The 117,321-nt window shown below is 46.0% G+C and overlaps 3 protein-coding genes across 11 annotated transcripts in view; 1 reads left to right on the top strand and 2 right to left on the bottom strand.

The window, feature by feature from the left end:
* The window catches only part of ZC3H4 (zinc finger CCCH-type containing 4), a 42,642-nt gene extending 26,708 nt beyond the window's left edge, over nt 1-15,934 (bottom strand). For 4 of the 9 annotated variants that reach the window (XM_024768202.1, XM_024768204.1, XM_024768200.1 and 1 more), the window contains exon 1: nt 15,265-15,440. In XM_024768202.1, coding sequence (XP_024623970.1) covers nt 15,265-15,425 — 161 coding nt within the window. In that variant the 5' untranslated portion in view covers nt 15,426-15,440. Of the gene's footprint in view, nt 1-12,494; nt 12,607-13,800; nt 13,863-15,005; nt 15,122-15,264; nt 15,441-15,553 lie in introns of those variants that run through there. The other 5 variants (XM_024768201.1, XM_024768207.1, XM_024768206.1 and 2 more) reach the window with 5 other exon arrangements.
* Nucleotides 15,935-36,886: 20,952 nt separating this feature from the next.
* SAE1 (SUMO1 activating enzyme subunit 1) lies at nt 36,887-110,104 on the top strand. Its single transcript, XM_024768832.1, has 9 exons — nt 36,887-37,069; nt 51,965-52,076; nt 56,668-56,841; nt 59,012-59,154; nt 60,634-60,733; nt 71,643-71,748; nt 97,923-98,067; nt 105,392-105,461; nt 109,095-110,104. The coding sequence occupies exons 1-9, from the start codon at nt 36,972-36,974 to the stop codon at nt 109,185-109,187; spliced, it is 1,041 nt and encodes a 346-aa protein (XP_024624600.1). The 5' UTR covers nt 36,887-36,971; the 3' UTR covers nt 109,188-110,104.
* A 4,275-nt stretch (nt 110,105-114,379) lies between these two features.
* The window catches only part of BBC3 (BCL2 binding component 3), an 8,587-nt gene continuing 5,645 nt past the window's right edge, over nt 114,380-117,321 (bottom strand). The window contains 1 exon segment of the mRNA XM_024768815.1: nt 114,380-115,468. Within this exon segment, the coding sequence (XP_024624583.1) occupies nt 115,352-115,468 (117 nt within the window). The 3' untranslated portion in view covers nt 114,380-115,351.

The raw sequence follows: 117,321 nt of genomic DNA, 5'->3' as shown, positions 1-117,321 counted from the left end.
CGAGCAAACAGGCTCCGGTCCCTGGGTTTCGAGGCCTGACTGCTCTGCCAGCTCCACGGCTCTGGGCCAGAGGCAGGGAGCTAAGCAGGTGGAGAGAGGGGAAGGGTCCCAGGCCCCTCTTGACACGACCACACGAGGGCTCACCCCCACCTGCTGTTGGCCCCCTTGCTTCCCACCTGACTTGCCTCACCTCCGGGTATCCCTTCTGGCTCCCTGTCCTACGACTTCCTGACTCTGCCAAATCCCCCACGTCACCCCAATCTCCCTTACTTTACAAAACAAAAGCACTCTCCACATGTGACAGATGCTGCTGACAGAACGTTCTGAACATCAAAATATGTACAGGGTGGGGGGTGGGGTGGGGTGGATAAATGGGTTAAGAAAGGAGCAGCTGGAAAAATAATCCAGTTTTTGAGCCAAACCCACAGACACAGTTCTCACAAGTGCAGGAGTTGCTTTAAAAAAATAAAAAAATGTCAAAAGCTCCTCAAGTTCCTCATGCATGACGATGGCAAAGTATGTGTGAGAGCATAAAAAACTCCTTCCTTCTCCATTAACTAAGACCCACAAAGAGAATGTGAAGAAGATAAAGAGTAACATAATGAACCCAGGACCTAAAAGGCTAACCACAGAGAGAACTAATCTAGGCCAAAAAGGCCTCGGCCGTTCAGATGGAAGCCGGTCAGCATGGGAACAAGCTCATCAGGCGAGCCCGGCCCCTGGAGCCCTGAAGGTTCTAACAGGCTTTGTGGAGAAACAACTGCCGACCTCTCTGAGGATCCTCCACGGCCCTTTCCCTCACACTGCTCCCTTTGTGCGCCTCCACGCTGCTCCCCACCAAGGGGACTCTTCCATTAACTCTCACTCCCAATTCAAAGGGGTCGGGGCAGCTTCAAACCCAAATGGTACAGCCCCACGGTTACCCTGGCAGAGGTCAAGGGCAGCTCTCAAACACAGAATGCAGGACCAAAACTCCTCCCGATGTTTCAAAGGAAACAATACAGAGAGGTGACCGATGGGTGCCTCGTGCCGTTCCCCTGGAACGCCAGGCTGTCGTGGGCCAGCCCAGAGGGAAGATGCCGAGTCAACTGTGGTGGAGGCAGGAGGCGGCATTCCTGACAAGTGAGGCACCTTCTGGCTTGGGTGCGGCCCACACCAGGAGCCGCTCTCGTGGGAGCAAAGCTCTCATGCGATGAGGCAACTCTGCCAGAATGGCCTTGTCCGCAGTAAAAGCGCCACCTAACTGGGGAAACTGGTTTTGGCAAGCTCACCAAACAGGGGGAAGCTGTTACTAATGGGCAGGGCAAACCTGCTGCTGCCGACGCCTGGGCCTCTTCATACCGAGACGCCTGGGCCTTTTCATACCGAGCCGAGCCGAGCCGAGCACGCTGAATAGACTGTTCCCTGCTGGGAACACTGCTGGGCGGGCCAGGTCACCACACCTCAGGAGAAATACAGGGACAGACAGACTAGACAGAGGCTATGGAACTAGGGAAGGCCCAGCAACAGACCGGAGAGGAAGGGGGTTGGGTCTGTGAAGAAAAGCTAAACAAAAGCATCACTCTCCACACTTTAGTCTGGAAAGGAAAAAGCTGAAAGTAGCCAGAATCCCAGGGCAGGGATGAAGGGAACCCAGGAAGACAGAAAATGCCTGGGGGCCCAGAAGCCCAGATGAGAAGAAGGCCCAAGATCGCAAAGGGCAAAAGACCCTCCTGGAACCAGAAGAGGCGTGTCAGAGTGGAAGGGAGGGTGGGGCACCATCAACCACCTCATTTTCAAACAGGAGGAACTTAAAGGGATAGCAGGTGAAAGAATCTGTCGAGGTCAGATAGACAGGGGGACACGAAAAAGCCAGAAACTGGCTCTAAGCTCGCCATTCTTCCTCAATTGCTGAGGACGGAAAGGGAAGGGGGAGCCCACTCATCGACCGCCTACTTGATGCCACAAACATTTCTGAGCATCTTCTCTGTGCCGGGTCCTTGAGCACCTCCTGTTTTGCATTGTCCTTGCAGGAAAAGATACAGATTACAAGAAACCCAGGCCACAGGGCAGTGTCTGTGATACAGGGCCAGGGCAGCTGAGCCAGAGAGGCTGGCATCCACAAACACTCCTCCACCTCTACGTTCACGGGCAAGGATGCCATGGCACGGCCAGCAAAGGTCTTGCCCAGGGTCAGCTGAGGCCTCCATCCCTGTCCTGCTGCTACATATCACTGCTAACACTCGTGGGAGGGGGGAACAAAAGACCATACAAGCAACTCCAAGAGCTTCAACCATCCTCAAGAATGGCTCCAGAAGAATGCCTTTTCATTCCAAAGGCAGGGAGGTACAGCATCCAAAACCACCCTTCAAAGACATTTAGCCAAAGAGGAATTCTCTGCATTATCTGTATTAACAGCCCCAGGCAGATGTGGGCTCAGTGAGAATCTACAACTTTTTACAAACCGGGTACTGAATACTTGAAACTTCGTTCCCCTGGAGTTGGGAGCAGCTGCAAAATAAACAGCATCAAAAAATCCCTGGTAGGGGCTTCCCTGGTGGCGCAGTGGTTGAGAGTCCGCCTGCTGATGCAAGGGACGCGGGTTCATTCCCCAGCCCGGGAAGATTCCACATGCCGCGAGTGGCTGGGCCCGTGAGCCATGGCCGCTGAGCCTGCGCATCCGGAGCCTGTGCTCCGCAACGGGAGAGGCCACAACGGTGAGAGGCCTGCGTACCGCAAAAAAAAGAAAAAAAAAAAAAAACCCCTGGTGATTTCTGAAGGGGAATGGGATATCAGAGGGGACGCGGGGATGGTGACACTTGACTGCCCACTGCACATCCTCACCACCATCTGGCCCACCATGCTCTCCAACTCTTCTGAGCCCTGGGCCCACCTCTGGTCACCTGAGGGGGTTTCCCCTTGATAACGCTGGAGATTCCAAGCTAAACGTCCTGCATGAATACAGGGCCTATTTTCTTCAGACTCTGTTTACCAGAAGAAAAAAAAGAAAGAAAGAAAATCAAGCCAACTGGGATAGAGGCAGGAATCCTGTGGGCCACTGACACAACCGCACAAAGGCTGCCTCCATAAAATAGCAACCGGGGTTAAGTGGTGCCACTGAACAGACTGCCAGCAAAATTCATGTCAGAGTGGGATTAAATACCGAGGGAGCATGCTGAATAGACTGTGACATGATTCCCCAAGAAAAGTGGGGGAAACCCCACTGCGCTAATCATTTCAATCTAGACGTGCCAAACCTTCTTGAGACAAGCATGTAGGAGAAACCCTGAAGCATCGGCCTGGGCAGAGACCACTGAATTCCCAGAGCCTGGACTGGCATCGTGCTGGGATGACTGCACCACGGCTGGCCTGCCAGAGACATCAGGAACTAGAAACCAACCATGCTGGGCGACCAACCTGGAATGGATGCCCGGGAGGAAACAGGAAAAGGCCAATGCCTTGCTGAGGCTCAGTTCTGCCTTGTGCCTCCTGGACTAAGCATCCAGGGCATTTAAGTTTCCACTTGCAGAGCTGGTGATGGCCAACTCCTCCTTCTGGGTCAAAGAAGAGATCAGGGTGCCCATTCTAAGGATGTCTACGGGCCAACTCCACAGGGCACAGAAGTGTGTCAGGTTCGTCACATACCATGGGCTTGGCAAAAACAGTACTGCAAAGAAACATCATGCTTCCAAGGAGGCTGGGACCAGCCACCAGGCTACAGATTTGGGCATCCTGCTTCCTTCTGCAGACCAAGGAACTCAAGGAACTCAACCTAGGTACGTAACCTGAGCCTCGGTTTTCTCATCTGCAGAACGGGATGAGTGTAGTACCTACCTCAAGGGGTTGTGAGGGTTAAACGACATAACACAGATAAAACCCTGGACATGGGGGGCAGGCACAAAGTAAGTACCAGACAAGTAATAGCTATTGGTATTAAGAGCCAGCTAGCATGAGCACACCTCCACATGGATAATCCTAAACCAGCTGCAGTGCTTACTGGGAAGCATTTTCTTCTATGGAGAAGCTACAGGCACTGCCAACTGCTGGCCAACAAGTTCTCACTTTTCTTGGCCCGTCTGTGCCACCATCCTCTGCAAATAAACCCTGCTGACGAAACTGACAAATCGACATCTCCCCTTCCTCAGCTCTCATCTAGGTGGTATGAGAAAGTAACCAAGTGGCTGACCAGGAGGAAAAGGCACAGCGAGAGCTGAGCCCCGGGAAAAAGGGAGAAAGGTCCCTTACAAAAATGAAGTTTGGCAACACAGAAATCCTCTAGAGGAGAGTTGGATGGAAGCTGAAAGGGGCCTGGGTTTATGGGTCTACCTGATTTACGAAAGAAAAAAGAGAGAGAAAGAGGAGAGACAGGCAAGAAACAAAAAAGATGAAAACCCATGGGAGCAGTGGCTGTTACCTCAAGATCATGAGAGTCCTTGACAAGAGGCGGCCAGGTTAATGTGAAGGTCAGGGTTATGATCATTAACTGCCCAAACTCTCAACAAATTGCCTGGGTAGGCTCTGAATGACCCATTAATTAGGGACAAGATTACAAAAATTACAAGGAGGCTCCGCCTCTTCAAATGTTAAACAACAGGCCTAAATGCAGAAGTCCAGGATCCCCAAATCCAACCCTGCAGGACAGTCATTTACTAGGAGTGAAGGCACGGAGCCTTTGCTTTACAAAACTGGCTCAGGGCTCATGACTGAGGAAGGACCCTGAGACCTTCCCTCGATTTAGGCCGTGGTGAAGCAGCCACGGGGGGAACCTCACTGAGGGATTTTTTAGAGGCAGGAAATTCTTGAAATTTCCTGGGTCTTGCACATGTTTTTCAGTGTAATTACTACCCAGGTTCATCAACCACAGATCAAGAGCAAAGAAGCACTGTGTCTCCCTCCCCCTCAACATTCTCAGGTGTGGTCATAACTGGCTCAGTGACATCACAGCATTTCCATGGCAACATGCCCACATCACAGACACCACCCGAGCAGCAAGCACAAACCAACCACAGGAGAAGCCCAAGCCGCAGCCCGAACCCCTCACTTCAACGGAAGCAAGACAGCCTGTCCAGTGCCAGGACCCTGACATGAACACACCTACTGCCAGAAGTCAATGTGGGGGAAATTGGAGAAATCTGAACCCGGACTGGATATTTGAGATACTAAGTAATTATTGTTAATTTTGTTAGGCATGATTATGGTTTTGTGGTTATGTTAAAAAAAATTAAGTTAAAGATTCATACTGAAGAATGTATGGGTGAAATGAGATGAGGTCTGGGATGTGCTTTAAAATACTCAAGGGGGATGGGGGAGGTAGTGAGATGAACCAAAATTTGCAAAATGTTGAAACTGGTGATGGGTATAAGGCAATCTATGACACTATTTTCACTTCCCTTAAATATGTTAGAAAATTTCCCTAAGAAAAAGTTAAAAAATAAAAAAGATGCCCTGGGTGGGGACAACCTCTCAGTAAAGTGAAGAGAGCTCATCAAGGTCCTCAAAAAGTTAATTTCCCTAGCAAAGAGCTGGAGTTCAAGGTGGGGGCCTCCACCAGCCCTCACATCTCTGCTGTGGTTTCCTCAACTACAAAACCTTCCTGGGCACCCCAGGGTCTTATAAAATCCAAGAGCCATAGGAAATATTCACTACTAACATCCTGTAGCAGCAATTTCCATTCCAGGCACCACACTGCTGTGCTCTCCACCTCTGCACATCTGTCACTGAAATGCATTAACAAACGTATGCAATAGCAATTCATTAGTATCCCCATTTTATAGACAAATAAACTGAGGCTCAAAGATGGGAAGAAATATGCCCACAGGGTCACAGCAGGAAGAAGCAGAACTGGAACCAGAGTCCAGGACTTTCTGACTCCAGGTCCAGCTCTTAACCTCAACCCTTGAGACAATTAGAAATTATCCAAAAAAGAATAATTTACTAAACAGGCGAACAAACAAAAAAACTCTCACCCTGAAATTTATACTTGAGTTGGAAAAAAATAAGACACAGGTACAGAAAACAGATTAAATGAAACAGTACTGCAAAAATGCCAAAGTAAGATACTAAGACACTGGGCAAGCTCCTTAAACACTCTGTGCCCTGTTTCAATTGTGAAGTGAAGGCAGTAAAGGAACCTCCAGGATGGATATATATCCTCCTAGAAAGAATTCCCTGAGACCATGTAAATCAAGTGTTTAGCACCAACCTGGCCCAGAATAACTGCTTAGGAGTAAAAACTATCAACATGCAAAGACACAAAGCCAATCCAGGCCATCCAACATCAAATGAATGGAATTGGGACATTCAAAAATATGACCCAAAGACATCTGGATAGTTTAGGGAATAAGAGGTGCCCAGAAGGGACTTCCCTGGTGGTGCAGTGGTTAAGAATCCGCCTGCCAATGCAGGGGACACAGGTTTGAGCCCTGGTCCGGGAAGATCCCACATGCCGTGGAGCAACTATGCCCGTGCACCACAACTACTGAGCCTACGCTCTAGAGCCCGCGAGCCACAACTACTGAGCCTGCGTGCCACAACTACTGAAGCCTGTGCACCTGCTCTGCAACAAGAGAAGCCACCGCAGTGAGAAGCCTGCGCACCACAACGAAGAGTAACCCCGCTCCCCGCAACTAGAGACAGCCCATGCCCTGCAATGAAAACCCAACACAGCCAAAATAAGTAAATAAATAGTGTCTTAAAAAAAAAAAAAGAGGTGCCTACAAAGGTCCAAGGAATCCTATAGCAAAAAAACAAATAGGACTTATCCCAAGAGGGACAGAAAGCAACATGAATCCAAGGGAGGAAAATTCCAAAGTCCTCTAACACTAGAAGGATCGCTACACTCCCAAGTGTGTGGCATCCACACTGGGGTTCGTCCAAGCACACAAACCTCTTAGGCAGAACATTTCTGTAGAGTTTAAAACAAGCTGACCAAGAAAAACCCAGCTTGCTAGACGAACCTCTGAGTCAAGTGTCCTTTTCTTTGCTCAAATAGCTATTCTCCTACTCCCACTCGCCCTGAAAACAGCTCGTGTTCTTGATAGAGGCATCTCTCTGATCCAAGTTTTTCCTGTCAGATGAACCTCTGAAATCTGCTTCGCAGCAACGAAGAATTTCCTAACCTCCTTCTCAGGCCAGCCACGCTTTGGATTGCTTAAAGCTGGAAAGATGCTGGTTCTCATCCAAAGAGAGACGATTTTTATTATTCCAGAAAGGAAAATCGAACCATGAAACTTGTGAACTAAGACTTCTTGTTTATAATTTTTTCAGGGGAATCAATTTGGTTCCATTCAGCCAAGGCAAAGTATTAACATTTTCCTCTTAAAAGAGACCTGGCCTAGGACGCAAAGATTTCTTGTTCATATATGCAATTATCTGTATACAAATATTCCAGTCAACGGTGGGCTCCTGGAGGGTGGAGAAGAAAGAGGCTGGCACTCATCCCTGAGTTTCCAAGGGCCCAGCACAGGGCCAGGTATAGACTGGGCGGGTGCTTCGGATATGGTCTACACAAACAGGCATCAATCTCAGCCATCCACACCCTCTTTGTCAATTTCATCAACAAAGACATTGGACCATTTCCCAGGCAGCAACCTGGATCACTTAAAACTCTAAATAGGTCACTGAGGGGTTGTCTTTGGTCACAAACTCATTCACCAAGGTGTTTATCGAGGGCTTCCTGATAGACCAGAGGATAAATGACAAGAGCCCCTATGTGACTGGTGCACCAACTGAGCAGATGAGCGTGGCTGCCAGTCAGCCACCTCAGGGCTGCAGCCAGGGGCTGCCTCTGTCGCTGAAAGGCTGTGCTTCCGGGGACTGCTCTGGTGCCCCGTGCAATGGCAGGGCCTGGAATCCCAAGGAAACCTAAGCCCTGGTGTCTGTTAGGAAAATGAGGGTAATAATCCAAGCCACCTGCAGTGGAGGTTTAGCCAAGTGACACTCACGTCTGGGCCCAGCTCCCTTGGGTCGGGCCATAGAAGGGATGTGTTAGCTGCCATCCATTTCCTCACTGGGCTTCAAGAGGTCTTCAGTTCCTTCTAATGAATGAACATCCCTTCAATTTAAAGGTTCAAAAGACTGGGTGTGGGCCTCTACATCCACTGGAAGGAGTGGAACATAGGGATGATGGAACCTCAACAAGTCATGGAGGGCAGTAGTAGCACAGCCCCCCTCTCTGGGGACAACTTTAAAGTCCCCTCCCATTGCCCCCAACACCTCCACCACCACAACAAAGATAAACGATGGTGGCTGCTGTGTACACCCTCCAGGCACTAGGCCCACAAGACCAGCGCCAAGGGCAGCAAAAAACACTTCAGGCCGTGCGGGCCACACAGTCTCTGTCCCACCTAGTCAACTCTGCTGTTTAGCGCAAAAGTAGCCGCAGACAAGATAAACGAATGTTCCGATAAAACTCAGCTTATAAACTTTCACAAAGCCACACTTAACCTCTGCAGTACTCTGCTTTTTCTACCCTCCTCCATTTGTTTTCCACATACAGGAGGCAAATCAATAAATGGACCCACTAATGCCTGCATGCTGCAGTTTGAGAGATATTGTGCCAGACCCAGGACGGCCTCTGGGTATAGACCTCAGGGCTGGGTATAGACCTCAGGGCTGGGTACAGGCTGGCTGGGTTCTAACTGCCTCCACACCCAACAGCCCTGTGACCTTCAACAAGTGACTTCACCTCTGTTTCAGTTTCTCAGCAGGACTAAGGTGAGCTAATGCATGAAAAGCACTCAGACGGCCCCTGGGGCAGGTAATCTTTGACCTTCACATGACAATGCCCAGGAGGTCACACCTTTGGGAAGGCCAGGAGACTGACCTAAGAGATGAGTAACCCTTGCGGCACATCCAGTCTGCCTGACACCCACGTCCACAGCCAGCCACCACTCCCCACCATCTCTCTAACAGAACTGGGCCTGCCTGGTGTGGAGGGAGCAGGCAGCATCCAGGCTCTATTAAGCTTTATGGCTCTGAAGTGTAGGGTTTTCTGGGATCACTCACCAGGGACAAGGGATCCAGCCTGGAATTCAGCTAAGCTGCTGAGCCAAGGTTTCTCTAACGGCTCTTCCTGGGATCTAGCCACTTAGCCTACCCCTACAATTCATTTTCAAGGCATCTATTCTGCAGCTGGGTATCAGGAGCTGCAGTAGCAGCAACCATGCCTCACTGTGGCCAGAAGCGGCAGAAGGTAGGGCAGATACAGGAAGGTAACATGAGGCCGGGTAAAGGCAGTACCAACTTCTGCCCAACTCTAAATGAAGTCCCGAGGAGAGAAGCGCTCCTTGAACACTCCGAAAACTGTTTGGCTCCAAGAAAAGCACGAGACAAGCCTGGCTGCTGAATGAACAAAACCTTAACTGACGCAGCCAAATCACCAAGGGGTGGGAGAATCTTGGAGCTGGGACAGACCGTGTTCTCTCGGACTCTGGTGAGGGTAAAGGACTTACTTAAGGGGACGTGACTGGTTAGCAGTGGGTGAGGTGCTAGAGCCCTGGCTTCCCTGGTCTCAGGAGGCCTACCAAGGCCGTAGCCCTGACTCAGACTCTGATTGCAAAAGATGAGCAGGGGAAGGTAGCCAGCAGCTCAAGAAAGCATGACTGTTGCAGCATCGTATAATAAGGACACTGAGCCAGCAAGAAATGCCTTAAGATGGCTTCCACTTAGTTGAAACCCCAATCAGCTCCTTGCAATTAAACTGCTGACCAGAAACCCAAGAAGTGAAAGATAAATTGACTTCCTTCAAAAACACAGATGTTATTCTTACCTCTGTTTATACACCAGACTGTAAATTCTATTTAGTTTTTCTCTAGTAGGGACAGCAGGAAGATAAAGAAACCAAGATTCTCTGAATGCCAGGCATTGTGTGGGTGTTCTGCATATGCCCATTTGACCGCAATGCCCCGAGAGGAGGGCCTTATCCTCGGTGGCCACTGCACACTGAACACAATCTCATCTGCCTCCAAACCCACGCTGTTCCTTCATATCCTGCTGCCACCTCCAATGTTCAAAAGATGTCACCACTTGCCTTACAAATAGCGAGCTGAGCCACCAGTTCACACAGATGAAAAATAACAAAAATAAAAAACCAAGAAAGATCCTCTACCCAGAGCAATTTGGCCAACAGAAGCAAACTATGCTCTGAGCAAATAACCTATGTACTACTAAAAAAATTATTCCCAAAGCAGGATGCAACTACATCTACACCAACTAAGAGGCCATGTCTTCATCTTGGTCATCAACTGACTACGGGTCAGAAATGTATTTTAAGAACTGCCCTCATGGGCTTCCCTGGTTGCTCAGTGGTTAAGAATCTGTCCGCCAACGCAGGGGACACGGGTTCAAGCCCTAGTCCGTAAGATCTCACATGCTGCGGAGCAACTAAGCCCGTGGGCCACAACTACTGAGCCTGTGCTCTAGAGCCCGTGAGCCACAACTACTGAAGCCTGCAGGCCTAGAGCCCATGCTCCGCAACAAGAGAAGCCACCGCAATGAGAAACCCATGTACTGCAACGAAGAGTAGCCCCTGCTCACCGCAACTAAAGAAAGCCCACGTGCAGCAACAAAGACCCAAGGCAGCCAAAAATAAATAAATTTTAAAAAAAAATTTTGAAGAACTGCTCTCACAACCTCATATTGTTACTAACTCCAGGCAAAAAACTTTGCACAATGTCTTCAAGACTGCATCTTCATGAACTATCAAAAGCAAAAGAGGCCTGCAGCAAAGACTCAGCCGATAAATTTGGAAAGCCAAATCCATGATACCAAACAATCTCAGTTTACCTTAACCTACTCAAATGAACTTTAGATGCCACCCAAACAGGCAGCTTTTCCACTCTTTCCATTAGGTTCCAACTGTGAAACCGATCTCAAACCATTTAACAGGATTCCCTCCACCAATGAGCAGACTGCTCCTACGGACCTTGGAATCAGCTTATTAAATACCAACCGCCAGAAATCGCAGAAACAATCCTTTTTTTTCTCCTATTATGCCAGTCGTTATGTTACCAAGGTACAGGTGAGCACCTTGCTCATTTAGAAACTCAGCCACTTCACTTCCTATTTGCTCTGAATTATTTTCTTCTAACCTCCTAAGCTGGGTCAGAACCAGTCACTCTGGTACTAGAAAATATCGTCTGCGGGGACCAAAATTAGGTTCTCTGGAATATGGTTGGACCTGAAGCTACCCACAGAGGCTTGGAAATAGTTTCATTAGTGATTTTGGCCATAGAGGTTATTTATCATAACTGGATCTGGCCTACACAACAAGATGGTTCTAGGAAGCTGATAACCACAAAAATGTAACAGAAGCGAACAAGTAAGGCAACCCTGAGACATCCATTTTTCGCACATCAGGGAAGGGAAAAGATCTAAGAGAAAGGAGCGGAGGTAGAGGCATTACTCAACAACAAATAGCTGAACCAGCCCGATATGAAACTGTCTACATTCAACTGGAGGGGAAATCACAAACTCAGAAGCAACCATTCATCTCTAACTCGCCCATCAACAGCTGGGAAAGCCTTAATTTATTCTTCAGGTGCAAAACAACTTTCCCTTGGGATCAGCCTTCCTGGCTGAGGCAAAGCCATACTAGTGGCCATACTAGTGGTTTTCTAAAATAGCTAGCTCTACTTTAAGAAAACTCCGGGCTTGTTAAGAATCAAAAATTTAAACCTTCAGAGCAAATCGAAACCCTATCTGGGAGATAGTACAGATGATGAATTTAGAAAGCCCTTCTGCGGAATCACAATTTTTTCTTTTGAAGAGCAAATTTGAGGGGAATAAAAAATATAAAGGGGTTTAGGACCAGAATAACTGTTTTCATGGTCACAGGTAATTTTGTTTCTACTGGGAGATTTTTATTTGCTTTCAGATTAAAGCTCTCTCCCCAGAGAACATAAAAATTTTAAAGATTACAAGTGTATAAGAGCTGCTGTTAAATCAGGGATTCTGAGTGACACCCTTTTTTTTTTGCAACATCCATTAATATGAAATTTAACTAATACTGGTACATCAGTTTGAGGAGGAAAAGGTAGTACTGTGACATTTCAAAAACAAAGACTACCGAAATATTTTGATATAATTACTGGGGCTTCTTGGATTTGATGGATGAGATTCCTTTGAGAAGGAAAAAACAATAAACCCTTGTGTTGATATGCCTGAGCGTTTTTAAGTGCTTGAGGAAATATTTTAACATTAATGACTGCTAAAATTTTCACTTATAAAAGAAATGCAATTTCCTTAACATTTCACTTTAAAAGTAAAGTTAAAAAAGCATCCTTCTCCACTCAGTAGCCCTTGTCACTTGGAAGGTTCATCTGTTAGCATCCAGTTTCTGCATTTGGCTCCTGGAGGAGAAATTTTACAAAGGATGGGAAACTTCAAATAAATGCAATTCATTTTCGGCTGACCCTGCGCACTGGATAGTGTGTTCAGTTTGTGCTTCAGACATTGTTTTGCAGGAATACTGGACTGTGTGGACACTTCTTCCTCCCACAAATGATTTTACATACCTAAGATCTTCACGGCAGTTGTGAACATACCGAGAGGAAGAACAAAACAAGTGGCCCACTGAATTGCAGTTTACATGTTTCCTCATCTAAATGTCGGTGAATTTTTTTTCTCCTAAGAATGGAAAAAAGGAAACAGGATCTTGGGAGGGGAACAGGGTTGTGTGTTAAAAAGTTTTCTCTAACAAAGTATGTCAGGGACCAAAAGTGGTTAAGAGGGAAAATGGAACTTCAACGTGTTTTGTCTTTTAACGGAAGAACTTATGCTTGTAAAACACATCAGAAGTAGTGGTTGGTTCTGCAAGTCATTTCTGTTGCTGTTTTTTCCTTGTACATGTAGGAGAGGGGGGACTGGGGGCCGGAGGAAGTGTTCTCTCCACCATGGCTGGGCGTGTAACACGTTTGCATCGACTTTTCACGGTCAGGCATGTGCTTTCGAACAAAGGAACAGTGGAGACGGGGAGAGGAAACTGAGGCTTGACACACTTTACAGATTTGGTGCTTAAACAGTACTTTACAAATGACTTGCTTAATTTAAACGTCCATCACCATAAGAGACATCGGAGTCAAATGAGAAAATTGGATCTACTTGAACCACAATCTTTTTGGGGCGGCTGGGGCAGAGGGGGAGGGAGAACATTTAACTTGCACGCAAGCATCATAAACCAAATTCAGTAACCTCGTCTCCTACAAATGGACTTGAAGTATCCACTTTCTTCAAAGATGAAGGCTGGAGACAAAGCAATGGACTGAAATGGCAAGAGGGACACCAAGGGCTTGAAAACATATGGGCCTTTTACAGAGGTTTTTGTCATGTTACAGTAATACACTTTCTTTTTTGAGAAAACTGTGTACATCAAATTTTAAAAATTAAACATTGAAAAGGATGTGCAAGTCTAAAAGGGCTCAACAGGGTTAGAATCCTGATTTGAACATATAAATTCACGCTCTCAAGCATCACTTTGGTCTAAAGGCGAGGAGGAAGGCAGGCAGGAAAGGGACAAAAAGAGGGAGATAATTGAATTACTCAATAAAAGAGGCTACTTACCATCCCAACCCATTGTAAGACATACACTTCTGACATAAGAGAACTCCTTAGAGGTCGAATAAAGCGTGTAAGCACCTTTGAGTAATGCACCTGCCCCCAAGAGGGGGCCCGGAAGCCCAACGTGGGCTTAGCGAACAGACCTTTGCTAATCTGTTTATTTCCTTGAACTGGAGTCAGGCTGCGATGGGCTGCGATTCCCAGGACGATACATTTAATTAGAACAAAACAGAACAAAACAAAAAAAAATTTGTAAAAGCTCACCAAACTGCTGCACTTGTGTCTCTGAATGTGGGTGGCATTTCTTTTAAAAGGCAAAGTATGGTCTGTGAAGGAGAAAGGGAAAAGGGGAGGTGGGAGTGGGGAGAAGAGGCCGTGATGCCTGGCATGGGAAGCCCTAGCTAAGACCCCTGTCTAAGGGAGGGTCCTCTGCGACTCCCCAGCCCCGGGCTGCGACGGGGCAGCCATCTGTCCAGCGCCTTCTCTTCCCCTCCCCACCCCCACTCCCTCCAAGACTCACTTTCCTGCCGACTGAAACCCTTCTACGATTTCCAAATCCACTCTCTAGCCACCTCTTCCCCTGCCCCACCAAAAAAGTGGGCGAACCCTGCACCCCAACCTTCTGCTGACGCAGGGTAAATGGGGGCCCCAACCTCTCGCTGAAACGCGCCGGGCTGGCCCCTTTATCACCCTCCAGAGAAGGGCATGGGGCGAGCCCATTTCGTACTTAATAAAGGGGAGGGGGGCGCTGCCTTTCACCCCTTGCCAAAGCACAAGGAAACCTCGTTTTTCTCCCGGAAGGGATGGCGCCCCATTTTAGCCCGAAAAAGGAGGGAACCCCACGAGAAAGAGGGGACCAACTTCCTCTCCTCTCCAAGGCAGGGAAACCAAACCTCACCAGCTTCCCCCCCGACCCCCGCCAATAAACGCATCACCTACCTACGAAAATCAGGAGGACCCCTCCCTTTAAGGAAAGCATGGGGAAGGGTCTTCTCCCCAAAAAGAGGCAGGGGCTTCCAAAGGGGCGAGAGATCCTCCCAATTTTGCCCCCTAGAGAATAGCTAGGAAACACCTCCCGCCAAAAAAAAAGTACAAGAGGCCCCCACCGAAAGGACCCCCCGTAAGGATGGAGAAAGCAATTAACGAACCCCCACTTCCTGCCTCCTACAATCCTCTCCAAGTAGGGCAGGGCACACCTCCCCCAGGAGAAAGGATACTGCCGGGTTCTGGGAGCCACCCCCCGACTCCAAACCCCTAAGAGCGGGGCTGTTGCTCGACATCCCCCCAAAAAGGGTCCGGGGGCCCCTCCCCCATTCCCTTCCCCGAAGCCAGGCGACGGGCAGGCGGGCCCGTGGCTGCCAGCTCCGGGAGCACGGGCAGCCAGGACCCCCGTGGGCCTCCGAAGCCCCCCCGCCCCCGGCGCCCCCTCCCCAGGGCGGGCGCGGGGGGTCCGGGGGGCGCCTCCTCACCTTCCCCTCAGCATGGCGCCCAAAAAAGACAGAGCGAGAGCGAGGGAGAGCGGGCGAGCGCCGCGAGGGGGGGGAAACGCATGAGGCCGGGAGAGAAAGCAAGTGAGAAAGAGCGAGCGAGCGAGAGACACCCACCGACCCCGCCCTTCCTCCTCCTCCTCCTCCTCCGCGGCCCGGCCCAATATGGCGGCCGCCCCCCTTCCTCCTCCTCCTCAACCTCCCCCCGGGGACGCCGCCCCGGCCGGGCCGGGGGCCTGACCTGTCGTCAGGGAGCGGGAGGCGGTGGTGGAGGAGGTGCGGGGTGGCCAGGCAGGCGTCGGGGGAACACGGAGGAGGCGAAGGCGTTGATGGCGGTGGCGGCGATGGCGGCGGCAGCGACTCTGATGGCGGCGGCGGGGGGGTCCCGGGCGCGGCCTCCATAGTTCCTTTGGGGGGGAGGGGATGTTAATGCACGAAAAAGGACTGCTTGGGCGTGGCGGGAGGGGCACACTTCAGCTCTGAGGGCTCCTGATAGTAATGCGTATATATTTTTTCAGTTTCGGAATCACCTCTGCGCCGACCTCCGCGTAGGCCGCGCGGCCTAGGCCTCAGCGGGCCGCTCGCCGCCTGCTTTCTCCGCAGCCCGCCCCTGGGGTCACTCGCTCACAGGCGCGGGGCCCTCATCGGGGCGAGAGCACCCCCACACACACACCGCTGCGGGCCCGGGAGTGGGAGACCCGGGGGACACGGACACTGGTGGGTGGTTCGGTGTAATTAGCGCGGGCCGCGCGCGATGGAGCAAGCGAGGGGGAAAGGGAAAAGAGGAGAGCGAGCGAGGGCGATTAAAAAAAAAAAAGTAATTTAGTAAAAGGAAACGGTCCGCAGAGACAGGCCGACTGTCTGCCGGCCCTTGGTGCCCCGGCTTCCCGGCCCCCGCCGCAGTCAGAAATTCACACAAAATGGCGGCTCGGGCCCGGACGTGCCAAGAGGCTGAGGCGGAAGGAAGGGCGAGGTGGGAGGGGGAACTGGGAGGTGGAGGCGGCGTCACGTGGAGGAGAGAGGCACAGACTGCTCTCCCGAAGGGCCGCGGAAAGAGCCGAAGGGAGAGAGTGAGGCCGAGGCAAGGCGGAAAAAGCCGGAAGGAGCTGAGCTGAAGATCGCGAGAGGCGGAAAGAGCCGAAGTTGTTAACGGGGGTGGGGCCAGAGAAAGAATGGGAGGCCCCGGGGAGCCGGAAATAGCCGAAGCGAATCGGGACTGGGAAAAAACAAGGAACTGAGGTGATCCGAAAAGAAGCGAAGGCGGTGTCTAGGGTGGGTGACAGGAGGCGGAAACAGCCGACTGACGCCCGGCGGCGGTAATAGGATTTAGACGGAAAGAGCTGAAGTGTGGGTCTAGTGAAGCAATTAATTAAGAGAGTAAAAGACTTTGAGGAATTCGCTCGAGAGCAAGCGGGGAGAACCGAAAATTGCTACCTTGAGGGAAGGCGGGAAGAGTCGAAAGTTTTAGGTGGGAGAATGGGAAAGAAGGAATTCGGGCTATGGAGAGAAAAAAATAACCGAAGGCTGGAGACCGGGTGCCTGGAGTTGTAGGTTTCCGGAGGATGAAGCAGAACAGGCCCGGAGATGACATCATTAGAGACCTGGGTTGATGATGTTATCCTTGGGCGGTGCGGGTGGGCGGGGAGGGCGGTCCTTGGTAGTGCTTTGGGGGAGTTAAGAACCTGGAGCTTGCTTATTAGTAGGTGCAAGATCTTAAATGCCGGACATGGGAACACTAACCGGGTTCGAGTATAAAAACGTAAAATCTTTTGATCCTCACAACTGTACTAAGGGGAGCTACTATTGGCTGCCCATTTTTAAATTTTAAAGTGATAATTATTTTATTTTATTTCTTTCTTTATCGGCTGCTTTGGGTCTCCGTTGCTGAACGCGGGCTTTCTCTAGTTGCGGCGAGCGGGACTACTCTTCGTTGTGGTGCGCGGGCTTCTCATTGCGGTGGCTTCTCTTGCTGCGGAGCGCGGGCTTTAGGCGCGCCGGCTTCAGTAGTTGCAGCACGCGGGCTCAGTAGTTGTGGCGCACGGGCCTAGTTGCTCCGCGGCGTGTGAGATCTTCCCGCACCAGTGTTCGAACCCGTGTCCCCTGCATCAGCAGGCGGATTCTTAACCACGGTGCCACCAGGGAAGTCCAAGCTGGCCGTTTAATCGGTGCATACTGAACCTCGCGGTGTCTAGGTACTTGGCTCTTGCCCCCAGCAAAAATTCTGTTCAGTCCTGTTTACAAGAGAGGATCTTCATTCGATGCTTTTGTGAGCTCCTTGTATAGTGCCAAGTCCTGTAATGGGCGAATGGAACATAGTTTCTTTTTGGAGCTTAAAAACTGATAATGCCCCAGGGGAAAGAAACTCTAAGTTGAAGAGTAAGGGGGCTCCTATTATACTGGGGGACAGGGTTGTTTAAGCTGAGACATGAAGAAGAGATAATTCCAGGCAAAAGAAATAGCTTATTTCATGCCCTGAAACAAGGCAAGGACGACTTAGTTTCCAGGAACAGAGAAAATCCTGGAGACAGAGGCGCCAGATCACCTGCTATATTAATCTTACTATAAAATTTTAAATGTCCCAAACCTGGTCTGGGACACAAGCTCTTCGTGTGGGTGATTTACAACCTCCTTCAGGGAAGAAATTGGCATTCCTGATAAAGTGAAATGATTAAGCCATTTTCTATTGAATTTTGATGGAATGAAACTTCTGGGAAATCAGTGGCCCACTCAGTTAACAGTCAGCTGACTGCCAGCCGAGAATCTGCTATCTTTAACTGGATCATCTTTTCTTCCTGGATCTAATCTGTAGTCTAATAGGGTTATTTAACAATTCTCTTCTATAAAATGACCTTACCAAGAGAAAATGTTTCAGTCGGCCTACAAGAGACCTTTTCTCCTTGCATGCATCATTGTAATAAAACATTGGTACATGCTCATAACTAAATTGTCCAAAAAAAAGGATTTTTTTTTTTTTTTAACACACGGAGAGCTAGTAGAGCAGGATTGTGAGAACGGAAAGGAAAAGCACAGAAGTGGGTCATTATGTGTCATTGTGAAAGGTGCCATTCCCCTTCTATGCCTTGATTTCTGAACCCCGTGTATTCTAGTTGTAGACAAAACAATACTAGGTGAGACCACAGACCATGTCTAGGAAGATGGTACCCTGTCCTTTCAAGATCTGGTCTCCAGTTGGCACCATTTCTGAAGCTTCAATAAGCCACAATTCTAGAGGGCCTTCTGCTTCTGAGGGCCATTTCCTTTTAGGTAATGAGGAAAATGAAAATATCAGCGAATCCCAGGGAGCAAGATTTCTCCATGCTTTTTCAGTGTCAAACTACAACGTTGTCCACCAAGAGCTTCTGACATTCTAGATGACTTGGACTTAATATTTAATTGTTGATTAGGGTCCAGACTCAGTAAAGTTATGGGAGATTCTCATGTTTCAAAGTGATTTTTTTCTGCCAGAAAAGACAGCCCTGAAAGACATTAACCAGTTTTGTATCAAACTTTCCAACTTAATTCCGGCATTTTTTTCCCCCACTGTCTGTACATATTCATATCTCATGTCCTCCCTTGAACCAGCTTTATTTTTCTGCTAGTTCCCCCATTGATGAGTTAACATCTTTGATATGTGCTCACCATGGTTTTGTGTGAGGGTGATGTTTTTAACTTTTAAAAATTTATACTGTGGGGTTTCCCTGGTGGCGCAGTGGTTGAGATGCAGGGGACATGGGTTCGTGCCTCGGTCCGGGAAGATCCCACATGCCGTGAAGCAGCTGGGCCCGTGAGCCATGGCCGCTGAGCCTGTGCGTCCGGAGCCTGTGCTCCGCAGCGGGAGGGGCCACAACAGTGAGAGGCCCGCGTACCGCAAAAAAAAAAATAAAATAAAATAAAATTTATACTGTGAAAACAGATAGTAAAGTTCAGGGATGGTGATGCTGGCAGAAATAGGGCAGAGGCAAAAAAAAAAAAAAGTTTCCAACAGTGATGACAATCATTATTGCAATGAAGGGGAATTGACCCTTCCAGTTGGAAAGGATCCAAGGTAAAGAACCTGCCACCAGTGGCTGGTAGGTGTGAGAACTTTTCACAGAACTACTTGTGCCTTGAGGACCAGCTTGGGTTCAGTCCCCAATATAACACTTCCACTAGATGCTGGGCCTGCCCATTTCATCTCTTGGTGCCTCAGAGAATGCACCATCACCTGGGATTCTGTGGCCAGTCAGTGGTCTTCATGGAACCCATGAATATGCCAAGAGCTGATTATTAGTACTAGAAGAATCAATCACCAGACAGATCATGGCTTTTTATAAAACCCCAAGGTTTATTTCTCCTTGAGGCTTACCAGAGGCCCACAGACTACCCTTATTTTTATTTGTTTTTATTACTTTATTGAAGACTAGCATACATACAGAAAAAATATAATCACGAGTATTGTGAAAATTAATAAACAGAAATCTCACTTAAGATGGAGTCAGGGACTTCCCTGGTGGCGCAGTGGTTAAGAATCCGCCTGCAATGCAGGGGACATGGGTTCGAGCCCTGGTCCGGGAAGAGCCCACGTGACGCGGAGCAACTAAGCCCATGCACCACAACTACTAAGCTGGCGTACCACAACTACTGAAGCCCACGTGCCTAGAGCCCGTGCTCTGCAGCAAGAGACGTCGCCGCAATGAGAAGTCCGCGCACCGCAACGAAAAGCAGCGCCCCCGCTCGCCACAACTAGAGAAAACCCAGGGCAGCAACGAAGACCCAACGCAGCCAAAAATAAATAAATAAATAAATTTATAAAACAAAAGAAAAGATGGAGTCAAGAGGCCAGAAGGGGGAGCTCTCATGCCCTGCTCCTTGATGCCAATTGTGTACCCCACGGAAAGAAACTACCTTGCACTCCCAAACAGGAGGGGCAACTGCATTACTATACCAAAGGAAGAATTTCTCCTCGCTTAGCAACAGCCCAGCCAATGAGAAGTCATTGCCACCCCTGAACTCCTACTTTCCTCCAACGAACTTTCATGTAGAATAGCCCCTCCCAACTCCCCCCTTTTCCTTATAAAAGCAGACTCCCTTCCTTTGCTCTCTGGGCTTGCCTGTAGTTCCTCATAGATTGTGAGACATGAATTGCAATTCTTCTGTTCCTGGATAAACCCATTTTGGTGACAAAATAACCCGGTGTTTTATTGGTTTTAGTTCAGCATTATACAGGTTGATAGGTTTACATGAAGTGAATATGCCACGTAATCAGCACCTAAATCAAGAAACAGAAAATTATTTTTTAAAAAGGGGGTAGGGTGGAGAAAACAAACAAACAAAAAGAAAATGGAAAATGATAAGCCAATCCAGAGCCTCCTCCTGTCCCCATCTAGTCACTACCTCTTCCCAGGGTAATAACCCTTCTGACTTCTAACCTATGCTCTTTGGAATCTGGCTTCCTGTACTCAACATTAGATTTGTGGCATATAGTTGAAGTTCATTCATTCTCATTTCTGTGTAGTATTGCAGTGTGACTAAACCAGGTATTGGTGCTAATGTGGAGCAACCAGAACTCTCCTACACGGCTGATAGGACTATAAATTGGACTAACCACGTGTATTGTGATTTATATTAAGAAATACATATTTGGTCTTTGTCCCTGTACCTTGCACTGAGCTCCTAAAGCCCTAGAACTTTCCTGAGTGATAAGAGCTATAGATAAAGGTGCCTTTTCTTATTCATACAAGCCCCTTTCAACCACACCTGAGTTTATGTTAATGAGGTGACTTTTGGAAAGCCACAAAGCTGGTTGCCAGGGGAACCAATCAGGAGATTAGAGGTTTGCAACTTTTAGTCCTACTCTCCAACCCCTAGGAGAAAGGAGAAGGGCTGGAGATTAGCTTAATCACCAATGGCCAATGATCTAATCAATCGTGCCTATATAGTGACACCTCCCTAAAAATCCCTGAGCTATGGGCTTTGGAGAACTTCTGGGTTGGTGAATAAGAAAACATCCATGTTCCGACAGGGATTTTAGCTCGGGGCTTTGGGACAGCCTGGAGGGGTGGGATGGGGAGAGTGGGAGGGAGGGAGACGCAAGAGGGAAGACACGTGGGAGCATATGTATATGTATAGCTGATTCACTTTGTTATAAAGCAGAAACTAACACACCATTGTAAAGCAATTATACCCCAAAAAAAATGTTAAAAAAAAAAAAAAAAAAAAAAGAAAACATCCATGCTCCGAGAAGGTGGTACACTCCACACTCCAAGGGGAAGGAAGCTTCTGTGTTGTGGGGTTTTTTGTTTGTTTGTTGGCCTCTCCACATGGCTTGAGGGATCTTAGTTCCCCAAACAGGGATTAAAGATTGAACCCGCACCCTGGGCAGTGAAAGCGTGGAGTCCTAACCACTAGACCACCAGGGAATTCCCGAAGCTTCTGTGTTCTGTTCTCTGGATCCTTCCGGACCTTGCCCTATGCATCCCTTCATCTACCTGTTCTGTTAGCATTCTTTCATATCCTTTGTAATAAACTGGTAATCTTCTAAGTAAACTGCTTTCCTGAGTTCTGTGAGCCACTCTAGCAAATTAATTGAACTGGAAGAAGGGATTGTGGGAACCTCCAATCTGTAGGTACTTGCCAACATCACTTGAAGTCGCAGGTGGGCCATCTCCTGGAACTGAGCCTGTTAGGGAATCGTTGACCGAAACCGCCCGCCTTGGCTAGACATGATGATAACTTCTTGAATGAGCTGTTTCTCAGCAAGAGGTCCCAATAAGGCTCAGGGTGCTGCCACCCAAAACGAACTGGGAGAATGCGGGAGGGGCCCAAAGGAGGGAGGACACGCCAGCCCACAGTATGTCTTGTAAAACTAACCCAGAAGAATTCAGGAGGGGACAAAAGGAGGAGGGAGGATATGATATGTCCTGCCAACCTCCCAGAAAGCCTCATGCTGGAATCCATCTTGGCTGAGAGATGCGTGCGCCTCCAGGAAGGATCCTGAGTCAGAATAATTGGCCAGAGACAACCGGAAACTAACCCCGTCACTGTAAAACTTGAGACTGCGAACCATGGGACAGAGCAGTTCTGCTGGGTTCCCTTACCCTGCTGCTCCCCACCCAGGTGCCCCTTCCCAATAAAGTTTTTTGCTTTTGTCAGCACGTGTGTCTCCTCGGGCAATTCATTTCCAAGTGTTAGGAAAGAGCCCTCTCTCGGGCCCTGGAAGGGGTCCCCCTTCCTGCAACAAGCCCTTAACTTGCAGGATCTCATGTTAACTCCAGGTAGTGTCAGAACTGAATTGAAGTGTAGGACCCCATGCCAGTTGGAGAATTGCTTGGTGTGGGAAAACCTCTACGCATTTGGTGACCAAAATACAGAAGTATTCTAGTAATGGAGAAACACAGGAGTTCCCTTAGAGCCACTTTGAAAAATAGCCTGGCAGTTATCAACTACAGCTGAACGTACACCTACACCAAGATAGAGCAATTCCAACCTGTGAAATAAAATTCATGTTTTATGGCAAGATAAGAAAAGTTTAAACACAAAAATTTTTTTCTCTGCCCTTTGGCCTCCTCTCTCCCCTCTGCAGCGCACTGTGTATCTGCATTAGGCATCGACCAAACCTCCCCCATTGGCAGAAATACCTGCTCTACCATAAAGGGAAACATTCTCCAGGCATCAACAAGACAACTCCTTAAAAGATAACATTCCTTCTGGATCTTGTAAGGGGACACAGGACCCATCACTTTGTACTCACAGATCTGGATTTTGCAAACTATCTATGTCATTTAATGTACAGTCTTCTGTCTCAAAAACCTATATAACTGTGCTTTGACCTGTAATGGGTGGAACGGTTCTCAGAGCTTTCTGAGAGGCTGTTCCCAGGTTATAATCTTCCATTTGGCTCAAATAAAATTTTCCATTTCTTTCCTAGATCAACTGATTAATTTTTTTCGTTGACAAACCCCAAAGTATATATCCAACAAGTGCATACAGAAGGTACAAACAAGATTAGGGTTAGCAGATGCAAACTATTACATATAGAATGGATGGACAATAAGGTCCTACGGTATAGCACAGGGAACTATATTCAGTGCGATAAACCATAATGAAAAACATGTAAAACTGAGAATATAAAAAGAATATATAGGGCTTCCCTGGTGGCACAGTGGTTAAGAGTTCGCTTGCCAAGGCAGGGCACATGGGTTCGAGGCCTGGTCTGGGAAGATCCCACATGCCACGGAGCAACTAAGCCCCTGCGCCACAGCTACCGAGCCCGCGTGCCACAACTACTGAAGCCCTTGCGCCTAGAGCTGGTGCTCCACAATAAGAGAAGCCACCGCATAGAGAGGCCCATGCACTGCAACAAAAAGTAGCCCCCGTTTGCGGGAATTAAAGAAAGCGCGTGTGCAGCAATGACCCAACGCAGCCAAAACTAAAATAAATAAATAAATTTTTTAAAAAAAGAACACATATATAAAACAGTCACTTTGCTGTCCAGCAGCGATTAACACAACATTGTAAATCAACTATACTTCAACTAAAAAAAAAATTTTTTTAAAGGTACAAACAAGAATGCTCACAGCAGCACTATTCGAAAGAACCCCTAACTGGAAACTTCCTAAATGCACATCAATAGTAAACCAGACAAACTGTAGTGTAGTCACCACTTTTGAGAGCCCCTGGATCACTGCATTATAAGACCCATTTGCAGAGTCCTTTGCACTTGTAGGGACCTAGGGCAGACCATCCCAAAATATACCTCAACGGCATATTGATAATTTCGAATGAAAGTTACTGAAAAAATGACTGATACAAGAGGGACACTTTGACCTTCCTCTCTGTCTCCCTGAAAACAGGAAATATATCTCCCATGTGAAAGGTGTCTTCCCTGTACTGAGAGGTAGAAAGACTCCCTTATCACCAGAGACAGGGAATTCAGGGCCAAGTAGGCTATATAAACAATATAAACAGTTACTTCTTTACTAATTTACTACTCAAGCCCAAACTTTGTCTAAAAGAAACAATTTTTGTCTAGAAGTTGCCTGTTTTGGCCACTTCTTAGGTTCCATTTCTATGAGACCTCCATGGGCAAGGATTAAAATGTGTCTCTTTTTCTCCTGTTAATCTGTTTTGTGTCAATTTTATTACTAATCCAGCCACAAGAACTCAAGAGGGGTGAAAAGAGAACTTTCCCCTCTCCGATACACTATATCTTGGACCAGCTAGAGAACCTCCTCTTGCATGGGGCTCAGAAGCTTTAGAGTTTTCTTTGCTGATGAGTGAGAGCAAGTCTCCCAACCATGAAGCAAATTGCCTCCAAAACTCCAAGAGGGCCTCCAAACATTTTGGCTTTTTTGTAGTGCGTGGGCGGGGGAGACACAAGTTTCAGCAACTCGCCTTTTGTTTTGGAAAAAATATTGCATTCCAACATACCTCTTCTTTTGGATCTCCAAAACATCTTTGAGCAGGCAGGTTCCTGTATTTTTCTGAGACAGAACCTTCTGTAATGCCCATAAGTCTAACCAATGCCTCCATGGCACATGTTTCATTGTATTCTTGGAAGATCATAATTCTGGCAAAAGATTTGTTTTTTCTAGTTCCTGGGGTGGCTCTAGGATGGGTTCTTTGCGCCACGGATGAGCAGTCCTTTAGAGAGAAGACACATCACACGGTGTAGAACCAGCACCAGCAGCTGGCTCCAACCTCTGGAAACCCTGGGGAAAAAAGGAGACCATTGGCCAAAGAGAGACATTACGGTGTGTTGGATCCTACTGATTGCCAACCCGATAGCTATTTCCACCTCTTTCTTGCTAATCCAACCTTGGATTTAATGGGGAGGTCGGAGGTAAAGAAGTCCAGTTTAGATGATCCTTGGTCTACCTAATTCTTAAGGTGATGATGTCGCCCCCTAGAGGACATTTTGAAAATTATGGAGGGAAATTATTTTTGGTCGTCAGCTGATTCTCAGGGGGACAATATTGCTCCCTTGGGGATGTTTTGGAAATTTGCGTGAACTTTTGGGACATCACAATAATGAGGAGGTTGTTACCTACCGGCACTAGAGGATAGGGAGTGGGGATGATAGGATGTCCTGCGACATTACGTTGGTAATTAATGATTACCTAATGAACGCAGTTAACGATAGTTCATAAATAATGGAAAGAACAGTTTACACTAAGGTATATTAAGCTGTCATGCTGAACATTTCCAGTTCTTTTGGAATTGTGTGCATAGCAAAGTCATGGTAGACTCCTGGAAATTTACAAAATGTATACCACTATGTTTGGGGTAATAAAAATGTTTTGGAACTTGATAGAGATGGTGGTTGCCAATGGTGGCTGTACTAAATGCCACTGAACTGGTCACTTTCAAATGGTTAATTTTAGGGACTTCCCTCGCAGTCCAGTGGTTAAGGCTCTGGGCTTCCACTGCAAGGGGCACGGGTTCGATCCCTGGTTAGGAAAATAAGATCCTGCATGATGTGACGCAGCCAAAAAATAAAATAAAATGGCTAATTTTATGTTATGTGAATTTCACTTCTGTAAAAAAAAGTTTAAAAATATATAAATTTGAGAACATATCATTACATTGAAATTTCTCTATAAGCTTTAGAAATGTATAAGGGGAAAGAGGGAAAGGGGACACTTTTAGATGTTGAATGAGTCTAGAAGTGCAGAGAAAATAATTTATAGAGCAGTTAGCTTTACTTTACAGGGCTCTTTTTAACAAAGTGATCATTTGACAAGAGTTACTAAATACTCACAGGTAAAGGCTCAGATCACTCCCTAACCAAATGCAAATGAGTACATGCCATGGATCTTTAAGGTCAATTTCAAGGTCAACATATTAACAAATAAATCATTCAACGCTAAGGATCTGTTTTCGCTCTTCAAAAGAGATTGACTCCTTTATTTTCCTTTCTATGATCCATTTACATTTCTCTTTAATAATATAAGGCAACTCAGCAAAAGTGTTTATTTCCAAAGTCTTATCCAAAAGATACTTGATATAGCCCTCTGCTGCCCGGTCATTCCATGACTTCTAAAAGTCTTTCCTGCACAGAGATTATTTGATCCTGTCATTGGATCATTTGATCCTGTGATTGGAAATAGTAGCACGGCATAGTTCGATAGCTTTAGATTCAGAACTTTAAAAACAGTTAAAAAAAAAAACCTTTCTATTATGGAAAAATTCAAAGATACACAAAAATAAAGGGAAGAGTAAAATGAACCCTCATGTACCCATCATCCAACTTCAACAATTATAAACTCATAGCCAGGTAACCAACAAGGACCTACTGTATAGCACAGTAACTATATTCAATATTTTATAATAACTTATAAGGGAAAAGAATCTGAAAAAAATAGATATGTATGTAAAAAATGATACAAATGAACCTATTTACAAAACAGAGACTCTCAGACACAGAAAACGTAATGGAAAAGAATCTGAAAGAGAATATATATATATATTCTGAATCACTTTGCTGTACACCAGAAACTAACACAACATTGTAAATCAACTGTATTTCAAATAAGAAAGAAAGGAAGGAAGGAAGAAAGACACCAGTCATATTGGATTAGGGCCCACCCTAATGATTTCATCTTAATTTGATTACATCTGCAAAGACCCTATTTCCAAGTAAGGTCACATTCATACGAAGCAGGGATTGGGACTTGAACATATCTTCTGAGGGGACACAGTTTGACCCATAACGCTTCATACAGATGTGAATTCATCAATCTGTATAATGAAATGTATGTACTTTATCATATTATACTTTTATTAAAACATATTACTTTTGGGGACTTCCCTGGTGGCGCAGTGGTCGGGAGTCCGCCTGCCAGTGCGGGGGGGTGCACGGGTTCGAGCCCTGGTCTGGGAAGATCCCACATGCCGCGAAGCAACTAAACCCTTGCGCCACAATTACTGAGCCTGCGCTCTAGAGCCCGTGTGCCACAACTAGTGAGTCTGCATGCCACAGCTACTGAAGCCCGCATGCGCAGAGCCCTGCTCTGCAACGAGAGAAGCCACCGCAATGAGAAGCCTGTGCACCCCAACGAAGAGTAGCCCCCGCTCGCTGCAACTACAGAAAGCCCACGTGCAGCAACGAAGACCCAACGCAGCCGAAAAAAGAATAATAAATTTATTTTAAAAAATTAGTTTTTAAATCTCCATGTATTATTTGACTCTCATAGCAGTGTGTACAGAATGGCTTAGAAAGTGTATTGACCTGTACTTTCCTGGTGGTTCAGCGGGTAGGACGCTGCACTCCCAATGCAGGGGGCCCAGGTTCGATCTCTGATCCGGGAACTAGATCCCACATGCATGCCGCAACTAAAAGGTCCCATGTGCTGCAACTAACACCTGGTAGAATCAAAATAAATATAAATTAAAAAAAAAAAGCAGAGCCACGAGAGATACCCAGAGCTTAAGAAAAGCAGATCCATGAGAAATACTCAGAGCTTAATCCAATGTCTTTTTTTTTTTTAATTGAAGTATAGTTGGTTTACAATATTGTGTTAGTTTCAGGTGCACAGCAAAGTGATTCAGTTTTACATTTTTTTGGAGAACGTTTTCCCTTATAGGTTATTACAAGATATTGAGTATAGGTCCCTGTGCTATACAGTAGGTCCTTGTTGGTTATCTAGTTTTTATTTAGTAGTGTGTATATGTTAACCCCAAACTCCTAATTTATGCCCCCAATCCAATGTCTTTTTTTGTTTGTTTAATTAACTTCTCTTTTTTTATGGCCTTGCCACGCAGCTTGCAGGATCTTAGTTCCCTGACCAGGGATTGAACCTGGGCCCACAGCAGTGAAAGTGCTGAGTTCTAATTACTGGACCACCAGGGACTTCCCCCCAGTGTCTTTTATTTATTTATTTACTTATTTTTTTATTTTTGGCTATATTGGGTCTTCATTGCTGCTTGTGGGCTTTCTCTAGTTGGGGCGAGCAGGGGCTACTCTTCCTTGCAGTGTGCAGTCTTCTCGTTGCAGTGGCTTCTCTTGATGCAAAGCACAGGCTCTAGGCATGCGGGCTTCGGTAGCTGTGGCACGCAGGCTCTAGAGCGCAGGCTCGGTAGTTGTGGCTCACAGGCTTAGTTGCTCTGCGGCATGTGGGATCTTCCCGGACCAGGGCTCCAACCTGTGCCCCCTGCACTGGCAGGTGGATTCCTAACCGCTGCGCCACCGGGGAAGTCCCCCCAGTGTCTTTTAAATAGCCCTAAGAGTTACATGGTTCTAACAGGAAGAACAGGAAAAGAATTCAGACTAGAATGAAGCAAGACTCACATCTTTCTTCCACTGTTCTCCACCGTGACTGCAATTTAGAATCATCTGGGGAGCATTTTGTAAACTTCCCAATGTCTCAGCTCCACCCCGGACCAATCAAGCAGTCTCTGAAGGTGGGGCCTGGGCACTGCCTTTGCTAAAAAGCTCTCCAGATAATGCTAATGGGCAGGTGGGTGAGAACAGCTGCATTGGTTAATGGTGAGCAGTCACCTGGGTGGAAGTAATTATGTAATCCTTAAACCCAGGAGCCTGATCTACTGAATAACTGGTCTCCAACCCTTTTAAGTTACACAGTCTCAGTTTCGGCAGCTGTTCTGATTAGCTGTTGCTAAAAACCAAACTGCCCATGGGTATATATCCAAGAGAAGTGAAAACTGTCTCAAAGAGATATTTGTATACCCATGTTCACAGCAGCACTATTCATCCTAGTGGAAAAGGTAGAAACAACCCAAATGTCTATTGATGGATGAATGGATAAACAAAATGTGGTATGTACTTACAGTGAAATATATTCAGCCTTAAAAAGGAAGGAAATTCTGACACAGGCTACACGTGGATGAACCTTGTGGACCTTATGCTAAATGAAATGTCAGTCATAAAACGATAAATACTGTATGATTTCACTTATATGAGGTATCTAGAGTAGTCAAACTCATAGAAACTAAAAGTAGAATGGTGGTTGCCAGGGGCTGGGTGGAGGGGAAAATGGAGAATTGTTTAATGGGTATAGAGTTCCAGTTTTGCAAGATGAAAAATTTCTGGAGATTGGTAGCACAATGATGTAAATGTACTGAACAACACCAAACTGTACACTTACAAATGGGTGAGCTAGTACATTTTATGGGATGTGCATTTTACCACAATTAAATAAAAAACTTCCCTGAAGTTTAGTGGCTTGAAGCAGCAACAATCATTTGATTACCTTTTTTTTTTTAAGGTGGCTGACATTTATTCTTTTTTTCAAGACAAACAATTTTTATTGAAGTATAGTTGATTTACAATGAGGTATTAGTTTCACTTGTACAGCAAAGTGATTCAGTTATACGTATATATTCTTTCTCAGATTCTTTTCCATTATAGGTTACTACAAAATATTGAATATAGTTCTCTGTGCTACACAGTAGGATCTTGTTTATTTTATATATAGTAGTGTGTATATTTTAATCCCATATTCCTAATTTATCCCTTCCCCCCTTCTCCCTTTGGTAACCATAAGTTTGTTTTCTATGTCTGTGAGTCTATTTCTGTTTTGCAAATAAGTTCATTTGTATCTTTTTTTAGATTCCACATATAAGTGATATCATATGATATTTGTCTTTTTCTGTCTGACTTACTTCACTTAGTATGACAATCTCTAGGTCCATTCATGTTGCTGCAAATGGCATTGTATCATTCTTCTTTTATGGCTGAGTAATATTCCATTCTATATTTGTACCACATCTTCTTCACCCATTCCTCTGTTGATGAACATTTAGGTTGTATCTATGTCTTGGCTATTGTAAATAGTGCTGCTATGAACATTGGGGTGCATGTATCTTTTCGAATTAGAGTTTTCATCTTTTCCACATATATGCCCAGGAGTGGGATTGCTAGATCATATGGTAACTCTATTTTTAGTTTTTTAAGGAACCTCCATGATGTTTTCCGTAGTGGCTGCACCAATTTCATTTTATTATCTGTTACAGTATCTGTGAGTCAGGAATTCAGGATGGCTGATTCTGGCCTGGGACTTCTCATATGACTGCAGATCATATGATTAGAACTGGAACAGTGGATGAATGGAGAGCTAGGGGCTGGGCAGGGACCTCTCCATCTTTGTATAGTTTCAGGGCTTCTCCGCACGGTGTCTCCTCATGGGCTGGTTGGGCTTCCTCTCAACATGGTGGCCTCAGCGCAGTAGGACTGCTTATCTGGCGGTTCAGGGCTCAAACTCAAGTGTTCCCATGAACAGGGTGGAAGTGGCCTGCTCTTTCCTGACTTAGCTCAGAAGTTAAGCAGTGTCCCTTTTGCCACATTCTATTGGTCAAACAGTCGCCAAATCCAGTCCAGTTTCAAGGAAGGAAACATAGACCTCCCACCCCTTCATTGGAAGTAGTGTCAAAGGGATGTTGCGAGAAGAGTATGTAGGATGAGAGATATTATTGTACCCATATCTTTGCAAAATGCCATCAGCCACAGTGATGATCAAGACAACTTAGTGAGGGACTTCCCTGGTAATCTAGGGGATGCCGGTTCCACCCCTGCTTGGGAAACTAAGATCTCACATGCCACGGAGCAGCTAAGCCCATGCACCGCAACTACTGAGCCCACATGCCACAACTAGAGAGCCGGTGTGCCTCAACCACAGGGCCCATGCGCTCTGGAGCCTGTGTGCCACAATTAGAAAGAAGCCTGCATGCCGCAACTAAGACCGGACGCAGCCAAAAATAATAAATAAATAAATATTGATTTAAAAAATAGAGAGAACTTAGTGAATCCCCTTGTCGCCATAATTTTTTCCCTAGTTGACATCATTTAACGCTGGGGAATATTTGCAGTTAAATATAGAAATGTTCAAGTGACCCAGACCTCAGGAATGAATTTTTTTTAATTTATTTATTTATTTATTTTTGGTTGCATTGGGTCTTCATTGCTGTGCACAGGCTTTCCCTAGTTGTGGCTGAGCGGGGGCTACTCTCTGTTGCAGTACGCTGGCTTCTCATTGTGGTGGCTTCTCTTTTTGCGGAGCATGGGCTCAAGGCATGCGGGCTCAGTATTTGCAGCACACAGGCTCAGTAGTTGTGGCTCATGGGCTCTAGAGCACAGGCTCAGTAGTTGTGGCACATGGGCTTAGCTGCTCCGTGGCACGTGGGATCTTCCCGGACCAGGGCTCAAACCTGTGTCCCCTGCATTGGCAGACGGATTCTTAACCACTGCGCCACCAGGGAAGTCCCAGGAATGAATCTTTTGGTTTAAGGAATTTGTGCATATTTGGCTTTTTATGTACCAGAAATGTTTAAGAGAATCTGGCCTTCCAGAGTTTCCTGGTGAGATCTGTAGTTCTCAAAAAAAATTCTCAAAACTTTTCCCTGCATTTTTTAAAGACCTGGGATGACTAACTCTAAAATAGTTTAGCAAAATAAAAATTATATATACAAAATGTGTGTGTGCGTGTGACAGAATAAATGTGTCAAAACTTAAAATTAATGAATCTAGATAAAGTTATGTAAATATTCATTGGACTGTTTCTTGTTTTTATAAATTTATTTTATTTTTATTTGTTTTTGGCTGCATTGGGTCTTTGTTGCTGTGCATGGGCTTTCTCTAGTTGTGGCGAGCAGGGGCTCATCTTCATTGCAGTGCGTGGTCTTCTCATTGCGGTGGCTTCTCTTGTTGCGGAGCATGGGCTCTAGGCATGTGGGCTTCAGTAGTTGTGGCTCGCGGGCTCCAGAGCGCAGGCTCAGTAGTTGTGGCACGCGGGCTTAGTTGCTCTGCGGCATGTGGGATCTTCCCGGACCAGGTCTCAAACCCGTGTCCCCTGTGTTGGCAGGCAGATTCTTAACCACCGTGCCACCAGAGAAGCCCTGGACTACTTTGTGTAAGCTTGAAGATCTTTTTTTTTAAGCTTGAAGATCCAAGTTTTTTTAATTGGTTAACTTCATCTTTTTTTTTTTTTTTTTTTTTTTTGCGGTACGCAGGCCTCTCACTGTTGTGGCCTCTCCCGTTGAGGAGCACAGGCTCTGGACGCGCAGGCTCAGCGGCCATGGCTCACGGGCCCAGCCGCTCCGCGGCATGTGGGATCTTCCTGGACCGGGGCATGAACCCGTGTCCCCTGCATCGGCAGGCGGACTCTCAACCACTGCGCCACCAGGGAAGCCTGGTTAACTTCATCTTTGATTTATTGGTGTCACTTTTCCCCTTCATTAGAATTAAAAATTAACTATAATGATACAAACATATCAGTTATATAAATCAATATCATAAACCATAACTTAACTAATTATGAAGATACAGTATACTATAACTCATAGGACAAAAAAGGGCCTATTAAAAGTCCCAAATATAAAAATTTTTGACAGAATAAAATAAAATCAAAATTATCAAATGGCTCTTCTCATTCTGTCCCTGAACTTCAAACCATCTGCACCTGCATCTCATCCTCTAGAGTAAGATAAGGGGTAAGGTCATGATTGGAGGCTGAATTGGGGGTCAGGAAGGCAGTTAGGAAAGGGCCTTTCCTAGGGGGCCCAGCAATATTTGGAAGAAACATGACAAATCTGAAGAGGCATGTGCTTCCCAAACTTGCTCATTTCAAAGACAGCCTCAAATTATTCTAAGCAAAGCAGTGCTCATTCTGGAAGAGTTGACTTGCATCTTTAGTGCTCAGGATCCTGAATTTTATTTTATTTTATTTTTTTGCTGAGCCAGTGGCTTGCAGAATCTTAGTTTCCCGACCAGGGATTGAACCTGGGCCCTCCGCAGTGAAAGCACAGAGTCCTAACCACTGGACCACCAGGGAATTCCCTAGGATCCTGAATTTTTTACATTCTCTGTTTGCCTCACAGTACAATGATCACATATTGCAATGATCAAATAGATTTCCAGGCTTAAAAAAAAATAAAGAGACTTCCCTAGTGGTGCAGTGGTTAAGAATCCGCCTGCCAGTGCAGGGGACATGGGTTCGAGCCCTGGTCCGGGAAGATCTCACATGCCGTGGGGCTACTAAGCCCGTGCGCCACAACTACTGAGCCTGCGAGCCACAACTACTGAGCCCCTATGCCACAACTACTGAAGCCCGCGCGCCTAGAGCCTGTGCTCCGCAACAAGAGGAGAAGCTACAGTGAGAAGCCCACACGCCTCAACGAACAGTAGCCCCTGCTCACTGCAACTAGAGAAAGCCCGTGTGCAGCAAGACACAACGCAGCCAAAAATAAATAAATACATAAATAAATTTATGAAAAAATAAAATAAAAAGACCATACACAAAACTAATACAATGTTATATGTCTGTTTTTAAAAAATTCATGATCTGGTTTCTCAATGATCCCTTTGTCCCCTGGGGTCACCATGGCACAGTCACCTGACTTCTTTTCATTCCTCCAGAGTCTGTTTGGTCATTACTTCCTCTGAGACATGTTCCCTGAAACCACAGTACAAAATACTCCCCCTAGAGGTTATATATTGCCTAGTACAGGGCTGGGCATTGAGGACATCCTCAGGGAAATGTAAATGAATAAACCTATCAGATAGACTAAATTCAGAAAAATGGAGAGTGAGTTCACATTCTCACAATATTATTTCCTGACTCCTACACTAAGCCAGACACTGTCATAGCTCCTTCTTTTCCTTGACAGCACTTCTCAATGTTTCTGCTTATTTTTCTGCCACTTTCAGCAGAGAAAGGAACTAAAGTCAGGGAGAGAAAGAGAATTTGGGTTGGGCAAAAACGGAGAGAATAGGAGAAGAGAGAATTGGGTGGGGAGAATATTCGGGTTATCTAATGCTCTGTAGCAAGTGATCAGCAAACTTGCGCCGCAGGGCTTTCTGGTTCTTAGGTCCCCAACCAGGGGAACTGGGGCCCAAGCAGTGAAAGCGGCCAAGTCCTAACCACTGGACCACCAGGGAATTCGCAGCAAACAATTATTTTTCTTACAGATCAGCACTTTGGGCACAGCTTGGCAAGAATGGCTTCTCTCTCCTCCCTCTGGGGTGACTTGACTGTCTGCCAGAGGATCTCCTTCCAAGACGGCTCACTCACGTGGCCAGCAAGATGGTGCTGGCTGTTGGCTGGGGCTGTTGGCCGGGCTGAGGGTCAGAAGCTTTGGTTCCTCTCCATGTGGACGTCTCCATAAGGTGCTTTGTCTTGTGCTAGTATGGAGGCTGGGGTTAAGAGCAAGTGTCCCAACAGAAAGTGGAAGATGACCACTTCCTTTTTTTAAAAACAGCTTCACTGAGATATTCACAGACCATTCAATTCAGTCGTTTCAAGTGTACAATTTGGGCTTCCCTGGTGGCGCAGTGGTTGAGAGTCCGCCTGCCGATGCAGGGGACGCAGGTTTGTGCCCCGGTCCAGGAATATCCCACATGCTGCGGAGCGGCTGGGGCCGTGAGCCATGGCCACTGAGCCTGTGCGTCCAGAGCCTGTGCGTCCGGAGCCTGTGCTCTGCAATGGTAAAGGCCACAACAGTGAGAGGCCTGCGTACCAAAAAAAAAAAAAAAAAAAAAAGAAATGCTGTAAAGTGTACAATTCAGTCATTTTGGGTGTATTACATTATTAATTTTTTAAAAATTGTGGTAAAAATGTATAACATACAATCCACCATTTTAACCAGTTTTAAGTGAACAATTCAGTGGCATTAAGTACATTCACAGTGTCATGCAACCATCACCACTACCTACTTCTTTTTCATCACCTTTTGTATCTGGGTTCGTTCACTTAGCATAATATTTTCAAGGTTCATCCAAATTGTGGCATGTATCAGTGCTTCATCCTTTTTTTATGGGTGAATATTATTCCATTGTATTGATTTACCACATTTTATTTATCCATTCATCACCTGATGGATGGATTTGGTTGTTTCACATTTGGCTATTGTGAATAATGTTGCCATGATGATTGGCATACAAATATCTGTTTGAGTCTCTGCTTTCAATTCTTTGGGTATATGCCTAAGAGTGGAATTGCTGGGTCCTATGATAATTTGACGTTTAGCTTTTTGAGGGGAGGCTGCCCATTTCTTAAGGGCTGGACTCAGAAATTGGCCCAGCATTCACTTCTATCATATTCTATTTTTTTAAAAATAAATTTATTTATTTATTTATTTTTGGCTACGTTGGGTCCTTGTTGCTGTGCGTGGGCTTCCTCTAGTTGTGGCGAGCGGGGGATACTCTTCATTGTGGTGCCAGCTTCTCATTGTGGTGGCTTCTCTTGTCATGGAGCACAGGCTCTAGGTGCACGGGCTTCAGTAGTTGTGGCATGTGGGCTCAGCAGTTGTGGCTCATGGGCTCTAGAGCGCAGCCTCAGTAGTTGTGGTGCACGGGCTTAGTTGTTCCACGGCATGTGGGATCTTCCTGGACCAGGGCTCGCGCCCGTGTCCCCTGCATAGACAGGCGGATTCTTAACCACTGCGCTACCAGGGAAGCCCCTCCATATTTTTTGAATGATATATTTTAAAAAAATATTTATTTATTTGGCTGTGCCGGGTTTTAGTTGAGGCATGAGGGATGTTTACGTGTGGCATGTGATGTCTTAGTTGCAGCATGTGGGATCTAGTTCCCTGACCAGGGGTCGAACCCAGGCCCCCTGCATTGGGAGTATGGAGTCTTAACCACTGGACCTCCAGGGAAGTCCCCTGAATGATATTTTGACCTCTGATGAATTGCTACCCTTTTCTGAGTCTCAGAGTCATATTGTAAAAGGGGAGGAAATATCTATCTCTGAGGTTCATAGGGTATGTACCTCACTGGACAAGGTCAGAGCACATAGTAGGAGCTTAATGTACCACCAGCAGTATAACCTCCTGAGGAAGCACGTGGGCCTGGATTTGAATCCTAGCTTCACTACTTCTAAGATATAAGACTTTGTTCAGGCCACTAATATCGATACTTAACTTTGCTGGACCTCAGACTCTTTAGCTGTGAAATGGGAATATTAAAGAATTTATCTACTCTTGCAAGGGTTAGAGAAATAATCCATATAAAACCCATTTAAATTCCATGAGAGGGCAGCTATTTTTAATTCTTATTTAAAAATTAAAAAAAATTTGTTTTACTGTTCTACCCCTAGCACAGAGACTGATGGTTGACAAGCACGTTCTAGGGATTGAACCAGGGCCCTCGGTAGTGAGAGCGCAGAGTCCTAACCCTGGACTGCCAGGGAATTCCCAAACAAGTTCCTAATATGTATTTGTTGAATGAATGCTAAAAAGGTATTTTGCCTAGGGAAAATACATATTAGCTATTATTAGCTATTACTAACCTACAAGATTCCCCACCTGCTTCATATTATGATTTAATCTCTTACCACCCTCTCACTCTGCTCCAGCCACCCTGCCCTCTCCACAGCTCCTTAATTACGTTAGCATGTGCCAGCCTCAGGGCCTTGCAGCTGCTGTTCTGTCCAGGAATGCTACATTTCCCAGTTATCTACCCAGCTTGTTTCTACGGTTCCTTCAGATCTCTGCTCAACAATCACCTGTCACCCTGTAGTCCCACATCCTGTTTTAATTTTCTCCAAAACATTTATTGAGGGCCTGATTTATATATTTTTTCCTTTGGGCCCTCCTCAAGGGAACGTAAGTTCCATGAGGGCAGGATTTTATCTATTTTACTCACCACCCTATTTCACAACATCCCCGTTACCGGGATTTCGGCAGACGCTCCATTTTACTTGCTGAATTGAAGGCCTCATAAACACTTGGGTATCCTTGTGGGGCCAGAAGCCGCGCGGATTTTTGGCCAGGATTGGCAGGAGACTCCATCACGTGACTGGCTGATGCCCGCCCACCTCGGAGGCTAAGGAGGTCCATGTGGTTCCAGGCTCCAGGGGCAGGCGGGGCTTGGAGAAGGTAGTGCGCAGGCGCGATCCCTGGCGCAGGCGCAGATGCGGCCTGGGTGCGCGGCCCGTGGCGGTTGGCGGCTTGTGGGGCCGGCGGGCGGTTGCCGTGAGCAGGACCAGAGCTCCGGCGCTGAGAGCCGGCGCCATGGTGGAGAAGGAGGAGGCAGGCGGCGGTATCAGCGAGGAGGAGGCGGCTCAGTATGACCGGCAGATCCGTCTCTGGGGATTGGAGGCCCAGAAACGGTAAGGGCCGGCGCGGCTTGTGGGACTGAGGGTTTGGAGGGTGGTCTGGCCTGAGGCGTTGGGGAGCCGGAGGGTTTAATTTGAAGAGAGGAGGCGGGAATCGTGTACCCGGCCGTGGTCGCCTTCCTGAGAAGACTGGAGGGGTTGATTTGGGATGTTTCCTCGGAAGGTATGGGAAGCGGGGACGTCCTAGGTGGTGGGAGGGCTGTTCCGAGGAATTGGCGACCTCTAGAAGGGGAGCTGGGGGAGTTCTGAGCGATCCGGAGGATGCAGACTCAGGAACTCGACGCCCGGAGGGAGCGATGGTGGCGTTTGGATCGGGGTTGGGGACTTAGGGAATAGGAGGGGCCAGGAATGCGTGGAAACGATGAAAGTGGCGGGGGGGCATAGTTCATTCATTCATAGGTAGCGGAAACCTGTTCTCTGCCGGATGCTGGGGAGACTGGCGAGCCCAGTAGATGAGAGCTTTCATTCATTTTTGTGGCCTCTAAGGAGTGGGCCAGTCTGAAAGAGTGAGGTTTTTTCCCGAGGGGTTTTGGAGCAAGTAATTTCAAGTGAGGTTCCTGAGAGGCTCGGAGAGTCTGGGGGTGCTGGAGGTACCCGAAGAGATTGCTTGTGTCTAGATCTGGGGGTGTGTCCCGAGAGGACAGGATTGGGGATACCTTGGGCATGGGGGAGTAATTATCGGAGGGGATGAGGTCTTTGAAAGAGGTGGTCGATATGATCAGATATTTATTGAGTACCTGCCACCGGCGCTGAGCGGGTATTAATGAACTAGGCAGACTTCTTGCCCACATGGAGCTTACGTTCCGGTGGGGGAGGCAATACACATAAGAAATAATAAAATATTAGGCAATGCAAGTGCTAGGGAGAAAAAATAAAGCAGGGAAAGAGGATCAATAAAGGATGATGGGGTGGGAGAGCTATTTTGATAGGGTGGCCAGGGGAGGCCTCTGAAGAGGTAACATCGAGCCTCGGACCTGTATGAAAGGAAAGAGCCCTGTGGCCATCTGGGAGGATCTTCCTAGCATAGGGGACAAGTGTAAAATCCTAGAGGCCAGAGCATGCTTGGCAAATGAGAGCAACAGGGTGGCTGGAACCAAATGAGGGGTACCTTTTATTTTCTTTTTTAAATTAATTAATTGATTGATTTGGGGCTGCGTTGGGTCTTCGTTGCTGCACGCGGGCTTTTGTCTAGTTGCGACGAGTGGGGACTACTGTTCATTGCGGTGCGCGGGATTCTTATTGCGGTGGCTTCTCTTGTTGCGGAGCACAGGCTCTAGGCGTGTAGGCTTCAGTAGTTGTGGCACGTGGGCTCAGTAGTCTTGGCTCACGGGCTCTAGAGCACAGGCTCAGTAGTTGTGGCGCACGGGCTTAGTTGCTCCACGGCATGTGGGGTCTTCCCGGACCAGGGCTCAAACCCGTGTCCCCTGCATTGGCAGGTGGATTCTTAACCACTGTGCCACCAGGGAAGTCCCAGGAGGTAGCTTTTGAATTCTAAGTGTGCTGGGAAACCTGTTGGAGAGTTTTGACCAGAGGAGTAACACGATCTGAACTGTGTTTGAAAAGGATCGCTCTTGCTGCGTGGAGAACAGGTGGAAGTGGGCAGAAGTGGAAATAAGGATTACGCTTAGGGGGCTGCTGCGGTAATCCCCTTGAGATGCAAGTAATGGTGGCTCGGAACTCTAGGGAAGGGGTAAGATGTAGATTCTGGATATAATTTGAAGGTAGAGAGGACAGGCTTTGCTGAAGGATTAAACGTGTGGAGTGGGAGAGGCAGAACTCAAGGTTTTTGGCCAAAGCAGTTGGAAAGATGGAAGTGCCTTCACTGACTGAGGTGGGGGAAGAGTCAGCAGTTCTAATTTGGACTTAACGTTTTAGCTGTTTACTACACATCTAAGTAGAAATAAATATGTGAGTGGTTGAGTTCAGTGATGAGGTCTGAGTGATGGGGGTGGTTATGTGATGTGCGTGAGTACAGAGGGCAGAATTAATTGATCCAAGAGTTGGGGAGGCAGGCAGTTCAAGACGTTTGAGAGGCGGGAGCTTCTACAGCTTTTTGGTGAGAGAGCGTGTGTGGTGGGTGGGGTGAGGTGGGGGTTACTTCAGGCTCATTTTAGGTGTGTGGAGCCTTCTGTGACTGGGGAGGAGGGCGCATTACGAGGCATTAGCAAGCACTGGTCTGAGGGTTGAAGGCACCTGAAATAGAAGATTGGGAATTAAATGATGAGAATGGGGCTGAAGACACAGTGTCGAATGAGTTTAGGAACTGCCGTTTGAAGGAGTGTTAGGGGTTCCTGAAGGGTTGAGAAGGGGATCCTAAGTGTACTGGAAGGGTTGATTCCAGGCGTTGGGGGCAGTAGGTGGTTTTGTTTGAGGCGGAGTAAAGTTGGTGAGGATTAAACTGGAATTAGTGAGAGATCTGTCGGAGGGGTAGGAATGAATGATTTATCTGAGGAGCATTAAAGAATGGATGGAGGGCTCCTGAAGGAGAGGTGACCTAAGGGGCAAATCAGAGTCGGGGTATGGAATTCTTGGGAGATGGGAGCTATTCTGAGGAAGTGAAGATGTCTAGAACTCAGCGGAGAAGCTGAAAAGGATTGGTTGAGGGTCCTGGGAGGGTAGGAAGGGGTTACCTATAATTTGGAATCTATAGATTTGTATACAGTCTTACAGAGTTGATTAAAGTGCTCTCTTGTCCCTTTTTCAGCTGAGTCTCATAGCAGCTCTTTGGAGAAGGAAAGGCAGTGATTTCCTCCTCTGTACAGAAAGGAAGGAGGCTCCACAAAGCAAATTGACTTGTCTCTAAGGGAACTCCAGGTGGGATAGGAGAACTCTGGGGACTGGGGACCCTTGTGAAATAGAAAGCAGACTGGGAATGGACAGACTGCATTCTGGCTACAGTTTTGCCTCTGACTCTATAATGTTGGACCAAGGTTTTCAGAGAATTGGAAGGGAGACAAATAATAATAAAAAGGGTCTTCAAGGGAACTCATACAGTCTGGTGGTTAAAAACTGGTGTGTGGGCTTCCCTGGTGGCGCAGTGGTTGAGAATCTGTCTGCTAATGCAGGGGACATGGGTTCGAGCCCTGGTATGGGAAGATCCCACATGCCGCGGAGCAACTAGGCCCGTGAGCCACGACTACTGAGCCTGCACGTCTGGAGCCTGTGCTCCGCAACAAGAGAGGCTGCGACAGTGAGAGGCCTGCTCACCGCGATGAAGAGTGGCCCCCGCTCACCACAACTAGAGAAAGCCCTTGCACAGAAACGAAGACCCAACACAGCCAAAAATAAATAAATAAATTAAAAGAAGGCTCAACATTTAAAAAAAAAACAAAAAACTGGTGTGTATCTCTCATACAGTGTTTTAATTTTTTTGAAATTAGTTGCCAGCATTTAAAAATCTAGAGAATTGGCCAAATTTGGGGCAGTTTGAGCATCAGAAGGAATAAAATAGACTTCACGTAGAAATATTTAATAATGTGTCTTCTGATGTAGTGAAATAAGAACCTCAGTGCATCATCTTCTATGTTTTCCTGCCAGATATCATGTTTTCACAGAACAGAGGAACAAATTAAAGGACACCATTGAGGTAATGATGAGATGTCCAGAATGTGGGACGTTTTACAAGACGACTGCCCTGGTTCTCTTCCAGAAGTCAATGTCATGGAAAAAACAAGCGAAGGGACTGTTCTAGATTAAGAGAGTAAAGGGTGGAGCCAAATGCAAGGTGTAACCCTGACTGGATCCTGGTTCAAAAAGAAAACTTACCTAAAATACACCTTTTAGGCAATAGGGGAAATTTGAGTATTCAGTCCTGTTAGATGATATTTGGGAATTATTTTCTAGATGTGATCATAGTGTGGTTATGAAGGAGAAGGTCATATTTTTGGAGTTGCATGCTAAAGGTGTGAAGTGCTGTGATGTCGGCATATGGGTAAAGCCAGTAGAGCAAAATGTTAACTCTTCTTTCTATTTTTCTGTATGTTTGAAATTTTTTATAATGAGAAGTTGGGAAGATGTGTCTCTCTTCCTCCCAACCAACCCCACCCTCCCCACATATGGAGATTTCACAGTTTCTGATTTCTGTCTTTTGAAAAATAGTAAGGTCAGACATCTCCACATTGGTTGGAGCTAAGCAGAGGCCGCCTCTTTTATTCGGTCGCACTGTGAGGATGTGGGATCTTAGTTCCCCAACCAGGGATCGAACCCTCGTCACCTGCATTGGAAGCGCAGAGTCTTAACCACTTGACCGCCAGGGAAGTCCCGAGGCTCTTTTACCCAGAGCCTGGGCTCTCTACTTGGCCGTCGTCTCCAGCAGCTCTGCTTCACTCATTGATAGAATTGCCTGGCCCCTGTAAGCACGTGAGTTTGCATCTCTTGCTGTGACGCCGAGCCCATTTTGTGGATGAGGTTCAGGGAAGGGAGCCACCTCTCCCAAGGTCACACACCAAGTACATAGAAGAAGGAGGACTTGAATCTAAGCCACTAACTTCAGGTTCACTGCTATTTCCACAGTAGCTCATTAGCCACAATGGGAGGCTCATTCTTTCAATCAGATGAACATAAAGGAGAGTGTTGAAGCTGGCAGCCCTGTATGTTCTCAGACTGTGATTCAGTTTTTGCACCGACTTTCACAACAAAGGCATGTCTAATTTTTCTCCTTCCACTCAGCGGTCATTTATCCCCTATCTAAGAGTGAGGAAGGAGGGTGACTGAGAAGGGAGAAGTAGAGGATAAGCTCCATGAGGGCAAGCACTTTATAAATGTCCAGTAATTAAGATGTGGGTTTTGATTGGTCTCTATTAAATTCCCAGTGCCTGCAAGTATGTAGATATTCAGATATTTGTTGAGTGGATGAAATGATTGTACACTGCAAAGACCTAGGAAGTCCAGAAACCTGGGTTCAATTCCCAGCTCTGCTAACTAGCTCTCTGACCCTGGGTGAGTCACAACAGTTTCTTAGCCTTAGGTTCCACATCTGCAAAAAAGGAGGGGTGAGTGTGACCAAATCTTTAAGGACTCAACTGAAGTTTTTTTTTGTTTGTTTGTTTGTTTTTTAGATGTTGGGAGTAGGAGTTTAGTAATTTATTTATTTATTTTTGCTGTGTTGGGTCTTCGTTTCTGTGCGAGGGCTTTCTCTAGTTGCGGCGAGCGGGGGCCACTCTTCATCACGGTGCGCGAGCCTCTCACTATCGCGGCCTCTCTTGTTGCAGAGCACAAGCTCCAGACGTGCAGGCTCAGTAGTTGTGGCTCACGGGCCTAGTTGCTCCGTGGCATGTGGGATCCTCCCAGACCAGGGCTCGAACCCGTGTTCCCTGCATTAGCAGGCAGATTCTCAACCACTGTGCCACCAGGGGAGCCCTCAACTGAAGTTTTGACTTTACAGGAAAGGGGCTCCAAAAACTTCCCTGTTTTCAAGCACTCATTACCCTACACTGCTGCTGTTCAGACAGTGCTTCAGTTGGTTCCATAGGCACCTACTTGCCATGAAAGTGACTGAGCGTGTACTGGAGGCCAATCCTGGTTGTTTCATATAAGGATCAATTTTTTAGTGGTTAATAGTTGAGTTTGAATCTCAGCTCCAGAACTTCGTAGTTATCTAACCTTGCATGCATTTCTTAACTTCTCTGTGCTTCAGTTTTCTCACTTATCAAATGGGAATAACAGAATCTACGTCATAAGATTATTGAGAAAGAAATGAGATTATGCATGAATAGAGTCTACGCACAGAAAGCATTCAGTAAGTTATAGCTACCATTATTTGACAAGTATAAATCACCAGCCACAAAATAAGGGAAACTAAATAGGAAATAGGTTGAGATAAATGAGATAAAGCAGGCATCAGTGGGATGAGTGGAAACTCCAAAAGGACAAGGAAGACTGTAGGAGGAGCAGATTTGCCCAAGCAGATCGAGGTGAGGAACAGTCTTAAGGTCTGTCTTGGATTCTGTCAGGACATTTAAGTAAGTATAATGAATGGGCAGTTGGATGGAGCAGGATTGTAGATTTAAGTGAAAAGGACTGTACTGTTAGTTGAGCGGAGAGTATTTTTAGAAGGAGAAAATGGTCAGATCTTCCAAGTGGCCCCATCATTTTTCTGGTCACAGTGACCAGAAACCTAGGAGCCTCTGTCCTTTCTGTCCACATCCAGTCTATTGGGAATTCCTCTAGGCTCTGCTTCAAGCTCTGTCTCATCCTCCCTTAGTCCAAGCTACACGCATCATCTCAGGTCACCTCAACAGTTTCTCCCTGGTCTCCCCTGTTCCACGTGTGACTCTTTATAATCCATCCTCCACACAGCAGCCAAACTGATTTAAATTTAAAAAACAGATCACAGCAGTCCTGCTTAAAGCCTTCCAGTGATTTCCTGTATACTCAGATCTTTAAAAATCCGTTGCCTTTCCTGCCCTGCTTTGTCTGACCTTGCCTGCATCTCCCTGGGTCACTCCATTCAAGCTGCTTGTATCTTTATGTTCCTCAGATATGCTAAAGCTCTCTCTGGCCTCTGGGACATTGTGCTCGCCCTACTCGAAATCATCTTATACAAGATTTTTGCATGACTCACTCTCATGCATTAGACTCTCAATAAATGTGGTTTGAATATGAATTTGGTCGTCTTCAGAATTTTTAATCATGAGTGGAATTCATTGGCTTGACTTACCTTGCAGTATGTATTGTGAATTCAGATTGTGGTGTAAAGACTGGTTCCTTCCTTCCCAGAAATTGAAAAGGTATTCCCATGGCAGCAGAAGTAGAGAGGAGAGTAAATCAGCAAGTATTTATTTAGAACCTACTATATGCAAGGCAGCATGGGGGAGACATTGAGAGAGGGAGAAAAAAAAATCACAGATCCTGGTTAGAATTGAATTTGGGATCCCAGCTCTGGGCACCCGTTAGCTGTGAGAGCTTGGACACCTTTTCTGAACCTCAGTTTTTTCCTTTCTCGAGGCAGACATGGATCCTTTCCTATGGAAACATGATGGCCTACTTGGGGGGCCTGTGGAGCCACTTGGCCTTTTAGGGAGAGAAATTGTATGCAACATTTAGGATGTGTGCTTTTCTTCTGAGAGAAGAACAGTGAAGAACCATAATCAAGGTTTCAGTGAGGCACTGTATGTATGGTACCTAGCTCAGTGCCTGGAGCTTAGTGAGCCCTCTGTGGTTGGTAATTACTGTCACTGTTTTTTTTTTTTTTTTAATTTATTTTATTTTTGGCTGCGTTGGGTCTTCATTGCTGCACGCAGACTTTCTCTAGTTGTGGGGAGCAGGGACTACTCTTTGTTGCGGTGCGCGGGCTTCTCATTGCGGTGGCTTCTCTTGCTGTGGAGCACGGGCTCTAGGAGTGTGGGCTTCAGTAGTTGTGGCACACGGGCTCAGTAGTTGTGGCTCGTGGGCTCTAGAGCACAGGCTCAGTAGTTGTGGCGCACGGGCTTAGTTGCTCCGTGGCATGTGGGATCTTCCGGGACCAGGGCTCGAACCCGTGTCCCCTGCATTGGCAGGCGGATTCTTAACCACTGCGCCACCAGGGAAATCCCTACTGTCACTGTTGTTACCAATAGACTCTACACCCAGTATGTCACAGTGTAATTTTATATTTATTGTGATCCTGAGAAACATCACTTTAAGAGCATAGACTCTGGAGCAGTATCACCTGAGTTGCTATCTGCTTTGCTGTTTGGTAGCTGCGTGGTCTTCAGCAAGGTTCCTAAGAACTGTGAGCCTCAGTGTTAGTTTCCTATTGGCAGCTGTAGCAGTTACCACAAATTTAGTGGCTTATGACAGCACAAATTCTGGAGTTCAGAAGTCTGGAATGTTTCCCTGGGCTAAAGGAGAATCAGGGTGTTGGGAGGGTTGTACTCCCTGTGGAGGCTCTAGGGAAGAATTTGTTTGCTTGATTTTCCTAGTGTCTAGAAGCCACCTGCATTCCTTGTCTTGTGGCCCCTTTCTTCATCTCCAAAGCATCTTCAAGTCTCTTCTGTGAGCAAGTCCTCTGCTTGTCATCGCATCTCCTCCTCTAACTCTGACCCTTCTGCCTCCCTCGCATAAGGGCCTTTGTGATTGCTTGGACCCACCTGGAAAATCCAGGATAATACCCCCATCTCAAAACCCTTCATTTGATCACATCAGCAAAATTCCTTTTGTGGCGTAATGTAATTTATTCACAGACCCCAGGGATGAGGAGCGTAGACGTGGTGGTGGGGGCATTATTTTGTCTACCACACTCAGCTTCCTTTATCTGTAAAATTAAGGCTAATAGTACTATCTGCCTTGCAGAGTTAGTACATGTAAGTTGCTTAGAACAGTGCTTGGGCATTCAGTAGCTGTGTCCTAAGCGTTGACTGGTGTTATCTTATTCTGTTTAATGGTTGCCTAGTTTTCCGTAGTAGGTGTGCACCATGGCATCGTGGCCTCAGAGCGCACCATCTCTATCACTCTACCCTATTGTTGCCCTTCTCTACTAGCTGGTTATGTTAGCCACTTTCTAGCTGTGTAACCAGCTGTGTAAGCTAGTTAACTTCTTTTGTGCCTGTTTTCTCAGCTGCAAAATAGGGATAACAAGGTACCAGCTCGTAAGATTGTCGTGAGGGTTAAATGACATAATACACGTAAAGAGTTTAGAACAGTGGTTGGCACGTAGTGAGTGTTAGCTGTTGTTTTTTTGTTTGTTTGTTTTTTAATCTATTTATTTTTTTAAATTTATTTATTTTTGTCTGTGTTGGGTCTTCGTCACTGTGCTCTGTCTTTCTCTAGTTGGAGCGAGTGGGGGCTACTCTTCATTGCAGTACGGGCTGCTCACCGCAGTGGCTTCTCTTGTTGCAGAGCACGGGCTCTAGGTGTGCAGGCTCAGTAGTTGCGGCTCGCGGGCTCTGGAGCGCAGGCTCAGTAGTTGTGGCACCCGGGCTTAGTGACTCCGCGGCACGTTGGATCTTCCCAGACCAGGTCTCAAACCCGTGTCCCCTGCATTGGCAGGCGGATTCTTAACCACTGCACCACCAGGGAAGTCCTGGTGTAAGTCCTGGTGTATCTATTAATTCAATAGCAATTGAAATAACAGTGTGATAAGTCCCAAGCACAGTCATAGATGCTAGAGATACCATGGTTTCTGGAGCTTACTTACATTGTAATGGAGGAACGAGGAATGAACACATAAACAAGTAGCAAAATTCTAGATAGAAGAGACGTAGACCTATTTTGGATTAGGTGGCCAGTGTGGACTTTTTTAAGGAGGGGCAGTTGAGCTGAGATCTAAAGAATGGGTCATGTGAAGAGTTAGGGGAAGAAGCAGAGAGAACAGCTAATGCTAGAGTCCTACGGTGGGAGCAAATGTGGCATTTTCTGGGATCAAGGAAGGCCAGCCTGGCTGTAGGCAAGTTACCAGGGGAGAGAGTAGGATGAGACAGGCAGGAGTGGTATGCAGGGCTGTTGGTAAGGAGCTTGCATGGGAACCATTGAAAGGTCTGAGCAGGAGAGTGGTGTGGTCAGGTTTAGAAGCTCTCTATCTGAGATGGGGACAGTGGATTGTTGGGAGCAGGAATGTAAGCAGGGAGGCCAGGTGTCAGGCTCTTGTGGGTTTTTTTTTTTTTTTTTTAAGGGAACGCTATTTATTTATTTAACTTTTTGGCTGTGTTGGGTCTTCGTTTTTGTGCGACAGCTTTCTCTAGTTGCGGCCAGCGGGGGCGACTCTTCATCGCGGTGCACAGGCCTCTCACTATTGCAGCCTCTCTTGTTGCAGAGCACAAGCTCCAGATGCGCAGGCTCAGTAGTTGTGGCTCACGGGCCCAGTTGCTCCGCAGCATGTGGGATCTTCCCAGACCAGGGCTCGAACCCGTGTCCCCTGCATTGGCAGGCAGATTCTCAACCACTGCGCCACCAGGGAAGCCCACTCTTGTGGTTTTATAGGTGAGAAATGGTGACTCAGAGTAGGGCTGTGTGGCTGTGAAAATGGAGGGAAGTGGTGGACGACGCTGCTGTGAATAGCATTGTACATGATTTTTGTGCCCACGTGAGTATTTCTGCAGGATTGATTCCAAGAAGGGAATTGCTGCATTAGAGCCTGAGTAATGATAGCCAGCATTCATTCAATGCTGACTATGTGCCAGGTACTATTTTAAGTGCTTTTCATGTAATTGAGCCATAAATAAGCAGTAATCTCAGGGCCCCTAGAATGGTTAAGGATTAAAAACATAAACATGATATTCAGTGTTGTTGGCAGTTGAATTAAAAAACCTCCCAGGGGACTTCCCTGGCGGTCCAGTGGTTAAGCCTCCAAGCTTCCACTGCAGAAGGCATGGGTTCGATACCTGGTCGGGGAACTAAGATCTCGCATGCTACAAGGCATGGCCACAAAAACAAAACAAAACAAACAAACAAAACCCCAAAACCCTCCCGAGCAGTCAGAGTCTGTGGAACTCTCTAGGATGGAGGGATCCTAGAGAGGCCATGGGCTGCATGTGATTTATGTCAGAGGCATTTATGTGGAGCAGTTGCTGGAAGAGTTTAGAGGGTGCTCTCCTGAGTGCCGTGATAAGGACTTTTTGAGGAAATGGCATCCGAGTTGGGGTTTGAGGTCTGGAGGAAAGGCTTGACTAGGCAGAGAGAGGAAGACAGGGTGTGTTTCAGGTGTGTGGAATGTTGTGATTAAAGTCTGCAGGTGGGGGACTTCCCTGGTGCTGCAGGGGTTAAGAATCCACCTGCCAATGCAGGGGACATGGGTTCGAGCCCAGGTCCAGGAAGATCCCACATGCCACGGAGCAACTAAGCCCGTGGAAGATTGCACATGCCATGGAGCGGCTAGGCCTGTGAGCCATGGCTGCTGAGCTTGCGCGTCTGGAGCCTGTGCTCCGCAACGGGAGAGGCCACAACACTGAGAGGCCCGCGTACCGCAAAAAAAAAAGAGTAGCCCCCGCTCGCTGCATCTAGAGAAAGCCTGCACAGCAGTGAAGACCCAACACAGCTAAAAATGAATGAATGAATGAATAGCTTCTCTTGTTCCTGCACTGATTTTTATTTATTTATTTATTTATTTATTTATTTTTGGCTGTGTTGGGTCTTCACTGCTGTGCAGGCTTTCTCTAGATGCAGCGAGCGGGGGCTACTCTTTTTTTTTTGCGGTACGCGGGCCTCTCAGTGTTGTGGCCTCTCCCGTTGCGGAGCACAGGCCCCAGACGCGCAAGCTCAGCAGCCATGGCTCACGGGCCCAGTTGCTCCGCGGCATGTGGGATCTTCCCAGACCAGGGCTCAAACCCGTGTCCCCTGCATTGGCAGGCGGATTCTCAACCACTGCGCCACCAGGGAAGCCCTCTGCACTGATCTTGATGCTAGCAGATTTGGGATTTCCTTCAGTGATATGACCAAAGGGTAAAATGGTGCGGGGGAGGAGGGAGAGAACATTGACATAGGCATATGTCTGGGGCTCAGCTTCTCCATTATTGCTTTTTTCTACACGGCCCTTCCACTGCCAACCATAGCCTAGGTGACAGGAGCCTTTCAAGTGACAATTCCACTTCACCAGAATAATTGGGCAGAGGGCTTACGGCATACAAGCAAGGTAAATAACAGAGATGATCTGGTAGTAGTGGAAGGTAAGGCAGGGAAAATGGGAGGGAGCCAAGACTGAACGGGTTTAAATGCCAGCTTAATGGGTTTTTTTTCCTCTGTCAGATTTTTTGAAAATCAGAATCAAACCCATCACTGAGCCCTTTTGTAATTAAGGCAGTGGGGATTGAAGAGATGTTCAAGTAACTTTTATGGAGCACCTGTTCTGTGATGGGGAGGATGCCAGGTGGTTTTGCATACATGTTTGACCAGGTCTTCGAGGAGATTAAATCATGAAGTCAGAATTGGTATCTCCATTTTACAGACGAATAGACTGAAGGTCAGAGAGGTCGTGCAGTTTGCCTGGGTCACCCAGTTAGGAAGTGGCAGAGCCAGAAGTCAAGCCCAAGTCTTCACACCCGGAGGGCGTTAGTGATTGGCCATGCTTGTTGCTGAAGGAGCAGCAAGGAAAACAGAGCCTGAGGAGAAGTTAGTGGGTTTGGAGATGAGGGGGCCATCGGTAACGTTTGAGGGTACAGATTTCCCAGAAGTGAGTGGGGCTGGTCTAGCTGTATCCTTGAGGTAGATACAGCAGCCAAACAGGAAGACTGTCACTCAGACTGAGCGGGACCGTGGAACCTGGAGTTCCAGGCGCAGCAGTGTTAGGACCAGGTGAAGGGAGGGCTCGCAGGCTAACAGTGAGAGCAGAGACCTGGAAGGTACAGCTAAATGCACGGCTGCTCAGCCTTTCTAATGTCAAAGGTTTGGTATGTGCACGATGTTCTCTTTGGAAACATTGCATATTTATTATATGTGCTGATTCTCAAGGGATTGGAGCGACTCTGGAAGGCTGCGTGGCTTCCTTCCTCCTCCCCTCTGCTGGTGTAATGCTATCAATCTGTGATAAGAGACCTGCTCATTGCTAGCATCTCTGTTATTTACCTTGCTTGTATGCCGTAAGCCCTCTGCCCAATTATTCTGGTGAAGTGGAATTGTCACTTGAAAGGCTCCTGTCACCTAGGCTATGGTTGGCAGTGGAAGGGCCGTGTAGAAAAAAGCAATAATGGAGAAGCTGAGCCCCAGACATATGCCTATGTCAATGTTCTCTCCCTCCTCCCCCGCACCATTTTACCCTTTGGTCATATCACTGAAGGAAATCCCAAATCTGCTAGCATCAAGAATCAGAGAAGCCCGCGCACCGCAACGAAGAGTAGCCCCTGCTCACCGCAACTAGAGAAAGCCCGTGCACAGCAACGAAGACCCAACGCAGCCAAAAATTTAAAAAAAAAAAAAAAAAAAAAAAAGAGTGCAGGACTCGATTTTATCAGCCATCATTTCCATTAAAGACTTCTAGCCTGATGACATGCAAGTGTCCATAATTATTAGAACCATTTTTGGAAAAGAGTTTCTGCATGTTCTCCTTAGTAGTGGTACTTGATGAGAATGGACTCATTTCATAAATTAGGAGCAAACTCATTGGTCAGCAGAACTTGAATTTAGGTGAGACCGTTCTTAGTTCTTACTAATGCTTTTCAGTGTGAATAGTCATACATTTGCTGCAAAAATATTAATGAGTTTGATTACAGGGTACTGCCTAAGATCCTGATGGGGTTTTTCATGATATATGATGCAAACTCTTTATTTCCTTTTTTTTTTTTCCTTTTTTTGGCCTACTGGGCGGCTTGTGAGATCTTAGTTCCCCAACCAGGGATTGAATCCAGGCCCTCAGCAGTGAAAGCACGGAGTCCTAACCACTGAACCCCAAGGGAATTCCCTTTATTTCCTTTTTCAAATATGAAAAATTCTGATTCTGAAACACTTCTGGTTCAAGGGATTTTGAATAAGGTATTGTGGACCTATACTGTCTTCTGCTGACCTCAGAGTTAAGTCCAGACTTCTCTATCTTTTATTTTTTAAAATTTATTTATTTTTGGCTGCATTGGGTCTTCCTTGCTGTGTGTGGGCTTTTTCTAGTTGCTGTGCGTGGGCTGCTCTTCATTGCAGTGTACGGGCTTTTCATTGCGGTGGCTTCTCTTGTTACAGAGCATGGGCTCTAGGTGCGCGGGCTTCAGTAGTTGTGGCACGTGGGCTCTAGAGTGCAGGCTCAGTAGTTATGATGCATGGGCTTAGTTGCTCCGCGGCATGTGGGATCTTCTCGGACCAGGGCTTGAACCCGTGTCCCCTGCATTGGCAGGCGGATACCCAACCACTGCGCCACCAGGGAAGCCCTACCATTTTTTTTTTTTAAGCCTCATCTTCTGTCACTCTACAGGCTCAGAATGAGCTAAACACTTCCCAGATGCGCCCTCTTTCGTGCCACCTTGTGTGTTATAGCTTAAATAGTACCCCTTCTCCCCTTCTCTTCTGCTGTCACACTAGTTCAAGCCATCATCCTCTCTCACCTTAACTGTGACACTCTTCCCCTTCCAACCATAACCCCCCCCACACACACATGGCTTTCCATCATGTTTAGAATAAAATCCAGAATCCTGACAGTACCTGTAAGAGCCTTCATGATGTGGCCCCTGACTCTGTCTACAGCCTCATCTACCATTCTTACCTTTTTTTAAGATTTTTTTGATGTGGACCATTTTAAAAGTCTTTATTGAACTTGTTATATTATCGCTTCTGTTTTATGTTTTGGTGTTTTGACGGGGAGGCATGTGGGATCTTAGTTCCCTGACCAGGGATCAAACCCCGTACCCCCTGCATTGGAAGGTGAAGTCTTAGCCACTGGACCACCAGGGAAGTCCCCCATTCTTCCCTTTGCTCACTCTTCCCTTTGCTCTTCAGCTGCTCTATCTGCCTTCCTGCTCCTGGAATATGCCAAGCACTCCTCTGCTTCAGGGCTTTTGCACTTGCTTTTTTCTCTACCTGGAATGTTCTTCTCCCAAGTATCTGTATATATGTCCTTCATTTCATTTTGATTTTTGCTCAGCACTTCTGTGGAAAGGCCTTCACGGTCAGTCTGACTAAACTCACATCCTCCATCATTCCTGATCCATACCATGCTTGATTTTCTTCACTTTTTGAGATATTATATATCTCTATTTGTTTGTCTGTCTCTACAGAATACAAGCTCTGAGGGCAGGAATTGTGTCTGTTTATTCACTGCTGTATTTCCACACCTTGGAGGGGGGCCTGGCATAGTAGGTGCTCAATAAATATTTGTTGAATGAATTGTTCTCAGCAGGATAGATTGGAGCCTGTCTCTTTTTCAAGATTTGAGGCCTGGATGCTTAAGTGCAGTTAATGAAATCCAAGATCATTTCCCTATTTTTGTCTTGTTTTGTTCTTCAATAATTCAGAGACCTTCCACTGTCCTCTTTCATCCCGTTGACAATATCTGCCTTGTAGGCTGCGGGCCTCCCGGGTGCTTCTTGTTGGCATGAAGGGACTCGGGGCTGAAATCGCCAAGAATCTCATCCTGGCCGGAGTGAAAGGACTGACCATGCTGGATCACGAGCAGGTGAGCTGCCGCCTTATCACTCTTCTTCGCCATCTCCCCTCTTTGGTATAAACACGTGGAGAGGGCTTCCCTGGTGGCGCAGTGGTTGAGAGTCCGCCTGCCGATGCAGGGGACACGGGTTTGTGCCCCGGTCCGGGAAGATCTCACATGCCGCGGAGCGGCTGGGCCCGTGAGCCATGGCCGCTGAGCCTGCGCGTCCGGAGCCTGTGCTCCGCAACGGGAGAGGCCACAACAGTGAGAGGCCCGCGTACCGCAAAAAAAAAAACAAAACAAAAAAAAACACGTGGAGATTTCGTGCCTTCCTACTTGCCCCTTCTGGGCTGTGAAAGAGGAGGGCTGGCGTCAGTGGCACTGTAGCCCTTGGAGACTGACATGACAGCGCCAGCACCGGGTTTGAATTCAGCTCCACCATATCCTACGGGGTGATGACCTTTCCCGTCTGTAAAGTGGAGTTAGCATCTCCCTTGGAGGGTGATTGTGAGCAGTAGAGGAGTGCTCTTCCAATTTGTACCTTTAAACCACCGAATTGCCTTGGGGCTTTGTTTTGGTGTAGCTTTCACCCCTAATGATTCTACTTTACAAAGTCTGAGGTCAGGCTCAGGAATATATACATTTTAAAGGTATCTCAGAAGAAAAACAGGTATCTCAGGAGATCTTGATGGAGATGCTTCACAGGCATTACCTTGGGAAATGTTGGATCAGAGAGAATGTATATGGACCACTTAATGTAGTGCCTGCATGTAATAAGCATCCAATAGTTAATTATATGATAAAATATTATTTAATTGATAATAGAACTATAGTGCCCAACCCCTATGTAGCTTTCTCTGACCTGTCTTTTCTCCAAAGTGAAAATAACTGCTGCTTTGTCTACATTCTCATGCTTCAATGACATTTTGGTTTTCTTTTATAGAAAATTTCAAATATATACAGAAGTAGAATAATATTTGACACCTCACCTACTTGGCTTCTACAGATACCAATGTTTTGTTGATCTTTTTATTTATCTTTTCCCCTGTATTTTTTGGAACAGTTTTTTAAAGCAAATTCCAGAAATCATGTATTTTTTCAGTTAAAATATTTCAAAAATTGTGTTGTCACATATTATTTGTGTCTTTTTTTCCTTTTAGGCAATGAACAGGGGTCCTGTCTCATGCTAGGTAACTAGCACACACAGTGTGAGGTATAGGCTCTGTAGACAAAAGTAAATGTTAATGACATTTTTAAAAGCTCTCCTGTTTGGAGTTTCAGGAGAAAATAATATCTAGAATTTTTGTTGTCTTAATTCTCCTGTAATACGAAGAGACACAGGTTGGCTCACTTAATATCACAGTCACAAATTGATTTTTGACTTGAATTCAAAACTTTCTAAGGAAAGAAAATCCCTGCAAGCAAGCTGCCAGATAATTAACTGAACCCTCCCAGCTTTGACATCCCCCCGCCCACCAGCCACAGTGCCCCCTAGTGGCAGGAACACCCCATCCAGGGGAAGAATTTGTTTGCCTGGGTAGAGAGGGTAAGAGTGGAGACCCAAGGAAGGATGGTTCCAAAACCTGGAGGCCGTTGGTGTGGAAAAACGAAACCACAATGGGATGGTAGTTTCCTCATTTGGTTGGGAAGTCTGAGAATGGGGATGAGAGAACACTGAGGCCATGTGATGTGGTTCTCTCACTGCCTCGGCACTGGCACGAATGCCACCCAGAGTTGGAGTCAACCGTTGCCTCTTCAGTTTAAAGACTAATAGTGCCTTCTACTTGCCTTCTGCTGTAAGGCCTGACTCCTCTGACTGGTTTTCAGAGCCTGACACGGTGGTTCTCAGTCCCATCTGTGCTTTAGAATATTTGGGGAGTTATTTAAAAATAAAAGTTCTCCAGGTGAGTCTAAAAGTCAGGGAGGGTTGAGAACCACTGGCTTCGTATAACCTGGTCCCAGTCAACTTACCCAGCCTGACTCCCATCTCATAAATTTCATAGTTCGTGAACACTCTCTGGTAGTTCTGCCTTTTGTAGTTTGCTTGTGCTTTTGTCCCTGACTAGGAACGTCCCAGGAAGATGGTGCTGCATTTTGCAGAAGCTTTGGAATCATGAAGGCTTGGGCTCAAATCACACCTTCTGAAGCTGGGAAAGGGAATTAACCTCACAGAGACTTAGCTTGTTCATCTATAAATTGAAGATGTTAATTCCTGCCCCTTAGAGTTTTTCATTTCGTTTATGTCAGCAAGCATCCAAGAGCACCTGCTGCCTACCCTGAAGTAGACTAGGTACTGGCGATAGAAAAATGCACAAGATTTGCTTCCCATCCTCAATTTTTTTCCAGAAATCAGAGCACGCTACCTGACTCAGGTTGTGGCATGCAGACATGAGAGAGACTTCCTGGAGTGCTGAGCTGAGTCTTAAAAAACAAGCAGAGGTTTTTCAGGGTTTGAGGAGCTGTGTTTTAGGCAGGGGACATTAGCACAAGACAGCATGGTAGAAATCGAATATAACAGTTTGGTGTTTTTAGAGTGTGAAGCCCGCGGTGCTGGGGGGGTTGCATTTTGCAGGTGAGGTCCAAGTCACGAAGGGCCAGCTGGTAAGCTCTGCTGTAAACGTACTTAATTCTCTAGGTGGTGAGGAGTCATTGAAGAGTTTCAGATGGGTGAGGGTTGACTTCAGCTTTGGGCTTTCTGTAGATCACTAATACTGTGTAGACTGTGGTTGGCACAAGATATGGGGCAGAAGACTACTTAGAAGGCTGCTTTAATAGTTTGAGAGATGAAAAGGGTCTGTGGAATGACAGTGGGGATAGAGATGGCGAGAATCACCGAGAGGTGAGAGATGCTTCCGTGGTATAGTCAGTAGGATTCTATATGTGAAAGCAAGGAGGAAGTACAACAGCTGACACTTACTGTAAGTGCTGGACGCTGTTCTAGGAGCTGTAGTTGTAGTATCTCATTTAGGCCTCAAAACAACTCTGAGATGTAGGGATTATCATTCCTGCTTTACACATAAGAAAACAGAGGAAAAGGAAGTGAAGTATTGGCCCGCCCAAGGTCACAGCAGTTAGTGGTACTACCAGGACCCAGGCGGTCTGACTCCTGGCAGAGGCCATGCGCTTAGCCACGTCACCTGGTGGCTGCTATCAAGGAAGTGTAGAGGATAGGAAGACCAGGTTTCTGGCTCTGGTGACTGGATGCGTCAGAGATGTCTCTGTTTGTTAACAGAGACAACAAACATAGGAATTGGATTATGATTGGCCATGGGATCTCCAGGAGGAACTTTCTGGTGGGCAGTTTAATATAAGACTCAGATGGATCAGGAAGCAATCTGTACCAGTAAGAGCAATTTGAGAAATAACAGCAGATTTTTGTAGAAACTATAAGGCATGGAATTGGTTTATGGAGCTATATAGAGTGAAAAGATGAATGATTTCGAGGTGGAATCCTGAGAACAGCTGCACCTAAGAGGGCCCATATAGAAACTGGAATGTCCAGCGGGGGAGAAGGAGAGCCGGGAGCTGTGAGGCCAAGGAGTAGGGCACAGGTAGTACTGACTCCCCTGGTGGAGTGATTAGCAGTGCCATCGCTTTTAGTAACGTCCTCACTTTACATGTGATTCCCTCATACTCACTCAAGGTCACACATTTAGGTGGTTGAGCCAGGATTCAAATCACGGCTGTGAATCCAACCTGAATTATCCTAGAGCATGGCTTTTAACCACTATGATGTACGATCTCGCTGTGTGTGGTGAGATCCCTGGGATGGGATGGGATGGGTCAAGCATACTGTTAGAGGGCTGGCCTTGAACGGGAGGAGGACCAGCTCATTTGCTTGGAGGAAAGATAGTAAGGGAGAGTGTATACTGTGGGTAGTTGGCAGGAGAGGAGAATTACTTCTGTTGAACCCAGTCTTGGTGAAGGTGGCGGGGTTGTACATGGAGATTCATGATTAAATTAGATGTTTGATGTGTGAAGAAATGCATTTTGAACAGTGGAATCTGTAATCCTATTGGTGGCTGTCAGGTGACTATGTTATCTGTCTTTGAGGCTCTCTTCTGCTGATGTCCAGCCTTATGAGTGAAATTATCCCTCTTCTCCAACCTCTGCTCAGCTGTCCTCCTTTCTGAGTTTTAATTGAATTTAAGAGTTCGTTTCAAACATTCTTAACTGTGTCTAATTTTTGTGTGGGTCTGATTTTAAACCACTTGTAGGCAGGGACTACATCCTTTAAATTACTTATGTCTCTCTCCGATTTCTTAGAATTGGGCACATGGTAGGGATTTGGTCAACTCTTAGCACTGATGATTATGTCATTTTGTTAGCAGTTAAACATTTACTTAAGAAAGCATGGACTTCTTTTGTTTAGAGTGAATTTTCATTATAAACACAAGGGGGTGCTCTTTAACCATCAGTGCCCAGTTTAAAAAAAAAAGTTCAATGTCTATTTTAAAGCCTCAGAAGGAAAGAGTGTAGGGAGTCTGTGCTGGGCAGACTCCTATAGGAACAGTAGTACTACAATTAGATGGCAGATGTTTTAGTTATTCTTTAAAGTGGAAAAGTTCATTTGTCTTTCCCTCCAATTTCAAGTATTTAAAAAAAAAATTATCATTCCTAGGTATCTCCAGAAGACCCCGGAGCCCAGTTCCTGATCCGTACTGGGTCTATTGGCCGAAACAGGGCCGAAGCCTCTTTGGAGCGCGCACAGAATCTCAACCCCATGGTGGATGTGAAAGTGGACACTGAGAATATAGAAAAGAAACCTGAGTCGTTTTTCACGCAATTTGATGCTGTAAGTTTCATAGAGAATGTAAAATCTGCTTCCGGAATTCAGCAAATTAAAGCACTAGTTGTATGTATACTAGGTACACTGGCGCATTAGAATCTCAAATCTGAGCTTTTTCCCAAGTAAATTTTTAAGCTGTTTCATTCTTTAGTTTTAATATAGTGCCCCAGTAGATTGAAGTCTTATATTGCCTTAGTGTATATGCCTTATCAGTGCATTGCCTTAGTATGCTGAGTGCGTCGGTAGGCAGATCCAGTCTGTTGGATCTGCGCTGGCTGCTTGTGAGTTGCTGCCTTTTGGTTTCTTCTTTGGGCATATTTTTCCCAAGACCAGGTTTTATCATTGGTGTTTTGTCTTCCTTCCAGAATTTTTGCACATAGCTTCTATACATTTTATTGCAAATGTTTTCTTCTGAAAACTTAACAAGTTGGTGAATATCTGTAGCAGAGTCTTTTTTTTGTTGTTAGAAATACCAAACTACAGCTTGTGTTTTGTCTTTAAAAAGAGCACACCTGATCTCGGTCTGTCTCTGTCTCTTTCTTGCACAGAGCCACTTTGACCGTGTTGCCGTGGTTAACTAGACAAAATCACTGCAGTCTTAAGCCAAACGAGGCATATCGAGCCTCATTTGATTACACTGCCACATCTTTGCAGAGGTGAAAGGATAAGTTAAATTCTGTTTCAGTGTCTGTGACCTTTCAGCCATGGCTCCCTGTACCCTGGAAAAGCTTAACAAATGTTGGATAACCGTGCGATAGTCACAGATGATCTACTTGTTTTTTAAACGAAGGGCCCATCACGTGAGAGGTTAGAATTTGGGCTTGGTAGTTTTGTTTTTCACACTGTTGTATTTCATATGTGCATCTGTTCAAATGTGGGCTTGGAATGATGGATCATCTGTGCATCTTGTCCCTTAAAAATTTTTTTTTATTCTGTTTTGTAAGTCCAGGTATTGGAACATTTTCCAGGACATAAGTCATCTCTTCATTTCTTTATCCGTAGTAACCACATTTGGTTTACTCTAGGTGTCCTTTGAACTTCTAGCAACTAGAAGCTTTGTTAGAACTGAAGCATGGGGCTGTTGCTTGTATAACGCATGTGCACAGGGCAGGCGTGACTTCCTCATATTTGAGCCACGTTTGACTGGTCTTCGTAGGTTTTCACGCTCAGTTTTGACGGCAGGGCTCCATTCGGTCAGTTGATTGCATGTTCAGCTGCACCTGTCTTATCTTTTAGATTTGACTTTTCCTCGGGTGACTGCATCCTCTGAATGGCAGCAGAGACACACGTTGCTCTGTGAGCGTTATTTCAGTATTCAGGCTGCCAGACAACAGCAAGAGGTTTATCAAATGAAAATCCTTTTGAAATTTCTTCTCCAACTTTCTATGTTCAGAAGAAAACATGTGCACTTTAGAAGTTGTCTTCTTGGCCCTGATCACAAAGCTTCTCCTGAAAGGTCGTGTTCTGTGCAGTGATTTCTAATACCTCAACTTACTGGAACACAACTTAGAGGCCTCAGAGCAACATTGGTAATTCCACTGAGTGAATCACGGTCTCATTGTCTAAGTCTGAATGGGAGGTCACTTGGGCTGTAACCTTTTCTTTTGTCCTTAAATTCAGATAAAGTTTCACATCGAAAACTGTGGAAAAATAATCTCAACAGGACTTGTTTATTTTCTTTATCTTAACATATCAGTCAAAAGAAGGGGGAAAAATGCCCTTGTATTTAAACATGACCTTTGGGTAAATTTAAAAAACTGCTTTTGTTTCTTGCTGTAGCTTATTCAGATATTAATAGGTTTAATGATTTAGAAATAACTTCCTCTAAGTTATATTATTGTCTTTTCCTTTTCCTGAAAACTGTGAAATGTGGTTTATGTATGTTCATGGTTCAGGGGAAATAAATTCATCGAGTGCCTTTTACTTAATAGCTAAACACGTTTCATTTTGGTTGCAGAAGGTGAAGTGACCGTCTCATGATTTACATTTTCTACACACTGAAACCTGCAACTTTTCTTTTGTCTTCTAACCATAGCATCCAAAGAACCTGTTGTACCAGTTTGAAACTGGCTTTAGCCATGCCCAGAGAGACTGTTCGTTAAGGTGTATTTAGACATCGGGGCGGTGATTCACAGTCTGCACAACTCACACCCGACCACTTTCATTCTTTCTGCAGGTATGTCTGACTTGCTGCTCCAGGGACATCATAGTTAAAGTTGACCAGATCTGTCACAAAAATAGCATCAAGTTCTTTACGGGAGATGTTTTTGGCTACCACGGATACACGTTTGCCAATCTCGGAGAGCATGAATTTGTAGAGTAAGTCTGGGGAGAGGAGGAGAGAACATAAAGCCTTTTCAAAATGTAGTTCTATTTACTGGTAGGAAATGAACCATTTAAGGAAAGTATTTAACTATAATACTTAGAACTTTGGGAAACCAATTCATTAACAGCTTACTGAATATATAGATTGTGTGCTCAGAATTATAGGAGATGTGGCCCCTGCCTTCCAAATTGATGGTCTCCTCTAGAGCATGAGGAAAGCAGTTCTAAGGTGATCGAAACACACCATGTGGGTATCTGATCAGTTTGGACTTCAGGTGGTGAAGCCACACTTTCTATTCAGGGAGAACCTGCTCGGATTGTAAACATTTGTTCCCCAGCTGGGGCTTGCGTGTGTTCAGGTTGAGAGATGGTAAAATGAGTACTAGTTGGATGGGCAACTCTGTGGGCACACTCAGCCAGAGTCTACCTTGGAAAAGCTCCAAGGTCTAGAGACTGCTCTGGCAGAACAAACAGACCTCCTCTCATTTTGAACATTGAGGTTACAGACCATGGTGATTCTCACGTAATGAGACCTGCAGTGTTTTGAACTTGTAGCTTCTAGATGAAAGATGGCAGATGATACCAGTGCTGTAAAACTACAAGAGTTGGTTTTGGGGCTGTAACTTTTGACCACCACCCTTGCTGATGAGAGGTAAAGAGAGACCCTGTGTGGTAGGTGAAGCCTCCTACCAAGAGTCAAGAACTGCTCTCTTTTGTTCAGCTTCTTAGGCAAGTCACTGAACTTTCTCCAGTCTGCAAGTTTCTTGCCTGTAAAGTCGAGATGGGGGAAGGACAAACATGTTCAAAATCTCTTGTATCTCTTTTTTTTTTTTTTTTGCGGTATGTGGCCCTCTCACTGTTGCGGCCTCTCCCGTTGCGGAGCACAGGCTCCGGATGCGCAGGCTCAGCGGCCATGGCTCACGGGCCCAGCCGCTCCACGGCATGTGGGATCCTCCCGGACCAGGGCACGAACCCACCTCCTCTGCATCGGCAGGTGGACTCTCAACCAGTGCACCACCAGGGAAGCCCTCTTGTATCTCTTATGTTTTATGACTTTAAGAAAATCTAGTTCTTTGGGCACCTTATAAATGGATAAAGAAGTCACAGTAGAGAAAAGAAGGCCAGATTACTTTAATGTGAGCTCCCCATGGCAGAGAGGAGGAATTGAGTTCAGCTCTTTATTTCATGATTCAGGTGGAACATTTACAAAGTTTATTGAGAGTATACTATATGCTAGGCAGTGTGCTAAGCAATTTGTTATTTCTCTTCTGATAATTCTTCAGGGATTATTATTCCCACATAGCAGGTAAGTGAGGCATCAGGTAGTCAGTGGCCGGGCTGGGATTTGAGCCAGATCTGTATGAGCTTTTGCTCTTAACCACCATCCTATTCAGTGAGCCACTGATGATCTTTTTGTTCTCATGGCATGATTCATAGGGTAGAACTCGATTCCCTCCCCTTGTCACCCTCTAGGGAGAAAACCAAAGTTGCCAAAGTTAGTCAAGGAGTAGAAGATGGACCTGATACCAAGAGAGCCAAACTTGATTCATCTGAGACAACCATGGTCAAAAAGGTATGTGGAGGAGAGGGGTGGTGTCAAGGGTCAGAAGCCCTGGGGCCTTGTAGGCTATGGGCCATAACCATTGCCAGCAAGGGAAGCAAGCATGTAGTCCTGAAGGGGGGGAGTCTGGACAGACTAGGCCAGCGCTTGTCCCATTTAAAGGGGCAGCTGTGCTTGGTGCCAGCCGGCTGTTGCTGTGAGGGAATGTGGACCTGGTGATGTCAGATGTGATTTTTCAAGAGAATGAGAAAGAAAGATTTTTTTTAATATGCTCTGTCCCAAACTTTTTAATACCGGCAACCTTTTTGCATGCTGTTTCCATCCACCCTGTAGAAACTAAAGAGAACACGCCTGCAAGACTTACCTGCTCTGTGGGCCACAGATTTGCACCTCTGATGTATGGAGCAGCATCAGAAAGACTGTTTCTGAGCACAGCCCTTTACTCTTTTTTTTTTTTTTTTAAACTTAGGTCACTTTTATTATTGCTACATCTATTTTTTTAATTATTTATTTGGCTGAGTCAGATCTTAGATGTGGCATGCGGGATCTTTTGTTGCGGCGCACGGACTTCTCTCTAGTTGTGGCACGTGGGCTTTAGAGCTCAGGCTCAGTAGTTGAGGTGCGCGGGCTTAGTTGCCCCGCGGCATGTGGGATCTTAGTTTCCCCACCAGGGATGGAACCGTGTCCCCTGCATTGGAAGGCGGATTCTTAACCCCTGGACCACCAGGGAAGCCCCCACTCTTATACAAATTTTTTTTTTTTCTTTCAGATTGATAGACAATTTAGTAAGGTCCTAAGTGGGCAGGGAGACAGTTTAAACTTGAATTGCTTAATTGCTTTTTTAAAATAAAGTTTTTGGTTTTTCCTACCAAATAACCTTTTAAGAAGAAAGGTCTCAATGTTGACAAGTGTTATCAGATGTATATATATATACATATATATATATTTTAATGTAGTTTACGTTAGGGGCTTAGTCTCTACTAGGATTGGTGCTGTAATTCATGTTATAGAAAGAGGAGTGGGAAGGGAATCAGTAGACAGATGATGGTTTTGTAGCTAGTGTTGGAATTTGAGAAGGGAATTCATGCGATGGGGAAAAAAACAAGATGAAGTGGCCAGAATTGGTTTTGTTGAACCGAGAGGAAAGACATGGCCAAGCCCTTATTTACTCTTTGCTTTGTAGATCTAAACGTTGAGAAAGAAAAACAGCTGGTCAGGGCGTCGAGTTAAAACTGCTCTAAAGGGGGGATTCTAAGAGTGCAGAAACCACAAAAGAGACTGCAGAAAACCACAAAAGTGGAACTCTTTTGAGTTTCCAGCAAGGCTGCGTTGGAGATTTCTTTTCCTTGCTCTTTATGTTTGTATTGGAATAGTTTGATGCTGTGAGTGTAATACAGAGGAATTATTAAGCCCTAATTTTAGTGTCTATTCACAGGACCATAATTATCCGGAGTGAACATTGGTGTTTTGGCCAAAACTTGGGTCTTTTTCTTTCTTCCTTTCTTTCTTTCTTTTTGAGGCCCAGTCAAGCTTTATCTGAATAGCTCCGTGAGTTTGGTGGGGGAGATAAATTGTTAACTAAGGGAGGAGTACAAAAGCAGCTTTTGTGGGTGCTTTCAATTTATAAATCACACCCTCTTACAAGTGTGACACTTGGCCTTGGTGTGAAGGGTTTTATGGCTTAAGGGCCTTCTCTGATTGAGGCAGGTCTTTCACATTCAAATGCAGAGAGCCCTAGCTTTGTTTGCCCTTCACAGCTGGAAGTTTCCTGGGAGTCAATTCTGATGGTGCCCACTGGGGCAGATCTGGAAACCTCTTTTGGGAGCCACTTTAGCTAGCTATGAGGAGAATGTGGGCAGCCCTGGCAGGCCCTCGGCGGCCTTCGCGTACCATTCCTAGGGCTCTTCAGTCACACAGCTCTTTGTGTGGCCTCTTCCTACTTGGGGCCCAATTTGAAGGTATCAAAATATTCCCCAGCTGACATTGTTAGTCAGCTGTTTCACGGGGACAATTCAGGCTTGGATTCCAACCCTGAGCCCTTAAGGTTCCAAGGCATTCAGTGCATTCCTGATGACAATCCCTGGGATTCCAAACCTTGTCTTTGTGCAGCCTCACCGAGAGAGCGCTGTGGAAGGACCGGGCTGAGCAGGGTCTGGGCCTTGGCTTTGCCACCTTGCAATAACACGCCGACTCCATTTTGGCAGTGACTACTCCACGATTTCGAAGTTTTCCTCCAATTCAAAAATCCCTTGATTTAGATTCTGCCCTTTCAACTAGTTGGGTTATGCTCAGCGTGCAGGATGGGGGTGGGGAAGCAGCCACTTCCCGTTTCCTGTGAAAGGCTTCTGGTTAGGGTTCCCTTCCCCTCCCCCTTTCCCTTAGGCTCAACCCAGTGTTGTAAAGCCACTTTTGCTTCAAGGTACACATTGTGCTCCTAAATTAGAAACGTTAAAAAACAAAGAGGAAAAACAGAGCTTGTGGTTTTCACACCGTCTAGGAAGACACTGGCTGGGCCTTTCTAGCACCTGTGCCATCATGATAAATACGGCAGTGGGAAAATGCCCAGCCCATAGATAGGCATGCAGTAGTAGATTGTTTGCTTCCTTTGGTGCCCAGGAGAAGTGATGAGACAGATTTCGTCAGAAACAGGTGTTGGGCACAGACCTGATGTGGGCTCTAGTATGCAGTAGATAAAGGAGATTGCAGTGGTTCTGTGATGAGGAAGTGTCCGGAAAGGCTTCCCAGAGGAAGAATTGTTCGAGTTGGCATGTGAAGGACAGTCTGCCAAGCACCAAAGCCAGGACCGGCATCCAGTCACAGGAAATAGGGTCAAGAAAAAAGGCACAGCTGTCGAGACGGAGTGACTCTGGCTTCCTCGCTCCAAGCAGCGAGCCCTTGCTGTATCTGCGAGTTGCAAAATGCCTGCTGTGGACAAGGCACTGTATTGGGTGCAGGGAAGCAAATTAGCCCTCTTGTCTCCGTTTACAGCTGACACTAAAGCCAAGAGAAGTTAAGGAATCCCGCCCAAGGTCACACAGCAGAGTAAGAAGGAAGGAATAGTCGGGGAGAGAGCATAGGCAGTGGCGAAGGGCACAGGCGCACCTTACCACCCACAAGGTGAATCCCCTTGGAGTTTCTAGGATAACTTGAAGTTTTGTGAGGATGGTGGGATGAAGTATGTGAAAATTGGGATCACTCCAGAAAGCTTTAAAAAGCCACCAGCGTGCTCCCGTGCTGCTGCTCATGTTTCTTTATTGTTAGGGGGCTGCCCGATAGGAGTAGGTAGATGCCTGGTGGTGGGCACTCTCCATCATAGCTCTTTAAAGATTAAACGTAAAGTAGGATTCGCTTCTGACATGCTAAGAAACTACAGATTTAATCTTACCACTGCTTCTGATGTAGTGGGTGACTAATTTAGGCACTGTAATCCTTTTTTCATGAATTAGTTGTGAAATTCCATAGTTGAGGAGTGATTCATTATTTTGATTTCCCCCTTTGTGAGCAATTTGTTGACAATTCTCTCATCCTCTTCTCACCCCCATCCTTAAAGCAGCATTCCTGATGAGTGACTAGTGTAGTTCCTCCTCTTTCCTGTGGCACGTTGATTTGTAATGCTGGTTACACCTCAGATTACTTGTCAGGGTCTCCCTCATTAGAGTTGAAGCTCCATACGGGCTGGGCAGTTCTGTTCGCTGCTCTGTTCCTAGTGCGGTACCCCGCACACTTGTGTTCAGGAGATTTTTTTTTTTTAATAAATTTATCTATTTATTTTTGGCTGCCTTGGGTCTTCTTTGCTGCGCATGGGTTTCCTCTTGTTGCAGCGAGTGGGGGCTACTCTTTGCGGTGCGCCGGCTTCTCATTGCAGTGGCTTCTCTTGTTGCGGTGCACGGGCTCTAGGCACGTAGGCTTCAGTAGTTGTGGCACGCAGGCTCAGTTGTGGCTCGTGGGCTCAGTAGCTGTGGCTCGCGGGCTCTAGAGCGCAGGCTCAGTAGCTGTGGCTCACGGGCTTAGTTGCTCCGCGGCATGTGGGATCTTCCCGGACCAGGGCTCAAACTTGTGTCCCCTGCATTGGCAGGTGGATTCTTTTTTTTTTTTTGCGGTACGCGGGCCTCTCACTGTTGTGGCCTCTCCTGTTGCGGAGCACAGGCTCTGGACGTGCAGGCTCAGCGGCCATGGCTCACGGGCCTAGCCGCTCCACGGCATGTGGGATCTTCCCGGACCGGGGCATGAACCCGTGTCCCCTGCATCGGCAGGCGGACTCTCAACCACTGCGCCACCAGGGAAGCCCGGCAGGTGGATTCTTAACCACTGCGCCACCAGGGAAGTCCCCAGGAAATGTTTGTTCAGTGTAGCTGTGGCTGTTCCAGCATCATAACGTGACCCGGCTCTGGAGGAGATTATTGTCATTGTAAAAAGGATTTATTCACTTAACTTTCTTTGTGATCAAATAAATGGATTAATGTTGTAGTACATTAGTTCTCATAGTTTAGGTTATTTGAGCTGAGCTGAGAGAACAGACTTTTAAAGAAGAGAAAGTTCTTGGCTAGGAATATGTAGAAGTAAGTCATTGGGTTGCCTAGACCAGAACCTGCAGGCCAGAGAGGTTCAAAACTAAATTGTCAGAGAATCACTTGGTTCGGAGGAGGGGAGCAGGCAGGGAGGTGCAGGGTGCAAATCGCAGAGAATTTGGTGGACTGCTGATAGTAGGTTTTGCAGGTAGGACAGTTGTGGAGTGTGGGGTGGGTGCTGGTGGTGCCTTGTCTCGCCTGAGAGAAGTTTCTTGGCTCTACGGATGAAGAAGAGGAGTCCCTCCCATCATCACAGCACAGTCTAGTCTTGTGTGTATGTGTGTGTGTGAGAGTGAGAGAGAGAGATTCAATACACAAAAATCACGCGACATCATTGCAAGTTATGGAACATAACGGTAAAACAAATACTATCCAACTTAAAAACCAAAACGTTCCCAGTACTGTTGTACCAATCTGGGTGTTCTTTCTCTGTCTTCTCAGGGCTGCTGGTACATTTGTGTGGATTTAATAAGGTATCCAGGAGGGGTGGATATAGCCCTGCTTGGCATGGTGTTTTGTCATGTGTTTGTAAATCTAAACAGTGGAATAAAGCTTATTAGGTGGTGTTGTAGGTATAAATTAAAAATGAAATTAAGAATGGTAGAGCTAGTCACCATGTACCCACCACCCAGTTTAAAGCATAAAACATTACTGATGTGATCGAGGCCCCCTGGTTACCGCTCGCCGGCATGGGCACCCACTGTCGTCAGCCGTGGTTCTTATTCTGGGCATTTCTTCTCACTGCACGTGCTTGTTTTTCCAAGTAACATAGAATTGTTTGGTGTGCTTTTTAACTTCTTAAAAGTCGGTTTTGCGTTTTATGTTTGCTGCCGTGTGCTTCTTAAGAGCAGCTTTGCGTTTGTGAGGCCATCTGTGTTTGTGTGTGGTTCTGGGGCTTTGCTGTCCATTATGGTCGCCACCGGCCGCATGTGGCTATTTAAATTAAAATTAATGAAATTGAAATTAAATTAAAAATTCAGTTCTTCAGTCTCACCAGCCACATTTCACATGCTCAGTAACCACAGGTGGCTGGTGGCAGCCATATTGCAAAGCACCAACATGCAGAATGTTCTTGTCATCATTGCAAGTTCTCTTGGACAGCAAGCACTGCAGTTTTTTTTTGTTTGTTTGTTTTGTTTTTGTTTTGACCATAGAGTATTTGTTGTGTGAAAACATTACTATTTATTTATTCTCCTATTAATGGGCATTTAGGTATGTAAGGTTTTGCTCTTACAAATTGTGCTGCAGTCATTTTGTGTGTGTGTGTGTGTGTGTGTGTGTGTGTGTAGATAATCTCCTTGGGTAAGTGTGTGATTTCTCTAGGATATAGGAGATTTAGGATGTGCACATCTTCAACTTTACCAGACCCCGAAAAATAGCTCTCAAATAGTTTCCTCAATTTACATTCCAAACCCAGCAGCATGTAACAGTAACATTTGGTAACTTCAGGCTCTTTTGCCACTCTGCAGAGTGTGAAAACTGTCTCGGGTTGTGGTTGTCAGTTGTTAATATGCTTTTGAAAACTATAGTCTCCCATGAGTAGGTGTGGAAATTAGACCTAGAAATCTGTAGTTTGAAAGTTGTTTCAATTCTGATTTACATTCAGCTTTACATCCAGATCTGTATCACTTGTTATAGATGTTCAGCCTGATCTAAAAAGTAAAGTAGGTTCACAAGTCCCAAATGTGGAAAATACAGAACAAGTTGAGACAATGTGAACCCTGTTACCCAGTGATGTCAGTATTCTTTTTATGCATGTACATAATAAATTAGAGCACTAATTAATATATATTAGTACATGCAAGACATATATAATGATCTAATGTAATATGTGACATACATATGTATTGTCTTTTCCTTTTTCCACTCCATATATTTTCATAAGCACTCCTCAAATCTTTATGTCTACTTTGGAGAGCATGATTCTGTTCTATTCTATTTATTTTTTTATTGACATATAGTTGGCGTACAATTGGAGAACATGATTTTGAATGGCTGTGTGTGTCGGTCTTCCCCCTTTTGCCTTGCCATGATCTATTGAGCCAGTTTCCTGTTGCACAGAGGTTATTGCAGTCTCCCACTATTCTAAATGGCCCAGCACAACCCCTTAATTTGATAGCTGATAGACTGTGTGGAGAATTCATCTTTATATTTATTGTTGGGCTTTTCGGCAAATGAAAAGCAGGTAGGTCCTGTCAGCTCAGGGGTATTTATTGAAAATCTAGTCCATTCAGTGCTGTGCCTTTCACTGTGGTCCCTGCCTCAGGAAGCTGCTACCCATCTGAGGAGAGGGGATCAGTTAACGGTGTGAGAGGGCTTATTATTAGTCTTAACTAGACTCTCAGATTGAAATCCTCAAGGCCCAGAATCGTCAGGGGAGAAAATGGACAGTGGAGGGGAGTGGGTTAGACATTCGAGGCAGAGGGATCCATGAGCCAAGGACATGGAGGAGCGGGAGGGATGAGTGAGGTGTGAAAGTTACCTTCATTCAGGGGGGTGGTGGATGCTACTACCTGGCAGGCACTGCCAGCTGCTTCATCTGAAAAGCTCTTCATTCCTTGAAAGCACCGTCGAGCGGGCTTTTTATAAACTCAATGCCAGTGAGGTCGGTAAGGCAAGCACCACCTTTTGCATCTGTGCTACTACAGATAGGCAGCTTGGTTAAGTTTTGTTTTATTTTTAATAGTTATGAGCCATGATAGTAGACTTTGGGTACCTTGAACCAGAAAAGGGGACGTTAATTGAAGGCAGGCTGGAGTAGCACAAGAAGCATGGAGTAGCTCCTGTGATCTGAGAAGGGGAAAGACCAGAGCAGCTGGGGAGCCTCGGAGGCAGCAGGGTTTTGGCCTTTCTCTTTAGAGCTCTGACATTAATGTGTCTCCATTTCCAACTTTCATACTCACAATTCCCAGGAGAAACAATCTGATGGGTCTGGCTTGGGACATGTGTCCACCCCTGGCTTTGTCACCTGTGGCTGGAGGGCTGGTACACACTAAAGACAAGGCCACAGGGGGTCTCCTCCTCAGATACCAGGAAACTTCTCTAAAAGTTGTCAGCCACTGACAGGCCCGAGAGAGGTTAATTCATTTGCCTAAGGTCACAAGTTAGTGGCAGAACTGAGTCTAATTCTGCCCTTAGAGTTGAGGAGGGAAAGGGGCCTCTATCCTTGGCCCTGGTGCTATAGAAAGTCCCACTCTGGCCTTCCTCCAGCCATTCCCCTCACAGGGTAAGGATCCCATGGGATGAAGGAGCTGCATCTGCCTGGATCTTGTAGCCTTCCTCCAGTTCTAGACCACATTCTGGATACCTGGACCCCTGGAATCTCCTGCCCAGATAACCCCAGGCTACTTCCCGGGCTTTTGTGGGCTTCCTCCCTGATCTGCCTCTGGAGTATAGACCTTGCCACAATGTCTGCATGCCTAGGCGTGAGGGGTGGATGTTTTGGGGGGGAAGGATGGACAAAGCCTTTTGCAAAGTTAAGTGCAAAGCCCCTTGCATTTTGAGTCAGAGCCAGAGCGGGGAAGGGGTGCGGGTGCGGCCTTCCCAGGGTATCTCGTTCTGGCACAGTACTCCCAAGGAGTGTGAGAATTCCAGATTTGAGCCTGGTCTTCCAGGTGGTTATGAAGAAGGCTTATTTGTCAACGCAGGAGAATATAATATACTTAATAACTTATTAGTGTGATTTATAACTAAATATGTAGACATGGGTTTTCATTTGTACTCTTACCCTCAGGCCCTGAAAGTGTTAGCAGTGGGCCTGCCTGGGACTAAGACTGTAAAAACAACTTTTTTCCCTTCATTTGTCATATAATGGCCTAACAAATCAGTGGATTCTTAGCATTGGTCTTTGCCGGACAAACTACAAAAATTCTGAATTAAGGTCTTGGTAGTTTCTGAAACCTGGTTAAGACTTTTCTTCTTGTGATGGCATTTCCAGACCATACTGCTGATGGCTTGATCTGCATTGTAAGACTTGTTAAGAAGGGTCTGGCAAGTCTGTATCAGGCACTAAATGTCACTCCGCTAACTACGTGACTTATCTGTTAAGGTCAAACAGACCCATTGACCAAAAGGTTTGAGGGCAGTACAAACATCTTGTATGCTAGCTTTTACAATGGATCCAGACCCCAAAGGAGTGATTATGGGGAGGCAGAAAGCCACCTTGAAAACCACACTGTTTTATCTTCACCAGCAATTTGAGCTTTCATCTTTCAAATCCATTACGGTCTTCAGCAAGCTGCCTGGTAGTTGATAGATCTTGGTTCACTTAGCCTGCTAAATTGTACCTTTGTTGTCTTTTTTCTCTTTTATTTTTAAAATATCTGGTGTGTGTGTGTGTGTGTGTGTGTAGAGAAGACAGGAAGAAAGACGCACAGCTCTGTAAGTTTGAAATTATTTATTAATTAATATAATTAATTATTAATATTATTATTAATTACACACATATACCATCTTAAACTTGGTAAAAGTAGCTAGTACTGACAAAAATTTGAGAGTAAGGTGCTACCACCTTATTCCCAAATATTTCAGTCTGTATTTTCTCAAACAAGGCATCCTCCTTAATCAGAAACCAACCATCAAAATCAGGAAATACACATGGGTACGTCGCTGCCATCTAATCCTCAGACCCCATTCAAGCTTTACTAGTTGTTCCAATCATGTCCTTAACAGCAAAAGGATCCAGTTCAGAATCATGTGTGCATCTAGATTTTCATGACACCTGAAGGTTGCTAAGCCAGTTATTTTGTAAAATGTCCCTTAGTTTAGGTTCATCTGATGTTCCCTCGTGATTAGACTCTAGCTACACATCTTTGGCAAAAGTATCACAACATGGCTGCTCCTCATTGCATGCTGTGGTCTGGTGCATGGTTGTCACATGCCCCTCTACTGGTAAGGTTAACTTTGATCATGAGTAAGATTGTTTGCCAGACTGCTCCTTTGAAAACAGTTTTTTTCCCCTGTGTGACTAATAGGTATTCTGTAGAGAGGTATTTTGAAAATATGTAAATACCGCATTCCTATCAAACTTTATTAATTAGTTAATTGTAGGTCTGTGGACTAATGGATTATAGTTTACTTAAAGTATTATAATCTATTTTTATCCTCAAATTGTTTTAGTATATTTATTCTCAAATTTGACCAGTGGAAGTTTCTTTAAGCTGGCTCCTATTACCTCTTGACATGGCCCATCATTCTTTGAGGACTTTCCTTGTTTCAGGCTCTTCTTGTGTTCCTGCTGCCCCAGTTTTGAAATCAGTCATATCTCCAAGGAGAAATGTTTCTCTTAGAGGTGATTAGAAACCAAAATCTAGGTGTTAGATGTGCTCATTGCTATCAGAGTATCATTGCTTTTAGACCTTCTCAGTGGACACAGCAGGTAAATATTTGTATGTGTACACATACAAACACTTGCATCTACATTTATTTCTTTATCTGCCTATATATATAGAAAACGAGTTCATGCCAATAACTCTCACCACAGGCTTCATTCTACTTTTCTCCTTTTCCATATTTCTAATTCTCTTCTTCTCTGACAGTGAGAAACCTGGCTCCCCAGATTCTCAATGTAATTTCTTGTTGCATCAAGTCCTTGGATGTAATCAGTCTCCTGTTGCTGCCCTTGGGGATGCCCTTCTTACCCTGCCCTGCTCTGTCCCCTCCAACCAGGCCACCCAGCCCCTCCACACACACACAGTTTCCCTGCCCTTCCTCAGTCTCAGCAAATGGCTTTTGGACTTAATTGTTTCGGAAAGGGAAAGGAAAACCATTTTCTCATTCATATTTAGTTGTTTATATTTAAAAATATAATTGTCTCTTGGCATTTTTTTGAGAAAATTTGATTTAGCTTAATAGGTTTCAACCATATTTCCTCCTACCACAGAGCTTTTGCAAATGCCATTTCCATTTCCACAGCCTGGAGGTTTCATTCCATCCCCTTTGCTTGTTTTTCTTCTCTGTTATTTATGAATATTGTTGTTTGTTTCTGTTTACTAATACAAAGAAAATTTATTGAATATCTTTAGATACACATTCTTGGTCACTTATGAAGGTATTTCCGTGGCGTAAATCACCAGAGTTCAAGAAAGAGCCAGAATGGAACTAGGTCTTTAGCTTTGCTCTGTCTTTCTTCAGTGCAGGGAGTACATGTCATTGATTTCTGTGTCCCCAGTGCCCAGAGGAACACACAGTAAGTGCTCAATAAACATTTATTGGATTTGAATGGGCCTCAGCTTCTTTTAATGAACAGTAAACCTTACAGAATGACATTTCTCCTAGAAATGGTGAAGAGTTACTGCCTTGTGATTTAAAGCCAACATATTTTATCCCTAAGCAATTTTGTCTTTTTTCAACAGAAGGTGGTCTTCTGCTCCATCAAAGAAGCGCTGGAAGTGGACTGGAGCAGTGATAAAGCAAAGGCAGCTCTCAAGCGCACAACTCCAGATTACTTTCTCCTTCAAGGTGAGGACTGGAAGCAGAGCTTCCCAGCGCGCGATTTGTGCTTTGATTTCTGCAGATGTGGCTGCAGGGGCCAGAAGGTTTCTTGAGGTTTGCCGCGAGTGGAGTTCCCCCTTAGCTGGTTCTCAGTGGCCTCTTAGAACAACAGAGTGAATGGAGAGGAGGCCTGTCACTGAGCTCTGGTTTCTTAACGATTTTTGCTTTTTTTATTATTTGTTGAAGTGAACTGCCCTCTAAAGTTGAGCCTGAGATAACAGTGCCATAAATCAAGCTCTTTTCATCACTGCTTTCCCTCTTCAGAGTTCTTCCTGGGCCTTAAAACCAGTCTTCCTCTCCTGAAGTCTTTTTCCCCGCTCGCGCCATCGTGGCTGGTGTTCAGGGAGCATCGGTGAGGTGTTGGTTGGCGTCTTAGTGTTCTTGTGCCTGGCACTTCTATTTTTTAATATTATTTTTATAATAATAATCATAAACATTGAGTGCTTACTAGCAAGAGCCATTGGGAGTTGATACTATTACTATCCCTACTTCTCAGACGAGGAAACTGAGCACAGAGAGATTAAGGTTACTCGTGTTCTCACAGTAAGCCAAGTAAGTGTATAAATAACATCGGTTTGTTAATTAGTGTAAAAATAATCCATATTTGTTATAGAAAATACCAGAAAAAGAGCAAAAAAAGTCACCTCGACATTTTTGTACTTTTGGGGATGTGCTTCCCAGCTTCCCCCCGCCCATGTTGGCACATAGAAAGCCCTCAGTAAACAGCTATTAATTTGGAAAGGTTTGGGGTATAGCCTGAGCGTTTCTAACTGCTGCTTATAAAAGGAGTCAACCAGTATTTGAGTTTACCATAACCTGGGGATTCTCTCAGCCAGGGGCAGTCTTGTCCTCTAGGGAACACTGGCAGTGTCTGGAGACATTTTTGGTTGTTATGACTGGGGGTGGGATGGGGAGAGGGCAGGGATGTTGTTTAATATCTTATGACACACGGCACAAGATAGCCCCCCCATGACAAGAGTTATCTGGCTGCCAGTGTCGATAGTGCTGAGGTTGAGAGACCCCGATCTAACCCTTTGCAGTTTCCAGAGTATTTTCTTGTCCATCTCATCATCACAGCTCCCTTATGAGGTGGACAAGGTGGGAATTATCCGCAGTTTGGTTTCTTGGGATGAAGAGACAGAGTCCCAGAGAGGCTCGTGTTTTGCCTGAGGACGCAGAATGCAGATGGCAAAAGAGCAGCCCAGGTCTTTGAAGTCTAATTAATTAAATACTGTGAGAGGTCCCAGGTAATGAAAGCATCCGGGCTCCATTCTCAGTGCTCTGTGGGTATTAGCTCGTTGGAGCCTCACCACATTCACATGAAGCAGCTGCTATACCCCCACTTACAGGCGTTTTAAAAGGTACAGATTGATGAAGACACAGGCATGTGGCCACCCCTGCCCTCAGGAGCCCATCATTGAGATGGGGAGGCAAAACTAATGGCCTGGAGACAGTGTGGGGGGAAATGTTTATTGAATCCAGATGGATTCTGCTGACCATCACTATCAGAAGTTACAAGGGGCTTGGGAGTATACAGGTCGTGAGGCAGAAGCAGGAGCTTTAATATTGTGACCCAGATGGCAGGCAGTGGTACACAGTTCAGAACTAGTGCTCTGGAATCAAAACAGACCTGCCTTTCAGTCCTGGCGCTGTCATTTTATTAGGTGAGTGATGTTGAGCCACAGACTTAAATTCCCTGGGGCTCCCTCAGATTCCCCTCTGACCATGGGGGTGTTAATAGCGCTTGCCTCAGAGGGCTTTTGTGAGGCTTGCGTGACACACACGCAAGGGGCTGAGCACACAGCAAGTCCTAGAGACCTAATATAGTTATGTGCTTGGAGGTGGGAGGTACTTCGCAACTGTGTAGTAGAATTTTAGGATTGACTCAATTTACCCTTTACTAAAACAATTTATTTATTTAAAAAAATTTTTTTGGCTGTGTTGGGTCTTTGTTGCTGCACGCAGGCTTTCTCTAGTTGCAGTGAACGGGGGCTTCTCTTCATTACAGTGCGCGGGCTTCTCATTGCAGTGGCTTCTCTTGTTGCGGAGCATGGGCTCTAGGCACGCGGGCTTCAGTAGCTGTGGCACGCGGGCTCAGCAGTTGTGGTTCGCGGGTTCTAGAGCTCAGGCTCGGTAGTTGTGGCGTGTGGGCTTGGTTGCTCCGCGGCATGTGGGATCTTCTCAGAGGAGGGCTTAAACCCGCGTTCCCTGCATTGGCAGGCGGATTCCTAACCACTGGGCCACCAGGTAAGTCCCTCAGTTTACCCTTAATTCCATACTTGAGTAAGTATTATCATAGCAGCAATCCTATTGGATTTTAGTTTTTTGCCTGTGACACTTTGTTGGATAATATACTCCATATGTTTACTTCTCTTTTCTTTTTTATTTAAAAAAATTTTTTTTATTTTTAATTAAAAAAATTTTTTTAACGTTTTTATTGGAGTATAATTGCTTTACACTGGTTTACTTCTCTTTCTAAATGGTACTAATTATCTTTTTAGTTTCAAGTTCCAGGGCTTAGGATTTGGTGATTGAAACTATGTTCATAAAGCAACTATACTCCAATAAAAATTAATAAAAAAACCTTCATAATTAATAGTCATATTAATTATGAATACTTCTTTATTATGGTAAAAACCACATACCATAAAGTTTACCATCTTAACCATTTTTATGTGTATAGTTTTGTAATAGAGAATTTTTTTTTTGCAGGCTTTTAAAATATAATATAAATTTATTTATTTTATTTATTTATTTTTGGCTGCGTTGGGTCTTCATTGCTATGTGCGAGCTTTCTCTAGCTGTGGCGAGTGGGGGCTACTCTTCGTTGTGGTGTGTGGACTTCTTATTGCAATGGCTTCTCTTGTTGCAGAGCACAGGCTCTAGGTGCGCAGGCTCAGTAGTTGTGGCGCATGGGCTTAGCTGCTCCGTGGCCATGTGGGATCTTCCCGGACCAGGGATCGAACCTGTGTCCCTTGAGTTGACAGGTGAATTTTCTTTCTTTTTTTTTTTTTTTGCGGTACGCGGGCCTCTCACTGTTGTGGCCTCTCTTGTTGCGGAGCACAGGCTCAGGACGCGCAGGCTCAGTGGCCATGGGTCATGGGCCCAGCCACTCCGCGGCATGTGGGATCTTCCCGGACCACGGCACGAACTTGCATCCCCTGCCTCGGCAGGCGGACTCTCAACCATTGCGCCACCAGGGAAGCCCGACAGGTGAATTCTTAACCAGTGCACCACCAGGGAAGTGTCCCTGTAGTAGAGAATTTTAAAAGGAGGCAGCCCCACATATCATACCGTCTAGACCAAGGCTGGCAGCTGTGCGCTTCCCACTCTCCCCTCCATCCCTTACCTGTGGCAGACGTGGCTAATAAGGCCTTATCATTGGCCAGCCACTTTTCTCATAGCCACGGGATCCTTTAAACAGCACTGCCTGCAGTTCCCTCTCTGATTTGGCATACAAATACAAATTAAGCTAACTCTCTTCTTATAAGAATGCGGCCTAGAAGGGAAGTGACTCCCCATGGCCTAGGTCTAAAACCCAAGTCTCCTGATTCTTCCAGGATCTAGTTCTTTTCACACCATCCCCAGTGTTCTTCCTGAGTTTTTTGGATATCCAACATAGCCTTTCCTGGGCTTTTCTCTTTGTGGCAGATGACATGTCCTAACTTTTCTTGCGTGGCGTCATATGCATATTCCTGATGATATTTTTTTTGCCCTCTTGGGTCGTTTTGAGCCCTGTGTGTCTTTCCAGAGGTGCTGCAACTGGAAGTATAAGGAGTGTTCCAAATTCAATGAGCATGAGGGCCTGCTTTGCTGTCTGGGAGTTTTGCTCTTGGTGTATATTTGATTAACTCCTTTGACTAGGGACTGGACTAAGCTTCTGGAAGTAGAGGGAAATGGCTCTCGTGATCTCTTTCCCTGGGTCCTGCCGGCAGCTTAGACTTCTGCCAGAATTCAGCTTGTAAGTATTAAGCTGACTTTTCTGAGTATATCACCTTATTCTTTCTTTTTTTTTTTATTTTTAAATTTTATTTTATTTATTTTTTTATACAGCAAGTTCTTATTAGTCCTTAATTTTATACACATCACTGTATACATGTCAATCCCAATCACCCAATTCATCACACCACCATCGCCATCCCCCCCAACGGCTTTCCCTCCTTGGTGTCCGTACCTTTGTTCTCTACATCTGTGTCTCAACTTCTGCCCTGCAAACCGGTTCATCTGTATCATTTTTCTAGGTTCCACATACATGCGTTAATATACGATATTTGTTTTTCTTTTTCTGACCTACGTCACTCTGTATGACAGTCTCTAGATCCATCCACATCTCAACAAGTGACCCAGTTTCGTTCCTTTTTATGGCTGAGTAATAGTCCATTGTGTATATGTACCACAACTTCTTTAGCCATTTGTCTGTCCGATGGACATTTAGGTTGCTTCCATGACCTGGCTATTGTAAATAGTGCTGCAATGAACATTGGGGTGCATGCATCTTTTTGAATTATGGTTTTCTCTGGGTATATGCCCAGTAGTGGGATTGCTGGATCATATGGTAATTCTATTTTTTGTTTTTTAAGGAACCTCCATACTGTTCTCCATAGTGACAGTATCAATTTACATTCCCACCAACAGTGCAAGAGGGTTCCCTTTTCTCCACACCCTCTCCAGCATTTGTTGTTTGTAGATTTTCTGATGATGCCCATTCGAACTGGTGTGAGGTGATACCGCATTGTAGTTTTGATTTGCATTTCTCTAATAACTAGTGATATTGAGCAGCTTTTCATGTGCTTCTTGGCCATCTGTATGTCTTCTTTGGAGAAATGTCTATTTAGGTCTTCTGCCCATTTTTGGATTGGGTTGTTTGTTTCTTTAATATTGAGCTGCATGAGCTGTTTATATATTTTAGAGATTAATCCTTTGTCCATTGATTTGTTTGCAAATATTTTCTCCCATTCTAAGGGTTGTCTTTTCGTCTCGTTTATGGTTTCCTTTGCTGTGCAAAAGCTTTTAAATTTCATGAGGTCCCATTTGTTTTTTTTTTTTGTTTTTATTTCCATTACTCTAGGAGGTGGATCAAAAAAGATCTTGCTGTGATTTATGTCAAAGAATGTTCTTCCTATGTTTTCCTCTTAAGAGTTTTATAGTGTCCAGTCTTATATTTAGGTCTCTAATCCAGTCTGAGATTATTTTTGTGTATGGTATCACCTTATTCTTATATTCAGAAATACTTCTTTTGGGGCTTCCCTGGTGGTGCAGTGGTTCAGAGTCCGCCTGCCTGTCCAAAAAAAAAAAAAAAAAAAAAAAAGAAATACTTCTTTTGATTTGATGTGGGGCCATTCATATAACTAGCTGTGAGATTCTCCTGTAATTTGACTTCATTGGTTATCTAGGAGAGCATAGTAGCTTCCAATGCGTGAAGTTGCCTTTTGCCAAATATACTTGCCGTCAACTGTCTTTGCGACTTGAGTCAGGTAAGTCAGTTTGCTGCTAGGCTTTTGTTTCCTCACCTGTAAGGTGATAGGACTGTTATCTGCCTGTTTCTAAAATCTCTTCTCATTCTAGGTAGTCAGTGACTCTAATAAAATAAAAGTTCTTCCTTGTGTCTCTGTATTTTTAATTTTTGTACTTTTGACAACTTGACTGAGGTGTGATTTATGCCAGAAAATTTACTCACTTTAAGTGTATTTCTTTTTAAAATTTCTAGAAATTGTTTCGTGAATTTGAACAAAATGTCCTCCAGTTTGTCTTAAGGTCTAACTGTAGTTTTGCCCGGCCAGTTTTGATGGTCAGCCATAGCAATGGAAGTGTAGTCCAAGTAGAGTCGTGGGCAGTCTTGTGTCAGGGAAAAAGACGGGCTTTGGGGACTACCAGAGTTGAGTGCAGGTCCCAGCTCCTACGTGAAATTGATATAATTTAAAAAGTGGCCTTGATTTTGTTATTCAAGTCAAACATTGGTAACATTCTACTGGGTTGGCCAAAAAGTACCTTTGGTTTTTAAGTAAAAATAAAAGACACATTTTTCATTTTCACCAAGAACTTTATTGAGCAATGTATTCACCCTTTTGTTCCACTACCTTCTGCCATTTTTCAGGCAACTTCATAATTCCATCTTCCCAAAACTTTTTATCTTTTTGAGCAAAGAACTGTCCCAGGTGCCTTTTACAGTCTTCCAGGGAATTGAAATTTTTCCATTAAGAGAATTTTGTAAAGACCGAAATAAATGGAAATCGAAGGCACAATGTCTGGTAAATACAGCGGATGAATTAGAGCTTCCCAGCCAAGCTGTTAACGGTTTTTGCCTGGTCATCAAAGAAACACGCAGTCTTGCGTTATCCTGATGGAAGATTATGCGTTTTCTGTTGACTAATTCTGGACGCTTTTCGTCAAGTGCTGCTTTCATTGGGCTAATTGGAAGCAGTACTTGTTGGAATTAATCGTTTGGTTTTCCGGAAGGAGCTCATAATAGAGGACTCCCTTCTGATCCCACCATATACACAACATCACCTTCTTTGGATGAAGACCTTTGGTGTGGTTGGTGGTGGTTCATTTCGCCTGGCCCACGATCTCTTCCATTCCACATTATTGTACAGTATCCACTTTTAAAAAATTAATTATTTATTTTATTTTATTTATTTTTGGCTGCTTTGGGTCCTCATTGCTGCGTGCGGGCTCTCTCCAGTTGTGGCAAGTGGGGGCTACTCTTGGTTGCAGTGCACGTGCTTCTCATTGCAGTGGCTTCTGCTGTTGCAGAGCGTGGGCTCTAGGCATGTGGGCTTCAGTAGTTGTGGCACGTGGGCTTCAGTAGTTGTGACACACGGGCTCAGCAGCTGTGGCTAGCGGGCTGTAGAGCACAGGCTCAGTAGTTGTGGTGCAAGAGCTTACTTAGCTGCTCCGAGGCATGTGGGGTCTCCCCGGACCAGGGCTCGAACCTGTGTCTCCTGCATTGGCAGGCAGATTCTTAACCACTGCGCCTCCAGGGAAGCACGTACAGTATCCACTTTTTTTTTTTGCGGTACGTGGGCCTCTCACTGTTGTGGCCTCTCCCGTTGCAGAGCACAGGCTCCGGACGCGCAGGCTCAGCGGCCATGGCTCACGGGCCCAGTCGCTCCGCGGCATGTGAGATCTTCCCGGACCGGGGCACGAACCCGTGTCCCCTACAACGGCAGGCGGACTCTCTACCACTGCGCCACCAGGGAAGCCCCAGCATCCACTTTTTATCACCCGTCACAATTTGTTTTAAAAACGGAACGTTTTCATTACATTTAAGTAGAGAATCGCGTGCGGAAATACGGTCAAGAAGGTATTTTCACTTAACTTAATGTGGAACTCAAGCATAAACGCAATTAGCATAACTAAGCTGGTACAAATGATTTTCAGTGCTTGATTTGGATATTTTGAGTATGTTAGCTGTCTCCTGTGTGGTACAACATTGATTGTTCTCAATTAACGTCTCAATTTGATCTCTCTGCACTTCACCTCGTCTACCCGACTCTGGAGCAACGTCCAGTGAGAAAATCTCCAGCACAAAACTTTGCAGAACACTTTTGACGCGTTCGATCAGTCACAGCACCTTCTCCATACACTGCACACATCTTTTTTTGCATTTCAGTTCAGTTTTTACCTTTCTTGAAATAAATAATAAAGCATAGTATGCCAAAAATGTTGCTTTTTTCTTCCATCTTCAGTATTAAAATGGCTACACAAAAATGCACCAATTTTGATAAGTCCTTTTTAAAATGCACACTGATATGACGGCTGTCACGTACAATCTAGCAAAATTGTTTCTAATGAAGTTAAAGATGACTAAGTGCTACTAGAGCCATCTTACAGAAAAAAACCGAACGAACCTTTTGGCCAACCCAATAACTTCGGGCTGTGGGATGGCCTTGGGGAATATCCAACTTGAATGATCAACCTTTTTAGGCAGTACTCTAGTTTTCATGTTTGCTTCGGAAAAGATCTTGGAGCATATATAGAGTGACCTCATTTGTCTTGTTGGCTGCAAAATGTATTTCTTTGAGTGTACTATCATTTTTGTGACCAGTCTCATCAAATGTAGGTTGTTTTCAGTTTTTCTCAGTCCTTGGAATTTTTTCCCAAGAGCCTTTCTGGGAATGTGACTAATATACCTGATGGCGCCTTAGGAATTCCTCATGAAGTCGGGGTGCTTAGCTGTGATACACACGAGAATACCTTTGTTTCACCATTGCCTAATGGAACACTTAGTAGGTGCTCAATAAATAAATGGGTGCTCGATAAATAGCTTTTGCATGAGTGACTGGTTTGCTTGTCTGGTCATTTCTTCACCCTAGAGAGAGAGCAGCCTGCCCACTGGTGTCCCTGCAGGCTCCTCTTTCCTGCCTGCTTCCCTGAGCACTTGTCAGGCTTTTGATCCCAGTGGCACCCTGGTCCTGGCCTGCCCCTCGCACGTAGATGGCTCTTTCTGCCCCATTCTACTGAATTGTGAAGCAGCTGCCCTGCTGTCCATGTGTGTGTGTCGTCCATGTGCATGTGTTTGCCTTGTTTGGGTGTTGAGTGTTTTTCCAGTTTACTTAAATAAGATGGTGGCCAGACCAAACGCTTCCTGCTGCATTTTTCCACCATCTTGAGAGTCAGCCTCACCATCTGTGAGCCAAAGGTCTCATCTTTTTATTGTTCTCCCATGGCATGTTGCAAAACATGAAGTGTGAGCTGGTTTCCTGTGGCAAAAAGTTGACTTTGATTTGTTCTTTTTGAGGTTACTGTGAGTTTATCATAACAGGAGTGCTAAAAATATCGGGTCTAGTATGGAAACAGCATTCACTTACCAGCATGAATAATAACACACAGGTTTAGTCCAGAGCAAGAAGAAATGGGCTTGATCTCAAGATGTGAACTACTTAGCAGAGAATCCTTGGCAATCTTAACTTTCTCAGTCTGTTCTGACAAGTCGTGGAAAAGTACTTAGGCCGTTTTTGAGCCACAGAATTAAAGATGAAAATAATCTTAGACCATTTTTGGAGCACCTGATATGTGTCAGATCCCGTGCCTGGGAATTGTCACGGGAAGAAGTCATCTCCTTGCCAATGCAAAACTCAATCACAAATAATTCTCCTTGTGAGGAGAGCTGTAACAGAGAGCTATTGACAAAGCTGTCGTGTTGTGCTGGTCTGTTTTTCAATATGTGTGAATTATTCTACCATCAAAAGCAAACTGTTTTGGGAGCTCAGGGAACTGAGGGTCTGGCTCTCTTTGGGGAGTTGGGAAGTCTTCAGAGAGGAGGAGACATCTGAGCTGGATTTTAAAGAATCGGTATTGGCCAGGTGGTAAACGGAGGTGAGAGTGTTGCCGGCAGAGAAGCAGTGCTTGCAGGCGGCCAGTGGTGCAGAGACCTGGCACAGCGAGGCTGGAGCTTGATGGGTGCCGATCAGAGATAAGATCAGGGCCTTGCTTTTTTTAGGTTTTTATTCTTACAGCCAGTGGTTTCCCAACTAAGAGGATATCAGGCTCACTCGTGGAACATTTGAAAAATACAGATTCCCTGGTTCTAGCTCAGATTTACTGAAGCAAAATAATTAGGAGTGGCTGGAATATGCATTTTTGTAAACCTCCCAGGTTTCTGAAGGATCAGCCAATTGGAGGGAAACCACTGCCATAAGGACAAAAGGAACCCATGTCCTGTGTCAAAGCCCTGATTTACTCATGTGTGGGTTTTTTTAAAATGTGTTAAGTACTGTATTTCAGTTGAGGGCATGACTGAAGCAGGGGTAAGAAGGAGATAACCCATGTAGCTCTTTTTTTTTTAATTACTGAAATGTGTTTTTTTAATTAATAAATTTGTTTTTATTTATTTATTTTTGGCTGTGTTGGGTCTTGTTGCTGCGCGCGGGCTTTCTCTAGTTGCGATGAGCAGGGGGGCTACTCTTTGTTGTGGTACACGTGCTTCTCATTGTGGTGGCTTATCTTGTTGCGGAGCACAGGCTCTAGGCGCGCAGGCTTCAGTGGTTGTGGCATGAGGGCTCAGTAGTTGTGGCTCGCGGGTTCTAGAGCGCAGTCTCAGTAGTTGGCACAAGGGCTTAGTTGCTCTGCGGCATGTGTGATTTTCCTGGACCAGGGCTCGAACTCATGTCCCCTGCATTGGCAGGCAGATTCTTAACCACTGCGCCACCAGGGAAGTCCCCATGTAGCTCTTGAATACAGAATTTTGACTGTATACCCTCAGATTTTAAAAAGTACCGTTGGGGCTTCCTTGGTGGCGCAGTGGTTGAGAGTCCGTCTGCCGATGCAGGGGACACGGGTTCATGCCCCGGTCCGGGAAGACCCCACATGCCGCGGAGCGGCTAGGCCCATGAGCCATGGCCGCTGAGCCTGTGCGTCCGGAGCCTGTGCTCCGCAACGGGAGAGGCCACAACAGTGAGAAGCCCGTGTACCGCAAAAAAAAAAAAAAAAAAAAAAAAAGAACCGTAAACAAATATGAAGTCTAGTAAGTTGGTTTGCTTTTTACAGTGGTGTGGGTTAGCAAGTCTGAAACTATTTACTGTTTATTCTAGGATTGAGCAAATAGGCAAATATATTGTGGATGATGAGACTCAGACTTTTTTATTGCCAGAAAAGGGAGTTCGTTTCTGTAAATACGGAAGGTGGGAAAGGCTAGAAGGAGCCCTGTGGGGTTGGATTGGTATTGCAGTCATCTGGATGAACTCGTGGTTTTTTATATGTAGGTACAGAAATAGATGTGTGTATGTCCGTGTATTTACATTCATACGTATGTATTTCCTAGCTCTGGCTGTTGAGAGGGCTGAGGAGCAAAAGCGCTCTAGTAGCAATGAACAGACTTCATGCCCAGATCATGATGGCTAATATCCAGGAGTCCTTGGAGACATGGCTGATTCTGGGGCTGGGGGAGGAAATTTACAGGTGAGCTTGGAGCATCCTGCTGTGCCTGAAAGTAAGGAAGTGCTCAAAGGATGATGGGTCATGTCAGAAGGTCACAGGAGTCAACTTGAAAGGGCTCCTATTGGTCAAATCTGGGACAGTTTGAGGATCAGAGAAATGATAGTAATAGATTGTAACCCATAGACTGAAACAAGAACCCATGAGTCTATACTGATAATTGAATAAGTAAATGAGGGAAAGAGCAAAGTTCTTTTTTTTTTTTTACAGAAGAATAACAGTAAATAAAGCAGGAATGATGAAGATTTTTTAAAAATCTGTATTTGGCCATCATCATAGTAGTAAAAATTGTTTTAAGAATTATTGATGGATGCTAAAACTAATGGGAAAGTTCGCTGTGAAACAGGGTAGATGTCTTCTCAAGACATGTTTTAATTAATTGCAAAGAAAGACTAGAGAACCCTGGCAGATTGTTCCTCAACCAAGAGATCACAGTTAATATTCCAAGAATAGGACAGTAGGTCTCATGCGTCCTGATAGGATGCACTGAGCAAGACACGCCACCGCTCTGGTTCCCTGCCCAAAGTGGGTAATTTCAGCCTAATTATGAGGAAGCATCAGACACGCTTGGATTGAATAAGACTCTAGAAAATAGATGGCCTGTACTTCTCAAAAGTGTCGTAAAGGACCCAGGAACTCCACTTCAGATTAAAGGAGAATGAAGAGACATGATAGCTCAATGGAACATAGACCTCCCAGATTGGATCTGAGATCAGGAGATTTTTTTTTTCTTTTGCTCTCAAAGACATCAGTGGGACAGTTGGTAAAATTTGAAAAAGGTCCGTAGATTAGATGGTAATACTCCATCCCTGTTAATTTCACAGTTTTGATCATTGTTTTGTGGTTCTGTGAGAATATTTTTTTTTAAATAAATTTATGTATTTTTGGCTGCATTGGATCTTCGTTGCTACGCGCGGGCTTTCCTCTAGTTGCGGAGAGCGGGGGCTTCTCGTTGTTGTGGCTCCTCTTGTTGCAGAGCACGGGCTCTAGGCGCTCAGGCTCAGTAGTTGTGGCACACGGGCTTAGTTGCTCCGCGGCATGTGGGATCTTCCTGGACCAGGGCTCGAACCCGTGTCCCCTGCATTGGCACGCGGATTCTTAACCACTGCGCCGCCGGGAAGCCCCTGTGAGAATATTCTTGTTTGGGGGAAATACATAGTGAAGTATTCAGGGGCAAATTTCAAATCATTTTTAAAAATGTGTATTTATAGATATAAAGAAATAATGACAAATGTGGTAGAATGTTAGCATTTGCAGAACTAGGTGAAATTATGCAGGAATTCCGTGTACAGGTTTTCTGTTAAGTGTAAAATTATTTCAAAATAAAAATTAAAATAACGAAAAACAAAAACAACCTCCAAAACCCCAGTTCTCAGCACCTGGAAAAAATCCCGATATTGACGACTGATGAGTAGTACCTGCAAAGGGCTCTATCAGTGCTGGGTCCATAGGAAGGGCACGTATAACAGCACATCCTCATCATCTCTTCACATGTACAGTTCCTCTGGAAAGCAGCCATACGGTTCCCCCAGGTTTTCAAGGGGAGCTAGAGACCTCTGCTGTGGGAGAAACAGCACACCTCTGTGACTGAGAACAGAAAGCCTTCATGCTTCAGGAAGGAGGTAGTATAGTAAATAGCACCTCACTGCTGGGCCAGCCTGGGGTGGTCTCCACTTAGGGCCCTTGCTCTGCAAAAGGAATTTCTTCTTCCAGGCAGTAGTGTTGGGCAGACTGTAGGGGGTGTATTTGCATAGAAACACTTAACCCGTCTTCAACTTTCATGTAGAGCCAAGCAGGACCTTACTAGGAACAAATACAAATGGTGGCTTGGAGGCGGGTACTAGGGGTACAGAGGGTGAAGGGGTGGCCTCTTCCGAGTCACTTTCCCCTGCTGAGCCTCATGGTTGGTTGTTGGGCGGATTAAAGAGGAGCTGTCAGAGCCCTTAATATACTGCCTGTGTTGGAAACCAGTGGAGCTCTTCTAACGCATTTGCCATTTTCTCTTCTGCACAGCGTTTATCAAGTTCAAGAACTTGACTGGCCTCTCCTTTCATCCAGAAAGCACTCTGTATGGGGCTCGGTGGGACTGGAGTTCAGCCTAGACATGACCACGAGTCCTCCCGTGGGGCTGCCTTTCACCCTCAGCCTTCATTGGTGGCTTAGCTCTTTACCAGCCTCCTCCTTCAGATCTCTTCCTTTTTTTTTAATATTTATTTATTTGGTTGCACCAGGCCTTAGTTGTGGCAGGTGGGCTCCTTAATTGTGGCAGGTGGGCTCCTTAGTTGAGGCTCGCCGGCTCCTTAGTTGTGGCATGCATGGGGGATCTAGTTCTCTGATTGGGAATTGAACCCGGGCCCCCTGCGTTGGGAGCGTAGAGTCTTAACCACTGCACCACCAGGGAAGTCCCCAGATCTCTTCCTTCTAATCCATTTTCAGTCACCAGTCCAATCTGTCTAAAAACTAAAACCCTTCCATGATTCTCTTTTGCCTTCAGGATACCATTTAGACTTCCTGGATTGGCATCCCAGACCTGGGGCCCACTGACCTCCTTTTCTCCTTTCCACTCCCTTCTGCCCTCCATGAACCCTATACATTGCTGTCCCCAGACATCTGTCAGTCCCTCGTTTCTACACGTTTTTATTCCTTCTGCTTGGAATATCCTGCTTCGTCCCTTCCCACTTTATCCTCACTGCTCACTCTGATGTGACCTCCAGGAATGTAGCTGCCCTGATGTGAGTTGGGTTTCCTTCCTCTGTGATCCCATACCATCCCCTGGACAACAGAGTCACTTGAGGGCAGGGACCACAGCTCACCATCTCTTGACTGGGCCTGACTCAGAGCAGGGCCTTGCTAAATGTGGATTGATTGATTGCTGCGGCCACCTGTCCCAAGCTTGGAGAATCTTGCCGGTTCTTAACCTGTGGCTTCATTCATTTATTTTAGGCCCCTGTAAAGCCATCTAGGTGGTGCTAATTTGCATAGTTGGCCTTTGGCCCTTTCCCTGCTGTGCCACAAGACACACAGTACCTCAAAGCCCTAGACCTGGCTGTAGGACTGTGCCTAGATCCAAAGTATCGGGGAGCCCTTCCACTTTCCTTTAACTCCCCATGTGCGGGGAACAAGGGCTTGTTTATGACTGGAAGCTCCTATCTCTCTTAGGCGCTGGCAAAGTCAGACCTAGGGCCTTCCAAGGGAGAAATTAGAATCTTTTCTAAGGTGGCTGATGGTTCTTGGTTCATAAATCTAGCCAAACAAGTTTGGAGTTCATGTCTACTTTCTCCTGCCATTAGAACCTTGATGTCTCCAGCTTTGGATTTGAAAGAAGGGCATTTTGGTCCCACTCTATCATATACTGCCCGGCCTTGAGCAAGCCTCTTTGCCTTGTGGCCTCTGTTTTCTTTTATAGAAATGAGGGAGATGTTGATAATCTCCTCCCAATGATCATGTATAGGAGAGCCTTAGAAATAGCCCTATTTTCTCCTTCTTTGAATTGTAAAAGTAAGACATCTTCTTAGTAAAATATTCAGACACCTCAGGGGAAACTGCCATTTCTTGTGTATTCTTCCAGAACTTTCTAGTGTTTTGTACCTCATTCTTCCTCATCACTGCAAGGATTCTCTCTCAAGATTTCTTAATGGTGGACACTTGATAACTTTTTTACTGTTAGAAAACTTAGTTTGATACCTCCTTCCTCAATTTTCCCTGCCCTCACCACAGGGAAATTTTATGATTTTTTTAATTGACTTTCTCTCTAGACCTCAGCTTGATTGGGTGATCAGTTCTCTTCAGAAGGAACTTCTTATTTTAGAACTTGTAACCTTTGCAAACCAGCCATTGCCACTTGGGCCGGCGTTCCCCAGTGGGTGTTTTGGTGTCCAGCAATGACAAGAACTGCTGAGGAAGAGACAGCCACAGGGAAATGGGTTCCGATAATGGGGCAGCAGCTGAGTGCTTGTTGATTTGCTACTGTCATAACCACAAATGTTTAAAAATAATTTGTAGGGCGGGAGGAAGAAAAAAGCAGTGGGTTTTGTTTTGTTTCTTTTTCTGTTTGTTTTTTATCTGGTGCCACTGCTTTATCAGAGGTACAAAACGCTGACCACAGTCATCATTCAGAAAGGAAGAAGGCACTGCCGTGCAGAGAAGAGAGGTGAGGGAAGGGGCAGAGGTGACCCATAAGTGCAGTTCTGGGCTTTACCGCTGCCAGCAGGTGTAGAGTCTGGTCAGAGAACCAGCTGTGGTTAGGCTCATGCTCCACTCCTCAACCTGAAAAAGAGGCCTAACCCCAAGTCCGCCACATAGGGTCACAGGGATTACATGATGGCCGGGCACATCTTGTGCACTAGTAATTGTTGATTAAGTGCTTTGTATCCATCGTGATCACATTACATCTTCACAGCACCCTCGTGAGAGCAGATCTACTATGATCACGTCATTTTCACAGGAGGAAATTGAGTCTTGGAGAAGCTAAGTCATTTGTCACCAAACCTAGTAAGTGTTTAAGCATTGCCCAGTACCCCGTCTCTCAAAGCGCTCAGTCAGACTATAATTATTAGCCTTACTAATACTAATAGCATTATGTCCATTTTTAAAGTCTGAACCTCACAAGAGCCCTGTGACATTTTCTTATTCCACTTTTGCAGATGGGAAACTGAGGCCCACCGAGACCCGATTGTAATAATGGGCAACACTGTCAGCAACCTGCCTTGTTTTCTTCTTTGCAGGCCCACATCTCCCCCTCCCCCGCAGTAGCCTATGTTTGAGCTGTTCTCGGGCCCCAAGCCCAGCTGCAATTCTTGTTTAAAGCCTCACATCTTTTCTCTGACTGTCAGACAACAGTCACGGGAATGTCCTGTGCCATCTTCCCTGGGTAAGAGCAGTTGGCAGAGAGCAGCAGATGCCCAGAGTCAAGGTCATGTGCCACTCAAGTGCTGGCCTGGAGAAAAGACCCTGTCTCTCTGCTGCTTGTGACCAGGCAGGGTGAGTGTGAATGGAAAGGGCTTTGTCAGAATAGCTCTGTAAACGGAGAGTGCGGCTGGCAAAGCTAGTAGATGGGGGCCCTTGCAGTAGGGGACCAGCGATCTCCATACTTGGCCTCTACAGCATCTGCCTCTGCATTTTAGAATGTTTCTGTCCCGTTCTCTTTCTAAATTACAGACTTTTCAGAATGTTCCACTTTATTTAAATAAATAAATTTATTTATTTATTTTTGGCTGCGTTGGGTCTTCGTTGCTGCGTGCGGGCTTTTCTCTAGTTGCAGCAAGCGGGGGCTACACTTTGTTGAGGTGCCTGTGCTTCTCATTGCGGTGGCTTCTCATGTTGTGGAGCACAGGCTCTAGGCGCGTGGGCTCAGTAGTTGTGGCATGCGGGTTTAGATGCTTTGTGGCATGTGGGATCTTCCCGGACCAGGGATAGAACTGTGTCCCCTGCGTTGGCAGGCAAATTCTTAACCACTGCACCGCCAGGGAAGTCTGGAATGTTCCACTTTAAAGGTGAGAGTCAAGCTTGGGAATCATTCGACTTTTTTTTTTTTTTTTTTTTTTTAAGAGGAGAACTAGAATATTTGGTCAGACTAGAGTCTGAATGGGTGGTTTGCATTATTCCAAACTGGTGGACTCCGAGGTGGGAAACTAAGGTCACTTGAAGTGATTTTCTTTTTTCTTTTCTTTTTTTTTTCTTAAAATTTAATTTATTTATTTTTGGCAGTGTTGGGTCTTCGTTTCTGTGCAAGGGCTCTCTCCAATTGCGGCGAGCGGGGGCCACTCTTCATCGCGGTGCGCGGGCCGCTCACTGTCATGGCCTCTCCCGTTGTGGAGCGCAGGCTCAGTAGTTGTGGCTCACGGGCCCAGTTGCTCCGCGGCATGTGGGATCTTCCCAGACCAGGGCTCAAACCCGTGTCCCCTGCATTGGCAGGCAGATTCTTAACCACTGCGCCACCAGGGAAGCCCTCTTTTCTGTTTTTAAACTAGCCTATCTTCTGTCTCCTCTCAGCTTCCAGGGAGGTAATACAGCATAGAGGTTAGAAGTGTGCTGACTTTGGAATCCATCGTGATCCTGAGCCTCAGTTTCCCACCTCTAAAATGAGGATGGTAACAATTGTACCTACTTCATTTTTTTAAAAATTTATTTATTAATTTTTGGCTGCGTTGGGTCTTTGTTGCTGCGCGTGGGCTTTCTCTAGTTGTGGCAAGCGGGGGCTACTCTTCGTTGCGGTGCGCAGGCTTCTCACTGCGGTGGCTACTCTTGCTGCGGAGCACGGGCTCTAGGCGTGTGGGCTTCAGTAGTTGTGGCTTATGGGCTCTAGAGCGCAGGCTCAGTAGTTGTGGTGCGCGGGCTTAGTTGCTCCGCGGCGTGTGGGATCTTCCCAGACGAGGGCTTGAACCCATGTCCCCTGCATTGGCAGGCGGATTCTTAACCACTGTGCCATCAGGGAAGCCCTAATTCATTCTATTTTATTTTACATAGGAGAGCTCATTCTGAATATAGGCTATTTATGCCCCTCCTTTTTTTAAACCGAAATGCTGTTAAAATTTTAAAATGTGACTAAAAACTGCTTAAACATAATTTTAATAGCTGAATAATATTCCATTCTGTCAATTTATCATGTTTCATGTAATCATCGTGTTATTGGATATGAGATTATTTCCAGATTTTTTTTGAAATATGCATAAATAACGTGGCAGCGACCCCTTACACATAATTAAATCACTGGCCAAGGAGCATGACCTTTTGTAAAGATCCTCGATACCACATCTTCACATGGTTTGGTGAGCATTCTCTCCCACCAGCTCTAGGTGACAGAGCCAGTCCCTCTGCCTCTCGCTCAGGTTGAGTAATCGTGGTCTTTCATTTGGTAGGCAAAAACTGGCAGCTCATTTCTGAGAAGTAGGACTCTCCTTTCTCCCATCAACAACTATCATCCAGCTGCCTCAGGTTCTTTTCAGAAGAGAGTGAGCTGTAAATAACAGGAGGCAACTTTCTTTCTCTGTTTTGAGCTGATGTGTGATGAGATCAGAGACTGGCCTTCATAGGAGAGGTGAAAGGGTGGCCAGGACTTGGTGCTTAGAAGGGGTGTTTCAGAAAAAGTCTTCAGGGGAGGCCAGTCTGGAGGTGAAGTTCTCTGGAGAAAGAGGTCAAAGGATTGTGTGGCCGTGGTGACAGATGGGGGCTTCTGCGAGTGCCCTCCGTGGATTGTGAGCTCTGCTGTCTGGGTCCCCAGCACAGCTCAGCACAGGCGGTGGGGGTGGAGTGCAGGTGCTCAGGAAATGTTTGTGGATGAAAAAGTGAATGAATGAGTATATGCACATGCATACTTTTAAGTTTCTGGATTAAAGAGAAAAACTAAGAGTGAGGTAGATGAAGGGGGGAGTGGTGTGGAGCTGAGCTGAGCATATGGACAGACACCGCAAGAGGTGGGAGGCTGAGAGCCAGCAGAACTCATGGTGGCTTCCTGGAAATGCCCCGCCTTCCTCAGTCCAGCTGTGTCCCTCCTCTGAGCTTCACCCCCGTGGGCTTTAGCCCTCGGATACAGCCTTGAAAGCCAGGCTTCTATCTTGTTTCCCTCTTGAGGGCAGATGTGGTACACTGTGTATCTTTTTTTTATTTCTTGCTGGACATTCCATGTTAAGCATGTTTGTAAATAGTTAATAAGAGAAACAGATCCATCCTCGGTATCTTGAGGACTCCATTCAATTTGATTAGTAATAGAGCAGGCCTGGTTAGGATCTGTGAGGGCCTTGTGTCGCTTTGTTGTGAGCCTTCTGCCCACCCGTGTGATGATTTTCCTTCCTTCTCCAAACATTGAAGCTTCCCATGGAACAGATACTTTCTCAGTGCCTACTATGGGGCAAGCCCTGTGCTAGGCATTAAGTAGATAATAGTGAACAAAACAGATATGGTCTCTGCCCCACGGAGCACCAAAATCTGGTGGAGGAGACAAGTCAGTCCTTGTACAAGTGAATTTACACAGATGACTGTAAAATCACAAATTGAGATTAAGACCCTGAGGGATAGAACAGGGTGTGGAGAATAAAGAGTATAGTTCAGAGCCGAGGCGCTGTAGTCCCCGGAGCTCACTGCTGAGTTAGTGGTGGTCACACAGTCACATGAGGAATCACAGCATGAACAAGTGTGTCAGCTTCTCTAAGGGCCATCCGTGCAAGCTGGATTTATGGAGATGCGGACAAGCAGTGGCAGTTCTGGAGTAGCGCCATTTACCTGATGCTTACCTGGCACCGTCCGAGGTGCTTTACGTTCAGCAGTTCCCTTAATCCTTAAGCCCCTTAATAAGGTCAGTGCTCTTTCGATTCCCATTTCATAGACGAGGCTCAGGGTCGTTGTCACTTGCTCAGGGTCGTTGTCACTTTTCCAGGGTCACAGTAAGTAGGAGAATAGGGGATCCAGAGCTGTGCTCCTCGCTGATGCGCGCTGCTACCTGCGGATTCCCAGGCTCCCCAGGCCTAGGAAGGGCTTTGCAGAGAGAAGGCGCAGCAGGCCCTGACAAGCCAGCGTGTGAGCGTGCTGAGGGTGAGAGGTAGGGAGGATCAGCATTTGGGGCCGGGGGACCTGTGAGGATGAGGTGGTTCTGCCCACTGGGGAGGGAGCTTGGCAGGCTGCTTGGCGAAACCACTCCCTTCTACCCCATCCATCATGCTCTCTCAGAGCTCCTTTTCTAGTTCCCACCTTTTGTTATTTCATATGCAGTTTTTGTTTGTCACCCTCACGAAATGCTCTGAGAGGCAGAGCGTGCATTTTGCTCTCCCCTGCCCAGCTCAGGGCCCAGCACAGAGTCAGTGCTCACTACGTATTCATTGAATGAACAGTTGACTAAATGTGAGACCTAGCGTCTTGCCTGAGCAGATAAGCTACCGGCTAAGAGGATAACTCTATTTTTCATTTTCTTGGAAATTTATGTCACCCAGGAGTGGATCTGATTTCCAGGCCATTCCCAGAGATAATGAGTCGCTATTAAGTGAGCCACTTTGGGGAGAATGGGTGGGGAGCTCCAGAGAGGTGGGGATGGTGTCTGGCACAGAACAGCTTTAGGCATCAGCCAGGCAATTTTCTATAGATTTGACTTTGTCTCAGTTGAACTGTTTTGGGAAACAGCAATTGGGTTGGAGCTAGTTTGCAACATTGATTTCATTTTTTCCCTATAAAAATACTGGAGTCTTTGGATGGCCTTAGTGATTATGCTAAATATAATCATGCCATTTAAATGCAATAAGAAATGTTTAGAAAGAAATAGAGTGATTAGTAACATTGCTCCCCAAATTCCTGTTATAACACTAATCTGGTATTCTGATTCAGATTAAATTTGAATTTGAGTTAATTTCTTTTTGCAAAAGTAGTAGTTTATTCACGCATATGCAGTTTTTCTTCTAATCCATGAAAAGGTGCTTGGTTTCCCCTTTTCAAAGTTTGTCTTCTCTGTTACGTGGGCAAGTCCTGAACTATAGCAGAGACCCCAGCCTATCATCCATAGCGGTGAATGTCATCCCCCCTGGACTTCTGCAACCTGAGTTAATTAAAAGGTGCAGATGAAGTTAATCAAGTTTGGAACTCTTATTTTGTGCAGTGTTTTAACATGTCTCAGTGAGTCATCTTTTGGCATCCCTGACAGTATTTCATCTTCATGGAGTAGTTTCATAATTTGGAAACTGGTGGGGAGGTGCTCTTCAGAAATGCAGAGTCAACAGTGCTATGTGTGTGTCTGGCTATTTGGGAGGGCAGACAGCAGAACAAAGAGGAGAATTTAATAAGCGGGAACTCGTCCGGGGCTAGGGTCAGTTCTGAGGCTGCTGCCCGTCTAGAACACTGGGCTTCTTCCCACACCCCCTCCACCCCTGCTAACTGGAGTGCTGACATTAGGAAAAGAGCGCAAAATACAGCCTCTGTTTGCTTTGCTGCAAATAAGTGGCCGGACTGACTGGCCCCCTTCCCGGAGGCCCTGAGCGGTCTTCAGATGTGGTCAGCAAGGTATCTGGATGGTGCCAGGCTGCCGGCCCACGTCCAGGCGGCCTGCACCAGGAACAGGCAAGGGGCCCAGAGAAACAGTCGGGCCAGCTGCTGGCTGCCTCTGCTCCTCCTCTGAGTGCCATCTTATTTCTTTCTGAGATGAAACTGGTCTTACCCTCTGAAGATTGATGGGCAAGGTTTCGTACGGCTTCCACGTCCACTTCTCACCCACTGAACTAGTAACTTAAAAGTAATGGACTAGGGGCTTCCCTGCTGGCGCAGTGGTTAAGAATCTGCCTGCCAATGCAGGAGACACAGGTTCGCGCCCTGGTCTGGGAAGATCCCACATGCCACGGAGCAACTAAGCCCGTGTGCCACAACTACTGAGCCTGCGCTCTAGAGCCCGCAAGCCACAACTACTGAGCCCACGTGCTTAGAGATCGTGCTCCGCAACAAGAGAAGCCACCACAATGAGAAGCCCGCTCGCCACAACTAGAGAAAACCTGTGTGCGGCAACAAAGACCCAACTCAGCCATAAATAAATTTATTTATTTATTCATTCATTTATTTATTTATTTATTTATTTATTTAAAAAGGACCAGTTAAGAGAGGGCAGGGCCCCGTCAGGAAAATGCATCTCACAGAAATGTTTTTGAATAGGAGTCTTCCTGAGGTGGGGGGCAAAGAGCCAGACCACTTGGAATCCTTGGGTTGCCTTCCTGATGGTCCTGGCTTTCTCCTGGATCGAGAAGCACAGATTCGGAATGCCAGCATTAGCATTTCTATGCCACCACTCGTTGGCGGTCCCATTGATCAAGCCGCTCAATCTCGAACTTCAGTTTCCTCACCTGTAAAGTAGGAAGAGCGTTCGGACCTACCTACCTCCCTGGGTTATCGTGGATGTAAAAGGTTTAGAATGGTGCCCGGCATAGAGTAGGCACTGTTTGTTTTGCAGTTGTTATAATTGTTTGAGTATGCTTCAAGAGCTGTGTTTCATAACCAAAAGATGAAAAGTTTTGTGGTGAAGGCTGAAAAAATGATCCTCTGTCCCTTGTGACAGTTGGTGCTTCTGTCCCAGTGACACAGAAATAAGAGGAGTGCACAGGAGGCAGCTAGGGCGGGACTCCTGCTGCTGTCCAGCAGCCTCATTCCGTTCCCACGTGCTTGCCACTGGCCCTCAGATTGTGCATTACAAGCGGCCTGCCCTTGGCACTGCCTCCGTCATCTGCTCAGGCAACACTGATGCACATTCTGGGTCCATCTTCTCAAGAGTGATTGACAGAATTAGCGCTGACATTCGATACAGTCCGCTCGGAGTATCCTCTTTTGACTGGACTAGCAGATTTCCACGTTCCTTTGTCTTCACCAGACATTGTTGGAAAAGAGGCTTGGTGTAAACAGTGATGACCTGCCACTTCTGCAGTCTTTTCTCCACCCTGTCCCCAAATGCTTGCTTGATTGCATTTGTTTACTCCAAATTGGAATCCCAGTGACACATCTGCAAAGTTAGAAGTTGAGCTTAGGTGATGGCAGGTCTGTGTTAGCCAGCATCCAATTTGTCATCGACTTTTGAGTTGTCTGCCAAGTGGTCAGGTAGAATTGAGGGTTGTAGAAGCTGTGTTCTTGAAGACGAGAGGAGAGTAACATTCCCAGACAGCAAACAGTATTCAAAACAGGTGTTCTGGAACCTTTTTAAGATAAAGAACAGAAAACCTCTGATGTGCAGAGCCCTACGCTGGGGACATGACAAGCGATCTTCCTCGGACGCCGGCACTGAGAAAAGCATAGCCCAGAAGCAGGTTGCGTCTTCTTTTACCTGGGCCTCCATGTTTTGGGATCTTCTCAGAACACTGTGTAGCCCATTTATGAACTTCTCTCAGGCTTCAGTGGAGCCATCTGTCTTGACCCCTAAATTCCCCATCCTCCCCCGCCATCGCTTTCAGACTGCAGAGACCAAGACTCCCTTGCTCACCATCGGACCTTTGGCACGTAGGTCAGCCGCGCACACTGAATGCTCGCTCGTACTGGTGAATGAATGAATTCCTACTGCTTCTTGGAGGGCGGTTCTCACCGCACTGCTCATCACCAAAACTGTTTGTGAGTCTTAAGAAAACAAAGAGAAGGACAGTGATTCCTTAGTCTGGGGCAAGTTCCAAATACTTGCGTTTTTAAAGAGCCTCGCAACAATTGCCTGAGTTTTCAGGCCACCTTATCTTTTAGGGAAGAGCCCCTTGTACTGAGAGGGAGTGTAACTTGCTGGATAAGTTCACTTTTTCAGTCAGCAAATGCTGATGAAACTTAAATGGAAGCAGTTTGTGAACTGTGAGTGTGAGGGGCTATCCCAGGGCACCCGGGGATCCACCCATCTCTACCTCTGCTCTGAAACAGCCTGTGTGGTGTGGGAGGAGGACTGCCCTAGAGACGAGGCTCCAGGCTGACTGTCCGCCTGCCTTGGGGAGCATGTGGGGAACAAGAATGCCACCCAGCCAGCCTGCAGTGGACATCCAGACGAGGTGTTGTGGCAGTAGAAGCTGCTTGTATTTTGATCGGTCTTCTGCTCCTGCCTGTGTCTCTTCGTTTGCGCTACAATTTCAAGCCTTGTTGGGGTCTTGTTATACTGTACTGCTGATTTGCTGCCATCATCTGAACCTTTCCTCTGGTTCACATCCAAAACAAAACTGTCCGTTTCTGGAGGTTGACATTATGGTTGTACTAAGTAAGGGAGGTTTTGTTTGTAATGATCTGCCTGTCTGATGAGTCTGAGCACTTGGCTGGCCTTTCTGGCTGAAGCAGTTCATCCTTTGAACTGATGCCTAGAATGCATGCCTCCTCCACCTGACCTCTCTTCTGGGTCATAATAGGGCCTTTTCCCTCTGCTGGAAGTTGCCCCTACCCTTCTTCCCAGGCCGACACATACTTCGCTCATGTTGCTTCCTCAGGGAACCTTTACTTGACAGCACCCTATAGAGGATGTCACATCCTCTGTTGTACTGTCATGGCACTCATCACAGTAATTTTAGTCATTTTTGCAATATTTGATTACCTTTCTGACTATATTTGTTGAATAAATGAAAAGTATTACCTTTCACTTGGCCCACATTTATATTTATATATATATATATATATATATATATTTATTTATTTATTTATTTATTTATTTTTGGCTGCATTGGGTCTTTGTTGTTGCAAGTGGGCTTTCTCTAGTTGCGGCAAGCGGGGGCTACTCTTCGTTGCAGTGCCTGGGCTTCTCATTGCGGTGGCTTCTCTTGTTGCGGAGCAGGGGCTCTAGGCACACGGCCTTCAGTAGTTGTGTCACGTGGGCTCAGTAGTTGTGTCTCGCAGGCTCTAGAGCGCAGGCTCAGTAGTTGTGGCGCATGGGCTTAGTTGCTCCGCGGCATGTGGGATCTTCCTGGACCAGGGCTTGAACCCGTGTCCCCTGTGTTGGCAGGTGGATTCTTAACCACTGAGCCACCAGGGAAGCCCCCACATTTTAATTAATGTACTACTTCCTGTAGAATGAAAATAATGTGTTTAATTATCAACATCTATAAAGATTTATTTATTATGAAAAGGCTTGCTTTTTAAAAAATTTATTTTATTGAATGAAGTATAGTTGATTTAAAATGTTGTGTTACATATATATGGAAACTAAAAAAAAAAAGAAATGGTTCTGATGAACCTAGGAGCAGGGCAGGAATAAAGACACAGACGTAGAGAATGTACTTGAGGACACAGGAAGGGGGAAGGGTAAGCTGGGACCAAGTGAGAGAGTAGCATTGACATATATACACTACCAAATGTAAAATAGATGGCTAGTGGGAAGCGGCTGTATCCCACAGGGAGATCAGCTCGGTGCTTTGTGACCACCTAGAGGGGTGGGATAGGGAGGGTTAGAGGGAGGGGACATGGGGGTACATGTATACATATAGCTGATTCACTTTGTTACACAGCAGAAACTAACACAACAATGTAAAGCAATTATACTCCAATAAAGATGTTAAAAAATTTTTTTAAATAAATAAAATGATAATACCATAATCATTGCTAATTTATGTCAGCTTCAATTCTAATACTTTCCACTAGTCTGTGTTTAGTTGCTGTCTTGATATTGTTTTTGCAGATGGTTCTAGTCTTTAAAAGAGAATTCACCAATAGAGATGTGATGCAAAAAAAAAAGTCTTAATTTCTGCTGTACAGCAAAGTGATTCATTTATACATATATAGACATTCTTTTTCATATTCTTTTCCATTATGGTTTATCACAGGGTATTGAATATAGTTCTCTTGTGCTATACAGTAGGACCTTGTTGTTTATCCATCCTGTATATAAGAGTTGGCATCTATTAATCCCAAACTCCCAATCCTTCCCTCCCCCAAACACCTGTAGTTGTGGCGTGTGGGCTCAGTAGTTGTGGCACACAGGCTTAGTTGCTCCGCAGCATGCGGGATCTTCCTGGACCAGGGCTCAAACCTGTGTCCCCCACATCAGCAGGCGGATTCTTAACCACTGCACCACCTATTTCATTACCACTGCGCCACCAGGGAAGCCCTGTTTTTAGTTTTTTGAGGAAGCTTCACACTGTTCTCCATAATGGCTGCACCAGTTTACATTCCCACCAACAGTGTAGGAGGATTCCCTTTTCTCCACACTCTCTTCAGCATTTGTTATTTGTAGATTTTTTTTTTTTTTCGGTACACGGGCCTCTCACTGTTGTGGCCTCTCCCGTTGCGGAGCACAGGCTCCGGACGCGCAGGCTCAGCGGCCGTGGCACACGGGCCTAGCCGCTCTGCGGCATATGGGATCTTCCCGGACCGGGGCACGAACCCGTGTCCCCTGCATCGGCAGGCAGACTCTCAACCACTGCGCCACCAGGGAGGCCCTGTAGATTTTCTTTATGATGGCCATTCTGACCTGTGTGAGGTGGTACCTCATTGTAGTTTTGATTTGCATTTCCCCAGTAATTAGCGATTTTCATGAACCTCATTGTAGTTTTGATTTGCATTTCCCCAGTAATTAGCTATTTTCATGAGCCTGTTGGCCATCTGTATGTCTTCTCTGGAGAAATGTCTATTTAGGTCTTCTGCCCATTTTTCGATTGGGTTGTTTGTTTTTTCGTTGTTGAGTTGTATGAGCTGTTTGTATATTTTAGAAATTAAGCCATTTTTGGTCACATTATTTGCAAATATTTTCTCCCAGTCTGTAGGTTGTGAAAAGACTTGCTTTTTAACCTGTCTTCTTCCTTTCCCAGTGCTCCTGAAGTTCCGCACAGATAAAGGAAGAGATCCTAATTCTGATACCTTCGGGGAAGATTCTGAGTTGTTGCTCCAGATTCGAAACGATGTGCTTGACTCCCTGGGTGTTAATCCTGACCTGCTTCCTGAAGACTTTGTCAGGTTGGTCTCAGTACTTATCACAGTTCAGCCTAGATTGATAAATGTCTGTTTTCAGTATTCGCCTTAATTTGGGGAGATGCTTTATTAAGACCGAAAGCCCTGAGGAGAGCCTCCTTTGCCACATTCTGCCACCTCCTGTGGCCCTCTGTCCTTCTGTTGGTATAACAGCAGCATATGAAAAATCGAGGTGACCTTGTATGTGTGCAGGTATAACTGCACGACAAATGGAGTGGCGGGGTCAGAAGAATGGGTTTATCATTTGGTAGATATTGCCCCATTGCCCTCCACTGATGACCTATCAGTTTATGCCCTCAGCAGCAAAGGCATCCCTGTCCCAGTGTCCTCGCCCTTAGGTGCTGGGATGCTTTCACCTTAGGCGACCAGTCTTTTGCTCTTATACACAGTCAGGTTTAGGATTTGATTGGATCGGTCCAAAGGGAGACTGGGTCAGGAACCCCTTCCAAGGAGTTCTGGGGTCATCTCATTACTCTCACTCTCTTTCGGTGTATTTGGGGGACTCCCTAAACTGCTTTGCTGTGCTCCAGCTTGTACAGTAATAATGATGGCTAGAATTTACTGAGCAGCTGTTATAATACCAGGCATTGTGGTAGTTGTTTTCTGTACATGCTCTCTCTTGACAACAGCCCATTTTATAGGAGAAGAAAAGTTAATTTAGAGCTCAGAGAAGTTCAGTGACTATGAGGTTATACAGCTAATAACAACAGCACCACGTATTGAAGACTTTCTGTGCTTTACCAACACGGCCATGTTTAATTGTTACAATAATCCTCGAAGTGTGTATTATTATTTTCTTCTCAGTTAAATGAAGAAACTGAGACTCAGAAAGATAGTCACTTGTCCAAGGTTTTAGTAAGTAGCCAACCAAGATCTCACCACACTGCTAATCGCTGGTAACAGCACAGTACCTTGGTTCCTTTTCAGCAATAAAGTGAATCGGAGTCCCTTCGTTCCCTCATCCTTTCCTTCTTCACTCGTGGCTGGGATCCTCACTTAGACACTAGCAAACCTCAGCCGATTTAAGACCGGCAGTGGGCTTTGAATCCCCTGCCGGGCCCTCAGCCAGAAAGAGGCAGCTGTCTACAAGGTGCTTTTGTAAATTAGCACTGGGAGGTTGGGGCTGATGACACTGCAGGCTGGGATGGGGTCCCTGTTTCGGGCTAACAGCAGGCACACTTCTCTTAGTGGAGGAGCAAGTGGTGCCTGCTCTGCCCTTCGTGGCAGGAGGCGGGCAGGCTCTGCAGGGCTCCAGATTCAGTAGACGTAGCCAGGCCGCAGGGCCACCGAGCACACCCAGTGCCGCGTGCCGGGCCTGAGCGTGCCGCCGAGTGACTGATTTGGGTGTTTAGAGTGACGAACGGCCTGCCTCTGCATCGCCAGCCAGTGGCAGAGGCCCCGCTTCCCAGAGGGAGAAAGCCACAGCCTAACTGCTAACAGCCGGACTAGCTGCCGACTAGTTTCCTCTCCAAAGTGTGTCCCCCCTACCCCTTTGCAGAAACCACTTTCCCGTGACTACGCCTCGTGTGCTCAGGCGCTCCCTCTCTATTGCCTTTTAAGTAAGAGGTGGTTGACGGCCTCTCGAAGTCCGTCTGTGGCTGGTGGAGATGAGGCTGGTGGAGATGGGATAGGGATGCGGCAAGGAAATGAGCCGCCGTCTGGCAGCTGAGCTACCCTCACAAATTACCCACTGCCAGCTCCGAGCAGGGTGTGCTTACTTGAGTAGGGAAAGCTGTGCCCAAGTCTCCATTTCCCTCATCTGTCTGTGATCTGCTTGTCCTGTCCCTTCATGTTATGTTATTTATTCTCTTTTCAGAGAGCTTTATTGCTTTTCTGATTATGAAAGTAACAGATGCCCATTGCCAGCAAATATAAAAGGGAAGAAAAGGATCATCCATAGTCCTCCCAGTGAGAAGTGGCCACTGCTAACTTGGGGTTTAATTTGGGGGTTTAGCCTCACAGACATCAGTATGTGTATTTATTCAGGTTTTTTCTCTTTTTAAATATCAAGATGAGATTGTACTTTTCATGTGATAGCCTTCTTTTTCCAGCATATCATGGGCTTGTTTGTGTCACAAATACAGATCCATAACTTCACTTGTGCTGCCTGATGTTTCATTGTCTGCCGTATGGTTATTTATTTAGCCATTACCTTATTGGTGGCTATGTGAGTTATTTATAGTTTTTCACTATTATAAACACTTATGATGAACATTCATAATTTGTACGTGTAATATAACTTTTACCGTTTTTAAAAATTTTTTTTATTGTGGTGAAATACACACAACATAAATTATGCCATTTTAACCATTCGTAAAGGGACAGGCCAGTGGCATTAAGTACATTCACATTGTTGTGTGCCTGTCACTATTATCCATCTCCAGTACTTTTTCATCATCCCAGACTGAAACTCTGTCCCTGTCAAACACTAACTTCCCATTGTGCTGTCCCAGCCCCTGGTAACCTCTATTCTACTTTCTGTCTCTATGAATTTGATTGTTCTACGTATCTTGTATAAGTGGAATTATACAATATTTGTCCTTTTGTGAACTTACTGGTTTTTAAGTTTCAGAGATAATATATATATATATTATGGAAAAATCAGATCGTGTGGAATAAATTCAAAGATGAAAATGAGGAGGAGTGGAGGCACAGACTATTGGGTATGAGACAGGCTCCAGGATGTATTGTACAACACGGGGAATATAGCCAGTATTTATTTATTTTTTTTGGCTGCACCATGTATAGCTAATATTTTGTAATAACTGAATGGAAAGTAACCTTTAAAAATTTTATAAAAGTTATAAAAAACAATTTAAAAAGAGGAAAATGAAAATTACTCATAATTCCATTAACCAGAGAAAATCACTGAATTTGTTATCATATTTTCTTATATATTTTCTATCAGAGAATATGTAAAATCAAAAAAATCCTTTGTAGATTAAAAAAAACATACTCATTGTTAGTAAGCATGGTGGGAAAAGGTCCCTTCTTAACCTTTTAAGGAGGCAGTTTGGAAATAAGTATCGAGAGTCATTTAAGTGTTCCCTCTTTAGCCCAGTAATTCTGCTCCTTGATAATGAGACTATACCCGAAAGAAATAATGTGAGCAAATACTTATGTACAGAAGATATTCATTATCATATTTATAAGAAAGAGAAATTGGAAAGGCATTAGAGAGTTAATATTACAGAGCAAATGCAAATACACAGATTAAAAATGATATGAAAAATGTCAAGCATACAGAAAAACGGAAAGAATAGTGAACAGTAGTAAACATCTATATACCACTCAGTTAGATTCAGTTGTTAATATTTTGTTTTTTCATTTTGGGGAGGGGGCAGAATGATGACATGATGCTTAAGAATGCATCAGAGTTCACCTGTTGCATTTGGTTCTGTGCTTCTTTTAATCCGGGAGTTGGCAAACTGTGGCTTGCCACCTGCTTTTGTAAATAAAGTTTTATTCCACACCTCATTTGTGTATTATTTGTGACAGCTTTTGTAGAGTTTTTACAAAGAGTTTAAACAGAGACCATATGGCCTATAAAGCCAAAAAATTATTTGGCTTTAAAGCAGAATGTTAATGTCTGGTTCTTTACAAAGAAAGTTTTCCAACTCCTGATCTAGAACAGTTTACCGCCTTTTTTTTTTTTTTTTTTAGGAGTCCAGGCCAGTTATATTTGTAGAATATCCCATATTCTGAACTTGTCTGATTATGTCTTGAGATGATGCTTGTTTTTGTCTTGTTTAGTTTTTATTATTTAGACTTATACAGTGAAATTTGTTCTTGTTTCCTCATGGTGTTTTGGTTTTATTTTTTTAATTTACATACAGTCAAATTTATTCTTTTTTGTTATGCAGTTCTGTGAGTTATTTGTTTTAAAGTTCCATAAAATTTTATGAAGACACAGAGTTGCGTAACTACCACTACAAACAAGATACAGGAAAGTTTTCACACACACACACACACACACACACACACACACTCTCTCTCTCTCTCTCTCTCTCTCTCTCTCTCTCTCTGCCAAATTCCCTCATGCTGCCTTGGAGTAATCAGTCCCTTCCCTACCTGCAACCACTGACCTGTTCTCTGTCCCTGTAGTTCTACCTTTTTCAATAGAATCATACAGCATGTGTAGTCTTTTCAAGTCTGGCATCTTTCCCTTAGCCTAATACCTTTGAGATTCATCCACGTTGTGCGAATCGATAGCTCATTTCTTCTTATCGCGAGTAGTAGTCCACTGTATGGATGTACCACAGTTGATGCACCAGATGAAGGACATTTGGGTTGTCCCCAGTTTTTGGCAATTATGAGTAAAGCCACTATAAACATTCATGTGTTTTTATGTGAACATAAGTTTTCATTTCTCTTGGATATGTATACCAAAGGGTGGAATTGATGGCTCATATGGTAACTGTTTAACAATTTGAACTCTCTTTCACAGTGGGCACACCACTTTACTATCCCACCAGCACTTTATCCAGATTCCAGTTTCTCCACATCCTTGCCGACAAGTGTTATTGTCTGTCTGTTTCAGTGTTAGTGGGTAATAAGTTGCATCTCACTGTGGTTTTGATTTGCATTTCCCTAATGACTAATGATGTAGAGCATCTTTTCATGTGCCTACTGGCCATTTGTGTATGTTTTTAGAGAAATGTCTATTTAGATCATTTGCCCATTCTTAAATTGGGTTATCTTTTTATTGTTAAATTGTAAGGGGTCCCTGGATACAAGTCCTTTTGTCAGATACATGATTTGTAAAAATTTTCTCCCATTCTGTGGATTGTCTGTTCACTTTCCTGATAGTATCCTTTGAAGTAGAAATGTTTAAATTTTATGAAATATAATTTATCTTTTTTCCCCCCATTTTTACATGTATGTTCCCATCTGAAGAGTTTTACAGTTTTAGCTTTTGCATATAGGTCTGTGATCCATTTTTGTGTGTGTGTGTGTGTGATCCATTTTTGAATTAACCTTTGTACATGATGTGAAGTAGGGGTCCACATTAATTCTTTTGCCTTTAGAGACCCAGTTGTCCCAGTAACATTTGGAGAGTATTGCCATCTTAACAATATTAAGTCTTCTGATCCATAAGCCTGGGGATATCTTTCCATTTATTTAGGTCTTTTATTTCTTTCAACAATGTTTTATAGTCTTCAGAGTATAAGTTTTACACATTTATTGTTAAATTTATTCTGAAATATTTTATTCTGTTGGATGCTATTGTAAATCAAATTCTTAATTTCATTTTAAGGATGTTCATTGCTCATGTATAGAAATAGATTGATTTTTGTATGTTAATCTTATCTTCTGCAGCCTTGCTGAATTTAATAGTTCAAATAATTTTTCTGTGGTTTCCTTAGAATTTTCTGTATACCAGATCATGTCATCTATGAATATATATATTACTTCTTCTTTCCAGTCTGGATGCCCTTTATTTCTTTTTCCTTCCTTCCTTAAATGCCCTGGCTAGAATCTCCAGCACAATGTTGAATAGAAGTGGTGATAGCAGACATCCTTGTTTTGTTCCTGATCTTTCAGTCTTTTGCCATTAAGTAAGATGTTAGCTGTGGATTTTTCGTAGACGCCCTTTATCAGTTTAAAGAAATTTCCTTCTCTTCCCAGTTTGTTGAGTGTTTTTATCTTGAAGAGGTGCTGGATTGTGTCTCATGCTTTTTCTGTGTCTGTTGAAGTGATCATGTGTCTATATGTTGCTGGTTTGGTTTGCTGGCATTTTGTTAAGATGATTTTTAAAAAGCAGAGTGTTAAATTTGTACAGTACGATCACATAGAATGTAGGTGAATTTTTTTTTTTTTTTTCTTTTTTCGGTACATGGGCCTCTCACTGCTGTGGCCTCTCCCGTTGCGGAGCACAGGCTCCGGACGCGCAGGCCCAGCGGCCACGGCCCACAGGCCCAGCCGCTCCGCGGCATGTGGGATCTTCCCGGACCGGGGCATGAACCCGTGTCCCCTGCATCAGCAGGCAGACTCTCAACCACTGCGCCACCAGGGAAGCCCTGTGAGTTTTTTTTTAAAGGAAAGATATTCCCACATTTGACTGTCTTTGAGTAGTAGAATTATGGTGACTAGTTTCGCTTTGGCATAGTTCTCTGTGTATTTTATAGTTCTGCAGTGGACCTTGGTACACGGGAGGAAGAGCTGCCTCTGTGGATGGACAGATGGGAGTGCTGGGCCCGGCCAGGGGGTGAGGAGATGGGCATCCCCAAGCACAGTTGATGTGAGCTGAATGGGTATAGCCTTTCTGGAGGGCATTTTGGCACAATGTGTCAGGACTCAACAATTCTGTATTTTGGAATTTGCCATAAGGAATTGTTTGGACACCACTGCCAAGATGTATGGTCACAATGTTGAACCGCTTAAATATCCATCAGTAGGTTACAGGGCACAATGAGTAACAGCGGCTATGACCTGGGTTTTAAATTATGTATGTTTAGATATGTGTAGGTTACAGGGCACAATGAGTAACAGCGGCTATGACTTGGGTTTTAAATTATGTATGTTTAGATATGTGCCCTTTTAAAAATGTCTAGAAGGGTGTGTACCAAACCAAGAAGACGGGAGGTGGTCTCCTCGTGGTAGGGTTCCATAGGGAAGCTTTCCTCTTAACTTGCCTGCACCTCAATTTGCTCATTTAAAAAACCCCTTTGTGTTCAGGGATGGGAACTGGCGAGGCATGCTTCCTCTGGGGAGGTGGGGGGAGAAGGCGTTTGGCTGTCCAGGATGGGTAATTGGGGCAGGTGACAATATTAGCTAAAATTTCTCCTCTGGATACCCATCCTGGCCCAGAAGGGTGGGTAGCTATGTGGGTAGTGAAGGCTCTTTTCTGCTCCCGTGCTTTAATCTCGGGCCCCAACTTTCCTGTGCCTTCTGCATGTTAACACAGGCCTGCTCCTGACATCTGTCTGGGAAGAGCATATAGAACCCACTGCCCATGTGGGTCAGGAGAGAATTGCGAGAATGTGACCAGGGCACTGAAACATCTGATATTTGTAGGACTTTATTTTTAGGACGCACAGATATAGCCTTTCCTTTAACTTAAAAAAAAAAAAAAAAAGTTGTGAAACAATTCTTGCCTGCCAAGGTTCAGAGGTCGTTCCCAGCCACCTACTAACCTGGATCAGATTTAATTTTCACACCTAGTTGCCAGCATTCGCATTGCTGTCTGAATTGACTCCTCCCGGTAGGAGATGTTTTCATTCAGGTGAACCTACTACTGACCTTTTCCAGATGTCCTTACCAGCCTCCCTGTTCCTCAGTGTGCCATTTCATTTGTCTTCTCTTTTAGGTACTGCTTCTCTGAGATGGCCCCAGTGTGTGCAGTGGTTGGAGGGATCCTGGCCCAGGAAATTGTGAAGGTAAAAAGTCACTGTGGCATAGAAAATCGCTGACCCTCCGCACCATGACCTTGGATGTGCCAACAGAGAGAACCCAGGACTGTCTTAGAGAGCTGCCTGGTTTCTCTGACTCCACTCACCCTGTCTCCTGCCCTCCACATTCTCTTCCTTCCTTCCTTTTTCCACCCCATCCTCTTCTCTCCAGCCCATCTAGGTGGGCCTGCGGCAAATGATCTTTGAGTGCCTGCCTACTCAGAGCTGGACAAAGAGCCCGTGAGGTGCTGCCCACCGTCCCCTGACTATACCAGCCAGTCATCTGGCACTTATGATATTTGTCAGGTATTCTGCCTTTGCAGCTCTATGAAATGGGCACTGTCCTGACCCCCATTTAAGGGGTGACACCGAGGCCCAGAGAAGGGATTCCATGACCCGTGCTTCTCCACCTCTGCCTCACGGTTTCCCTCCACACATGGCCATGGTGTCAAAGCACCCTCTTGTTACTGCACACACCATAGGCGTGTATAGAGCAGGGGGAGATCAGTACCAGTGGAGCCTGTGCAGTGTGCCAGGAGCCCCCAAGGCTCTATCCAGGGTGACCTGTGCCCACATTAGGCAGGTGTCGTTGTCCCTCTCAGAAGGGAAGCATTTCATGTAGGGTCATGGGGTAACCAAGTAACTAGCACAGCCTTTTGAGTCTCTTCTGGAACGTTTGAGTTGCCAGAACTATAGCATACCCCCAAATGTATTTTACTTTCTTTGGGGACTTTTGATCTTTGCCCAAAGATATTGAATTTGCCTTTTGCAGGTTCTTAACTGCTTTAGTGGACTTGCAGTGATGGGGTGTCCTTTTCTTTCATGGGGCAGAGTCGTGCCTGGTCAAATAATTCTCCACGTCCATTTACATGTCAGGTTTGAGCTTAGGAGGACGATTTGGAGACCAGCTCTCACTACTTTGTCCTGCTCTGGAAACATTTGACTCAATTTGATGGTCCCACCATCCTCTCAAGGCCTTTTTTTTCTCTCTTCTTTCCTGATCCTTCTCTGTGGATCAGTTGTTTCCCTAAATCTAACTTTCTAAGTCATAGGCAGTAGGGGTGAGCACCGAGGAGGTACAGTGGAGAAGAGGAGAAGCATGGGATGCTGTGCCTGCTTTCTCACTCATGCCTTCTGCTTAACCCAGACTGATAAAAAAGTTCAGCTGTGTCCCCAGTCTGAGAAGTTGGCTGCCCAGAGGACTGTGTTGAGAAGGATTCTGAGGCTGCCTATAGAGTCTTGGCAGGAAAGAGTACAGTGAAAAATAAGGGGGGGAATGGGAACATAATATATTTTTTGTAGCCTACAGTGACGACAACAATAGTAGATATTTATTGAAAGCTCATACGTACCTACTGCACAGAGACCATGTTCCCTACGTGGGTAGACTCATTTGATCCTTACAACAACCCAAGAGGTAGGAGCTGGTGATCCCTCCTGTATGAAGAAGGCACTGAGGTGCAGAGAAGCGGCGAAGCCAGGACTCGAGCTCCTGCCATGTGGTTTCTGAGCCTGTGCTCTGCCATCAGGCCTCAGGTGCCCTTCCTAAAGGCCCTCCCGTCCGGCAGGGCTCTGTGTGGACCCGAGGCCACCATCCTTGCACCCTTAGCCTCACCTCCATACCTCCCATTGAGAAGCTGCTCCCTGAGTTTTTCATGTGGGATGGAGATTGTGGGTCAGGCAGGTGGCCCTGACCCCATTGTGTGCAGGGGCTTCTCTGCATCCCAGTCCTAACCTCTAGTGCAGCCCCCTCCTTCCTGCCTGCAGGGGACAGCTGTTGCCCAGCATCTTGTTTCTGTTTATCCCAGATAGCCAGAGTACTCTGCATTCTTGGTTGCTGGGTGTGTTTGGAATCTCCTCCTACCCCCGTCTTGCTTGGGAAGCACTTTACCTTTTGCCCCATGTTCACCCCATGCCCTGCTGTCTTGTCCCCACCACTCCCCCTTACTTAACACCCTTTCAGCTTTGGCCAGCTGGCGGTAAAGGCCTGCAATCTGAGGGCCGTGGACCTCCCCCTTTTCCCTGGTGGGACCATCTGACCACCCGTAAAAAGTAAACATTGGAAGATGGGGGGGCAAATGTATAAGTCTGTTTCCTTGGAATCATCTTTGTTTCCCTCCTTCCTTGCATCATTCCAGACACCACATGTTCTATCCATGATCCATGTCCTCTGTCATGTCCCGCTTCCTTGGGTTTAATCATCCTCCTTTTCTCTCCCCACTGTCCGTGGTCGGTCTCCCCACCTAGAGTACTAGAGGTGAGAGTGACAGCAGCAGCCTTATCAGGCTCCACGTGAAAACGCCTTGTAGCATCTCCTGGAACTCGGGTTCTCGGGCCTAAGATCCACCTGTGGGCTCTTGGGCCCTTCCCCCTGGCTGAGTGCTTGGGGCCTCAGCTATTGGGAAAGGACCTCTGGCCCCCGTTAGTCATAGCAGCTCCCAGTTATTGAGAATTTACTACATGCCCGACACGTTACAAGCTTGATCGCATTTCCTACTCACCAGGGGCCCTAGCAGGCAGGGGCCATTTATTTGCCATTTCATATGCCAGCCCAGAGAAGCAAACCTCTGATCCAAGCCCCAGGCAGGGAGGGACTTCAGAATCCTTAATATCTAGCACAATACCTGACACAGAGTAGATGCTCAATACATTTTCCTCAGAAGAATGGTTATTTCCGGAATAACCACTTGGAATAGGTATAATTGTTTCCATTTTACAGATGAGAAAGTGGGTTGGGATTGGCACTCAGTCTAAGGAGGAGAGGTTCGGGATGTTTAGAGCACACTCCCAACCTTGTAAAGGAGGTCCTGCCTTAGGGATGACAGCATGGTGCTCCCGGAAACCTTGACACCCTGCCTAGCAGTCTGCGTAGGTGATGCCTTCCTCTTTAAACAGTAACCCTTCTTGCGTTGAAAATGTCCACTATCGCCTATGGACCTTTCCCAGTACACACAGGTACACACATGATTCAGCATGTAATTTCAGGGACTCTTAACTGCATCTCTAACAGTGCTGTGAACTTCTGTTAACCCCACGAGATAATCATCATTTTCATGGCTGACTGGTATGTCCCAGGCCCTCTGGACCCCAGCCCTGTCCTGTCCTGTGGAGGGCAGGCAGCACTGCCTTCTCGTGGAAGCACCGCTTCTGCATCAGTGAGTGTCCCCCTAGGTGATGGAGGCTGCAGCCTCAGACGTGTTGGAATGAATCAGTGCCTTTCTCAGTTGAATAGTCATAAATAATTATTACTGCCGTTAGCCAAGCGGTGCTTCTCCATGTTAGGCATTGTTTTAGATATTTGAGGTACAGCATCTTTTTTAATCCCTAGGATAAAACATTTGTTATTTTCATTTTACATGGGGAAAGTAAAGGTCAGAGAGGCTAAATGATCTGCTCAAGGACACACAGCTGGTAAGGGACAGAGCAAAGGGACATGACAATTACAATCAGAAATGTTTCCCAACATAGCCAGATAGCCCCTGGGGAGCAAAATCAACGTCTCTTGCGAACCACTGCCCACGTTGCTTTTAGAAGATTTCAGTTTGGGGGTTTATTCTCTTTTCTCCATTTTATCCCTTTTAAAGCACTTGAGCTGAACCCTCTTCTTGTTTTGCTCCCCAGGCCCTGTCTCAAAGGGACCCTCCTCACAACAACTTCTTCTTCTTTGATGGCATGAAGGGGAACGGGATTGTGGAGTGCCTTGGCCCCAAGTGAACCCAAGACTTGGCAGCCCTGGTGATGCTGCCCTGCGGCATGCCCACATGTGATCCCTGTCCCCTTCCCCCCTGAAGGCCCTCTCCAGGCGAGGGAAAAGTGAAGTCATTGAACCAATACAAACCATTTCCTGTGAGCAGTGAGGTCATACAGATGTGCTGCTTCTAAGCACCAGTGGCTGCTAAGCAAGGGGCGTAGGTCCTGGCTGTCGCCGTTCCCGTCCCAGGCCTGCGCGGCCAGCACCGGACAGCCCCCTCTGACTCCTCGTCGCGGCGTCACCAGTCCCCACCGCCAGGAACCAGCACGCCTTGTTGCTTAGGAGCCTCTTGCCATCTTCTTGGCCTTAGTCCCCGCCTGATGTCACACAGAGAGGAGCATGACTTCAGGTGGGGAGTAAGGCCTAGGACTGATGAAACACTAGTGGAACCACAGTTCCAAATGCAGACAGGTGCCCTTAGAGAGGATAAAACATGGCAGGCGGAATGTATTTCCTCCAAAGTTTGAGACTCTGAAAAACAACAGGTGGCATCTGGTGTGCTATTCTTGAGTTTTAGTTGAGGATTAGTTGAGTTCCAGCCTGGATTTTGGACGAGAGGAAATATCACCAAGTCCTCTTGGGTATGAGGGTGAGACCTTGCAAATGGAATATTAGCGGGAAAGCTCGTTTTAAAAAGGCAGATTCCCTGGTCCCACCCCCTGGGGATTCTGACTCCTTGGCCGTGAGCTGGGACAAAGGAGCCTGCCCTTCCCACGGAGCCCCACTCCGACGCCGTGCCGACCCTCGCTCTGGAGGCTGTCGCGTGTTAAGGGCTGTATCGGCCCTTCATTTACCCCCCGAATTGCAGCTGTTCATGTTTTTTTTTATATTTTCTATGTTTCCTTGGTTCTTTAAAAAGGAATGATTGAAATAAAGTTATTTGCTTTAGGATTTGCTTGTTTATTTCCACATTAGAAACTTCTTCCTCTGACAGGGAGCGATCCTATCAATTGCCTAAACCTGAAGAAATGTCCCTGGATGCTTTAACATGACACAAAGATCCTCCCCTCCGTCACCATCCCTGGGCAATGCAGCAAGAGTTAGAGTGCTCATATTCTAGCATGCAGAAGCTTCTGATTCTTATTGTCTGTTGAATAATTCAGTTAAGTAGTGGCTGTTCTCAGGGATAGCACTTGTAATAATAGTGGAAAAGGAGTAAAAGTGAGTGATAGTTAAGAATCTGCCTGCCAATGCAGGGGATAGGGGTTCGAGCCCTGGTCCGCTAAGATTCCACGTGCTTCGGAGCAACTAAGCCTGTGCGCCACAACTACTGAGCCCACACGCCGCAACTACTGAGCCCACGTGCTGCAACTAGTGAAGCCCCTGCACTCTAGAGCCCGTGCTCCGCAAGAAGAGAAGCCCACACACCGCGGCAAAGAGTAGCCCCTGCTCACTGCGACTGGAGAAAGCCCATGCACAGCAACGAGGACCCAACGCAGCCAAAAATAAATAATACAAATTTAATTTTAAAAAAAGTGAGCGATGGTCTCATAACGGTTAAGTGACATTAAGTAAAATGCCCCAAGTCCCACAGCTGGACGGGTCAGAGCAGTCGTTGGAGCGCCAGGTTTGTCTTGACTCAGCAGCACGTTCCAAGTCTCCTTACCCTCACTTGGCTTTTCCACGATGTAAATCCTCTGGCTGGTTTGAATGAATAAATCAGCTCCTTTCCTATTCAGCCCTGTTGCAGTCAGTGAAAAAAAAACTGATCTCCTCTTGAGAGGAAGAACTCAATTCCCCCAACCCACCTGGTCACCTCTGCTCCCACCCTAGGTGAAGCCAGGGCTGCATTTTTGGAGCTGCCCCTTTCTGGGCCCTATTAGTGTTTGAGTCAGGGAATCCTTGCATGAGTCTTGCAGGGTCTTAGAAAATTTGAGCTAATTACACCCTTTACTTTGCAATGTGGGGCCTTGGTCACAAGGGGGAGCAGGTGGGTCTGCATGGATTAAAAACAAAATCGTTGAATCTTCTCTGAAGCTTTTCAAACTTTTCCACCCCTGTACCTGTGATGGCAGAGATTGAGTGATCCCGAAAGGACCCCTTGGGAATCTGGGGGGTGATGCTGGAAGCTGCCAGCCCTGGGCAGGAAATGTCTTTATTCTCTTTGCTCCAAATTTCATATTTTCCCATATTCCATGTTGGTGTTATAAGAATAGATCTCCCTAAGTCTCCAGGAAGTCCACAGTGTTTATCCTGTGGTTTCTAGCATCTCAGGAGATAGTGCAGCCCACCTGAGAGAGGGGATCTGAGCTGAGATGGTAGCAGATATTTGGGGGTGCTGGAGTTAGCAAATGAAAGGAAATGCGTTCTCTTTGGGGCTGCCAGCCTTCTCTACTCTGTACCCCACTTCTCTTGTCTCTGGTATGTGTAGTAGCCAAACTTCGTTAGGTGCTCAATGGTTGAAGTTTCGGACAGAACGTTCTAGTGAACAGGTGCTACTCAAAACAAAAAAAAAAGCTCTCGGTCCCATCGCAGCCCCACGTTCCATGATTTCCCTTTGCAGTGCAGACCCTTTTTGTCAGTTTCTTCCTTTTTTATTGGTAAGTATAAATGTATATCTTTTGAGGGATCACCTATTTGCCCCTTTACAGGTGGCGAAACGGAAGTTTAGGTTGTAGTTGGCAAGCAAGAGAGTTTTATGATAATAGCTAACATGCTCGCACTGCTTGCCTGATCCCTTTCAAAATACTTGTACTTTAGCTAAATGGTTAGAATCCTCACAGAAACTCCATGAGGGTAGATAGTGTCGTGCCCATATTGCAGGCGAAGAAAGAGCCACACCCAGCAAGTCAGGGGTGGAATGTGGGCAGACGGGGAAGGCTTCTGTACAGGACACCTAGTAAACATTCATTTAGTGGCTCAGTTTCTTGTGATCTTGGTGAAGACAAGAAAACACTGGCTTTTCCTTCCCAAGGTCCTGAGACCTAGGAGTCACCCCTGAAAACCATCAGTCAGGCCCAGGTGCTCAGCCTTCAGCTGAGTCCAGAAGGGAGTGGCTTTTGTTTTTAAGCTTCTAGTAATAAACATTCAAGCAATATTTGTACAAGTCTAAGAGGCAAAAGATTCCTCTTCCCATGCCTGTCAGCTCAGTGTTGGCCACATAGCAGGAGCAGCTGACTTAACAGCTAAACTTGATTTTGGAGAGAAATGTGAGATGCCTTTTGTAGATGTTAGCTGTATCCCTTTTCATATTTACCTCCCAGAGGGCACCCTGGCAGCCACTGAGTGAATCCTTCCAGGCTGAGCCTGCGCGTCCGGAGCCTGTGCTCCACAACGGGAGAGGCCACGACAGTGAGAGGCCCGCGTACCGAAAAAAAAAAAAAAAATCTGACGAGAAAACAATAAAATCGAGACCTAATCCAACCAGAGCAATGGTTCAGCGACAGGAATTCCCTGGCGGTTCAGTAGTTAGGACTCGGGGCTTCCACTGCAGGGGGCCTGGGTTTAATCTCTGGTCCGGGAATCAGGATCCCACAGACTGTGTGGCACGGCCAAAAGAAAAAAAAAATTAGTTCAGCAAACTGTTCCTGGACAGGGGAGGCCATTGGTCGCAGGAGGAGGACGCATTCTCTGCCAGGGGAGCAGTGAGGACCAAGTAGAGCTTCCCTGCCAGATGGTTGGGTGGGCACACCACCTCCCACCTTACCTCAGGGCCTTGGGCCCCATGCACGAGTATGTAAGCATGACCAAAATATGTAATAATATCACAGGGTATACACCCAGTACCCACCAATCATTTTGCTACTTGCTCGCCATTATTTGTTGTTTATTCATAGGGATAAAGTTCTAGTTCATTCCTGTTCACTGCTGTCTATTGTTCTGTTGTACAACAGCAGACTTGATTTACCCTTCCAACTGCTGTTGGTACTTACGTGGTGTCTTTGCACATTGCCAACTCTTGGACACCTGTGCACGTTCACTTCTAAGGGAGACGCCCGGGAAGGCACTTGCTGGCATAGGTGTGTACATCCTCAAAGTTTTGCCAAGTTCCTCTCCCTTTTAGAAGGGCCATTGCCTCTGAACTGCCCCTTTACCAGTGAGGATAGCCAGGAGAAGGGGCAGAGCTGGGTCTGAACCTGTGTCTGGGGCAGTCCTGTATGGAAGACAACACAGGGGAAGCATTTGGCTGGTTGCCCTGTTTTCTCGAAGATCATGGTAGAAGCTCCCCTTCTGTTTGGTTTTTTAATTTTTTGGCCACGCTACGTGACTTGTAGGATTTTAGTTCCCCCACCAGGGGTTGAACCTGGGCCCTTGACAGTGAAAGCACTAAGTCCTAACCCCTGGACCACCAGGGAATTCCCTCCCCTTCTTGTATTAATTCAACACAGGTTTTTAACGCTAGGCCTTACGGTTAAGAGTATGCTAGGGTGGCTACATGGGTGAAGTTTCACCTTGATCCCAGATGTCACCTCTGTGTCCCTGAGGGCAGGGACCAGGTCCATCTCATGACTGACAGTTCCCCAGGACTCCTCCCAGTGGGACTTCTGAGTAAGTTATAGGTCATTCATTTATTCCGTAAATATCGAGCCCCCCTGACATACGTTATCCAGTGGGGATAAAGTGAGGAGGAAACACCCAAAAAGGCCCTGTCCTCAGGGGCTTAGCTTTTAGTGGGAGCTGAGGAAAGGTGCATGAAGGTTGGTGGCACACAGTGGCACCGGGGCTGTCCTTTTTTTTTTTTTTTTTTAATTTTATTTATTTTTGGCTGCATTGGGGCTTCATTGCTGCACGAGGGCTTTATCTAGTCGCAGGGGGGGCTACTCTTCGTTGCGGTGCGCGGGCTTCTCATTGCGGTGGCTTCCCTTGTTGCGGAGCATGGGCTCTAGGCGTGTGGGCTTCAGTAACTGTGGCATTCGGGCTCAGTAGTTGTGGTGCACGGGCTTAGTAGCTCCGCGGCATGTGGGATCTTCCTGGACCAGGGCTCGAACCCGCATCCCTTGCATTGGCAGGCGGATTCTTAACCCCTGCGCCACCAGGGAAGTCCCCCGGAGCCGTCCTTTAAACACAAGGACAGACACCTCAGGGTGATGTGTGCACTGCCCCCCACCTCCTCCGAGACAGGGCTCACAGATTCTGCGCACGCCCCTCTGCAGGGAAGGAGAGCAGGAAGAGTATCCACTGTTCCAATCTGATTTTATTGAAAAGGAAACATACAAAAATCATGTACAAAAAAAATTAACCAAACATGTACAGAAAATTCATTCCGGTATCTACAGCAGCGCATATACAGTATTTTACAGGCTGGGCCATCCCTCCCCGCTCCCAGACTCCTCCCTCTTCTGAGATTCCCCCCCTCCCTGACTCCCCGTTTCCCCCCAGCGCTTCGCCCTGGGGACTAAGGCTGGGGCGGTTTCCGCCAAAATATCCCACCCCCCAAATGAATGCCAGTGGTCACACGTGCTCTCTTCTAAACCTATGCAATGGGATTGATGGGGGGGCGGGGGGTGGTCTCGGGCAGAGCACAGGATTCACAGTCTGGGCCCCTCCTGGCCACCCCCAGATGAAGGTGAGGCAGGCATGCCCACCACCCGCCGGCTGGCTCAGGGAAGATGGCTGGGCGCTGGGCTGAGGCGGCCGTCAGACGCACCCCACTCTCTGGCTCCAGGAGGCTAGTGGTCACGTTTGGCTCATTTGCTCTTCACGGGCCCCCTCCCCGGGAGGAGGGGGGGAAGCACCAGGGGCCTGAGGCCAGGCCCAAAGTGAAGGAACACTGGGGGAGAGAGAGAGAGAGAGAGACACCCCCCCACACCACCACCAGTGTCACCCCTGCAGCTGGAACGGGCAGCCAGCACCAGCAGCCTTTCCTGAGATGGTGATGGGCGGCAGAGGCGGGCGGCTCAGTCCCCACCGCCTCGGTCACCGCCGCCTTCAGACGCTGAGTCCGTCAGCCCTCTCTCCCCTGGCTCCTCAGCCAGGGACCCAGGAGTCCACATCTCCGTCAGTGCCCCGCAGGCTAGGCCGGGGCTGGGTCTGGAGTGGCTGCCCTGGCCCGCCCCTGGGACAGGCAGGGCTGGTAGTCCAGTATGCTACATGGTGCAGAAAAAGTCCCCCGCACTGGCCAGGGCGTCAGGAGGTGGGAGGGTCCTGCCCCCCACGTCCCCGACGTCCACCGGGCGGGTGCAGGCACCTAATTGGGCTCCATCTCGGGGGCTCCGCGGCCCCTGGGTAAGGGCAGGAGTCCCATGATGAGATTGTACAGGACCCTCCAGGGGGAGGGGCGGTGTCGCTGCTGCTCCTCTTGTCTCTAGGGAAAGAGCGAATGCCAAGTTAGAGTGGCCCTGAGATGGGCACGCGTAGGTGGTCGGGTCGAAGGGCAGCGAGGAACAGGGCACGGTTCTAAGAGTGAGCTACGCCCTCAACCAACCCTCTGGGGTCGGTACTATTATCATTGTTCATCGGGTCCAGATACATTTCTCTGCCCACCTTGGGCCAAGGTCCTCTGGAACATGAGACTAGGACAGAAGGGATGCAGACAATGTCCTCAGCACAGGGCCTGCGCATATTAGCTGTGGTCTCCTAGTCCCTGGTCTCCAGATGAGAAAGTTACCCAACCAAAGTCACACGGGGCTGAGGGGTGGGGCTGGATTGCAGCCCATCTGCCCTCCCATAAAAGGCTGGTGAGCCACACAGGAGGGGGCAGGGAGCCCACAGTCTCAGCAATTCTAGAACAATCTGTGGAAGAACTGGGAATGGTTCACCATCTGCGCTGAAGCTGCACGGAAGCATGTCGAGGTAAAGCTAACCCCCTGCCCTTTCCTCAGTGGCAGGATGAAGGCTGGGGGTAGCCTCTAGGACCATCTCAGTTCCACAGTGTTAGAAACGAAGGAAGCTAGATACAAGAAAAGGCCTCCCACCAAAAAAAATTAACAATACTAAAAAACTTATGAATACCTATAGTACTCTCCACTCCCTGTACTGAATGCAGGGCTAAATCCGGTGCTAATTAGCAGGGCCCACCTAATCTCATCCCCACAAGGTGGGAAGGAGAAACCCATTTTACAGATGTGAACAAGAAGGTCAGATAGGGCTTCCCTGGTGGCACAGTGGTTGAGAGTCCGCCTGCCAATGCAGGGGACACGGGTTCGTGCCCCGGTCTGGGAAGATCCCACATGCCGCGGAGCGGCTGCGCCCATGAGCCATGGCCGCTGAGCCTGTGCGTCCGGAGCCTGTGCTCCGCAACGGGAGAGGCCACAACAGTGAGAGGCCCATGTACCGCAAAAAAATAAATAAATAAACCATCCTAATGATCCTAATGGGTGCCTGGGGGTGGGCTGCCTGGTACCAGCCTGCCTCCTTATCACTCCCCACTAAACTTTGCAGCCAGGAGAAGGTGGCCAAGGGGGCACATCAGACTGGCAGAAATGTAAAAGCCTGCCGCTGTTACACTGCTGTGGAGTGCCACCTGGCACAGTCACCTTGGTGAGCAGGCTATCATTTACTAAGGTTGAGGGCCGGAGGACCAGACAGGTATCTGCTCTGGAGACACATGCGTGCACCTGGAGATGTGTATTTTTTGGAAGAGCCAAAAAAAAAAGCCCAAATCAACCAACAAAAATAAATAAATAAATAAATTTTTGAGACATTTCTCACCAATGAGAAAATGAACAAGGATACTACATGTCGATCCAATAAAATGCTACATGGCCATGAAAATGAATGAATTAAAGCTCCTTTGCCCATATGGATGAATCTCGAGCCTAACACTGAGAAGCAGAGAGTTTGGAGAGGAACACATACTATATCATGTATATTAAGTCTGAAACGCCCCACAATCCTAAGCATTGTTTGTGGCCTGGTAAATATGTAGTAGAAGAATCAACACCTGCAGAGGAATGGACAGGCCAATTTGAGAGGATTGAGAGGTTTCCTTTGGAAGGGGTGAGGGGAAGAGGGTCGGGGAGGGAAACAAGGAGCTTCACAACATCCGGTTTTTGTTTTTTCTTTGAATAAGCAAGCAGTGTGGGTGTAATGTTCAGGTTGGACAGATCTGGGTGGTGGGCGCCCTGGTGTTTGTTATTCTCTGCTCACTGCTGCAGGCTTCAAATATTTTGTTTTAATGAGTGGTCTGGCTGTGGGCCTTGGGGGCGGAGCCTCAAG

The sequence above is a fragment of the Neophocaena asiaeorientalis genome, unplaced genomic scaffold (genome assembly GCF_003031525.2).
Source record: "Neophocaena asiaeorientalis asiaeorientalis breed wild unplaced genomic scaffold, Neophocaena_asiaeorientalis_V1.1 scaffold629, whole genome shotgun sequence".
In the NCBI taxonomy this organism is placed as follows: domain Eukaryota; kingdom Metazoa; phylum Chordata; class Mammalia; order Artiodactyla; family Phocoenidae; genus Neophocaena; species Neophocaena asiaeorientalis.
The sequence above is the reverse complement of the archived record's forward strand: the minus strand, read 5'-3'. Positions and strand labels throughout refer to the sequence as shown.

What these genes read in the sequence shown, in the direction of transcription:
- SAE1 (XM_024768832.1), top strand. Translation starts at nt 36,972, where the DNA reads ATGGTGGAGAAGGAGGAGGCAGGCGGCGGTATCAGCGAGGAGGAGGCG. An exon ending in TTTTCACGCAATTTGATGCT is followed by an intron (nt 56,842 to 59,011) that starts GTAAGTTTCATA and finishes TTCTTTCTGCAG; the next exon opens with GTATGTCTGACTTGCTGCTC. An exon ending in TGGCCCAGGAAATTGTGAAG is followed by an intron (nt 105,462 to 109,094) that starts GTAAAAAGTCAC and finishes TTTGCTCCCCAG; the next exon opens with GCCCTGTCTCAAAGGGACCC.